Below are 144,179 nucleotides of genomic sequence, written 5' to 3'. Positions count from 1 at the left end.
TTACAGATGAGGAACCTGAGACTGAGTGGATTACATAATGTTTACAGGGCCACATGGACAGGGGTTGGGGCCTCCGTTCAATCCCGTGAACGTCAGATGCCACAGCCATTGTTTCGTGGTGTTACACACGGCACGTAGCACAACCCACTGTTTCTCGCCTTCCTGCTGGCACCTGGCAGAGGTCAGCACCCTGGAGAAAAAGGAGTTTGGAGGGTCTAACACTAGACCCTCTGCCCCAGGGTGATCCTCAGCACCTGGGTATCTGGCAAAGAAGGCATTGGTAGGCAGTCTAACCTGTAGACCTGGACTTTGCCTCCTGGAGAGCATTCTTTGGGCAGTCTCCCTGGGCACCATCTGCCACCTCAACTTGAGCACCATGAACACTGGTTGAGTGTATGGCTGGCTGCAAGACTCATGGTTTTAGCTAAGGCTTTTCTATAAATCTTTTTATAGGTACTTGAAAGAAATAAGCCTAAATTTGAGAATCATAGTGTTCCACTTCTCCAGCGCTCAGAATCTACTTCACCCCCTGAGGCTCAGAACTCAGCAGTTAGCAGATGGAGGAAAAAACCACCTGAACCTGAAGGAAAGAGAAAAATTACCTCAGAAAGCCAACACCCCTTCTCTAGACACCCTCAGCACTGCCTTCTTTGGAGTCTATGTACTTAGAATGTTGTGTAAAGTGACAATTTTGACATTCCTCAGAGGGAGCGTCCAGCCTGGGCCTGAGCGTGCCCAGGACATAGTGACTGTTGGTCAGGAAGAGAGAAAAGCAAGTAAGAACGGCCAGTGTCCAGGGGCCGATACCCCCACTGGACACCACTGCTTAACACAACTTGGATGATTTATATGACTTTACCTAATATACAAAGTCTTTAAAACCTGGATACCCTAAAGGTTGAAAATAATAAAGATGTTAGTAAAGACTTTATGAAGCCAAGAGAGCGTGTGGAATGTTCTAGAAAACAGCTCCATCCAGGCATCATATTAGTTTATTGTTGTTTCCACAGGGTGCAACACAAAGTAAATTCTCAAGAAGCATTCATTTTCTTACTCTTTTTTGCCCTACATCTCCTAAAGTAAGAAGTCAAATCTTCACCTCTCACATCACCTCAGGAATGACAGGAAGAAAGCAAAAATCAAAGTGGGCAATCCTGACTCCTCCACAGTCCCCAGCTGAGGTTCACGCTGACATGTGCCGCAAGCCTCACCCATCTGTGTTTAGAATTAGCGTTCTGGAAAGCAATTCGGCGATCTGAGCTAAGAGCCTTAAAAAAGGAGTTTCCACCCTTCTGCCCCTCACCGACCTTCTGGCAATCCATTAGTAGGAACAAGTCAGAAACTTGGATGTATTTGCAAAGATGTTCACTGAAGCATCATATATAATTGTAAAAAGTCGGCACCAGTAGATTTGTCTTACAATGTAAGAATGGTTAAATAAATTATGGTACATCCATACGATGGAAGAAACCGCAGTGATTTCACAAGGGCGACTTCAAGACTGTTTAATGAGACAGAAGCACAGTTATGCTACAATGTTAAGTGGAAAGCTATAGCTATACAGAATCACACACACAACAAATTCCAAGGCTTCAATAAAATTGCACGTATGTGTGTGTACACACAACCGGAAAGAAAATTACAAAATGGCAGAAGTCGCTACTATTTCTGGAAGGTAAGATTATGGTCCGTTTTTTATTCTCTCCTCTGCCCCTTTATTATTTTCTGTCTGTTGTCCTTATAACTTAAAAAGGCTATTGAAAAGAAATTTCCGCCAAAAATAACAAGAAAAAGTTTTTTCACAGTTCACAGTGCAAGTGTGGAATCATAGGAAAATTTTGTATGTGAAATTCATTTAAAGACAGTCCTGCTTTGGCTTTGCCCTTGCAGAGCCAGCTGGGCAGGGAGTCCCATACTCCTATCCCTGTTCCCAAGAGGAAACAGGGCAGGGGCCCAGGCCAGGCAGCAAAGGATTACGGTAATTCCGGAAACTCACAACAGAATGTCTCCTAACGGCTGACTTACAGCATCCATTTGCTTTTTGTGTTTTTTAGGATTTTTTTAATGCTGTAATGGGTTATAGGACAAGGTTATATAATTATTCTGTTATTCTGTTTATATTGAGAGATTTTTAAATTTTATTTTAATGTTTATTTATTCATCTTGAGAGAGACAGACAGAGAGTATAAGCAGGGGAGGGGCAGACAGAGAGGGAGAGAGGATCCCAAGCAGGCCCCATGCTATCAGTGCAGAGCCCAGTGCAGGGCTCAATCTCATGAACCTCTCACAAACCATGACATCATAACCTGAGCTGAAATCAAGAGTCAGACACTTAACCAACTGAGCCACCCAGGCGCCTGTCGAGAGATTTTTTTTTTTTTTTTTTTTTTTTAAAGAGGGGTGCCTGGGTGGCTCAGTCGGTTAAGCGGCCGACTTTGGCTCAGGTCATGATCTCGCGGTCCGTGAGTTCGAGCCCCGCGTCGGGCTCTGTGCTGACAGCTCAGAGCCTGGATCCTGTTTCAGATTCTGGGTCTCCCTCTCTCTCTGGCCCTCCCCCGTTCGTGCTCTGTCTCTCTCTGTCTCAAAAATAAATAAAATGTTAAAAAAAAATTTTTTTTGAAGAAAGGTGTCAGGTATAAGTCATGAGATACATGAAGGTGCTGGAGATGCTCATTCACTCCAGTGTGGAAAATGACAATGGCCACAGCGTCCCTGTCCCAGAACAGCTCTGATCAGGGGACACGTGCACCGGGGGTGCTACTGCAGAGGTCTGGAGCTGCACTGGCTGCAACAGAGAGGAGGCTGGACAGATGAGCCCGTGTCCCATAGACACAGCCAGAAGGAGGGGCAGGTGAGTCTTTCCCGGGTAGGGCCCACGCAGCACTGAAGACCTAGCCCTGACGTCCTGACTGTAACGACTTTGCACCATCATTCACATGCCCCGAGGGCTCTCTATTCTGGCTTCCTCCACTCCCCCCTCAAATGTTTATATAATAAAATGTGCTTCTCCAATATAGGCCAAAAATGTGGCTTCAGACTCCCACAAACCCCAAACATCCTGACAAACACCACCACAAGGAAGCCCCGCTCCTGATGCAGAAGCAAAGCCTCCCAGGGAAGGACATTCTGCACCCCGCACTCCCAAGCCTCTGGAAGCCAAAGACACGGCTTTGTGTGGCCAGCCTGGGAGTCGGCCCAAATACACAGTAGTGTGTCCCTGAGAAGGGGCGGCGTTCCAGCTGGCCTGGATGCTGGGGTCTATGGAGTTGGCCAGGCCCCTGAGGTACAGGGGGCCTGAAAGAAGGCCGCTTGGGAATTCTACTGCTGCCAGGACACCGTGACAGCCGCCTCAGCCTCTTAGGCTCTGTGGGTGGCAGGGTCTGCAATACATCTGTGATCACTGCCCTTCCACACCTGGGGAACTGAGACCATGCCATGAGATCCTGAATGAGGGCTTTGAAGTGTAAAAAAGCTAAATACATGCAAGCTATCTTTACTTAAAAAACAAACAACTTTTCAAGTCACAGAAAAGTAATAAGCTACAAATATGGTCATCAGTGACATCAGGTAAGAGGTGGATGGTTTCGGCTTCAAGCTGAAAAGGCAGGATATTAAGGAAGGAACGACAGGAATTCGGCGGAGCCCTCTCCTAAGAGCAGAAGCAGGGTTGTGGGGGCAGGGGAGCAGGGCAGAGGGAGGAGAGAGGCTGGTGTCAGCTGCTGACAGTGGTCCGGGGGTAGGGCAGAGGAGAGTCAGGGCCTGCTCTGGAGAGCCTGGCAGGGAGGACTCGGGGTATGAAGGGCAGGGAGTGGAATGGAGGGGCCCCACGGTCACTGCAGTGTGCAAAAGTCAGCAACAGGAGACAACTGTAGATGCTTTGCTGTATGCCCCACACCCACCTGTAAGGAGCGCATAAGAATTTCAGGCGCTGGCTCTGGGACTGGGGCTTCTGTGGACTCCATGCTCCGGGAAGCTGGTACAGGGGCTGAGCTGTGAACAGAGGCGCACTCAGGCCTGAGACACCAACATGCACTGTGCAGGCAATGATTTTCACATCACAGGTTTGCGAACAGGAAGGACACCTTGACCAATATTTCCCAAAATATACCCCCCGCCACCACCATCACCACAAAAAGGGGGTTTTGTGGTCAAAAGGTGAGGGAAATGCTCACTGAACATCCTAACCAGTTTTCTTCCTGTAGGTATTTGCAGATCCTGTCATGTGCTGATGAGTCTTGTAACTGAAAGAATGTGGAGAGGCAGTGTTTTCCAGACACGCTGGACCAAGGAACCTTCCCAGTGAGACATCTACAAGCATCCGGAATACATTTCACTGTGCCTCATTTTAAACAAGAAGAAAGAGAAGGTAGAAGGTTGAAGGACTTGCCCTAGATCACATGACCAACTCGCCATGAAATCAGAGGCAGCTCCAGACCTTCTGTCTGCTCCCTTCATATGCACCTGGTCTGGGACACCTGCCCATCCAGGTAACCTCCCAACACTCCACCACGTTCTCCTCGTGCAACCTTCTTTCCATATCACCCCAAAATGCAATGCTATGAAGGTAAATTAGGTAATTGAACCTTAAACCACGTGTCCCAATGCCAAATATACATATTGATCACATATTGTTTGGAATTACACTGAAGCTCACTTCAGCATTGACTTACGTGTAGTTCAATCCAAGAGGAACTGACAGAACAAGAGAATCTAACCAAAACAGCAGACTTTTAAAACCATCGTGGAATCACCCCCTCAGGAAACCCTGCCTCGCTCACCTTCAATGGTTCACAGTAAGGTTAGAGCAGATGAACACCCTCCTCTGTGGTCCAGGACCAAGGGCGAGCCCTGGAAGAAAGTGTTTCATTATCATCCTCACAGAAGGCTGGTTGCTGTGAACTTTTTTTCCAAACTTGTCTGGGAGTCGTCTGGTGGTTTAGTCAGTTAAGCACTTGACTCTTGTTTCAGCCCAGGTCATGATCTCACGTTTTGTGAGATAACGCCCTGCATCAGGTTCAGGTTCTGTACTGACAGTGTAGAACCTGCTTGGGTTTCTGTCTCCCTCTCTCCCTGCGCCTCCCCCCATGTGTGCACACACTCTCTGTCTCAAAATAAATAAATAAACTTTAATAAAATAACATAAAAAATAAAACTCATCTGGTTATAATTAAAGTACCATGTAACCTGTCCCCTCCCCAGGACCAGAAAACAAAAGGATCATGGTCTTTTCTTGTTGGGAAGAAATAAACTCCTGAGCTTGTTGTTGCTTCCATGGTGACCCTTGGAGTTAGAATCACCAGCCACTGAGAGGAAGGGCACAAAGGAGGAAAAAGGAAAGGATTTGTAAGATTGCAGGACTGAAGTCAAGAAGAGATAAGGGAAGAGGCGCCAGGCTGACTCAGGTGGTAGAGTATGGTGACTCTTGATATTGGGACTGTGAGTTTGAGCCCCATGTTGGGTGTAGACATTACTTAAATAAAATCTTTAGAAGGAGAAAGAGGAGGAGGAGGAGGAGGAGGAGGAGGAGGAGGAGGAGGAGGAAGGGAAGGGGAAGGGGAAAAAGGAGAAGGAGAAGAAGAAGGAAGAAAAAAGAAGAAAGAAGAAAGAAGAAAGAAGAAGAAGAAGGGGAAGAAGAGGAGGAGGAAGGGAAGGGGAAAGGGAAGAAGGAGAAGAAGAAGAAGAAGAAGGGAGGAGGAGGAGGGGGAGGAGGAGGAGGAAGAACAGGGCCAAGAAGAGCTCACTACCCAAGATGCTCAGGTACAACATACACCATCAGCACCCCTTGCCTAGCACACATGCCCCAACCCACCCCAGTGAAAGCAATGAAGGGCAAGATTAGGATGCCTAGAGAAGGCCATCCAGCTGTCACCTGCAGCCAAGAATAGCCTCTCCCACAAATGCCCCATTGTATGTGGTACAAATGCTCTTTTATTTATGGACCAGGAATAATGGAGGTTGGTGCAGCCTTACAAGGAGAATGCTCTCCACCCCCTGCCATATTGGGCTAAATGCCCTTCTTCAGTATCACCATGGATAGAAATCTTGAGCTGACTCCTACCCAACAGCCTTTACTGTGCTGCTGTGTATGTTTGCATGAGTAAGAGCTGCTGGAGCCTTTATTCCCCATATTCCCAGGGCTTACACATTAATACGCAGTCAATATAACTCTCACTAAGTGTTTGCCACATGCCAGGCACTGCTGAAAACACAATCGAGGAGGCAGTTCAAGATGGCAGCATAAAAATGTCTTGAACCTGCCTCCTCCCATAGACACACCAAATCTATAGCTATTGATGAAACAATTCCCTCTAAAAAAAGACCTGAAAAACAGGGGAACAGATCTCCCACAACAGAGGATAATAGGGCCACACAGAGACAGAAGAGGAAGAGACGCGGTCTCCCCCAAAGCCCTGCCACCGGCTCTGTGACCCACAGTTGGTTCTCACAGTTGGAAGGAATCTCGTGAGGAATCTTGGTGCACCACGTCAGGCACCCCAACCCTCGGGGCCTGCACTAGGAAGATGAGCCCCCAAAACAGCTGGCTTTGAAAACCAGAGGCACTTACTTCCAGGAGACCCAATTCTGTAGGGAACTGAGATTCTGCTCTTAAAGGGCTCATGTGCAGACTCACCCACCACAAAGGCTGCAGTTTGGAAAGAGCCAGACCACATGTGAAGGAGATTCATTTGCTAATCTTTCAGTGCCCACTGGAGGAGCAGGGGCCTTTAGGACTCTCTCCAGGGGTGGAGGCACTAGCAGGCACCATTTTTTACCCCTTCCTCTACCTTGCCAGTGCCAATAGGCACAACATCCCTCCATGTTCTCCCACGCCCTGCTAAAGCCGGTGGGTGCATCTGCCCCCATGAGCTTCCAGAGTTCCATGACAGCCAGCGGGTGCAGAGTCCACACAGGGGCCACCCCTGGATCGCCTGGCTCTGGTGGCCAGGGGCACTCGCTTTTCTGAGTCCCTCAGGACTTATCCCATCAGAGAGACAGAGGTTGGCAAGCTATTACTGCCAGGGCACAGCACAGACCGCAGACTGAAACACACCCAACTCTTCCTGTGAAAAAAGGCCTATTTCCTTGTCTGGAGCTTTAGCCTAAGGGGCACACTTCAGGTTCACCACACATGGAGAGGCTACGGAGGCTCTCTGGGAATATGGGCTGCTATCTTTGTTCGCTCACTTGCCTCACTCCAGCTCACTGGTACCTTCTAGAAAGAAGCTATCGGTTCAGCTGGAGCTCTGGTTTTTGCAACTTTAATTTGGGGGATACCTCTAGATCGCCTGGTTGGGAGGCCAGCAGGGTTTACAAGCATGGTCCCACAGGACTAGGTCTGCATACCTGCCTGGAGGTTCGGCTTCCAATCAGGCTGAAACTAGGGGCAGACTGAGACCCTCCCTTTGGAGCACCCACAGGCCTCGGCATCAGTACCTTTCAAGGATAAATCAGTCCGTTTAGAGCATCACAAAGGTTCGAGAGACAATCAAGCCCCAGGGCGATGTTATATAACAAGGTTCATCTCCTACACAAAGCCACTCCTTCAAGACTGGCAGAGGTAGTTATTTAACCTAATACATAGACACAAACACAGAGAGCCAAGCAACATGAGGAAGCAGAGAAATATCTTCCAAATGAAAGAACAAGATAAGACCCCAGGAAAGAAACCTTAATGAAACAGAGTCAAGTAAAACTCCTAGAAGAAAACATAGGGAGTCAGCTCTTTGACATTAGTCCTGGCAATGACTTTTTGGATCCAATTCTAAAGGCAAAGGTGACAAAAGCAAAAATAAACAAGTGGGATCACATCAAACTAAAAAGCTTCTGCACAGCAAAAGAAACTATCAACAAAACAAAAAGGCAGCCTACTGAATGAGAGAAGATATTTGCAAATCATATATCTGATAAGGGGTTAACATCCAAAATACATAAAGGACTCAAAAAACTCAATAACAACAACAGTAAAAAAAAAAAAAAAAAATCTGATTAAAATATGGGCAGAGGATCTAAGTAAACATTTACCCAGAGAAGACATACGGATGGCCAACAAGCACACAAAAAGATGTCCAACATGACTCATTATCAGGGAAATGTAAATCAAAACCATGAGGAGATATCACCTCACACCTGCCAGAATGGCTAAAATCAAAACAAGAAACAACAAGTGTGGGTGAGGATGTGGAGAAAAGGAAACCCTTGTGTACTGTTGGTGGGAATGCAAACTGGTGTAGCCACTATGGAAAACAGTATGGAGTTTCCTAAAAAAAAAAATTAAAAATAGAAAATAGAAAAAATTAAAAATTAAAAATAGAAATACCATATGATCCAGTAATGCCACCGCTAGGTATTTTCTAAAGAAAACATAAACACTAATTCATAAAGATATATGCACCCTACATTGTTGCAGATAATGCAGTATTATCTTGGCCAAGAGCCAAGATGTGGAAACAACCTCCTTATGGGTAAGTAGATAAAGAAAATGTGCCATATATATATATATATACACACACACACACACATATATATATACACATATATATGTATATATATGGCACACACATGTATATACACGTGTATATATATATATATATATATATATATATATATACACATACACACATACACACACACACACACACACACACACACACACATACACACCACTCAACCATAAAAAAGAATAAAAGAATGAGGTCTTGCTATTTGGGACAGCATGAATAGACCTTGAGAGTATTATGCTAAGTGAAATAAGTCAGAGAAAGACAAATATCATATGATTTCACTCATATGTAGAATTTAAGAAACAAAACAAAGAAACAAAAGAGAGAAGCAAAAAAACCAGACCCTTAAATACAGAGAACAACCTGGCGGTTGTCAGAGGGGAGGTGGGTGGGGGATGGGTGAAACAGGTGAAGGGGTGAAGAGCACATTTATCCTGATGAGCACTGAGAAATGTATAGAATTATCGGATCACTGTATTGTCCACCTGAAACTAATGTAGCACTGTATGTGAATTATTCTTGAATGTAAAGAAACAAACCAACAAAATAAAACTAACAGACACAGAGAACAGATTGGTGGTTGCCAGAGGGGAGTGAAGGTTGGGGAGGGACAGGGTAGGCAAAATGGGAAGGGGGTCAAGAGGTACAAGCTTCCAGTTATAAAAGAAGCACATCATGAGAATGTGCTATACAGCATGGTGACTACAGTAATAATATTGTAGTGTATATCTGAAGGTTGCTAAGAGAGCAAAATCCTGAATAAGAAAAAAATGTGTAACTTTAGTGAAAAATGGTAACCAGACTTACTGTGATGATCATTTCACAGTGTATACAAATATCGAATCATGCTGTACATCTGAAACTAGTATAATGCCATGTATCGATTATACCTCAATTAAAAATAATAATAATAAAAAACATAATCAAGCACCAACACAAATGTATGAGGTAGGCACTATTATTCATCCCCATTATAGAGATGAGGGAACTGAGGCACAGAGAGTTTATATGACTTGTCTAGGGGCAGGCAGGTATACTCAGGGTCCAAACCCTGGCGGTTTAGCTATGGAGTGTGTTCCTAACCACTCACCCATTCTGCCTCTCATGAAAAGCGTGTTGAATAATCAGCCCTGGCCATCAATTAAGACCCTTTAGAAACCAACTTCTTACAAAACATTAGAGTAGATGTCGGGTCAGGAGGAGGAAGAAGTAGGAAAGCAATGGTAAAGAAGTGTGGTGCTGGCTGGTTTCCACACCAGCGATGGCTAGTGTGAGCCCATTTGTGTAACACCATGCAAACACCAGCTGGAACCGGTATAGAGAGAACTAACCAGAAGGACGTTACAGCAAATACAGTCAGTGGTTGTGTCTAGGTAGCTGGATCTCAACCCAAATTGACTTTCTCCCTTGCACTTTCCTGTGTTTGAATTATTTTCATTTACAGTGACTACAATTTGCTTTTACAGCAATTTTTTAAAAATTTTTTAAATGTTTATTTATCTGAGAGAAAGAGAGAGAGAGCGGAGGAGGGGCAGAGAGAGAGGGGGATACACAGAATCCGAAGCAGGCTCCAGGCTCTGAGCTGTCAGCACAGAGCCCGACGTGGGGCTCAAACTCACAAACCGTGAGATCGTGACCTGAGCCGAAGTCGGACACTCAACTGACTGAGCCACCCAGGTGCCCCGACAGGAATTTTTTTGGAAAGGTCAGGGTATAACCCCTGTCATCAGGGGTTCACCATCAAGTTGGGGCAATCTGCTGTAAACTAATAAAGAGGACAGGGTAAAATGCCCACGCTGAGCAGTGGGAAAGAAAGCCCTGTGGCAGGGCAGCCTGGGGAGGAGTCAGAGAGCAGGCAAGAATGTCCGAGAAGGGTGTGAGCAGGGTTTGCGCTGGCAGGGGCCAGAAGTGGGACGGTGACCGCTGAGTTCAAGAGGGCAGGAGGCATTTCTAAAAGGTGAGTTAAGTGGAAGGTTGGTTTTGGCGTGTTGTTTTTACTGAACTAAAAACGTTCAAAATGATGCAGAACAGCATATCACTCTCCATTTCTTTTCTCGGCCACTCGAAAACTGCTCACCGCACACCCAGAAGCTTTCCTTGGAAGGTCGTGGTGTGGGAAGGGGTGAGGCAGGGCTTGGCTCAGCTGTGGGAGAAGCAAGGCACACACACAGCTCCCCCCAAACCGAAACACAGCAGAACGAGTTCTGGGAACGAAAACCACAGGTGACTCAGCAAGGGGGGAAATGTGTAAACAGTCTTCATTCCACTTCTAAGACTTGAACTTTCCAGGGAAAGGAAGAGCTCCCCCCCCCCAGCAAGGGTGACGGCTCGGATCACACGAGTCCTAAACAAGTCGGAACACCGCCCTACCTCAGGTGGCCACCTCCCAGCCCCTGCCCAGGGCCCATGAGGTCAAGCGCCCCTCCCCGCTGGAAGGAGCTACAGCCTCAGGCCTGCTGCACCGAGGGCTCTTCGTAGGGCCTGGTCCCCCACGTGCCAAGCGTGGAGACAGAGGGCCAGCCAGCAGTGTGCAGTTGCTGGGGAAGGGATCGGCGAATGAACGAATAGCCACCACACCGTTGCTGTCATCGCTCTGCTTAGTAAAGAATTGTTGATTCATCAGACTGATTTCCTAACGGCACAAAACAGACTTGAAAGTTTTAGAGGAAAACTATGTGTAGAGCCACGTGAGAAGCGAGCAGAGGTAGAGATGTGGGTGAGAAATGCAGCCGTCCCCATCCCACACCACAGCTGATGACGCCTAGTCCTTCCGTGTGCCCAGTGCTGAGCTCGACTCTATAAACATGATCTCATTTCATGCTGCGACTCCACAAGGTAATTACATAATTATTACCCCTAATGTATTATATCATTACCCCCACTTAACCAACAAGGAACCCGAGTGCCAGGGAGGATGGGAAATCGCCCGCACTCGTCCTGCAGGTAAATGGCAGGACTGGAACTTGAGCGCAGGCCAGGCTGACTCCAAAACCAGGCTCTTGGCGGCCCCACTGCCCTGAGATATCGCAGCGACGGCCTCACCCTCGGTGGAGTGAATACGGGAATGGGCCAGACGCACAGGCTCAGCACAGAGTGAAGCCAAGCCGAGTGGCAGCTCACCGAAGGGTTTTGTCACTCCAAAATGCTGGGGGCGGGGCCAGGAATGGAGGTCCACCTGACCGTGCAAGGTGTATTCCAGGCCCTTTTCGCCAAAACCCTTGCAGACTTTGTTAAGTGCAAGTCCAGTGGTTCCTACAACACCTGTAAGGCAAAAGCAACCTAGAGGGGAGGGAGAGAGAGGAGGAGAAGAGGCAGGGTGGCCATGCTGGGGCAGACAGTCTCCCGGAGTCCGGTCCCACCTGTAAAGTGTCCTCCACAAGCTCGCTAGTTGCCATCGACAGGCTGTGACTAGTGTATGGTAGGAAGGGTCTTGGGTCCTTCAGCAGTCTTGGCTGGGACTCTGCAGTCCCCTGGAGCAACCCCACTGCAGCCCAAGCCACTTTTGGGGACCAAGACCATCCCCACCTCCACCCTGAGCATCGCCACCACCCGCCCCCTTTCTCTGGCTGGCTCGCAGCTCCAAGTCCCCGGGTGAAGGAGGGCAGAGGGCAGACCTCATGGCTCAAGGGGCAGACACTTCACTATGACACAAGCTCTTAACCCAGGCCACGGGCCCTAAGATGTCACGCAAGCTGTGCTGTACCAGCACATTTAAGCTCACTTATTTTTCCCTTAAGTTTACTTATTTACTTTGAGAGAGAGAGAGAGAAAGAGGGACAAAGAGAGAGAGAGAATTTCAAGCAGGCTCCGTGCTGTCCATGCAGAGCCCCACGCAGGGCTCAATCCCACCAACTGTGAGATTGAGCTGAAATCAAGGGTCGGATGCCCAACTGACTGAGCCACCCAGGCGCCCCATGTACCAGTGCATTTTCATGGATGGCAGGTCCAGCCTTCCCTTGGGTCCTCAGAGGGGCCACCTTGGTTGGGTGGATGAGTCTGAGAAGTGAGGAAAAATGCCTTAGGGAGCAGCCCCTCTCTGCTCCTCAGCCAGGCTCCGGGGACCCTGGACGGCAGCTGGCACAGCAGACAGCGAGCACCAGATTCTCAGCAGCTGCGGGCCCCTTGTCTCCAGCAGTGAGCTGAGGTAGAGCGGCCTCCCCAGATGGGAGAAGGCCAGGCTCTGGAAGGGGACTCGCCCCGGGGGAACACAACCTTCTGATGGCCCTGCCACGTGCTCTCTCTCTCTCTTCATTCTTGTGCTATTGTTTTCGTCCTATGTAGTCGATAAATATTCAAGTAATACCAAAGTCCTTACTTGGGCAAACCCGACCAAGTCTGTGCTAAGGCACATGCACACCCACAATTCACACCGCCCTCTTATTCCAGTTATTCTGGGAGAGGCCAGGCACACCCTGAGGTCCAAACTGCCTGCAGACTGCGATGTCCAGCAGGCACAAGGAGGCAGAGGGAGGTGGGAGTCTGCACAAAGCAGCCTGAGGGGGGCCGATGGCAGAGGCAGGGAAGGCCTGATGGCCAGAGGAAGAGGGTACCGAGAACACACCCAGGCCCGGGCCCCTGAACTGCCCAGACCTGGCTGCATGCTGGGTCTTAGCCTCCATCACCCACTTAGCATCTTAGGAATTAATTACCTGATTGCTCCGGGCAGAAGCCAGAAGCTGGAAGGAGGCCGCAGGCGATCTGCAGAGGCCTGGAGAGCGGGGGGAAGCAGCGTTTGATGCCAAATATCAGCAGAATCCTCAGAAGACGGATTGTGATATTGTAACATTTCCTACAGCTCTGACTGCATCTGAACTCACCAACCCTCTGATAGAAGCAAACTTGGTTGTGATAAGTTTATCAACAGAGCATAGTGAAGAGATGTCAAGAGAGCACTCGGGACACCCTTCCGTCAGCCTGGTAGCTTGATTTCTTAACGAAATCAAAGGGTAGGAGAATAAGGCAAAGCACAGTTGAAAACAAAGGAGGCTTATCATGAAAAAGCATCAAGGAAGAAATGGAAGAAAAAATCGAAAGCATTGCGAGGCTCTTCTAACAGTAACTAAGTATGTATTGATCCAGATTCTTTTCCCCTGAGCGGTGGAAAATGTTTCCCAAAAATTGCTTCCCTAACATGTAAAGGATGGTTTTGTGAACTTGAATCTTGATGAAGAAAAACTGCCAATGATAAAAGCCCATGATTACCAAGGAAATCAGCAGGTGACGGTAGCAACAAGGACTCATAGCTGAGTTATTGGGACCTGGGTCACTAGGACTGGAAGCGCTCGGAGAGAACTAGAAGTCGCAGAATGTGTGCAGAGGAGACGGAAGGTTTTCCACGGAAGCTTTTAAAGTAGAACTGGTTTTCTGTTTCCTGCAGTATTTCAGGTGTCAAGGAAAGTATACAGTGTATGTATCATATGATAAGTCATGCTTTCAAGAATATCTGAAATTTCTGGAGGAAAAAAAAAAAAGGCCTCTAATGTAAAAAAAACCTAAAGTTCTTTTCTCTCAATCTTAGCCAGTGGTTTAGGGCACAGCCTCCTAGAACTTTTATAGTCACATACATTTGTAATAAAAACTTGCTGCATGTATCCTTCGACCACTTGCATTCTTTATTTAACAATTTGTCATAAAGGTCTTTGCATCTGCTTTTTTAATAGTGTATCACAAATTAAGCCATGTCAGTGGCTTCATTTAACTGCCGGCCACCTCCACGGTACTGCTTACCCAGAACCCTAGGAGGAAATCACCATTTGCAGGTGTATGGGACTGGGGGGTGGGGGGTCACACCTGAGGGCTGGGGCCAGGTTTTAGTTCACAAATGACCAGAGGAAGATGAGAGGAAGCCAGATCACCCAGCTACCCCTTTTCTTGCCAGATTCTCTGTAATCCCCTTCAGGGCTGAGTTACAGGCAGAGGTTTCCAGTAAGAATGCAGGCATCTCAGCTTTGTGTATCCCACAGGGACACCAGAGTGGGCAAGTCTGAGAGCGTGGCTATGGGCCAGAGCCCATCCAGAACTAAAATCCCTCACCCCTTACCTCTTGCCCTGCTCCGAATACTGAATGAGGCTTCGTAATGAGTCTGAGGTAGACTTCAGATGTGTTTTGTTAGAAGACTGTGACACTCACAAAATCTAAGAGTCGGTTGAGGCGAGAGAGGCAGGGCTGGCTTTCTAAGACCACCATGTAGGCCTATAGAGTCAAATGACACATCTCAAAATAAGTAGTTCACCCACCGATTTCAAAACCCAGTCCTTCGCATGAGGATCTGTGTTTGCCTCTTGCTCCTTTTGTCATTCCTGGCAATGGGGGCCCATCGTGTCTGCCTGGGGCCACTCCCCGAGTCCTCATCTGCCGCTGAGTCCTCGCTCAATCGGGGGTAGATAACCAATCCGGAATAAGGAGGCAGAGCTCCCAGGATGCCCCAGTCCCACAATCTTCCTGGTTTAGCCAGTGAGGGGCTCACTCCTGCTCTCACGTAGAGGTTGAGATTGGGGACATTCTTTTCTCCATTAAGGCTCCATCCAGGTCCTCCTCCAATGGTGCGCTGTTCCATCTCAGTCCGCCTACGACAGTACATTCCCCAACAACAGTGATAATAATGACCCTCAGTTACTAGGACTCCCTTCCCAGGAGCCGGACACAGGCTCAGTGCTTTCCACATAATCCCTATGACAGCCTTGTGGAGCAGACACAGTCATTTCCAATTTCCAAAGGAGGCAACTGAGGGCCACAGGCACAGCCACCGTCCCAGCCCATGCCTGTCCAATGTCCATGCCTGGCACTCAGCCATGTGGCTGTGAAGGCCTCCCTAAAATCTACGGCTTTGACCACAGAAGTTACAAGTCCCACTAGCTCCCATCGGACGATTATTTCATCCCTTCTAAAAAGTGAGAAAGATCACCAAAACACAGGCCTCTGCCTTATTCACTGAATCCACAGTTTCCAAAACAGAGCCTCATGGGACTCACGTATGTCTAATTTAATCAATTTAATCAATTTATGTCTAATTTAATCAATTGCTAGATGGCGAGTAGGTGGTAGCAGACAGGAAACTAGGTAGGGGAGGAGAAATGTGCTAGAGTAAGGTCAGAGAAATGCTCCCTGTCCACGATGCTATTTGGTAGAAATGTATCCAGCTGGCAAGCAATGTCACCAAGCACCCTGCCTTCAACGGTAGGTGGGGGTGCGTAACAGTCCATTTCCAAATGGTTTGCTGATAGCTGGCCAGACACACTCGGAGTCCAGATGGATGAGCAGAACCGTCCTCTACTTCCCCCACAGAATCCACAGGGACAGGGGCTGGGAACAGTCACCCCCCTCCTAAGACTTTCAAGCGAGGCTCCCGTGGTCACCGTCTCATGGGGGATGGGGAAAAGTTCTTGTGTTCCCCATGGCCCCTTCCCCCACTCTGGTGTGGTTGGGTGGGGACAGGGGAGGCCCTCACTGTGGTCTGGCCTCAGGGTAGAGTAACCACAAGACAATCAGACTGACAAATTGAACTCACCATAGCAGAGTTCCTGTGTGCTCTTATGCTAAAAGGTCCTCTTTGTAGTGTTGAGTCGTATTTCAAACAATCCTCAGTGTGCATGCACGTGTGTGTGGATGTGTGTTACGGATACATACATACAAGCCTGAGGAAAGAGTGGAGAACGCGAGAGAAATCAGCCCCACTGTATATATCACACTATGTGTAAAATTTCAAGATCAATTTGTGCTTAATATGAAAAGCTGCCTCCTACCTGAATAGGTGAACCTATGTAGGTATTTCAAAATGGCAGCCTCAGTCTCCATCCCCGCCAGGGTGATACTCTCTACCCAGTTGAGTCGGTAATGTAAAGCAAGCCATTTTCCCTTGAGGTAAACAACAACACATCGGATTAGAAATACAACATCCATGGACATCACTCCTAGTAAAGCCATCTTGTAAAAAGAAGCATTTTATTTTTTTTTTAACCTTAATTTATTTTTGAGACAGAGAGAGACAGAGCATGAATGGGGGAGGGTCAGAGAGAGGGAGACACAGAATCCGAAACAGGCTCCAGGCTCTGAGCTGTCAGCACAGAGCCCGACGCGGGGCTCGAACTCACGGACCGTGAGATCATGACCTGAGCCGAAGTCGGCTGCTTAACCGACTGAGCCACCCAGGTGCCCCAAAAAGAAGCATTTTAAATGAGACCCGGGAGGCAAGTACCTTTAAGTATCACGATACTGAGAAAAAGAAGGTATCTAACACATAGCATGTTCCCCAATTCTCCCTAGTTTCAGGACAGACCGGCTCTCAGATCAGAACCTGTCTGTGAACTCAGAGTAACTTGAACCCACCCCCTGGTCCAGCTCTGTCAGCACTCAGTGGCAGGCCTTCCCCACCAGGAAAATCGACCTCCGGCTACACGTGGAACACCAACCCCACCCACCCCGAACCACTTTCAGGCATAGCAGCTCACTCTGGAGCCACTGAAACAGGCTCACTGACCTGGAATATAACCCGACACCCTCAGTTTAGTTTTTCTTACCAGTGATTTTTTTTTTCATTTGTGGTTATTGTTTTTAGAAAAATAAGAGCCACTTTCTGGGGTGCATGGGTGGCTCAGTCGGTTGAGCGTCAGACTTTCAGCTCAGGTCATAACCTCGTGGTTTGTGGGTTCAAGCCCCACATCAGGCTCTGTGCTGACAGCTTGGAGCCTGGAACCAGCTTCTGAATCTGTGTCTCCCTCTCTCTCTGCTCCTCCCCCACTCCTACTCTGTCTCCCTCTCAAAAATAAATAAGCACTTTTTTTTAATTTTAAAGAAAAATAAGAACCACTTTCAAAGATTCTTAGAGCAGAAAGCTGTTTCAACTTTGGACCTGAGGAAATGCAAAATGAGGCAATTTCTGGAATGCTATAACCCCCTGTCCTCCCCACTCCCACCCACCTCAAAGATAAAAGGATGGCATTAAGTGATGTGGACCCCACGCCCAAAGCACTCACAATTTCTGCTGTCCGGAAAAATGATAGTGCACAAAGCAGTGTTTTCTGGGGTGACATTGAAAGGCCAGGGAGTCCTCTTTTACCCACATTCCCAACTTTGGGGTAACGCTTTTCCATTTTTTTCCACACAGGTTTTCTTTCTCTCATTTGTCTCCACACCTCCAGGAGGTGGATTGGGAGGTGAGCTTCCCATACAGGCCCCCAAGCCCCAAAGGGCAACCTCAGTGTGAATTATACACACAGCTAGAGCTGGGGCAGAACTGGGATGCCTCCAGGGGTGCCAATGCCAGAAGAGGCAAGGCCGCGGGGAATCTAGGGTCAACCCAGCCTGGCGCAGCAGCTCTGCTGAGGCCTTCCATCTCCTAATGCATAGAAGATGCAAGACCATACGTCTAACCCCCAGTCCAACCCCCTGCCCCACAAGCAAACTGCAAGACCTAGTTTAGAGCCCCTCAGATGATGGTGGAGAAGGTGCTTTGCAGAGCATACCCCTTGATCTTAATTATAGACTTGGCAGTAACAGGCCAGGACTTGTTGCTGGATCATGTTCTTTACGAGGATTTTTTTAGTTTTTGGGTTTTGCGGTTTTTTGAGGCAGGGGAGGGGCAGAGAGAGAGAGAGAGAAAAAAAAAAAAATCTTAAGCCCACACAGGGCTCGATCCCATGATCCTGGGATCATGACCTGAGCCAAAATCAAGAGTTGGACACTCAACCAACTGAGCCACCCGGGTGCCCCTCTTTATGTTTTTAAAGACAATTTATTAAAAGAAAACAGGAAGTGAATGAGCAGAGAAAAATGGCTGGTCTAGCTTGAACTAACAGAGTTACGTTCTCTCCCTACCTTTTGACCAGTGCTCCGTGAGAAACTCATGCTCAGAAGTAGAAATAAGATGGGAGGGGGTGGGGGGCAGTGGAAAGTAGGTTAAGTCCTTCGTATTCTGAAACACTGACATCATTTTCTAGGTTTGGGTTTTTACAGCTAGCACATGAGACATTTTACCTCCTCTGTCAAAGCGTCATTTTCAAAATATTAGAAAGGTGTCCTCATACTGTCAAATATATATTAAGCAATTTCTGGAATGCTGTAGCCCCCTGTTCATCTATGCAGCTCATCAGTGAGGGAGCCAAGGGGATGGTAAAGCTGGTTCACAGCATTAGAGAAAAGACATGGGCAGTCAGGGGGGATAACACTGCAATAAATAGTGTCTTTGTCCAGTTGCGTTGCTGTAACAGAATCCCATAGACTGAGTAGCTTATAAGCAAGAAAAATTCATTTCTTACAGTTCTGGAGTCTGGGAAATCCAAGATCAAGGTGCCAGCAGATGAGGTGCCTGGTGAGGACCCGCTTCCCAGATGTTAGCTCCCCAGCTCCTCACTGTGTCCTCACGTGGCAAAAGGGGACAGGGGATCTCCCTGGGGTCCCTTTCATAAAAACACCAGTCCCATTCATCCCCTAGTCATCTCCCAAGGGCCCCACCCCCTAAAACCATCACTTTGGGAACTAGGATTTCAACACGAATTTGAGGGGGACACAAACATTCAGTTCATTGCGCTGTTACATATAAAACTAGTTCATATTCGATGGTACAATAAACCTGTAACATCTGTGGTTATCTTTTCAACCAGACAGAAATCGTTTGCATTTTTACCAGGTTGAAAACTATATGTGACTTACCCTCTGTAAGTTAACGTGTAACTTCACAGAGTCTGAGTCCTAATAACTAGTAAATAGTATATAATTCCGTGTCTCCTTCTCTCTCTCTCTGCCCATCCCCTGCTCCTGCTCTGTCTCTCTCTCTCAAAAATAAATAAACACTTTGGGGCTCCTGAGTGGCTCAGTCGGTTGGGCATCTGACTTTGGCTCAGGTCACGGTCTCATGGTTCGTGAGTTTGAGCCCTGCGTTGGGCTCTGTGCTGTAGCTCAGAGCCTGGAGCCTGATTCGGATTCTGTGTCTCTCTCTCTCTCTCTGCCCCTCCCCCACTCACACGCTGTCTTTCTCAAAAATAAACATTAAAAAAAATTAGAAAATAAATACATAAATGTTTTTTAAAAAGTGTTATGGGTGGGGGATGGGCTAAATGTGCAAAGGGCATTAAGGAAGACACTTGTTGGGATGAACACTGGGTGTTATACATAGGGGATGAATCACTGGAATCTACTCCTGAAATCATTATTGCACTATGTGCTAACTTGAATGTAAATTAAATAATTAATTAATTAATTAATTAAAAAGAAAGAAAAGTGTTATTAGTAAATAGTACATGAAACAAAGATACATCCCCCTAGAGATTGAATAACCCTTCAGTGGACCTAGTAGACATGCTCAGGTACAACACCGAAAACACACGACGAAGGGATCCTTTTTCCTCATCTCCAAGTTTGGGGTAATTTTTCTTAACACCTCCTAGGCCCCTTGCCAGCCATTTGGGCAGCTTCCAGAAAGTCAGTGATGATGGCTGAGTGACAAGCCTCATGACCAAAGCAGAGTCTTAGGCAGCTCCACTCCTCTCTGAAAATGAACTGCATGCTAAAAATGAAGCATAATATTAAATAACAAATTTCAAATGGCCATGTACAAAATTTTTTTAAAGGTTTTATTTTTAAGTAATCTCTACACCCAGTATGGAGCTGGAACTCAGAACCCCAAGATCAAGAGCCGGGCGCCCCAAATGGCCATATACAAAATTCAAGTAAATTCAAGCACACCCAGATAACCTGGTACCTTTACACATCTTTACATTTTGTCATCACAGATCAACTTCTTTTAACCTTTCCCACTTAGCTTGGAAGAGACACTTGAACTTGTCCTCTAAATGTCAGTCTGCAACCTCAGGCTTAGCCACTTGGGTTACGGTTATGGAATAAGTGCTGAGGAATTGGGGAGAGGCAGGGCCCAGGATCACAGAACAAGGGGCTGGCAGGCGGGTAGACCAGACACCAGGAAGCATCTAAAAACCAATGGTGAACTCATATCTTGAGTCAGATACACAGCCCTTATAGTCATCCAGGTGATTCAGTCAGTTGAGAATCCGACTTGAGCTCAGGTCATGATCTCACAGTTCATGAGTTCGAGACTCACATCATGCTCTGTGCTGACAGCTCCGGGCCTGGGGCCTGCTTCAGATTCTGTGTCTCCCTCTCTCTCTGCCCCTCCTTTGATAGCACTCTGTCTCTCTCTCTCTCATTCTCTCAAAAATAAATAAACATTAAAAAAAAATTTTTTTAAGTAAATTAATACCAAGTGGCGATAAGCAACACAGAAACAAGCAGGGTTAGTTAAAGGATAAAAAGAATGAAGGAGGGTTATTTTATTGCAGGTGCTCGTGAAATTTCTTGGGTCACACCTGGCCTCTTAACATCCTCACCACAACCAGTGTATCCACAAAAGCAGATGAAATCCTTCTGTAAACTCAAGTGAACTAGAAAAACTATTTTTAATGCTTGGGCAAGTCCCTGGAATAGAAACGTTTTGTTAAAAGTTTTCCGATGTTTTGGTATTTTAATAAAGATCACATGATATGAGGCTTATTTCCTGGTTATTAAAAAAAAAGAAGAAGAAGAAAAAGAATGATGACGAGGGGAAGCCTCTAAGATAGGGGACCGGAAGGGAATGGAAGAGCTGGCCATGTGCATATCAGAAGGAAACTATTCCAGGCAGAGAAAACAGCTAGCGCAAATGTCCTGGGGCAGGTGCACACTTGCATATTAAGGGACTTCAAGGAGTCTGGTAAAGAGAATTTGAAGTGAAGGGAACTGAGTCAGAGGTAAAGATACAGAGGTACCACACCCCAAACCATGGAGAGCTTTGTGGGCCGAGAAAAGGCCTTAGAATGTTTTTCTGAGGGAAATGGAACTGAGCCGGAGAGTGGAATGATATGACTTGTTTTCACAGGCTGCAGAGAATAGCCTGCAGTGAGGCAAGGGGAGAAAGGAGTCTAGCCGGGCAGCACCATCAGTGTCAGATGGGGCATGATGGCAGCTGTGAGTGCCGGCGTCGGGAGAAGTCAATGGATTCTGGACATATTTCCGAGGAAGAACGGACAGGATCCCTCATGACTCAGGCATCAGGTGTGAGAGAAAAAAAAAGAAGTCAAAGACGACTCCAGGGTTTTTGCCCTGTGTAGCTGGGAGAAAGGAGTGGACCTTTGCAGAGACTGGGAGGGTGGGGACCTGGAGAAAGGACAGGCTAGAAAGGGAGCGCAGATAAGGGGTTCAGTTCAGGATGTGCCAAGTTCAAGACCCCTACGAGACATCCAGGTGGAGACATGAAGTGGGCGGTTGGCTGTACACGTCTGGGGTTCAAGGAAAGTTGAGACCCGAGACTTACACTGAACGGCAGGGACCATGTGGTTGGTATGTGACATGTTTGTACGTGCACACGCACCCACGCACCCACTGCAGGTAGTAGTGCGTGTGGCTGACATCAGTTTGGTCATAGATGTTTGGTGGCAGATACACAAAAATCCAAAGCCAGACACAGCTACTCACTTGGAGAGTGTGGAGAGAAGGCGAGAAAACCCCGCAAATGAGCCTGGGGCCCTCTAACATGTTTGTCTGAAACAGGCTTCATGTGGTCACCCTCCAGAAGCATCCAAGACACCCACCGTCCAAACACTTTGGGCTGATCTCCTCGGGGACAGGGTCTGGTCCTGCATCCCAAACCCACTTCCGTTCTTCCTCCACCTGAGCCTTCCCTACGGCCTCTCGCCTCACTGGCCGCGCACACACCACACCCACTCCCTGGAAACCCAAGTTCACACCACTGGCCTTTGTAGGGCAGTCTCCCCAGCCACTCCCTTCTCTGATTCGTTCCTACTATGCCATCTAAGACCATTCGACCCCCGTCTTTCCCACAAGCCCTGCTCCGTGCCCCATGGAGGGAGCTCCCCATGAAATCCCCTCCCTGGCCAGGCCTAGGCTCCTGATCTTTACCATTAACCTGGCACCAATCATTGTCGTCCTGTACCAGGGCGCTTTCTCTCTCCTGGCGAGGGAGACGCCTCCATATCTAGTGTCCTAACTTCCCGAGTGCTTGGCATTGTACCCATCACAGAGACGCATTCAGCAGACATCCGTTCATAACGCTGATGCAAATGTGTGGGCAGAGAAGCGCAACTATCCTGGCACCCTATGTGACCGGTGCCCCTGCATGGCCCCCAGCCAGGCCCACGGGCAGGCTTTCACCTGTGCCAGCAGGGTGAGCTTTGTCCTTCTGATCATCCGTGCTCAGCCCAGCACCCTCCTGCTTCTTATGAGAGAAAAAACACAGGGCTTTTTCCTCCCACACTATGACTTTCCACTCTGGCCGCACTGAAGCTGGAAGAGAACAGGACGGGGGTCCCCTGGGACCCCTTGCCACAGCCCCCGTGACCACCCTCTCCAACCAAGTGCCCCCCCTCAGATGAAAGAGCCCTCCTCCATGTGTAAATTATTTCTAAATTGAATATACTGTTTAATGTGTTTCAAAACTGAAAGAAAATACTTCTCCCAAAATTATAGCCGTTTTGTAACTAAACCCCACAGTTTCCCAGCTCCTTCCAAACCTACCTATTTTAAAACAGAAAAATGCTGCTGTTTCCCAACGTGTTCTTTATTGAGTAAGCCAGGGTGTGCTCAGCAGAGCACTTTCCCCTCCAGGATCCTCCTAGGACTATCAGATTAAAGACAAATTAGGTAACAGGGCATGCTGCTCTCTTCCAGAGAGATTTTGAAAGCCTGGTTTTAAGGGAGGTGAGGGAACACCAGAACACGCACCGAGGGGAGGCAGGCGGGTCCCTGTCACCGAGACCGGCCACAAGGAGAAGCGGACCCCCAGGGAAGACACGGTGTCTGGACGTCAGAGGGCTGTGGGCCAGAGACGGCCTCCCACCGCCCACCGGGCTGGTGGGGTGGGCCTCCCAGAGTCTCCCAACACTGAAACAGGACCCCTACACCTGTTGAAAAAAACAAGCTACAGTCCAGAAGTTCATGGCGTGACATTTTCTAATGTGTAGTCACTGCTCTCAGTGAAAAGATCAAGACACACGCCCTCCTTAACCAAGGCTTTAGATGGAGTGAACTTCAGCCAGGTTTGACCCTGGGCCTTAACCTCCATGTGTGTCATCAACTGATGCCTGGACTCCCACCACTGAGCCATACATAAACCAGGGTTTATGCAGTAACCACAGCCTCAGAAACTGGTAATTAATCAACCAAACAATACATACATACATACATACATACATACATAAATGAGAGAGAGAGAGAGAGTCTTCTTTTCCAGAAGCCAAATTTTACTTTGTAATAAATAAATGACCCTGTCTAAATGCCACAGATCACATGATCTGGAGCTACAATGGGGCCCACAGACAGCAGCAGGTGTCTGCCGTGAAATATGCAGGCTCACACTGACAAAACCCACTCCCTGGGAGAGGGTCGAAGGACTCTGAGTGAAGCAGCCGTTTTGCACTCAGAAGGTTCAGAGGCACCCTGAGCAAGGAACCTTCTAAAGGAAAACACTGTCACTCAGGTGCTGTCAGAAACCAGGATGCCTCCAACAGATGCAAAGGGCACGTCAGTCGTGAAAATCATGCACAAAGTTCCAGCCCAAAGCTGAGTCGACATGTGCTTCAGCCCCCATAACTCTTTTTTCAATTGGGAGTCAGTTTTCACCAGGTGTGAGACACAGCGCCACTGACCCCAAGCCAAGCATGCGGCAGCAACCTTCCTTAATCCAGACACTTGTCATCTTGGATTTAAACTTGACCCTGCCTGCCCCTGCTGCACGTGGGATAAAGGTCAATCCAGCGTGCCATGAAAGTCTCCATGATTAATCACTTCCCACCAGATTTGACAGCCGCAGATATTTTTTCCTCTCGCCTTCAGGCACTCTCCCAACTCAGGATGAATTTGGAACTGCCACTTGAGGCACGCACGCAAAATGGACACATGAGGCTCAAAGGACACTCAGGAAATGCGACTCATACCTGTATGGGGTCAGGGTATACCTAGTTTCGTCAGGAGGACAATGCAAGGCTTTCTACGGCACCAGTTCAAAACTGGGGTCATCTCATCCATAGATATGGAATCATCTTTTGCCTAAAAGCTACGTACCTTAATTACATGTCCAACAAACTTCTTGAAAATCGTTGCACAGATAGATACCACACGGATGTCAGGAAGGCAGTTATATGTCCTGGACTAAAGGTGCCCCTTTTGGAAACAAACTGGTGTGGTCACCTTGGAAAACAGGCAGTATCTTACAAAGCGTCCATCCATCCCACGATCCAGCAAACCAGCTCCTGGGTATTTACCCGAGAGAAATGAAAACAGACATCCACACGAAGACCTGCACAAAACAGCTTTCTTCATAATCACCAAAAGCAAGAAACAGCTCAAATGCCCATCAGCTGGTGAAGTCCAATATGGTGCATCCATGCAGTGCAAAACCACTCAGCAATAAAAAGGAACCAACCACGGACACATACAAGGGCATGGACAGGTCTCAAATCGATTATGCTGAGTGAAAGAAGCCAGATACAAATACCAAATGCTGTTTGGTTGCGTTTACATGAAATTCTAGAAAAGGCAAAATTATTGTGATAGAAAACAGGTCACCCGTTGCTGGAGCCAAAGGGAGGGGGTTATTCCAAAGAAGTTAAAGGGAACTTCTTAGGGTGCTAGAATGTTCTATATATCACTTGTGGTGGTGGTTACATGACTATATATAATTATCAAAATTCATTAAAGGTGCAACAGATTAATCAAAATAGACTATTTTTATAATGTAAATTATATCTCAATTTTTTAAGTTTATTTATTTATTTTGAGAGAGTGTGAGTGGGAGAGGGGCACAGAGAGAATCCCAAGCAGGCTACATACCGCCAACACAGAGCCTAATGTGGGGCTTGATCTCACAAAACCGTAAGATCATGACCTGAGCCGAAAGCAAGAGTTGGATGATTAACCAACTGAGCCACCCAGGTGCCCCATATCTCAATATTTTTAAAAGATCCCACCTATTGACTCCAAAAAAAAAAAAAAATCAGTCTACAGGTTCTGTTGCTGTCCTTCTTTACCTTACTTGTTGTCTCAGCCTCTGTTCCTACACAGAAAGAAAAGCTGTGGTTACAGTAAAAAAAAAAGAGGCTGGGAGGGATCCTTTGCATCCTGTCCCTTTTAAAACAGCGTGGTCTATGTCAGGACAGTGACACACCTTCAGAAAGCCAGAATGGGGTCCACAGCCTGGCCACCAAACGTCCCAGGAAAGCAGACATGAAGCGTCCCACCCCAGAGATGATGCATTCTGTCACCCCACAAAAGAGGGGTCTCCACCAAGGAGGGCGGTGTCCAAGGTGATTACCCATGCAGGACCAACTGGAGAACAGGCAAGATCGAAGAAGGGTGTTCCAGGTGCCCAGAGAGGAACCCTGGCCTCAAGGATCAACCCTGTGAGCTCCTGGACCACGAGAGAAAGGCCAGCATGATCTTTAGAAATTCGCCAGGAGACAATGTGAAGAATCCCACGGAGTACGTGCCATGAGCATCTGTATAAGACAAGTCTGTAACAGTCAGAGGGAAGGAACACAGCAATGTAAGTACTGAAACATGTCACCCCTGTAAGATCTGGCCAGACTCTAGGGAACCAAAATTCTTCCTTCCTCACTAGGAAAAAACAAAAACAAAAACATGAAGCATCTTCATATTTAGGGGGCAAATGATAAAGGGCAACTAAATTATTTTTGCAAATTTACACATACACCAAGCCTGGGCAAATTCTTGAGCAAGAGTATGAGGCACCCACGGTCAATGTTGGCAGATCAGCAAACTGACCGCGTTCCCTTCCCACTGTCTTGCTCTTCTGGAAAGGTGTTGGGCAAAAGCACAGAGAACCAAGGCTACCACATTACATGCCAACCACTGGTACCAATTTCTGTGAAATAACAAAGAAATCATCACAGATTCTATTGAAACCAAAACCCCGAATAACACCAACAATACCACAATAGTCCTCAAATGAAAGGTTGCAGCTGCCAGGCCTGGAAGGACCGTGGGGGCTCCCCCAGCTGTGGACCTCAGTCTCTGTTGAATGCTGCCCCCACATTCCAGATTTCAAAAGCCACAGGAAGGTGCCGGGACCTTTGCAACCAAACTCCAGGGAATCTGCAAAAACAGAGGAGGCTAGCTAATGCTCTGACTCAGCAAGGAACACACAACCCTCACATTTCCCAGGGCGCCTTGTCGAATGAGCTGGCCCCACTCTCTGCCTCCCCTTCCTCCCAGTGGCTGTGCTCCTCACCATTCTCTGTGTTCTTTAGCCTCTCCAGGAGAAGGAAGGGCTGGGCCTATCCAGTCCTTGTTTAGTTAACAGAAGAAGAGCCAGTGATAAGGGGAAAGACTGAAACCACGAGTGAAACGTCCAGGGTCTGGGAGCACGTGAGTGGCCAAGCAGGATCTGCATTCGATCAGCCTTCTCCCCATGTCCACACCCCAGACATAACTAGGTGGTGTTTTAAATCACCTGCCTAAAGCTGAGATACAAACTAAGCTTCTCTCTTGAAAAGGGAGCTTCTCAAATGCCAGCAGATGCATCCCAGAACCATGGCCAAAGAAAAAGGTCAACTGACCGGGGATGCGGGTGCCGTGGGAAGCCATGACCAAGATGAGCACGTCCTGAGATGCCCCAGGTCTGCTCCAGCCACCCCCTCACAGTCTACCTGGGCCCTCAGCCTCGGCCTCTGTTTCCCCTTCTGTAAATGGGGCACTGTGTTGTCACATGAATGTGTCATAAGGAAAGAATGAGATGAAATCTGTGAAAAGCAAACTATAAACTGTTAAGCGAGATGATTACAGGAGCCAGCTCCCAGAAGTTATTAACGTCCATTTAATAAAAAGCCCTTACCCACGAAGAGCCCTTTAATTACCAGCCAACAAATATCTCAAAGCGTAAGCTCACTGCTCAGTGGATGATGTGATTTTTTTTTTAAACAATAAAACTAGAGGGGCGCCTGGGTGGCTCAGTCGGTTAAGTGTTCGACTTCACTCAGGTCATGATCTTGCGGTTTGTGAGTTGGAGCCCCACGTGGGGTCTGTGCTGACCACGCGGAGCCTGGAGCCTGCTTCAGATTCTGTGTCTCTCTCTCTCTCTCCCTCTCTCCCTCTCTTTCTCAAAACTAAACAACAACAGTAAGACTGGAATTCTGCACTTCAGTGAGTTGTACCTGCCTCTGGGCAGCTGGGCCCATTGGCTGCAAGGATAAAGCAGAAATCTAGGCCAAGCCTTCACTTGGAAAGCTGATCCCTTCCAAACATGGAACCCCAGTTTAACCGGAAAGTGCTAGCTACTGTGCAAGACCTGATCCCTGGCCGCAGTGGGTCAAGGAGTCTCTGAGCTAGAGCTCTTCTCCCTCCAGCTTCCTCTCCCCACTACAGGGACCACGTCTGTCTGTCCATCTGCTGGGCAGCTGTCTACCAAAAAGATTCCTGCTTTCACTCCCTGAACTTCCTCCCCTCTCTGCCTAGACTTGGGCTCAACAACACTCTCCTCTTGTGCTGAGTAGACAGTGACAAGGAAAAGAGTGAGAACACTCACAGTACCACCTCATTCCAGATGCTTCTAAATGCACCATTAGTTCATTTTAAACCTCCGGGCAACTCCAACAGTAGCTATCATTAAGCTCGTATTTTACCAAAGACACAGAACAAAGAAATGCCAATATAGGATTCAGGTACAGGCCCGCCTGCGGGCATCCCACCGGCCCCCCCAAAGACCCGAGCCTTCGGACATTCACCCTGAGGCACGGCCGGCCCTCCTCCCGAGTCTGAGCTCTGTGGGGGCAAACTGCCTTTTACTGACTTATATCTACCACAGAACACATCTCTCACCAGATGTACTAGAAAGTTTCATTTTATCAAGTTTCACTTTATTTTTGGAAGGTTTTTAAAATAAAGTGAATCTGTAATTAAGAGGCTGACCCACAACAATATATAGCAGTTGACCCCAAGAGGATGGTTCAGGCAACTGAAGGGTAGGTGGGCAGACACTTCCTGTGACTCCTGCCCACTTGGGGTCAATGTGCCTGTGGCCTATCTGTGGCAATGCTGTGGGACATTTCACAGGCCATAAAGTCCAGTGGCCAGGATGAGGACTTCAAGCTTCCCAGCCTCCCCAGGCTCATTCCAGGGAGAGTCTTGCTGAGGGAGAGACTCCTGGGACCTTCCACCTGTGGGGCAGGAGAGTGACACAGTATGGTTAACAAGTCAGCCTGCCTTGCTCCTGTCCTCAGAGGATCTGAAGCTGTGACCTGGTAACATCTCAGGAAATTCTGGTGACCTAAGATTGGTCCAAATGAAGCTGTCCTCAAGTGAGTCCCTGAGGTGGAGGGGCAAGTCCTAGATGTAGCCACACATGAAGGGGTCTGTGGGCAGGGGTTCTGAGGAGAGGATGGGGGTGAGGAAAACATCTTCTTTCTCATAAGACCACTGTCATAAGAAGATATCACGTTGCCTAGCCCACTCAAGAGAAAGTCCTAGAAAAAACAAACTTAGTGTCCACACACCATCTCATACCCATTAGGATGGCTGCTATCCCAAAACAAACCCAAACAGAAATTACAAGTGCTGACAAGGATGTGGAGAAATTAGAACCCTTATGCACTGTTGGTAGGATTATAAAAGCTTCTGTGGAAAACAATATAGCAGTTCCTCAAAAAATTGAAAATAGAATGACCACACAACCCAGCCATCCACTTCTGGGTACATGCTCAAAAGAGCTGAAAGCAGGTCTCAAAGCAATATTTGCACACCCATGTTTATAGCTGCACTATTCACAATAACTAAATTGTGAAGGCAACCCGAGTGTCTATGGATGGATGAATGATAAACAAAATCGGTACGTGCTCATAATGGAATACCATTCGGCCTTAAAAAGGAAGGAAAATCTGACACGTGCTGCAACATGGATGAATCTTAAGGACATGATGCTCAGTGAAAGAGAGTTGTCAGATTCATAGAGACAGAGAGTCAAATGGCAGTTGCCATTTATGGGGAGAAGGCAATGGGGAGTTAGTGCTTAATGGGGGCAGTTTCAGTTTCACAAGGGAGGAACTTAGGAGATGGGTGGTGATGATGGTTACACAACATGAATGTGTTAAATACCACGGAACTATATACTTAACAATGGTTAAGGTGGCAGGGTGCCTGGGTGGTTCAGTCAGTTAAGCATCGACTTCGGCTCAGGTCATGATCTCGCGGTTTGTGAGTTCAAGCCCCACGTCAGGCTCTGTGCTGACAGCTCAGAGCCTGGAGCCTGCTTTGGATTCTGTGTCTCCTCTCTCTCTGCCCCTCCTTTGCTCACATTATCTCTCTCTCTCTCTTAAAAATAGATGAACATTTAAAAAAAATTTTTTTTAAATGGTTAAGATGGCAATTTTTTTTAATTCTCAAGTTAGTTAACATACAGTGCAGTCTTGGCTTCAGGGGTAGAAGCCAGTGATTCATCTCTTAGATATGACACCCAGGGCTCATCCCAACAAGTACCCTCCGTAATGCCAAGATGCCAATTTTTATGTTATATGTATTTTAGTGCAATTTTTTTTAAGTGTCCACATATATTAAAATTAGAAGTGCCCACCCAGTCCTTACTGACCAGTTTGCACTTCTTGTTTTGCTGGGATGTGTCTCCTCTTCAGCTTCATATCAAGCTGATGCCAGTTTTATTAACGGTAGGGTGCAATTCAGATCGACTTTCCTCCAGAGAATCTAGGATGGACGCAAGAAGCTGGCAACTTGTCAGTACCAAAGAACAGGAAACTAAGTCACCGACGGTTCAGAAGGTGTTGGCTCTGCCCCTCAGCTAGGCCCCGCAGGACTCTGGGAGCGGGCACCCCTGCCCTCTGGGAGGGGCCTGGGGTCTCTCCTTCTGAAACTGGCCATTTTGGGAAAAGAGGAAAGGGCAGACTAGACCAAGGACCAGGTGACAGTCCACAAAATGTGTTATCATTGTCCTTCCAGGTTCTAAATGTTTCTTTCTATGACTCACAAAGGTTAACCGGGAGGCTCGTGAATTAAAAACCCGCAGGGTTTTCCTTTTATAGACTGTCCTCAGGAGACCTCTCACTGAGTGTTCCCTCTGTCCTCATCCCCAACTGGCAGCTGCACTTAGCATGTGTGTTTACAGAAATACCAGTAGTTATTGCATGTTCCTCTCCATGTGATTAAGCATTGCCATAAAGCCCAGGCTGGATTAGAAATAGATCTTTTCCTTCTGAGGAAGGCCGAAAAGAGCATAGCTGGCGGCGGTGGCGGCAGTGTGCATCTTGCGCCACCTACTGGCCACTGTTGGGATCGCACAGCAAAAGCCGAAGGCCTGGTCAGGGCTTTGGCACCTGCCAATGAACCGACCAGAAACACTGCCCCACCCACCCTGCAGGGTGGAGGGTGACTGGGAAATCCCACCAATCAACTGCCCCACACTGGAACCTATCTCCAGACTTGTGCTCCCTACTTTGGTAGCTCCAATCACCTGATCTATTATAGAAGGAAACAGTCGGTTGAGTCTCTTGCTCCCAGGAGAGGGCACTTCAGGACAAGACAAGGGGAACTTCTATCGTGGAATTATTATACACGTGTTCAGACTTGAAGATGACGGACTACACCTCACTGTGGCTTGCAACTTTGTAGTATTTGCCAGGTAGCGTTTGACAGAATGTTTTGATCCTTTGATCCTCGTAACAGCTGTATGATACATTCTATTATTCTTATTTTAGAGGTGAGGAAACCAAGAGGTTCAATCGCTGGATTAAACAGCTTCCTCACACACAGAGGGAAAGGTCAGGGTACCTGTTGGGAAGAGGAACTATAACATAACGGTTCTTTTTTTTTTCTTTGTCTGTCTTCCAAAGCCAACACACCAATATACAGACATCCAAGTACTGCGTTAACAGTGTGGAAGATCCTGTTTGAAAGTTCCACAGGCAAATGAACATCCCCAGTTTGGCAGCCACTGCTTCATTTCTTGGTTCATTTCAACAAATATGAACTGACCACCTTCTGGGGCCCAGACTGAGCAGCTGGTGGAAACTACTTCATCACCTACCTTACGGTAGGGGCACTCTGGATGCCAGAAAACTAATTTTAACTAATGGAGACCTGCCATCACTGGAGATATTCACGTTCTGAAGCCCATTCACAAAGCGTCTGGAGCCATTATGAGGCCACGTACGTAAAATCTCCGAGAGTGACCACTTCAAACAGGATGACATCCATGGAAGTGTGTGGCCTAATGTGTTCATTAAAAAAAAAATAATAGTGTCCTGTTTAGAGTCACACATGACATTTTAGGAAAAGAACTCATTGTCAGGACAACCTTCCTAGAAACAGCAGGAGATCAAGCCCTTTAGAAACAGGATTCTAGAAACTGTCTCCCCATCAACCCTAAACCCCACTCCGCTCCCTCCTTCCTATATGGTCCCAGATAACCATCCTGCAACATGCCTAGTCTGTCCTGAAAAGAAAGAAGGAAAATGCAGTATGATCCCACTGCTAACCACTGGCATTTTTAAGAGTATGTCTTACTCTAAAGAAGGAAGGAAGCCTCCAGTTTAATATGAGGTAGAGTGACAATGCCTCCATGTCTTGTAATCCACCTGACTGAGGAAGGGAAGCCTGCTGTACAGTCGCCCTGCAAAAAGAGCCCAGGTGACATCAGCAAACAGGACCCAACTTTTAAGAGAAAAATCCAGATTACTTGTTTGGGAGCTCCTTACACTCAGTTTTTTAATATCAATTACAAAAAACAAAAACAAATATTTTTAAACCCTTGTCTATACTTCTCTGTGGTTTTAATTATTTTTTTTTAATTTATCTATTTATTTGGAGAGAGACAGAGACAGCATGACCAGGGGAGGGGGAGAGAGAGAGAATCCCAAGCAGGCTCCGTGATACCAGCACAGAGCCCAATGTGGGGCTTGAACCCACAAAAGCATGAGATCATGACCTGAGCCAAAACCAAGAGTCAGACACTTAACTGACTGAGCTACACAGGCACCCCCCTCTCTGTGGTTTTAGAAAGGACTATTCCTAACCGAGATGACCACACTCTGAAGAAACTGAGCAGTGAATTTTTTCGGCTGCCTTCATATAGTGAAGTCGCCTGAGAATTCAGTCACTCATTTACTAGGCACCTACTATGTGCCAGTAATTGTTCTAGGCAATTAGGATACTTCAATGAACAAAAGAGATAAAGACGCTTGCCATTGAGGAGGTTATATTCTAAGAGAGGGAGACAGATCATAAGCTCTAATCAGAAGTTATATCGCATATAGTAAAAGCTGGTACGTGCCACGGGGAAGGAAAGAACAGAGTAAGGACAATCAGGAGGGCCAGTCAAGACAGAGGGAGTTATAATTAAATTTCACATAGAGCGGTCAGGGTCGGCCGTTGAGGAAGTGACGTTTGAGCAGAGACTAGGCTTATTTAATGTTGGGCCAGGCACTATGCAGACGAAGCATGAGAACAGACGAGTCTGGGAGCAGCCAGAAGATTCCAACAATGCGATTTGCTGAGGAGCCACCAACAGGGTTAGGCACAAAATTTAGGAAGAGCGACCGGAAAGCTCTAAGATTGGAGACTTTGCAACAGACCTGATGGTGATGAAATAGGGAACCTGCCCAGAAAGTCCCTAAGGGTCGGGCTTTTGAGTGGCCTTAACCAAAGCTGCAACACGCCGCACATGACCCAGTGACACACTGCGGGTGGCATCAACACTCACCCCTGTATCCTTTGCGACAATGGAGGAAAACACATTTGGTGTTAGAAAAATCAGAAAAAAACGTTGCTGCTCACCAGCAAAATCTTTTCCGCGAAGAGACTCCACATGTGCAGCACCATGTCTGGAAGCTCTCCAGGCAATAATCTGGGGCCATCACAGGCCTCACTTTATCTGTTTCCCTTCTCTCAGAGACCACTCATCTGCACTGCCTCATATCCGATGTCTTGAAGTCTGACTTGGTTTTTTCTATTTAGTTATCTCAGGGGGGAGGGTAAATTCTGTCCCTATTTACTTCACTTATGTGAAAGCCCAAGTGCGGAGAGCAGTGACTCTTGAAGTTTGAGAACTGGATTAGAGCTGTAAACCCTCTGGTTGTCAACCACCGAGGAGACACTCCCCAGTCAGGAGAGCTCTCGAGCTCCCCAGCACATGATTATTCTTCATGTGTGTCATAGATCGATGGTGGGCCCGTTCCTTCCTGCCCCTGTTGTTACACATCCACGTCCTTGTCATGGCCTCATGGTGGGCGGAGTATATTTCCCCACGCTGGAAATATGGAGCTGGGCTCTGACTTGCAGCCCGACAAAAGCTGAGGTTTGCCATGTGCTCCCCGGCTGGTCTTGAACAATCACAGCAGCCGGAACACCCATCTCCCTGGACACTGCAGAGTGAGTTTCTCCACTCAGCCCTGAGGGGTGTTTCCTGAAGAAGGTTGTGAGGACTGTCAGCTGGACGAACGGGGGAAATGTCGTTCAGAGCAAGTCTGGGTTAAGATACTGAGTGTGGCTTGGTCTCAAATGCACTGCACTAAGTAGAAGAATTAAAAATAATTTGGTACTTGTCTGAAAGCTCTGGTTACTAGTAGGATTCAACTTGTCTCCCCTAACAAGATAAACTCCCTAAAGCAAAAATAAGGTGCCCCTCGCCAGGAGGATGGGCAGCCTTGATGTAAAGACTCTGTTAAGAGGATCAAAAGACAAACTACAGACTGGTAGAAAACATAGTAAAACCTTGGATTGCGAGTAACTCGTTCTGCGAGTGTTCCTTAAGACAAGCAAACATTTCTAGTAAATTTTAATTTGATAAACGAGAGTGATGTCTTGCAATATGAATAGTACGTGACAGCGAATGTCACATGATCACAACTGAGCCAAAGGTTCTTTTCTTTCTTTCTTTCTTTCTCTCTCTCTCTCTCTGGATTGCGGGTGATCATCTCCCATGCTCAGATGCTCCGTCTCAGGCCACAGTGTTCGGCAGAAATCAGTGATTTTTCAGAACGTTGGAAGGTGCCCACAGCTGGCACTAGTGTATTTTTTGTCACTCCAAAGCACCTATGGACAGGCCTTTGCTTTTCCATACAAGAGTGAGCTTAGCAATGCTCTGCTTCATTCTAGGCCATTAGATAGGTTCCTTGTTAAAGTTGCACAAAAAGAAAAAGATTCTATTGAGTCAATAGATAGTAATGATTCTGTTAGTGATAGTGAAAGTCGTCCAACACAATAACCCTCCTCTCTCTTGTCTCCCAGCCACGAAAGTTTTCAAAGGTTTTCAAAGGTGAGTGAAGGTTAATTTGTTTATTTTTCTTTATATTTTGTACTTTCTTTCTTATTTTGTATTATATTACAGTATGTAATCATTTTTATATGAATATTTTTGGGTGCTAGAACGAATCATCTGAGTTTCCATTATTTCTTATGGGGAAATTCACCTTGATATGCAAGTGCTTTGGATTACAAGTATGTTTCCAGAATGAATCATGCTCACAAACCAAGGTTTTACTATATTTGCAAACCATGGATCTTACAAAGGACTTGTATCCAGAATACATAAAAAGCTCTCAAAATGCAATAGTAAAGAAGGAAACAATTCAATTTCACCAGAGGATATACAGACGGCAAATACATGTGAAAAAGGTGTTCAAAATGATGCGTGACTATGTGAATTACTTTTATTATGGATGAGGAACTAATCAGCTTTCAAGTTTGTGCTTTCTCAGTTTTTAATATGTGGAGGCATTGCTTTCATTGGGAATCATTAATCGATTTGATTAAACACAAGATGAGTTTCAAAGCAGAGAGAATGTTGGGATAAGAGGAGGTTGAGTCCAGTCCTCTGGCTTGGATACTAACTCCCCTCCCCTTGAGGCCCATCGCCTTTTCCTCGAGCACCTTTTATAGACCAAAGAGCAGCTCCTAGTGGAATGGTGTGATGTCATCAGTGACTTGGGGCAAGGGCTCTGGAATCTTAGAAGCCATTTGATCTCAAACACCTGGCTACAGTCAGTGTTCTCACACTGTTCTGAGGCTGTGCTCTGAGTAAGTGTGAGGGGCCTAGATCCTGAGAGAGCCAGGACGCGTGTTCTGGGTGAGTGTTGCTCGTTCCTGTACTAGACTGGTGTGTAAGACCATCCAGCTTGGCCCTCATGGAAAGGTAACTGAGACTCAACTATCACTGCCCCTGGCCATTCTTCCCTTGAGCACTGGTCAGACCACAAGTTCTAATCCCAAATCCAAAGTGCTCTAGCCACGGTCAAGGAACACATCCTAGACAAGTTAAGTCACCATTTTCTCATCTGTAAATCAGGTAAGCTATACATCTCACCTTACAGATCATTATAAGGATTGAATGAGGTCATTCTCTATGTATTATTGATCAATATTGGAAGTTCAACAAGCAATCAATAACTGTTAGCTATTTTTACCATTCTAATTATTATCAGGTTTCACAAGGAGCAGGTTAAGCAAACAGAAATGGCCAGTCAGAATCAGGTTGATCCCTTCCCTCTTTTTGTATGCAGAGAAGACAGGACCCCTCTGGGCTCCACATCGGCTGCCTCAGAGACTGCTCCAAGCCAACAGGACGCAGCAAAGAAGAGTCAGAAGAAAAGGGTGTGCATGGAAGGGAAGGCAGGTGTGCGTGGTCGTCTGGCCTCTAACCCTGGTTTCTGAATGAATGAAACTGATAGAAGACCATAGCTCCTTTCTCCTTCCTCCTCTCTACTCTCATGTGTTTGGATCTGCATGGGCAGGAGAAAGGGTGTTCAGGGTGAGACAGGGAGGTCACTATCATGTTCACTTTTATACCTATTAAAGACAGCTAGGACTAGAGAACTTCACATCTGTCTCTATAGAGGTATTCCCCAGGCAGAATGATCCATGGAAAGAGGCACAGGAGAGTAGATTTTGCCTGGCAAAGAAAGGGAAATAACAGCTCAATTCCTACCCTCCTTTATAGACAAGGGCAAAGGGGTGATGGTCATTCTCTTATCCCTTCAGATGTCACATGCAAAATTCTCAAGGTGAGTGGGCAAGGAAGGGCCTAGCATTTCCCGGGTGGGCCCCCTATGATGACACAGGGTCCTTCCTTTCTCTCTGCAGCTCCACAGAATAGGAGCCCTCTGGCCTCCAGTTCTGCGTCTTCAGAGGTTGTCCCTGAGCAGAGAGCCAGGACAATGAGAGGCCAGAAGAAGAGGAGATGGACGGATGTGAAGGCAGGTATGTGTCCCTAGGCATCCCTCAGCTTCCCTGAACCAAGTATCAACTAATGCCGAGTAAATCACTTGTTATCCTATCTTCACAAGGCTGGGTCCAGTCTTCAGAGTGAGCTGCAAGGAAAGGACCCCACTTCTCAGGTGGGTCACATCCACACACTCCGAGTGACCGAGTCTGTTGTTCCCGCAGGGACCCAGGAGAGAAGTGCCCCGGCCTCCAATTCCACCACCTCTGAAGCTCTCTCTGAGCTGAAGTCCTGGAAGAAGAGGGGGCAGAAGAACATATGGACTGTCAATCATGTTGAGGGGACAAAACTCAGGATGAACAAGAGGAGAAGACCCAGTTATCGTCCTGAAGACCAAGAAGCATTCTACCGACTTCTGGGTGTGTGCTCTGGGCTGACGGAGCGTTCAGGGCCCTGCTGAGCTGAAAATCATGTGGGAGGCAGTGGCTCTGGGATCGTGCTCAAACCTCCCCCAGGTGCTAAGCTCTAAGGTGTCCAGGTGGTGTGGACACAGAGCGACCCTGCTTCTTCTGTGGAGTTGGCAGGTTCTTCCTCTCTGAGACAAGTTCTTGGAGGGAGAGGATGAAGGGTCACACTAGGGAGTCCTCAACTGTCAAGACATTTCACAACCAACCAAGGGGTCCCTCCTCTACCCACTGAGATAGAGTCATGTATTCCCTGCAAGTAAGATTTTAGAGATTAGTGATGAAAAGGCAACCTAGATCTTGCTGCCTTTGTGTTCAAGGTCAGGGAGACAAAAAACAACCTCATACAGAAATAGGCTGCTCTCAGCCAATGACAAACGCGAAGACATAAATTTTTTCAAAGGCAATGATGCCTGGAGATGGGGCCTGAGCAAGGATAGGGGAGCTTTATGAAATGGAGTACTCAGGGAAGGTCTGTCTGAGAAGGTGGCATCAGGACCAGAGGCAGGACTGAGTGTCACATATTTAGGGACAACACTGAGATCACATTGTCCAATACAGCATTCATTAGCCACATGGAGCTATTTAAATGTCATCTTAAGTGAATTCAATAAGCTTTTAAAATTCAGTTTCTCGATCTCATGAGCCACATTTCAAGAGTGTGGTAGCCACCCATGCCTAATGGCTGCCATATTGAACAATACAGATATAGAACATTGTCATCATCACAGAACATTCTACTGAAGAGATCCAGGCTGACTGGAGAGGGGTCAAGGAGCACGAAATGATACATGACTCCTCCATCCCCACTGTGCAAATATCATTGTCCCAGGCAAGGAATGAGGGATACACAGCACTGGACATTCTCAGGTCTTCACTGGAAAATGGGGCCTCCAGGGGACACCTCTAATCCCCAACAAGCCTTCTGGAAGCAGGGAAAGCCATATCATTATCTTTGGGAAGCAGGCAGATCCAGGAGAGAAGGGGCAGGTGCCTAGTGCCTCGGGTTGGAGGGTGGGGAGGCTGCAAACTCACCACCACAGGCTCAGGGTGCTCAGTTAATCAGGTGGGGCAGGGAAACTCTGGACAGTCACAGCATGATAAAGTGACAAGGATGTGGTGTCACAGAGACCCATGGCCACATGCAAGCTTCTGGCTTGAGGCAAATTTGTTAAGCTTTGAGAGCCGGGTCACATCTCTGTGATAAAAAAAAAAAAAAAAAAAAAAAAAAAAAAAAAAAAAAAAAAGTGCCCCCTGCCATCACACGGAAGATTAAATTATAATAGCAAACTCCATGCCCCACATTTGAAACTCACAGTACAGGTGCCAGTGGAAGGAATAGCAGCTATTACTAATGTTAAGGCTCGTAAGCCTCCTGGAAGAAAGGAGGCTGCCTCCACTTTCATGAGACAAAGGAACTTGGAGAGGCTCCGGTTTTCCTCCTTCCCTCTGGGATGTCCCACAGCCCTTCACTCACATGTCCCAGAAGGGTTGCCCCAAGGCCCTCATCACTTTCCCTTCCTTTGCAGAGGATCCTGTTATCCAGAGCTTCTTGGAAGCTGACATTTTCCTCAAAGTGTCTGATAAGGTATCTGCTGCATAATGATGAGGGACCGAGGGGTCTACAGAGTCCCCACCCCATGAGGGCAAGAACAGAGAGCCAGATTTCTGCCCAGGCAGAAGGCCTGGAGAGACCTGCTCTCAGGGCCAGAGAAGGAAAGGACACACTGCCCGTGGCCTGCCCTGCCCACTGGAATCTTCTGCTGGCCTTCCCATCGGCTCCCCTCCACATGCCAAAGGGCCTCAGCACAGCTGAGGGTTTCCCATTATGGCCATTGGATGGGGCAGGACCCATGGCCTGTGCAGGACACTCTCACCCTTCTATTCACCCCTCACCTGCCTTCTACTCCACACAGTACCTGCTTTCCATGGTGGTGGAATATTTTGGCCGTGTCGGGCTGCCTGGACACCTCTATAACAGGATCCACTTCTTCCTGGCCCTGTGAGTGCCTCCCTGGGGGCCTGTTCTCAGTTCTGCCCAAACCCCCCATTCCCACAGCCTCACCAGCCCACCTGGGTGCGTGGCCATGCTATGAGCCAGAGAGTCCCCACTGGTAGTCCCTCTTGGCCGCAGAGCAGACAAAAGGTCTTCAGGGGTCAGACGTTCTTGGGGGAGAGGAAGGCAATGAGCAAGGTCCTGTGATAAAGAAGAGTCAGGAAACACCACTGGCTGCTCAGAGACTGCGTGACCCAAGAGAGGAGGCCACAGGGAAATGGCAGACAGCCAGAACCTTGACTCGGGCCAGGCACAGCATGGGTCCTGTAGGCTTAGAGTTGAGGATAGTCCTGCTGTCCCTCTGGACCCAGGCGCCCTGCAGAGAGGGCTTCCCGGACCCTCCCTCCTGGATAGACCGACCCAGGCACCGGGTCCTCCGGTGTGGCCTCCGCAGACTCTCCCCACTGTGCTGCCTGAGGCTGGCTGTGGGCACTGGGGCCTGCCAAGCTTCCCTGCTTTTCCCATGGCAGCTACATTGCCTCTGACATGGAGGAGGACAACCCCACATCTAAACGGAGCATCTTCCAGTTCCTGCTGGGCAGGGAGCACTGGCCAGAACTCTACAAGGAGTTCCTGAAGCTGAAGGTGGAGTTCTTCCATGCAATGGGGCACCGAGCCTGGGTCACCCCGGAGTTGTGTGAGGAGGTCTGTGGGGGACGAGGGCCAGGAGGCACAGCCCAGAGGCGGTGGGGCTGGGCCCTTTCTCCAAGTGCTTACGTTGCTGTTTCCCTTTCAGATCCAGGCCCAGAACCCACATCACTGGGTCTGGAGTCGGGCACGCCAGTGCGCCCCCTAGGTCCCCAGGGAACAGAACGGGGGCTGCAGGTGGTCCTGGTGAGTGCCCCGGGGCTCTGCAGGGTTGGACAACCCCACCCTCCATGCCCCTGTGGTCACCTCCTAGGCTGGCGTGAAGAGGAAGCAGTATAGCATCCCTTAATGCATATTAGCATAGTAAGGGCTCTGAGAACTCCTGTGGTAAAGTAAGTAATTACCTGTGCTTATATCAAAATTCTCCAAATGATTTTCATTATGGAATCATGTAAGCAACACAAGATCCAAATTTGCATATCAAAAAAATTTTTTGGAAAGCTCCTGGAAATGCTGATCTAAGTAATGAAAACTTCTGCAGGGTTTTCGATCTGAGTTGAACATTTTTAAACATAAATAAATGGAAGACACTGAAGTCATCCTTTCTGGAAAAGGGGCTGTTACCCTGGTGGCTCTTGGGAGGAAAGACAGATTATTTCCAGCATGTGATCAAAAGTGGTATTTGTTTTGCTCCCACATGAAGCAAGCCTAGTAGCTGGGTCCCTGAAGGATATGTCAGGGTCTCACCATGTCATGGACAGAAGGAGTTCCCAGGGCTCCTGGTCTCTGCAGAAATAAAATCGCTGGGGGGGGGGGGGGGGGGGAGGGGGAGGGTGGGGAACAAGCCCACAGAACTGTGAGGAAGTACACCATAGATGACACATTTATAGAAAACAATCACTTGACTAGCATCCACTCTTTAGAATATGTTTTCTTTAGTTTAAATTTAGTTTTTATATTTGGGTTTACTTGAAGTCAGGGGAGATCTTCGGTTGAAATGCATCAGGAATCCTTTGCCTGGGGACACGGCTATACTAGAATAATCTTGTGAACTGAGCTCCCCCCTCCCCTCTTTGCAGGATGTGATGGAGCCTATTCTCATCCTACGAGAAAGAAGGTCAAGTGTGCTTTGTGATAAACCAAGTTTAGGATAAAGTTTAATTCATCCACAGGCTTTTTCCTTGAGGACAAACAACTATTATATATGTCAGAACCTCAATATGCCAAAGAATGACTGCCACAATAAAAAGGAGACAAATAATGTGTACTGGGGCTGCTCTTCGGTCTGGTCACTTGTAAGAGCAATGAGGGTGGCAGTTGATTTTGCCCGAGCCCCTTTCCAACATGCACCTTGTGGTGAGCTGATGAGAACTTCCTCACTCGAGAGTTTGCCTCTTCCACTCCGATCTCGCTTTCTTTCCTTGTAGCTCCTGCCCAACCCCTGCCTCCCCCTGCCCCGACACCAAGCTCCTGCCTCCTTCACAGCCTCTGGGAGCTACACAGGGATAGCATCGGGCCTCCAGCTTTCCTCAGACCTGCAGGAAAGAGGGTGCAGGGAGAACCAGGACCACCGCACCCTGAATAGCACAGTGACCCCCCAACCTTCCAGTGGGTGTCAGCCAGCAAAGGCCCTGACCCCTGGATAACCTGGAAGGGTACAGTAGTAACATGGAGGGGAGACCAAAAGAGTCAAGATGCCAGAGAAGGAGCCTCTGCAGAGACTGAGGCCAGGCAGAGGGAGAAGGGACAGAAAGTCCGGGAAGAGACCTGGACCACTGAGGAGGAAGTGAAGGAAGAGGCCAAAGAAACCGCTAGAAGATGGTGAGGAAAAGAGGAGGAGACAGGAAGGGGAGAAACACATTGGGAGAGAGGATGCAGCGAGGCCGTTGTAGACAATCAGCATCTTGGGGACAGTTGTCCTTGGAGCCCTTCCTGACAATCTGCTAGAAAACAGCCTTACCCAATGAAGAGATGGTAGGGAACTCCAGAGAGCAGACCAGCAGAGGCACGGAGGGCATTGATGTGTGGATCTAAGGCTGAAACAAGAGTGGGAGTAAGAGGGGGGAGTCCTATGCCATCATACACTCTGACATTATAGAAATAACCCAACTTTCAAAATGAGATAAGGGAGAGAAGGGAGTGGGCTCATGAACAGCGGCCTGGGGGAGAGGTGGGGAGGTCCCAGGGTGCCATTGAGGCCAGAAACAAGGCAGTGGAAGCCGAGGTAAAAAAAAAAAGAGGGAGTCCTATGAAGATATTAGAGTTAAATGTATTCACAAAACAGAAGCCATCCTGAATGCCACATTAATGAATATGACAAATTTTAAGACAGCAAACAAAACAGATCAAATAATGATACACGATAAATAGAAGTACAGTAGAAATATAAAAAATGAGGCTCAACTGAGATCAAATTATTTGTATTAATAAATCTGAATTAATAAATCTGAAGAAAAAGATTTTCAGATTGATTCGCAAAGCAAAACCCAGCTCTCTGAGATTATCCTTAAATCATGCAGAGGTGCTAACAATAAGGTGAGGGGCAGGGGTCCACCATGCAAACGCCCTCAAATGAGAGTAGGGATTGTGATCTTGATACCACGGGAAGGAACACTCAGGTGCAAAACCCTTCAGACACTAAGAAGGATACTTGGGATGGGGATGAGGGGCAGGAACTGGGGGTCGGTGCCCAGCATTACAGGCACTCCACAGGCCTTGGCTGGTCCACTGCAGATCGATTTGCTCAGTGATGTTCACAGATTTTACAGTCCTCTCGATGGGTGGGTAGGTAGGTAGGTAGGCAGGTAGGTAGATAAACAGACACATATATTGATACATAGATATGTATAGCTACTTTAGATAGGAAATCTAATTATTAGATAGTAATTACAATTACCAGAAACCATCTACCTCTTTACTGTCTTTTTCCCATGGAAATGACTGATTTTGCCATGAAATTTCTGATAACTACAAGGTTCCCAGGAACTTCACAGTCAAGCCATAAGAAGCTAACTCCTTTCAGGAAGTAATATGGTGGCTGTTCAACCCTCTCTACCCCACAAGCACTTAGCATTTTCTTCTTGCTAAGAAAAGAAGCATTTGCGGGGCGCCTGGGTGGCTCAGTCAGTTAAGCATCCGATTTCGGCTCAGGTCATGATCTCACGGTTCGTGAGTTCGAGCCCCGCGTCAGGATCTGTGCTGACAGCTCAGAGCCTGGAGCCTGTTTCAGATTCTGTGTCTCCCTCTCTCTCTGACCCTCCCCTGTTCATGCTCTGTCTCTCTCTGTCTCAAAAGTAAATAAACGTTAAAAAAAATTTTTTTTAAATAAAAAAATAAATAAAAAGAAAAAAGAAAAGAAGCATTTGCTAAGAAAAGCATTTTCTTCTTTCTTCTTGAGTCCTCTGGAACTATCCAGTCACAAATAATCACAGTACTTACTGTCTGTGACACCCAGTCCTTGCAGCTCCAGAAGGCCAAGGTAGAAATAGTTGGGCTAAGAGGTGGTTTCTCTCCTGACTCATGCATCTAAGTGACTCAGTCCCAGGAAGTTTGGCGCAAAACTTGGTCAACACAAATCATCTCAGTTACTCAGCTGAAAGACCATACATTCTTCCGTTAGTCCCCTCAGTGTGTTAGGGAGAAACTCAAGGCCCCTCCGGGGGGGGGGGGGTGTCACTGACACTGTGACCCAAAATGGGTACCATCCAGATGAGTTGGTGCATGGATCATAGGATTGCCACAAAATCTTGGGGTTTCCGAGCACACCTGAGGGTTTGGTAATGGAAAAGGAAAGTGAACACCACTGGGAGATAGCCAAGGGGCTGGAAATTCCATGAGCAAAACCAGGGGAGACCAAGTGGTAGTGAGTGGTTTTTATGGGACTCAGGGATGGGGCTGAGTTCACACCTAGGTCACTGTGTCCCACATAGCAGCACAGGGTTTGCTCAGGAACTAAGAAGAAAAGGTGTTGACAAAGGGAAGCAGACAGAGGGTTTGGGGAGCAGAGGACTGAGAAGCCCCTGCAAAACTCCAGAAACTCAGGGGTGGGGGCCCCTGTCACAGCAGATGTCACCATCTGCCCACATGTCTGCCTGTGACAAGTGCAGAAGACTAAGGGCTTTGCCGCCTCTTCCTCCTCCAGGCCTCACGTGGGCATCCTGGCTCCTCACGGTGGCACCCGCTTACCTGGCCCCACGTGGAAACAGCTGGAGGCTGAGCAAAGAGGAGGTGGTGAGATGCTGAACTGACATCAGTCCACACAGAGGGCACAGTGAGATGACCCACAAATTAGAGCAGAGAGGGAGTTTGGAGCAAGATGACACAAGACAGCACCCATGCCCCCCTGCCCTCTGGGGATCTGCAGAAATTTCAAGTGGGGGTTGGTGCTCATCTCCTCTAGATCTTACCGCACAGGGAGTCTGCAGCTAGAGAGGCTAATTACAATGGGTTTGCTAATGATTCTTCCATTGTTGAAGAGTTGTGGACACTTACCCACATTTCCAGTTGATGAGACTATCTTCTTGGTCTCTGGAATGGCACACAGTGAACAAAATATTCTTGCTTAAATGAAAAATAGGGACAAATGTGAACACAAGACAAATGAAAAACCACGAGTAACCCTAACTAGATTCCAAACGCCTATGATGTCTCCCCAGTGATGGGATTCCCCAGATCATGATCTAGCACATCTAGGTTCTGGAAGCCCATGGACTACAGCCCCACAACGCAGCATACCTGAATGTAAGACTAGAGATGGATCCATTAACTACAGAGACAAGGCAACAGATTTCACACCTCAGTATTGGAGTAAACGCAGGAGGAAATTATGAACGTGCAGTTATTTATAGGCATTCACTGATTTTATTGAACTGAATATAAATTGTTTCTAAATTTCCCATTTCATATTATAATGTGCCACAGAATAGGAAGAAATATTTTCAGCTGAAAGAGAAATTTCAAATTTAAATGGTTGTTATATGAGCAAGAAAGCAACACGTAGACTAACTCAACCTAATTCCAAGAAATTACAAAGGCCTCTGTTCTTTGAAAGATGCAGAGAAAAAAGAAGGGTCCACAAACTGCCTGGTGCAATGTCCTTCTAACTCATGTTTAGTCTGCCTCTTTCTCAGCATGTACTAGGCTATGAAAAAAGGCAGTAATGAACCAGGTTCAGGGGTTAGAAGCAGTGTGATCTGAAAGCCCAGGCTTGTTAGGGTTGTGATGGGGAGCAGTGCAGCCTTGGGCCAGCCACCTCCCTCCCTGAGCCTCAGGGGTCTCAGCTCTAGAAAGAGGGGCAGGACCAGAGGCCACCCGAGAGATCTTCCAATGTTGACATTTTATGTAACTGCCTATAGATTGAAGGTCCTGCCCTCTGAACAACCCCTACTCCCCATCCCAGCAGCCCTTTCATTCAAGGACATAAGATGGAGCAAAGCAAGAGGATGGCGAACAGGCAAGTCCGTCCTTACCCACAGACAAGAATTAACAATACGGTTTTAGGGGCTTTTCTTTCACTTTAGCAAAAAAGACTTTCCCACAGCTTGTGACTAATGAGAAGCGAGCAATGTATTTCTGAGTGGGGGAAACCTGCCTGGCCCTTGGAAGCAGGAAAAGACAGTCACCTGGGAAGTTCTGTAAACCACATGGGTATCTACAGGGTGCTGCTAAGTGCTAACAGAGGCCTCTAGCCTGGGTAAACCCTTTTAGTAGCCGCCCCTCCAACTTCCCCTCTGCTTCCTTTCACTGCTGGTTGAAAACTGCAGATAGCTCGGGATACAGAGGTGACCTAATCCTGTCCTGTCCTCCATAGCTCATTTGGAGAGAGCTTCAATACAGCTAATTTTCTATAAAATGTGCTATGAAGACAGAGGAACCCAGAAGACAAGCTTCCAGCCCTGTATGCAGGAGGCAACAAAGTCTTCTGCATTGGATCTCAAGTTGACCCATGGCCTTCCAACTTCACCCGGCTCCCAGCATCCTCTCCTGACGTTGGCCTTCTCCTGTCCCTCAGATTGAGCTTTGACATGGCTTTCATCAGAATCAACACGTCCATTCCTCTGACAATTCCTGCCTTGGCGCCACACACTCTGGCTTCTATTCAGAATCCCAGCTTCCAAGCTCTGGCCTATCTGCCCAGCAGGCACACTGGCCTCCCACCAAGTGGGTCTGTACGCTGATCATCAAGCTGAGAGATGAGGCCAGCTTCTTCTGGCTTCCTCTGGGATGTCAGAAGATCCTGTGAGCCAGGATCCCTGTAAGCTATGAAGTCAGCTGGTTTCTGGACAAAGGGTGAGAAAGTGGCCTTACTCCAGTAAGATTAGGCTCTGGAGGGCTGAACCCAATGGACGCTCCTGCTAGGGCCTGGCATCCATGCCTCAGAGCTGCCCACAAGTTCGTGCCTTCACTTCTTCACAAGACACTCAAGGGAGAAGCACAGATGTCAGCACCCATCAGGGAGATGATAATCGGTGTGTGTGCCTGTGTGCGTGCACGCATGTCCGTAACTACTGTTTCTTTATGTCTAATTATGGAAGCATTTATATTTGTGTGAATAGAAAAAAATGAATGTGGGGAATTATGAGTAAGTTAGGAACCATACTGTGACAGATATTAAGTAACTAGTACTCACCAGCATCTGGTTCTCATCCCCTTCATGGACATCCAGAAGAGCAGTCACACGAGGCAGATGGATTTGACTACTTCCTACCAACAAGCCGTAATTGGAATTGACATGTGCCATTCCTGGGCCAAAACCCTTAGGAGCCCAATGCATTTCTCCAGCTCTTCCCTTGACTTAACTCGGAGGAGGCTGAAATATTCTGGATGGTGAGAGCTACTCTCCACATTTTTCGAGAACCCATATATACATAGAATCCATTTCTTAGATGATCCTAGCATGCCTGCTCAAGAGAAGACTGCCGAGAATACGTTCTCTGCTCCCTCCCACCTGTTAGTCCCGAACTATCAAGACAATGCTGTTCCCAGGCGATCTACAATCTTTGATTCTCTTTCTCTGAGAAAGCCTGGTTTTTGTTTTTGTTGACAACATTCTAATGTCTGTTCCCCTCATATAGGAGAATCCATAGTGTGCAAATAAATGCCTCTCAAGTAATTCTTCAATCAGAGAAAAGCATACAAATTATAAACAATTGAGAATAAAGGTGGCAACAGTCGCTCAGATACTGAGTTCTTTAAATGTTGATTCAAATGGAATTTCTATAATCTACCATTTTAATTTTTTTTGTCTTTTAATTATAAGAAAAACCAGCTAAGGCTGGCTCACTTGGTGGAGCATGTGACTCTTCATCTAGGGGTCTGTGAGTTCGTACCCCACATGGAGCATAGAGGTTGCTTAAAAAAATAAAATATTTAAGAAAAGAAAAAAGAAAAACTAGCTAAATGTGAAGGGGAAGCACATTCCACCCTCCTAGTCAGTCACATCTCATCTATATTGTACACGCAGGAGCAAGTCCTTGGGCAAGCGTTGCAGATGAAATATTGAGAGTCTATAGAGGGAATTAGTCTGCTTCTAGATACGTGCCTTGTAAATGCAGAAGCAAATGCCACATGGGTTTTTGCCAAAATCTCAATGAAAACATTTCTATTTACTTTAATCTTTACATTTAAAGCTGAAGAGCAAAATTCAGGATGTGGAAATGTGAAATCACTGAATGGATCTTGCCAGTGTGGTCCCAATGGCCATTCAGGAAGCAGAGGGCACATGTCAGAATCCGGACAGCAGGGAGTTTTCTTCTTCCTGTATTGGAAACCTGAAGCTGGAGGCAGCTTTATGTGAATATCTTTCATCATTGCTTAGTCCAGCAACTCTTGATACAGATGTACATTCTCCAAATGCTGGGTGGAAACGGACTTTTATTTCTAAATATAATTTCTGAAGGCCTCTCAATAGTGGGAATTTCATATTTTCTCTATTCAGAGCAGGCTTCGTGTTGGGCAGTTCTTCATTAGGGCAGAAATGTCCTCCTGTACAAGGTGACTGCTCATACTGTGAGGATGCCTGGCACTGTCACACCAAGTACAAACTAATTTTAGACAGGAAAACTGTGACATCTTAGGAGATGCTAAAAACCATGTCCTTGCTGCACAGAGTAAAACTTGATGACAGAGCTTCTTTTAAAACCTTGCATTTTTGAGCACAGTCACGGCACCTGAATTGCCACAGGTGAAAGACTTGAAAAACTAATAGCCACTCTAGGGGCGCCTGGGTGGCTCAGTCGGTTAAGCGTCCGACTTCAGCTCAGGTCATGATCTCACAGTCTGTGAGTTTGAGCCCCATGTCAGACTCTGTGCTGACAGCTCAGAGCCTGGAGCCTGCTTCAGATTCCTTGTCTCCCTCTCTCTCTGCCCCTCCCCTGCTCATGCTCGGTCTCTGTCTCAAAAATAAATACAAACATCAAAAAATTTTTTGAAAAAAAAAAAAACTAAAATAATAGCCACTCCAGCCCCCACTGCTCTTTTATTCTCTGAAACCCCAAACTAAAGTAAGCATCAAGAGTTAGGAAAACAAACCAAAAAACTTTATTTACAAAAGTAAACTTTAACTCACTTTTATATATCATATAATGTTAATGCCAACAGCAACAGAGCCTCTGGAACACTGAAAACACTTGGATATTAAAATACACTGAGGTTTGTGCAGCTCAATTCCCCCTAGTTATATTATAAAACTTATAAACATTTCATCAACTACGTTGTTTGGTCGTGTTTCTGTGCAGAAGTCACGTTTCAGGGTAGGTTTACCACCAGACGCAATCACATAACCATTGGCTGTGGATTTCCAAGAAGCAAAGGAGCCAATCTTAGCAAAGCTCGCACTGGCATTTTCAGATGTTGAAACTTGAAGAGGAGTTCAGCAAAGCTTGTGCTCCCTAAAGAAATGGAAACGGGGGGAAAGTCACATCTCTAAATAAATTCAGCTGTACACCCTTTTGAGGAAGCTTCAGACACAATCACATTTAAAGCTGACATTCTTCCCTTTGAAAATAATTCCCCAAAGACACTATTTAAGTTCTGAATTTCCCATATCAAAATATAATTTGATGTAAGTTTGAATTTATCCATCCTGTACTTCAGAAAGTGACCTGTAGCTACATCTGAAACTATTACTATTATTTAATTATATATCACTTAAATATAATTAATAAATGTGCTTATCTACTTTCAACTACCATAATCAATGTCTTCAATACGTACCTGAAAAAAGAACACAGGCTTAAAAGGAGTCACAGAGAAGTTTAATTTAATGCCTCAACCTCTAAGAAGCAATGGTTCTCAACCTTGGCCCCACAGAGATCCCAACGTCATTCAGAAGTGGAATACAGCCTAGACACCTGGAGGTTTGAAAGCTGCCCAGGTGATTCTGATGCACAGCCAAGGTTAAGAACCACTGTTCTAAAGGAATTAGGAAGTGTATTACCTAAAAATCCTATTAAGCATCCTGTTCCTTTCTGCCTCTACCCCACCAAATGCAACTGTCCAGTACTCTTCTCCTAGCCCCACAACATACATATATATGATCCCTATGCCTCTAGGCCACAGCAAGCATCCTAGCAGACATGCAGACAGCAGAGGGAACAGGATCACAAGATCTCATGAAGATGGACAGAGAAAAGTCTCACGATATGATCAAGAGGCATTCTGATTAAAGGCATGACTAACACAAGAAAGAGTTCCGCTACACAGGATATGAGAAAGTACTTCTCCTAAGTATTTCCTTTTATTGATTGGCCTCTGCAATCAGCTGAATTAAATGTGTTTAATAAACCTCAACAGTAATTAAGACAAATTTCCTATTTAATTGTTACTCTATGGTGTTCCCCAGACCTTGCTAAAACCCATGCACAGAGAATAAAAACATACAGGAAGATATGAAACAACCCCAAAATACTGATACACTATGGAATCGAACAGACCATTTACATTTAATGTGATACTGAAATGGTTAAGTTTAAACATATCATCTTGCTATTTGTTTTCTATCTGCTCCATCTGCTCTCTGTTCCCCATCGTCCTCTTCTGGATGGAGTATTTTCTATGTTTTTTTTTTATGATTCCATTATAGCTCCTTTGTTGCAGTAAGTTCTGACTCTGTTTTCTTACTTCAGTAATTGCTTTGTGACTTACAGCATACACCTTTAAATTATCAAAGATTACCTTCAAGTGAGATTATACCACTTCACCCATCAGTATATGGGTCTTCCAACAGTACGTCCATTTCTCCCTTCCCAGCCTTTGAGCTACTGTTGTCATATTTTTCATGCTTTATAAACCCCATAGTACATTGTTATTATTTTTATTCTGTTGTCTTTAAAAAAGTATTGTTAAAAGAAATAAATCTTGCCTATTTACCCAGGTAGTTACCATTTCCAAAGTTCTGCATTCCTTTGTGTAGACCCCTATTTCCATCTGATATTATTTTCCCTCAGACCAAAGGACTTACTAGACAACATGTCCAGTAGCGTGGGTCTGCTGGACTCTTTCAGCCTTTGTATGTCTGAAAAAGGCTTTATTTCATGGTCATTTTTTTTGAAAGATATTTTTGCTGGGTATAAAATTCTAATAAGACTTTTTTTTTTCCTGAGTCCTTTACTCCACTAAGTTATCACTTACACTGCTTCCTACAAGAAATACACAGTCACTCTTATTTTTATCTGTGTGTAACATGTCTTTTTCCTCTAGCTGTTGTTAAGGCTTTTTATCACCAGTCTTGGGCAATCTGGTTACAATGTGCTTTAGTGTAATTTTATTCATATTTCTCATGCTTGGGATTCACTGAATTTGGAAAATTTCCAGCCATTATTTCTTCAAATATTTTTTCTGTCACCCCACCCCCTCAATTTCCCCTTCTTCAGGGACTCCAATCACATGTAAATTAGATGTTTTAAGTTCCACAGCTTACTTCATATTTAATGCTCTGTTCCTTTGTTTTCCTTTTTTTTCTTCTTTTACTTTTGCATTTAATTTTGGACAGTTTCTAGTGCTATGTCTTCAGGCTTGTTAATTTATTATTATGGAATGTCTGATCTGCCCATTAAACCCATTCAATGTACTCTTCATCTCAAAAAGTTCAGTTACAGTCTTTTGTATCTTCTATGTCTCTCAAGGTTCTGAAATACAGAATAGACTTATAAGAACGGTTCTAATGTCCTTGTTTGCTAATTAGAACATCTGTGTCAATTCCAGGTCAGTTGTAATTGACTTTTCATCTGATTATAGGTTCTATTTTCCTGTTTCTTTGTGTATCAGATATCATGAATTTACCTTGTTGGGTACTGGATATTTTTGTATTTCTATATTCTTGAGCTTTGCTTTAGAATTACATTTCTTGAAAAACAGTTTGATCCTTTTGTGTCACGCTTTTAAGATTTGTTAGGTGGGACCAGAATACGATCAGGTCTATTTAGTCTAGGGCTTCCCATTACTAGAGCAAAACCCTTCTGAGAATCAATTGCCTCTTAAATTATGAAGTTGTGACAACAGGCACCGTTCCTGAACCTGTGTAAACAACTGGTAATCCATGTAGACAATTCTTCTTCCAGTCTCAATTTCTTCACATGCATGTGCTGACCAGTAAGTACTCTTCTAATAGTTGAGGGTGACCCTCTGCAGGTATCTGGCACTCTCTCTTTGGCATTCCATCTGGTAAACTCTAGCTCTTTGGGTCTTCCTGTACTCTTGGATCTGTCACCTCAAATCAAGAAGTCTTCTAGGCTCGGGGCACCTGGGTGGCTCAGTTGGTTAAGGGTGCAACTCTTGGTGTCAGCCCAGGTCATGATCTCATGATTTGTGAAATCAAACCGTGTTGGGACACTGCACTGACAGCATGAAGACTGCTTGCGATTCTCTCTCTCTCTCTCTCTCTCTCTCTGCCCCTCCCCTGCTTGCTTGCTCTCTCTCCCTCTCTCAAAATAAACATTAAAAAATTTTTTTTAAAAAGAAGGCTTCTAGGCTCCACCTGGGTTCTTGCTCTCTCCCCACAGTCTGAGACCTCTCAAGGCTATAAGCTGGGACAATCATAGGGCTTATTTCATTGTTTCTCATCTCATAGGGATCACTGTTCTTCATTGCCTCATGTACAATGTACCAAAAGCCATTGCTTCATATGCATTGTCCAGGTTTTTGGTTCTAGACAGGAGAGTAAATCAGATTCCTGTTATCTCATCCTGGCTGGGAATGAAAGTCTATGCTTTAAATTTTTTTCCTATTTTTAGTATTTTGACTATTCTGTGACCAGGTGTGGTCTTCTTCATATTTATCCTGCCACTGTAAGTTGATGTCCATTACCCATTTTTCAAAAACCTTTGCCTTAGTCTCTGCAAACACTGCATCTCTCTCATCTTCTCTTTCCATTTATTCTGGGGTCCCAACTACATGCATATTTGACTTTTTCACCATGTTCCACATGTCTCATACACTTTTCTGTATTTTCAATCCATTTTCTCTGTGTACTTTAATCTGCTTACTTTTTTAAAAATTTATTGACTTAATAAGAGAGACAGAGAAGGAACAGGGAGGGGCACAGAGAAAAGAAGAGAGAGAATCCCAAGCAGGCTCTGCACTGGCAACACAGAGCCTGATGCAGGACTTGAACCCACAAACCATGAGATCATGACCTGAGCCGAAACCTAGAGTCAGAGGCTTAACCGACTGAGCCACCCAGGTGCCCCTAATCTGTTTACTTTCTACACACCAGCCTTCCGGTTCACTTATCTGCTGTGTCTGATACACTACTTAATCAATCCACTGAATTCTTAATTTGTTATACTTTTCAGTTCCAGAATTTCCATTTAACTCTTTCTTATTGATTCCAGATTTCTGGTGAAGTTCTCTATCTTTTCATTTATTTTCTTGGAAATAATATCATAGTTAAATTTTAAGTCCAAGTCTAGTAACTACAATAATCTAGATCATATATAAGTCAGTTTCTCTTACCTTTTTTGTTATATCTTGTAATTTTTAATTCAACACTAGATACTGTGTATTAAAAATTTAAAGGTTCAAGACATATTTTGTTCTTCCTAAGATTAAGGTGATGCTTTCTTCCATAAGGCAGGTAGAATGCAAAGAGATCTCCATTCTGTTTGAGGCTAACATCAGGTCTTGTCTGTTTTAGTTTTCATCTTTATTCCTAGGGCTTGGCTCTGCTGCTGTTTCATCAGAATGGCTGGGATGCTTACAGAGCCACTTCACCTTGGCAGCCCAGGAGCTCTACCCTTTGTCTCCTTGGCACTACGCTGTTGCTGAAATCTCTGTTCACATTTTTAGCCTCCTGCCTTCTTCTAGATTTCTTAAAAGTCTTACCCTGTGCATGTGCAGGTTAAGATTTGGTTAAGTGTCTCAAGAGAAGAGTGTGTCCAGTTTTTGAATTATTGTTCCCATTGTTCCCTCCTACCTGGAATTTAGCTCCTCAAGTTCTAGGTTCTCATGCAATTGTTAACCCAACCTCTGTCCTCTGCCCAGCAGCACCACTGCCTTTTCCTGGGACTCTACTTCTTGTACCATGAAGTGGCAAATGCCTTTCAGAGAAAGCCAGAGTAAATATGGGGTTTCCTCATTATGCTTCCCTTCTCTCGTGTACTGCGGACCCTCAATCAATTCTGGCCAGAATGGCTGCTACTAGTTCTTTTAAGTAGCTATTTTAGGGGTGCCTGGGTGGCTCAGTCGGTTAAGGATCAGGCCACAATCTCACAGTTCATGAGTTTGAGCCCTGCATCAGGCTCCATGCTGACAGCTCAGAGTCTGGAGCCTGCTTCAGATTCTGTGTCTCCTCTCTCTCTGCCCCTCTGCTGCTCACACTTTGTCTCTCTCTCTCAAAAATGAATAAACTTCAAAAAAAAAATGTTTTTAATAAACAGCTATTTTATATAGTCTGTCAAAGTTTTATATTTGTTTTTGTGGGAAAATAAATCCAATATAAGCAATTCTCTCATGGCTTTAACTAGAAGTCTCCAGATAGTACATTTTTATCTGAGGTTTTCAAAACAGCAATAAGCTAGTTCTGTTATTAAATTTTAAATGATTAAATGGAGCACTCTTTGCTCTTCTTAAAAACAATTTTTGGGGTGCCTGGGTGGCTCAGTAGGTTAAGTGGCTAACTTCAGCTCAGGTCATGATCTCACAGTTGGTGAGTTCAGACCCCCCATCGGGCCCTGTGCTGACAGCTCAGAGCCCGAAGCCTACTTTGGATTCTGTGTCTCCCTCTCCCTCTCTGCCCCTCCCTTCCTTACACTCTGTCTCTCCCTTTCTCTCTCTCTTTCAAAAATAATAAACAAAACATTAAAAAAATGTTAACAATTTTGAATCCTCAATTAATAAGCATAAATTTAAAAGTGATATAAAGGTGCTTAGAATTAATTATATTTTATGATTCAGATTACTGGGCAAACTGTATCTGAATACATATTCTGAAAAATACAGTGAGATGCCAATATTTTAAAACTGTATTATAAAAACGTTCAAATTCATACAAAACCAGGTACCCGGTCATTTTAAAGCTTTATAATATTAGAAATTAAGATTATGTGATTAAAAAGAAACATCCAAACTAAAAACCCAAAATATAAAGAAAAAGAAAAATAACTTTAATAAAAATTAAGAGAGAAAAATAATATATCCTTTTGATTTATTAGTATATAATGGTGTTTGGGGCTCTTTGAAGAAGAATCCATCCTTCTCTAAATAGAAATAAAAGTTTATGCATGTGTAAAGTTCAGATGGTCTTTTTAGAAAAAGTTCTCAACACCTAAACATGAATGAAGACCAAAGCCTAACTAGAGAAAATAACTCACTAGAAATGCCTCCTACCAAGAAACTTAAAAACTAAGTGAGTCAGTAATACAGGTACTGAGGGGATTTAGGTCTGCAATTACCTTCTAGTCCTACAGACGGCAGGTGCCATGGCGCTGGTACCGAGTGGTAGACGAGGAAACAGGCCAGCATGCTCAGCTGAGATTCCTCAAAGGGCTGCCCACTGAGGTAGGCGTGCACACACACATCACCCCCAGCTGTGAGAGAAACACAAATGGAACTGAAGCAACTGATGACAGAACTGAGAGGCATGAGGAGTGCCTTCCTTCTATTATTTTGTCATCCAGAACTCATTAAGCACTTACCATACACTATGCTGGGCATTAAGGCTACGGTGGTAAAGCAGATAGAGTGCATGCCAGCACAGAGTCTGGAGGGTTGTAAGGGACAGTGACGTTTACACAATGATACAAACAAATGTGTAATGAGAAATTGGGATGAGCGCTATAAAGATGTAGTGGTCACTGAAGTTGTCTCTTCAAACATCCATTTTACAACCTTTCCCTCCAGGATACAACATTTGAGGGGACTGACTTCAGCTCCAGAACCGGATCCTGATTAGTACTGGTCAGACTTTGTCAAACTCTAAGATGCATCAGAATCACGTGGAGGGCTGTTTAAAACACAGATAAGTGGGCCTCATCCCCAAAGTTTCTTGGATGGGGTCAGAAAAACCACATTTCTACGAAGTTGTCAGGACATGCTGCTGCTGCTGCTCCAGAGACCACGCTTTGAGAACCAGTGGCCTAGGCCAATCAAGGCAATCCTACTCTCAACACGGTGATTGGCTCAGGGACCAACAGACCTAGGCTTTCCAGCAAGACACATTCTTTTCCACAGTGACTGATTGAGGAATGTGCACGAGTTCCAATTCAAGCTGGAGACATGAGGAGATGCTTGACAACATTCTGCTAGAGGCTTTTGGGAAAGTAATTTCCTCATTGTTACGGCAAAGCTCCTAGAAGAAGGCTATTCTTCTTCTGTGCAAAATGCTGATGACCTTGAGGCAAGGAGCAGCCATTTTATTACTCTAAGAAAAAGCACTCTGAGGATAAAGCCAAGGCACAGAGTGTAAATAATGGAACCTCAGAGAAATGGGGCTTAAGCACTAGCATTAGATGACCCTTAGCCCACCTTACCTGTGGACTTCCAATAATGTAAGCTTATGTGTGTCCTTATTGTTTAAGCCAGGTTGAGTTAGGCCCTCTGTTACTTGTAGACAAAGACATTTTGATATATAAAGAAAAGTCGAGGAGGAAGGGAGAGGGGAAGGGAGGAAGGAATAGGGTATAGGAGGGAGGGAGGGAGGGAGGGAGGAAGGGAGAGAGAAAAAGAGAGAGAGAGAGAGAGAGAGAGAAAGATGGCAGGAAAGCTGCCTGAAGTAGTGTGATCTTAAAAGGCCTATGAGAAAGGGGCACTTATATTGAGGCTATAAGAATAAATATAAATTGAGTAGGCACAGAATAAAAGAAAAAGCAGCATATTTAACAGACCTATGCAAGATGGGAGAAAAGAAATTACAACTGCCACCAAAAAAAAAAAATCATAAGAGACTACTATGAACAATGACATGCCAACAAATTAGACAACCTAGAAGAAATGGATAAAGGGTAAAGTCATAGAAACATAGGTCTTCTAAGACTGAAACAGGAAGAAACAGAAAATCGGAATAGACTTATTACTAGGAAGAAGTATGAACAGGTAATCTAAAACCCCCCAACAAGCAAAAGTCCAGGACCAGATGGCTTCCCTGGTGAATTCTACCAAACATTCAAACAAAATTCAACACATATCGTTCTCAAACTCTTCCAAAAAACTGGAGAAGGGAATGCTTCCAAACTCATTTTACAAGGCCAGAATTAAGCTAACACCAAAACCAGACAAGGACACCACAAAAAAAAAGAAATTTACAGACCAATTATTCCTAATGAATATAGATGCAAAAATCCTCAACAAAATATTAGCCAACTGAAGTCAACAATATATTAAAAGGGTTCCCACCACACCTATGGCCAAGGTTTCAACAGACCTCACCAAAATGCCATCTCAAATGGAACATGCCATGGAAACCATGATGTTCAGGTTTCACAGGTTTGCTGGGGACAAAGGCAAAGGAGGACCTGAAAGTACTCATGGAAAAGGAGTTCTCTGGATTTTTAGAAAATCGGAAAGACCCTATGGCCATAGACAAAATAATGAAGGATGTGGACCAGTGTTGAGATGGCAAAGTAGGCTTCCAGGGCTTCTTTTCACTGACTGCTGGGCTCACCATTGCATGCAATGAATATTTTGTGGTATACATGAAGCAGAAGTGAAAGAAGCAGGCCACACTGAGCAGCCTGATGAGAGTTCTCCTAAAGGATCTCTTAAGGAATCTGTCCCACAGCTTCCCCCTGTATACAGGATTCCATGACCAGATCAGGACCCTCGGAAACTATACAAATAAAATCTAACCCCCATTTGACAAGCAGAGAAAGAAGTCAGTGAAAGCCAGATAAGCTTTTGATTTTTATATTTTTTGCATCCTTTTACCCTCAATAAACAAATTCCTTTTTTAGTTCCTCAAAAACACCACCACCACCAAAAACAAAATACAATACTTTTAGAAGGATCATATATACCACAATCAAGTGGGATTTATTCCAGGAATGCAAGGATGGTCCAACATCTACAAATTAGAGTGATATACCACATTGACAAAATAAAGGATAAAAATCACGTGATCTCAATACAAAAAAAAGCATTTAACAAAATTCAGCATCCATTTATGATAAAAACACTAAACAAAGTGGATATAAAAGAAATGTACCCTCAACATAATAAAGGCCACATATGACAAAACCATAGTTAACATCATACTCAACACAGAGAAAGTAACAGTTTTTCATTTAAAACAAGGAACAAGGCAAGGATGCCCACTCTTGCCTCTTGTATTCAACACAGTAGTGGAAGTCCTAGCCATAGCAATTAGGCAAGAAGAAGAAATAAAAGGCATCCAAACTGGAGAGGAAGATTTCAAACTATACTACAAAACTATACTAATCAAATAGTTGGTATTAAATACATAAAAGCACATAGATCAACAGAACAGAGAGCCCAAAAATAAACACACACATGTAAGGTTAATTAATTTACAACAAGGAGTCAAGCATATACAATGAGGAAAGGACAGTCTCTTCAATAAATGGTGAGGGGGAAAATGGATAGCCACATGCAAAAGAATAAAAATGTACCATCTTACACTATAAACAAAAACTAACTCAAAATGGATTAAAGACCTGAATGTGAGGCCTGAAACTATAAAACTCCTAGAAGAAAACATGGTTAGTAAGATCCTTGACATCAGTCTTTGGTGTTGAATTTTTGGAAATGACTCCAAAAACAAAGGCAACAAAAGCAAAAATAAACAAGTGGGACTACCTCAAACTAAAAAACTTCTGCACAGCCAAGGCAACCATCAACAAAATGAAAAGGCAACTTACTAAATGGGAAAAAAGTATCTGCAAATCATATATCCAATAAGGGGCTAATACCCAAAAGACACGAAAAAACTCAAAAAACTTAACAGCAAAAAAGAAAGAAAAAAAAGAAAAAAAATCCAATTAATATGCAGGGGACATAAATAGACATTTTTTCCCAAGAACAATACAGATGGCTAACACACTCATGAAAGATGTTCAACCTCACTGTCAGAGATATGCAAATCAAAACCACAATGAGGTATTACCCCCCCACCTGTTGGAATATCACCTGTTGGAATAGCTATTATCAAAAAGGCAGGAAATAATAAGTGTTGGAGAGAACGTGGAAAAAAAGGAAACTCTCTTGTACTGTTGGTGGGAATGCAAATTGGCACAGCCACTATGGAAAACAGTATGGAGGTTCCTCAAAACATTAAAAATAGACCTATCACGTGATCCAGCAATCCCACTGCTGGGTATTTATCCAGAGAAAACAAGAACACTAAATCAAAAAGATATTCAGTTTGTTGCAGCATTATTTACCATAGCCAAGATATGGAAACAACCTAAGAGTCCATCAACAGATGAATGGGTACAGATGTGGTACATATACACAATAGAATACTACTCCACCATTCAAAAAAATGAAATCTTGCCATTTGCAACAACATGGATGGACTATGATGGTATTACACTAAGTGAAATAAGTCGGTCAAAGAAGGACAAATGCATATGATTTCATGTATATGTGGAACCTAAAAAACAAAACAAAACTCATATATAAAGAGAACAGAGTGGTGGTTATCACAGGGGAAGGGGGTTGGGAGGTGGGTAAAAAGGATGAAGGGGGTCAACTAGTATGGTGATGGATGATAACTAGACTTACTATGGTGGTCACTTTGCTGTATATACATATATCAGATTATTATGCTGTACACCTGAAATTAATATAATGCATTCTATTGAAACCAATACAAAATTGGAATCAATTTTACCTCAATTTATAAAGTGATGGTTCTCCACTAAAAAATAAATGCACATTTTTGGCAATCATAGTGGCAAGTCAAATTTGGTAGAGAACAGTGTTGTAAACCACCAAATGCCCTAAAAGAGCAATAAGAAAAAAGCGATTCAGGGCACTATTATAGAAAGTGCTCTAGTCACTGCCAAAGTTTCATTACTGATACAAAATGTGCAAATCAGACAATCTGAAAAGGATTAAAGACATACTTCTTATCAAGAGCAAAGGTCTGCTATATATGATCAAATGCTGAACTGAATACAAAATATCAAAACCTATATAATAATCTGTATTTTCCCCAAAAATGAGAACAAAAATGAGATTTTTAAAAAGTTTAAAACTACATGACCTTTTGAATTCAGAGAGAAAATGATAGAACAATGTAGGTATTAAACAAACACTTGGAGTTTGAAACAGTTGTTTTCCATGTATATCCTTCACAATCTGGTTGACAATTTTTTTTTCAGAAATGTATTTCCTAGTATTACAGTAGATAATTTTTACTTTAATAATATTCAAGCACGGTTAATATAATAACTGTCAAGATAGTAATCTACTGCTTACCAACAGCTTTAACGCATCAAGAATTGTTACTACTTATGTTACCAGGGTTAGTATTTACCCAAAACTGGTTGCTGTCAGATATATATCAGAAGGTATTTGAATGAACTGAAAAGAGTAAAAAGACGAAGGAGTTGACTTAAAATCAATTTCAGACATATTATCACACATCAGACAGATTTGCATAAATCAGAAGGCTCATCACTTGTCTCACATGAGGCATAATTACTTCCACACTATTAGGAGTAACTTTACAATTCCCCTGCAGTCACAAGTCTGTACTTCCAAACCACAGTCACCTGATGTCCCAGGTTCCCACTGACTGACTCACAGAGCTGGTAAAACAAACATTCACTCTAAGCATACATCAAGTTTTCAGTTTAAACAGAGTGGAGACACATGAAAGGGAAGAAAATAGCTACTGGCTTCACAAGTAGGTGACAGGCTACACCCCTAAGAAATAGCCGATAAAGGTGCTAGAAAGGAAACAAGATCTGATGCTAGAAAAGCTAAAACAAGTTCCTAAGTGTCAAGTGGTATTTAAATACCATATATATATACATGTATATATATACATTTAAAATGCCACATATATATATATATACACACACACACACATACACGTGTGTGTGTACAATATATATGTGTGTATAACAGATATGCACATGCACGCGCACATGTGTGTGTGTATATATAGTTGTATTAAGCAGAGTTAAATATATTTTTAAAGAAATTGAAGTAAATAATCAGAGTCCAATTCGTTACTGAAAACATTAAATCTATAGCCATTCTAGCTTATACTCAGATTTATCTTATTTACCAACAAAAGAAAATGTCACAACAGAAAAGCCTGAGTCCCAATGTATCTTAAAAGCACAGGGCACGATGCTATTATTACCTTGTAGCCACTGGTCCAGAGTATTATCAATAGTGCATTTGACAACAGGGAGGAACTCAGAGTTCATAAAGAGTCCCCGCTTAGGATGGTTCTGCAGCCGTTCCTGATGGCTCCTGGAGCTGAAAAACTCTAACACCAACTTTATCTGCCAAAGTTCAGATGTCTCAGACATTTCTCTTCTTCCTAGTCTTCTCATAGCCTTGAAGAAACAAAAGGAAAAGCAGTCCACTTCATGAAAGAGTGAAGGGGCCCTAACTGTCTCTTCCTCAGAGTTGTATTATCGATAGAGTATTTTTTAAATACGGCTCATAGATCAATAAAGGGCAGAGGAGAATCCATTCCATGTTTTGATGCCATCTGCCCCACAGAGGAGCCCTCCACTGAGTACAGATACACATCTACTCTTCAATACTCTCTTCAATACGATCCCCACATAAATAGCTTCCGGTAAAAGCAACAGTGGCAAATGAGCTCATTCTTGCCTCAATGGCTCTGAAAAATGAAAACCCACCAGGTCTCCTGCCAGTCAGTCACTTCTGGGAAACCCAAGTGGGGCACAACAATTTGGCTGGGATCAGGCCAGCGATCCCAGGGCTCAGAAGGCAAACACAATACTACTGATAATACTGCTCTAGGGACCCATCTGCAAAGTCACCATGGCTACAACCAGCGGGAATGTTCTTCTGCAGACACCTGTCCACAACTGTGAAGGGATAACGGTTCAGAGCATAAAAAGGGAATACTTCCAGCCAACAAATGAAAAACACAACTCATTACTTGGCTGCTATATAGAGAGGTGTTGTGAGAAAGCAGTCTCAGAGTGGGTATCATATAATCATACTTTCCAATTAAAAAACGTGGATGGATACCAGACAATAATGCCATTCTGGGCCATCTGGTTATATTAGAAGGTGCCTTTTAAGTAAGAATGCTACTTAACAGAATGTGATTTGCAGGTTTTTGGGAATTATACCCTGCCTAAACATCATTTTCCCACTTTTCAAGAGAGATTATTTTGCCATTACAGATTATTTCCTTTGGCTTTAAACAATGAGTCCCAAATACTTATCTGTGAACTCATCATATCATATTCACTTAAAGAGTTGTTTAAAACCACAGACCTGGACCTCATCCCAGAAATTCTGATTCAGTAGATGATATAGAATAGGATTTGAAGATCTGTAATTTTAAGATTCCTTATATAAATTAAAGCCAAGTTAAAAACCTACTGGCTTAATTTTGGGTCTGAAAGTCACATGACATAAGTCATATGTACTACTAATAACCAAAACTGAATAAATTGGTCTCATCCTTTAGAGAAGCTATTAAGCATTATTTTCTACATTACAACTTTCAGGCTCTTTTAAAACAGCAACAACACAAAAATTTTAAAGTGATTTAGTTTCCTAAATCACTACATACTGATACCATAACCTCTTGCAAGCTTAATCACGCAGACATAATTTCACATTACTGCCATCACTAGGGCACTGTTTGTTCATTTACTGCTCATTGGCATATCCTATCCCTGAAGAGGCTTTGTCAGGAAGGAGATAAGAGACCACCCAATGATGCTGGGGGAGAAAAGGGAGGGAATGTTCTTTTCCTCTGCTAATCAGGGGAAGAGAAAAAAAGGGAAGAATGGGGACCATAGAGTAAGACAATCCACTAAGAGGCATTCCTGTTATCATAAATTCTAAGCTTTTTTTGTCATATACAGTTTTCAAGTTTTATAGGGTTTCCTTTTTGTGAATTTCTAAAAGCAAATGAGAGACCAAAGAGATGGGACACAGAGGGAACCTTACCTCATGGTTCAGTATGTTACTTAAAATACAGTATAAATCTCATCAGAATTAGAATATGTTTTTTGACCATACCTGATCCATTGCTATGTATGCAGGCAACATCTCTGGGGTCTCCTGAGTAACACATTCATAGAGTACTGAAGAAAACAGATCCAGAATTTCCTGTTTCTGTGAAAAATCAGAAACATTTTGTAGCACATCAATGTATATTCCAAAATCAATTCAAGATTGTATAGCAACTACTATGGCCAATTCTTAAGCTCTGCAGTCAATGACATAATAGGGTAAAACAGCTATCTCTTTATAAATCATAGTGAATGCAACACTAAACATCAATAAAATATAACAAAGTCCCAAAGGACAGTTATGGATGTAAGTGCTGTGAAGAGAGGAAGGATCAGCAGGGGTAAATGAGCAAACAGGACACATAGAGAGATGCCCTGGGTTAGGCTGGCAAGAGCAAGATCCAGAAAGAAAACCCAGCATCCACAAAGATGCAGCAGAAAACACTGAGCAGAAGAGGCATGGAGGAGGCAGCACAGCCAAATCCAGCTAGGCTTAAGGAAGGGCACGGACTTTCATCAGAGACCTGTGGCCCTGAGTGCATGCCCAGCCCTTACTAGCTGTGTGATCTTGGGCACGTGAGATCTCTGAGTGGGATTTCCTCATCTGTAAACCTGGAATGATAAAGTACCTACCCCCAGAGTCAGAAAAATGAGAAAATTACATAAAGTACTGAGCAAAGTATCTAGTAAATAGTAAAGATTCAATACGTTAAAGGGGTTAAAATTATTTCATTTAACCCTCAAATCAACAATGTAAGGTAGGTTCTACCATAATCCCACTTTTAGAAATGAGGAAACTGCATCTTGGAGCGTTAAAAATTTTCCCAAAGCTACACGCACTTATAGGCAACAGGTGACCAATCCCAGATAGCAAATTCCTACATCCAAGCTTTGCGATCTGCAATGATGGATTAAATAACATATCCACTGGGCACCCTTTGAATCCTGAAGAGAACAACAGTTTTATGACCAACAGAAAAAAGTGTTATAAAACACAGAGGAATAAGATTACATAAAAGTAAGAGAAAGGTAAGAAACACTGAAAATAGCAATCAGTACAACAATGCACGTTAATATCACCTTATCGAAATTAACGTCTTAGAAGTTTTTTTGTTTTATACACACACACACACACACACACACACACACACACTGGAATATTAGTCATCAAAAAGAATGAAATCTTCCCATTTGCAATGACATGGATGGAGCTACACTGCATTATGCTAAGCGATAGAAGTCCATCCGAGAAAGACAAATACCATATGATTTCACTCATATGTGGACTTTAAGAAAGAAAACAGATGAACATATGGGAAGAGGGAGAAAAAAGAAGAAAGCGGAAACAAATCACAAGACACTCTTAACAAAAGAGAATAAACTGATGGTTGATGGAGAGAGGTAGGTGGAAGATGGGCTGGGTGGGAGATGGATACTAAGGAGGGCACTTGTGATGAGCACTGGGTATTGTCATGTAAGTGACGAATCACCGAATTCTACTCCTGAAACCAGTACTGCAGTGCATGTTAACTAAAAGTTAAATAAAAAAATTTTTTTTTTCAACGTTTATTTTTATTTTTGCGACAGAGAGAGACAGAGCATGAACGGGGGAGGGGCAGAGAGAGAGGGAGACACAGAATCGGAAACAGGCTCCAGGCTCTGAGCCATCAGCCCAGAGCCCGACGCGGGGCTCGAACTCCCGGACCGCGAGATCGTGACCTGGCTGAAGTCGGACGCTTAACCGACTGCGCCACCCAGGCGCCCCAAAAAATTTTTTTAAATAAAAGAAAATTAAAAAAAAAAAAACTTTAAGTCGTTTCTTGTATCAAGGTAGGCAGTTATCGAATTTAACAGTTTTAGTCTATGAAAAATGTGCATTTGCCAAGCAAAAATCATCCAACATACCTGAGGTGTATCAGCAATCTCAAAGACAGGTCCAGATGTTACAGAGGTTTATGGTGGTGTCCGCAGGTAGAAATAATAGCAAATTGTAGTCTAATAAGCAAAACATATGACACATACCTGACCCATGTTCACGGTCGGTTTGCAGAAATATTCAGCAAATGACAGAAGTGCTGGATCAGAAGTGAATGCTGAAATTGTTTCTGGCTGAAAAAAATAAACAGCAGCAACAAATATAAGTGAGATATTAGAGGTTATTTTCCTTACTACTCAAATTGTAATATATGCAGTTGTAGGAAATCAACCTCACTGTTTTCACACAATGTTCCCATAAAGCCCAAGGTTGTACAAACTTGCTAGCGCTTCACCAACCTGTTCTGCTAAGAAGTTACAAGAAGCTTTTCTGCACAAGCCAAATATGAGCGACTGATTTATTAGAGGCCAATAATAAATAAGTCTTTCTTATACAGCTTGCCCCCAAAAGGCTCTCCCCTCTTCTTCATGAACTAACTGAAAACAAGTAAGAAAGCAGAACTGGGGCGCCTGGGTGGCTCAGTCGGTTGAGCGTCCGACTTCGGCTCAGTTCATGATCTCACGGTTTGTGGGTTCGAGCCCCACATCGGACTCTGTGCTGACAGCTCAGAGCCTGGAGCCTGCTTCGGATTCTGTGTCTCCCTCTCTCTGTGCTCCATCCCCGCTCATGCTCTGTCTCTCTCTCCCACAAGAATAAATAAAATATTAAAAAAGAAAAAAAAAAAAAAGAAAGAAAGAAAGTAGAACTGTTACTGAAAAGATAAGGACAAAAGCCTATGTACCACTCAAGCCACTCACAAATAGGTAAAGACCGGATGATTCCACTTATATGAGGATCCTAGAGTAATCAAATTCAGAGACAGAAAGCAGAATGGCAGGTGCCTGGGGCTGGGAGGAAGAAGGAACGGGGAGCTGCTGTTCAATGGGTACGGAGGTTCAGTTTTACACGATCAAAGAGTCCTGCAGATGGATGGTGGTGGAGACTGCACAACAGAGTGAATGGACCGAATACTACTGAACTGTACACTCAAAAAACGGGCTAGGACAGCAAATTTTATGTGTATTTAGCCACAAAAAAAAAAAAAAAAATCACTCACAGTTCAAGACCGAAAATGGAATATAAAAGTATTAAAAAGTATTACCATTTTCCACTGAGGTTTATATTTTACTTCTGAATTCCCAACAAGCAGGAAATTGAGATGTCTTTCAATCTTTATGTAATTTTCCAATTCAAAATCAAGTGTAAACTTACCTATTTTCTTTACAAATTAGATTAGGGTGTTTAAGATGGGCTCTAATTTATATAAACAACAGTGTTTAAGTTAAGCAGTATCCAAAAGTCCTCCAAGACTATTTCATAGACAACCTATCAAATACTGCCGAACCAATACGCTGATGCCAACTACATCTATTTAAACCCTGGGAACTATCATAAAGGCTCAGTCATAAGTAACTGACTCAAAATGAAATGTGTGTTCAATTAAAATAAACACTATCTCCTTATGAGGGAACACAAAGAATGCTAATCCAGTCCTCGGGCCACCACTCAGCCATTCCTCCAGCCACATTTTTGCCTCCACAACTACCCTCCAGGGGTCCTGACTGCTTTAAACAGCCACTCAATATATCTTCTGCAGAACACATTTGCTCGGGGAATTCCTGAAAACTGCAGTTAAGCTGAGACATTTCACTGTTAGACTGAGGAACACATTTCTAGCATGGGGAACTTATTTGAGTTCTGGAATGTAGAGTAAAATATGTACTGACCACAGTGGGCACCACTGTGTCTCACACACTCTTACTTCAACTACTTTTTCATTCTAAATACTCTTGCATTAGCAGTCAAGTACTATGAGAATCATAAAGCAAATTGATAAAGCTGTCCTCACTTTATCCTCACCAAGATTAGAGCAACAAACAGGGAATGGGGGTTAAGAATGAAACTAATTAGTGCTACCTTACAAAAAATTTTCTCTATTTCTGCCATGAATTAGGCAAATCTTAACATGAAGATTAGTAAGTAAAACTATTAAACTATACATTTTTATAGTGTTAAGATACATTGTCCCTGCTGCTAAATATAAAGCATCCTTAGACGCTGGGTAGGTGGCCCACACTGTATTGTGGTTGCTACATGAAACAACAAACAGACCCACGGCCATTCAGCCTTTACAGTTTGCAGCAACGGGACAGAGCAGATTCGCCTAAACGGTACCGTAACCGGTACCGTAACTGTCAACACACAAGTACATGCTTTGGGTGGGACAGTGGGATTTGTAATCATTCCCTCTCATCCTTGAGTTTTTAGCCAATCAATACTACCTTGAAAGCCCGAGCTTCAGAGTTCCTGTTAGCAACAGTCTGGGCCAACAAACTTTGCCACCCCATCGGATCTTCCTTGTAGGAGAGCTGACCCGCTCTGAGCTTAACATATAGAACCCCATCCTTAGAAAGGATTGATCTGAAAGAAAACAAGAATGATTTTATAGGAGGTATTATTTGCAGTTCTCAGCTGGAAACAGAGTGTCTCTCCACACCATGTTCACGTGAAATGAATCTTTATTATTTTCCAGTAAGGCATATGATTATTTACTGAGTCTAATTCAATCAGTCCCTATGAGAAAGCCAAAATGAAGTTCTACTTTTCTTTGGTGTATGGGTTCATGGAACTTGTTCATGGAACTTGTAAGAAGGGGCTCTGCTCAAGTGTGAGCTTCAAAGGCAGTATTTCATCTGACACTTCTTCATATTCCCTTTATCCTCTAGCACTATGAGTGGGACACTGGAAGTACTAAGTAGCTGCTGATTGGTTTGCAGCAGAAAAAAAAATGCTGCGAATCTAAAAAGAACAATACAGGAAACAGCTAACATATACTTTAAGGGAAAAATAAATTGGAACCAAACCATAACAATTTTTATGGGCTTGTTAAACCTTTTGGAAATTTAAACACTTACACACTATTTAATGCATAAAATTAACACTCTGTTCATTAAAGCGACTACTTGCATATGACTATTTCCACCCAAAAGCAATCTATCATGATTTTAATTTTATGAGAACAATCCAACAAAAGAATGACAAAAAGATGCAAAAGATATGGTCTGACAAACATCAATGGTTATAAAGTTCCTTTAGTAGACGGACACATATGCTAGCCTTACTTTTTTTTTTTTTCCAGCCTTACTTTCTTACACTGATTACCTCTCATTACTGCTACAACGGACAATTCCATTATTGTACCAACTTATGTCACTTCAAGTTTCTCATTGAATAAATGTAACTGTTTTCTAAACTGAATCTCATAATTCAAACTGTGTTTCAAAGTTATAAACCACTTTATTCAAAATATACTCTACATATTGTCCTGAATAAGATCAAAGGGTGACAAGGACCGTTCCAGTGAAGAATCTGCAATTTCTACCTTCCCATATACTTTATTCACTTCACAGATACATCTAAGAAATTCAATATACTTACTTCAAGTGTTGTGTTCCCTTGCTTAAATCTATGAGCAGTTCCCAGTATCGTGGTCCTTTTACTTTAATCTGCCAAGATAAATGTGAACACAGTCAATCCAATGCTAAAAAGCGCCGGTTTGAAAAATGAAACCCATGTTTCTCAGAGGAAATAAAAACAACGGGGCTAGAAAGAGACACTGAAAAGTTAACAAGCTCCATTTCCAGACACATATGTCTGTGAATCAAGTTCTGAGGCCATCTAACCTATCAGTAAAGACCTCCAAGTAAAGACTTTCTCTGTTCCTCCTGACAACTCCTCCTGGGGCTGCTTTCTGATTTCCTACAGAACACCGAGAAAGCAGAGGCTTTTACTTAGCTATCTCTGACACTATACTGTTCTAGTTGAACTGATCCCTTGTGTACATCTCCCTAAATCACAACCCACTTACCTGCTTTAAAAGGTGGAGTTCTGGAAGAAGGGTAGGGGCCATCAATTCTTCTTTGGTTTGTTCATACCATTGAGTACCCTTCACAAATGTAAAAACAGCCACAATTCACTATGTAGTTAGGGGAAGCTACAAAGAAGAAACATCATTCTGTACTTCTTCCCCACACTTTCTACACAGATTGTCAAATGGCATAAAATGCTCTCTGACATCAAGTCTTAAAGGGCTAAGTCTACAATCCTTTGCTGGACCTGTATCACCTTACACCAACCACTTCGAGCCTTGCACTTCACATGCTAGCAGTGCACTTCTGAGGCCTCTGGGTTTTTGTACACGTTGTCTTCACTACTGGAAACGTGCCCCTGCTCAGCTGGCAAATCTCAGCCCAAACACTGTGTCCACCGCGACGACCCCCCCGATCCTCAACAGCTAGATGGAGCATTTCCCCTCTACGCCCCCTGCATTCTACACATACTCCCAATTACCACTCTATTCTTACTGCACCCATGCCTGACCACCCAGTGGACAGAAGTCCCTTAAGGAACACAACAGTTTAATTTTTGAACCCCAGAGCCTAGCATAGTTTTGATACACAGAAAGTACTTAATAATATTCTGAATGAAGGAAGGATAGACACATGACTTATATAATCTGTACATCTAAATCAAAGATCTCTCATCAAATACATGATCTTGGGCTTTAAAGCATCCTGCAAACAAATCTAAGAATAGTTCTAATTTAACTCTTCTTTAGAACACGGGCATTTTCAAACATGGACGTTTTCAAACTATAGGCTCCACGGACAAAAGAGCAGCTGATGACCTCTAAAATATTGCTCTCATAGACTATAAATGAGCCCAAATGGCCTGGCAGGATGTACACAAATTTTAGAAGCTTCAATTTTTATAAGAGGTTAATTCACCACTGCCATCTTTTAAAGGACAACATTTTTGAAATATTTAAGCTGCAAACAGGTATGAGTGCTAACAAAATTACAAATAAATGGAAGGAGGAAAGAATTACCTTATAGGTAACTTCTAAAAGGGCATAGCAGGGCATGTTTGTATCCACGTCCACAGGCACCAGGAGCCTCGGTTCTGCAGCCAGCACATATAGGTGCCGCAGAGCCTGGAGATGATACCTATCCACAGAAAACACAGGGAGGAGGTAACAAACAGGGGACAACAGTGTGAGCTCTACAACCTGCTGCTGCTGACACCCTGAACCACAACAGAAGCGGGGGTTGCCATCTTCCCATGACAGCAATCCTAACGGAGGACGACAAGATTCAGTTAAAAAGCAATGGACAGATTCTCTTTAAAAAATTACAGGGACGCCTCAGTGGCTCAGTTGGTTAGGCCACTGACTTCGGCTCAGGTCATGATCTCACAGTTCGTGAGTTCGAGCCCTGCGTCAGGCTCTGTGCTGACAGCTTGGAGCCTGGAGCCTGCTTCAGATTCTGTGTCTCCCTCTCTCTCTCTACCCCTCCCCTGCTCACACTCTGTGTCTCTCTCTCAATAATAAATAAACATTAAAAAATTAAAATACAATACAATACAATACAATACAATACAATACAATAAATTACAGACACACGATCCTCGACCCAAGAATTCCTTACATGCATTTTCACAGTTAAGAGGTTTTAAAGGAGGTAAAAATTATCTTAACGTGAAAATAATTCATCCCTTATAAAACTTCTCAAATAATCCTTTTCTGCCCCACACACGCATTTTTTACCTTCCTAGGGACTTATTTCTAGTTATTTGGTTTTTGGCTTCAGGGTTGACAGTAGAGGGAGAAGGAAAGCTCTTCTACATACACACACTTCTCTACACAAATGCATACACACACCTGGAATCTAGGACACCAAAAACTAATGGGTAAGATTACAGTAATATTTTTCTTTCTGTGTGCTTTTCTGAGTTTTCCAAAAAAATTTTTAAACTTTAAAATTTGTATTTCAGCATTTCGACACAAAAAATTTTTCAAGATGGCATTTTAAGATGTCATAAAAGGATAAAATGAGACTTAAAATTTTTCTTTTTAAACTTTAGTTACAGCAATAGCCTCCCTCTTCTTACCCAAACCTACCCTTTCCTATAAATTGATTAGAATTGAAAGCAACTTGGGGCGCCTGGGTGGCTCAGTCGGTTAAGCGGCCGACTTCGGCTCAGGTCATGATCTCGCGGTCCGTGAGTTCGAGCCCCACGTCGGGCTCTGTGCTGATAGCTCAGAGCCTGGAGCCTGTTTCGGATTCTGTGTCTCACTCTCTCTCTCTCTGACCCTCCCCCGTTCATGCTCTGTCTCCCTCTGTCTCAAAAATAAATAAACGTTAAAAAAAAAAAATTAAAAAAAAAAAAAAAAAAAGAATTGAAAGCAACTCAAAGCCAGAAAAAAAATATTTATCAGTTACATAAAAGTTCCTGGTGCTGATCACTAACTTGCTTTGTTCAAAATAGCTACACCAAATGATTCTCTGACCAGCAATATAGGAGTGTGGCTCTCTGTTGTACCCTAACCAATAATTGGCTTTAACAGTTCAAAAAGTCTTTCCTAAGTTGACCAGAGACCACTTGTCAGAGTTGTATTATTTTAACAAGAATATTCTTGTGCTTCACCTATCATCAGAGTTTGGACATCAGATTAGGCAGCTTTTACAAAACAGCTTACTTTCATTTATCACTTTAAACTACATTATGCTATAGTTTGACAGCTTAGTTACTAAAATTAATGCTCCATCTCTTGAGGCTTTTCTTAGCAGATGAGCTGAATGCACTGGTCACTGCAGATGTCTCTGGAATATAAGGAGCTATTTTCTTCCCTTCCTCTGGATCCAGTGGAAACCAGCGATGCCTGAAACTTCTGGGGAAAACTGAAGAGCTGCTGATGGTTCTTTGTGCTCTAAAAAGCAGAACTTCTGTATTATCAGACCTTTTCTACATGTGTGAGGTCTTATGGCTCAATGCCACTTCTAATTTGTCTCTGATTCTTTGCTGCATTTTGCTTTTCATGTCCCTTCCATTTCATTTATACAAAACTTCTCAGCATGCAGGATGCCTAGACAGACCAGTCAGTTAAGTGTCTGACCCCCGATTTCAGCTCAGGCCATGATCTCACATTTCATGAGAATGAGCTGAGTCAGGCTCTGCACTGACAGCACAGAGCCTGCTTGGGATTTTCTCTCTCTCTCTCTCTCTCTCTCTCTCTCTCTCTCTCTCTCTGCCCTTCCCCTGTTCCCACTCTTTCTCTCTCAAAACAAATAAAATTAAAAAAAAAAGTTCTTGGCATTCATGTAAAAGACAGGAAAAAAAAAGGAATTCATATAGACAGTGGATAGTGCCACTAAATCAGACCAATTTCTCTCTTGGAATTAAACAATTATAGTACAAAACATATCATCTGCAGCTTCTGTTGGCTACTATCTTTTGCTTAATGAATTTTTCCCTAAAGTTAACTTTGTTTGGCCCACATCTGGGGTTTACAGCAGTTCTAACGACTGAAGAATGGTGGAAGACTGATGGATCAGTCCAACAGCTATCCAAAGTTATCTTTAGGTCTAATATTTAGAGAAACTTTTTAAAAGATTTAGCCACGAAGGTAACTAAGTTCAAGAAGAGAATAAACTAGTTTGGAAATGAGTCCATGGAACCAAAGCACAAATCACCCCTTGGAGAACTTAGGAAAGATCACATTGAGGACAGAATCACTAGACTCACCGGTTGTCAGTGCTGTGAGCTGGGAAGTGTGGGTAAAGGGCACAGAGGAGAGCAGCAATGGAAGAGTTTGATGTACTCAAAGAGTACCTGCAAAACAAAGGCCGGAGTGAAAGAGGTTATTAATTATACTGTGCAAACTCCCAAGGCCTTCTTGAGAATCAGTTCAGTGGAGTGCCATGGCAAGGCATACTGACAACATGCCTTGATGAATGCAAGTGTGTCAATGCTGTGAATGTCTCACTTTTCAGTTAGTCTTTAAGCCATTTCAAGACCATCTATTATTGAAAGCAAAAGCAACAACTCACAAATATTAAATCCAAAACCTGAATTAATAAGCATGGTTTTTGAACCTAAAATATCACCATACTGAGGACCATTAATGCAATCCTAGAGATTATAGGCACTGAAAAAGACACGAATGAAGGACACCACTTCTTCTCTGGTTCTACATATACCTACTTACAGAATAATAAACTTGACTTCTAAGAATACAGGGTTTTTAACTGGGTATTCTCAAACTATTTTTTCTGTTTCTGTAAAGTCTGAGCATCTCCTTAGAATGAAAAACAAAATGAAAAAGGCAAAAGTTATCAGAAGAAGTTACAATGAATGTATAAACAACAATTCCTCTACAAACAGCTTTTTTTCTTATCAATACTATAAACTTACTTTTATCAGGGCCACATAGTCTTCATAAAATCTTCTGAAATTTTCCTTATATTATTTTACTCTTGCTCAAACTCCGCATGGCAATCAGGCAGATCAATCTAAAGTTCTAGAGTTTTTCTTACAAATATTTTGAAATAAAGATGGTTCACTGGGCATCATATAAAACCACTGTTGGGGCACCTGCATGGCTCAGTTGGCTGAGCATCAGACTTCGGCTCAGGTCATGATCTCGCAGTCCAAGAGTTCAAGCCCCACGTGAGGCTCCGTGCTAACAGCTCAGAGCCTGAAGCCCACTTCAGATTTGTGTCTCCCTCTCTCTCTGCTCCTCCCCCAATCATGCTATGTCTCTCTCTCTCTCAAAAATAAACTTTGAAAAAAAAAAAAAAAAACACTGTTGCAGATAATATACATATATATTTTATTATGTGGCTCAGTCGGTTAAGCATCCAACTTCAGCTCAGATCATGATCTCACAGTTTGCGAGTTTGAGTCCCGCACTGGGCTCTACACTGTCAGCACAGAGTCTGCTTAGAGCTTACTTAAGATGCTCTGTCTCCCTCTCTCTCTCTCTGCCCCTCCCCTGGTAGTACACGCATGTGTGTGTGCGCGTGCGCGCTATCTCTCGCGCTATCTCTCCCTCTCTCAAAAATAAACGTTAAAAAAAAAAAGAACAAGAGAGATGCAGGGGTTTACTTTGGAAGAAAAAGAAGTTTACAAAAATCATAAAATAAAAAGAATTTTCATAGTAATATGGGGGAAGGAGGAAACAAGGAGCTGTTGTTTAAAGGGGACAGAGCTTCAGTTCTGCAAGGTGAAAAAGTTCTGGAGATTGGCTATACAACAATGTGAATACGCTGACTACTACTAAACTGCCCATTCAGAAATGGTTAAGAAGATAAATTTTATGTTATGTGTATTTTACCACAAATAAAATTTTTTAAATAAATATATAACCCAATATGAAAATGAGTAGAGGAGACTTGGACATCACAAAAGATTTCCAGTTAGCCATTAAAGATATAAAGGGGGCTAAATATCATTATTCAGAGAAACGGAAATTAAAACCACAACTACTACCAGATGGCTAAAATTAAAAAGACTAACATTACCCAAGTGTTGGAAAGGATGGGGAGCTGGAACATCACACAACACTGATGGGTATATAAAATGGTACAACCACTTTGGAGCACTGACGGCATTACCTACCAAAGTTAAGCACACACATACACTCGTAGATCTACTCATAGATCTATATACAACAAAATCAAAGACATGTAAAACAATATTCATAACAGCCCCAAGCCAGAAACAACACATCCATCTAGAGCAGAGTAGATCAATAACCGTGGAATAATCATACAATGGAATTCAACAGCACAGAAACATGAATAAACCATCGCTACATACAACATGGATTAATCTCACAATGTTGAGCTAAAGAAATATAGTTGATCCTTGAACGAAGTGAGGATTAGGGGTACCAACACCCCACATAGTCAAAAATCCGTGAATAACTTATAAATTCCCCAAAGCTTAACTAACTGCCTACTGTTGACTAGAAACCTTACGGATAACATAAACAGGTGATTGACACATTTTATATGTTATGTGTACTGTATGCTGTAATCTTATAATAAAATAAGCTACAGAAAAGAAAACATTAGGAAAACCATAAGGAAAATATATCTATAGTACTGTACTATATCCAATAAATTTTGAATTTAAAAATTTTGCATTTCAAAAACAGGCAAAGCCAGTCTAAGGTGTTATAAGACTAAATAGTGATTATCTTTGGATAGAAGTAAAGTAATAATTAACATAAAAGGGGGACGCCTGGGTGGCTCAGTCGGTTAAGCGTTCGACTTCGGCTCAGGTCATGATCTCGTGGTCTAGCCCCGCGTCGGGCTCTGTGCTGACAGCTCAGAGCCTGGAGCCTGTTTTAGATTCTGTGTCTCCCTCTCTCTCTGACCCTCCCCCGTTCATGCTCTGTCTCTCTCTGTCTCAAAAATAAAAAATAAGTGTTAAAAAAAAATAAACAGAAAAGGAATAGCAGGGTAGAAACAGGTATTCTGAGTTCTATCTTGATCTACATGGTAGGTCTACAGGGAGAAGTCTTATAAAAAGATGAGGAGGTCAGGAATGACAGATGCTGGAAAGAGAGCAAGGAAGGTAGAAACTAAGAAAAAGAAACTCTCATAGGACTTGGTGACTGAAGTGTTCCTGAACTTTCAGTTCAGTAGAAGGGTAAAGTCATTAAACAGTGGGGAACGGGAGGTGGCGCACTGAAGAACTGAGTACCGACTCTTCTGAGAATGTAGAGTGACCATGGTCACTACTAAGTAGGGCATAAATTGATGGCTAACCCTAACCCTAACCCTAACTACCGAAGGGCCCTTTTAAAGTGTAATTATACCCCAGGATAAGCTAACAGCTAGTCAGGATCAAAAACTTTCATGGATCTTCAAATCCAAGATAAGTCACTCCAATAGATCTTGCTCAAGAGATCTTTTCATTACAGGGCGCCTGGGTGGCTCAGTCAGTTAAGCGTCCAACTCTTGGTTTCAGCTCAGGTCATGATCTCACGATTTCATGAGTTCAAGCCCCACATCGGGCTCCAAGCTGACAGTGCAGAGCCTGCTTAGGATTCTCTGTCTCCCTCTCTCTGCCCCTCCCCCGCTTGTGCTATATCTCTCTCAAAATAAACAAACTTTTTAAAAAGTTAAAAAAAAGAGAGATCTTCTCACTGAGGAAAAAATACATATTCATTTACCTTCCTCCTCCCAGAAAGAGAAGTCCAAGGGCCATGTGATGGGCTAAGTGGAAGCCATAGTTCATTTCACCACCTGTTTTCATGTGCAAGAAGCGACAGAGCTGCAAAACCTTTAGGTTCCCCGAGCCAGCCATCACCATGGCGAGAGACAGAAGCACCACACTCAGGCAGGTCTCCAGGTTGTACGGCCCTGTCTGGAAATGCAAAAAGACAGCATACTACAATTGTTGTGTTACAGTTCTTTATTATCAAACTAAATTGGCCATCGTTAGACTACAGATATTTATTAGTTTAAAAAATCTGCAAAAAAACAAATATTTTCTCTATAAAATTCAAGTTCGGTGTAGAAAATTCAAAAAATAAAGTATCAAAAAGGAAATAATAATCCCTTGGAATACTAATACCCAATGACAACAGCCATAAATATTTTGGCCTTTTCCCCAAATCTTTTTCTATACCCATGGTTTTTTTCTTTTTTTCAAATGAAACTGAGGTATTACTATACATGATATTTTTATCTCTTTAAATCTATGACATATGAGCAATCTTCACTCATAAAAAATTCTTAGAGAACATGAGTTTGATAGCTCCATGGTACAACAATGTACAGATACACGACAGTGAAATTTACCTAATTACTTTTAGACTTTTTGACTTTCAAGTTTTTTCATATTATACATAAGGTTGTATAAATCTGTGTGGTGTTGATCAGAATAAAATCTTACTCTCTCCTGTCACTAGAGGGGCAATGTCTCAAAACTGAATTTTTACTAAGTGCTAATTTTTTTTAAAAACCAGTTAACAATATTCAGTCCCGAGACAGGATGGCGTAAGGTACAATAATCCATAAAGGATATGGTTTTTGCTCTCACAAGAATTCAATACCATGTACATCCTTCAAGGATCATACTTGCCCTTAATTAATATCCCAAAACACAAATATAAAGATGGGCCAAAACTTCAAATCCTCCATTCTAAACTCAAACAAATTGCAGAGACACTTGACAACACACAGGTAACTGAATTATCAGTGAATTTTCTTCAAATTCAATTTAATTCCCAGGAAGAATGATCATTTATGATAAAAAAAGACTTACTACAGAAGCATTAGGTGCAGACAAATATGTCATAAAATCTTTTGCAAATTTATGCTGGAAAACAAAAGAAAAAATCTAAAGTTAAAAGAAGTGTATCGATGCGTTGTTAAAAAAGAAAACAGAACAAAGTAAACTAAGTTATTTCTTACCAAACAGTTAAATGCTGATAAGTTTTCTGAGCCCGCAAATCGAAAACCCAGAGACAAGCAGGCTCCTGCAATTATGTAGACATGTGCCTGCCTGAAAACAGATTACAAGAAATTTAATACTACCTTTATTTTGCTTTAAAATTCATTATAAGTATTATCTTGGGGTAAAAACAATAAATATTCCTGCTCTCTAAACTAGTTTTTATTCTCCTGGAATGCTCAATTGTGCCTCTACTCAATCAGCATGATTGATAAAGTGTGCCTCTTGCCTACGTGCTTCACACACAGCAAAGAAGATCATTTTTGAGAACTGCCAATTTTTTTTTAATGGAAAGGATAAAAGGAATACGTACAAGTTAAATCTCTGATATTGTTTTTTGAGGGCAAGAGCTCTATACTTGAGAGAGCTAAACAAATAACTAAGAAAAAATCAACTCTGAACATCTGATAAGTTGATAAGTGACGGTTAGAAACACGGGGGATTTGGAATTACTCAAATCAAGGAGAGCACTTCTCCTACACAGTGTATTTCTATTTATTTATGAGAGATGCTAGGGTAGCTCGTTTGATTTACACATTTCATGACTTACGATAAAGTTTCCAAATTCAAATCCTCTGAGCAAGGCAATTCAATTTCACTGAGAGAGATGCTATTTTCTCTTATAATCTGTCAAAATAAAAAGCAAGAATACCTGGACATTAATATTCAAGTTACAAATATTAAATGATTTGAAAAATAACATACTGGCACCTAGGCGGCTTAGTCGGTTAAGCGTCCAACTTCGGCTTAGGTCATGATCTCACAATTTGTGAGTTCAAGCCCCACATCAGGCCCTGTGGTGACAGCTCAGAGCCTGGAGCCTGCTTCAGATTGTATGTCTCCCTCTATCTCTGCCCCTCCCCTCTGACACTGTGTGTCTCTCTCTCAAAAATAAACATTAAAAAAAATTTTTTAATCTTCTGCTTATCAAAAGTAACTAAGAAAATGAATAGACCGCCACAGACTGGGAGGAATATCTGGAAAACATAAATCTGGGGAAAAAAGAAAGAAAGAAAGGTTTGCAGAAAAAAATTCTAGCTGCTCAAAAAGACCAGCATCACAAATTTTAAACGGGCAAAAGATATGAAAAGACACTTCACAAAAAAAAAGATACATGAAGGAGCAATAAACAAATGAAAAGGTCCTATTCTTATTAGCCAGGAGGGAAATGCAAAATGAGACAACAATAAGATATCATCACATACTTATCAACACACCTAAAATTAAGAAAACGAACACCACCAAATACTGACAAGATACACAGCACCTAGATTTTTATAAATTGTTGGACAAAGTGTAAAATGGTATACTCTCTAGAAAAAAGATTTATCAGTTATCAAACTAAATATATAATCTACTCCATATCTCAATAATTCCAAAAGAAATTAAACCATAAACCCACAAAAATATCTGTGTACGAATATTTACAGTAGTTTGATTCATAATAGCTAAAACCAGAACCCAACCCAGGTATCCAACAAAAGAGAACAGAAAAAGAAACAAAGGACTACTCACAGAATGCAACACTTACTAACTATAGAAAGGATGAGCTACTGATATACTTAACATCTCAAAATCAGGCTGAAAGAAGTCTTATATGAAAGGATATATACTGTATGTGATTCCATTAACACAAAGTTCTACATCAGGCAACCTAATTTATTTTGGGAAAATGTCAGAAAATTAGCTGCCTTGGGGGTAGGAGGTGAGTATAGATTGAAGGGGCAGGGAATGAGGGCACTTCTGGTCATTTTGACAGAGGTTTGTTTCCATGAGCTTATGCATAGTCAAACCTAGAATATTTGAGATCTGTGGATTTCATCATATAAAATTTTATCTTAAAAGGAAGAAAATGTAAACAAATACTGAATTCTAGTTAATGATACATATGCTGAAATATGTAAGGAAAAGTATACTACTGTCTGCAACTAACTTTGAAATTCACCAAAAAATGATGGATTGGATAAACGATAAATGGGATAGGTGATTAAACAAGTTTATAAAGTAAAATACTAACTGTAATATCCAACTAGTGATATGGACGTTGTACAAAGTTTTCAACCCATATTTTGAAATTTTTCTTATTAAAATACTGCAAGAAATACTATAATGTTCTCAAAGATAAACAGATTTATTTTATAAGTAAAAAAAAACCGGGGCACCTGCATGGCTCAGTCAGTTAAGCATCCAACTTTGACCCACGGTTCATGAGTTAGAGCCCCCCGTCGGGCTCTGTGCTGACAGCTCAGAGCCTCAAGCCTACTTCGGATTCTGGGTCTCCCTCTCTCTCTCTACCCCTCCCTCACTCGTGCTCTGTCTCTCACAAAAAACAAACAGTAAAAAATTTTGAATTAAAAAAAAAAAAAGGAACGGAGACTATCAGACATGGACAGTTGATTAAAGGGCAATATTTAGTTTACAATATTTGGCTTACAATTTTTTTTTTAACTTAATGTTTATTTTTGAGAGAGAGAGAGAGAGAGAGAGAACGTGAGTGGGGGAGCGACAGAGAGAGAGACACACACAGAATCGGAAGCAGGCTCCAGGCTCTGAGCTGTCAGCACAGAGTCTGACGTGGGGCTCAAACTCAGAAACTGTGAGATCATGACCTGAGCCGAAATCGGACCTTCAACTGACTGAGCCACGCAGGCACCCCTGATTTGGAATTCAAAAAAGAGTCTGCTTATTTCTAACTATTTGGCTTATTAAATAAATATGCTATAAAGTAATTAAAACAAGTTATTATATAGGAGATCTAAACTTGCCACAAAGTAAAATAGCATCTTAAATCAATGTGTGCTTAATTAGGCTAAAAATGTCAAAAATACTTTTTGAGGGTTCTTTGGTGTATTTCATTTTTAATACCATAATTTCTTGGAATCTGGGGCCACAGCTGCAGTCTAGGGTCAGCACACAATCTTAAACTGAAAAGTTCCTATGTTTTCAAAAGATATTATAAATAATCATCAATATTGCTTTTATTCTAAAAACTATTTTATAGGGTTTTGGAAAATCCCACAAGAAATCGTAATTTATGCTATTAACAATCTAACAATATTTATTATACATACTTACTTGAGGAACATTGCTATCAACCCACTTGGAATTTGGTAAAATATCATCCCACAGAATCAGGCATCGAGCAAGTGTCTTAAAAATGTAACAGATAAAACTAATCAGAGTAGGCAAAGTTCATACATTAAATAACAATGACAATATTAAATAATGTAAAAATCAGTTCCCAACTGATGGCAATTTTGAAAAAGACAGTACATAATATCAACCTGAGGCTAATCTCGTTAAAATAAATTGAAGATTTAGATTTTAACACAGAAAAAACTAAAATTGAGTTGATTATTATCAAAGTTTAGAGGACTTTTTTTAAAAGCAAGTTTTAACTTGCTTCATTAAAGAAAAATCAGAATCTTAGCACTGTCTATAGAACTTAAAGGCTTTCATATGCTAAAAACATACATGTTTAAACACTAAAGAATCAAGGGAAAAATGTAGGCAATTATGTCAAACAGTTACAGTCATTAGTTATACTCTTAATAGTAATGCTGCATCTTAATAATTAAAGAATAATTAAAGAATATAAAATAAAGCAGTAATGAAGCCCCAGACACTTACTGCTTGTTGAATAATGTAATAAGTTGAAATGTCAACTCCTAGTATTACATATCAACATGGCTGTGTTTCCTGGCACTCCTACAAGTTACATTTGGGAAATTTCAAAAGAATAGTACCAATTACATACAGGATGGATTAACAGTAAAAGGTCTCCCTTGTAGAAACATCTATAGTCACAAGCTAAACTTGAGAACCCCAAAGACTCCTCATGTTAGCAGAAATAACAAACTACAAAGTACCATACCCTAAGCAAGAGAAATTCCGGTTTCACAAAGTCCAGCAAATACATGGTGTCAGGAGCTCGAAGCCAATCTGCAATAGATCTGGTGGTGGTGGAGATCAGTAAACATTACTGCTCAAGTAGAGGGCAAAATAATGGGAATCCCAAGATGGATTTCAGACCCTTCTCCCCACTCCATCCACAACCCTGTTTTCCACAGTACTCAATACCTTCTAACACAGTATTTGTTATGTATGACTGTCTGTCCCACTATGACATAAGCTTTATGAGCACATATTTTTAGTTTTGTTTTGTTCGTATCTTCAGTACCAAGAAAGCACTGACATACATTATTCATTCAAACAGATGAGTAAGTATCTGTTTTTAGCCACTTTGTTAATTCTGCACACATTCACTTTTTCTAACAGGAGAAATTTATAGCATTGAAAATTCTCTTGAATCTTAGAATATTTTTTAACTTTATTAAAAGACTTAAATTTTAAACTATGGTTTAATGTCTCCTACCCACCTTTTCTAAGTAAAATGTAAAAGAATAAATGCCAACCGTACACTTTCAAGTGTCAGCACTAATTACTGGGCTTGGAAAGGTAGATGGTGTGATTATTACCAAAGTTCTTGAACTAAACAGAAATCAGTTTTACAAATGGTAACCAAGAATAGAATAATGCTAAATTTTTCTGATTTGACCAATCCTCAAACAACATGCAAAATTAATGAAAAGGAATTTGGGCATCTTTTACTGTCACTGATATCAACTATAAAACAAAAATAAAAATTGGGAATTAAATAAAAATAAAAACTGCCCCAAGATTATATTGTTTCTAGATAAAAATCTATGTAACTTGTAGTACTGGAGAGAATTAAAATCAGGCTAATCTATACAAGGAAAATAAACTCATTAATCTGGTTTTACTACTGAGGTCAGAAAGGAAGCCATACTATCATGGCAAGGGGTGGAGTCAGGGAATGCGATACCTGTTGTTGGTTTTTAAGTAGATCATGGCCAAAGCTAGAGTGGCACCTGGACAAGTTACATCAACATTTATGGTATCTCCTTCCTATCAAAAACAAAAAAAATATTCATGTTAAAGAGTTCTGAAATATTACAAATTCTTCTGAATATAAATTCTCCTTCCGGCTTATGCTTAAAATTAACAGATATACAAATGTTGTTAAGAAACATACTATTTGCAAATTCACTTCTTAGCTTCCAAAATTTTGATCTGTTGCTTTACTATGGACTTACTTTGATTTGATAACTTGGGGATTTATGCTTCTCCCTGTGCATTCCTGCTTGAAAGCGCCTATGACCTCCAACCATGTACTGATACAGCTGCTCAGGCACATTGAGATCAGACATACCTATCAAATTACTGCCATGCTGGAAAAGGAAATAACAAACACGTGAAAGGAAATCTTATGGAATAAGATCCATAACACATACAAATTGACAAATAAAAGAATGAACTAACTTGAAAGCAGTGTATTTTGTGGGGTTTTTTTAATTAAAATAACGACTACTCATAACTACTACTTAATATTCAAACAAGCTCTTAATTATTCACATTAAGAATTATAACACTTAATATATTTAATACTTTCATTTCACAAAATAAAGGCTTTATAATACAGTTAATGATTCTAACAAAAGAAATTATTAGATATATAAATGAGACTTGAACTATGAGCACCTGAGTCCTTTCATTACTATGCCTATGACCTCTTTCAGCAACAATAACTATAAATTTTTTTTTATGTTTATTTTTGACAGAGACAGAGACAGAGCATGAGCGGGGAAGGGGCAGAGAGAGAGGGAGACACAGAATCTGAAACAGGCTCCAGGCTCTGAGCTGTCAGCACAGAGCCCGACGCAGGGCTCGAACTCACAGACCACGAGATCACGACCTGAGCCGAAGTCGGATGCTCAACTGACTGAGCCACCCAGGCGCCCCATCAGCAACAATAACTATAATAATAAACTTACTGAACACTTTCTCTGTTCCAGGTACTATTCTGTATGTTTAACATGGATTAGCTTACTTAATATAACAATTCTACCAAATAGCTACCATTTTATAGATGAGGAAAGTGAGGCACCAAGATATTAAGCCCAAGGCTACATAGCTAGTAACTGGCAGGGGTGGATATAAACAAGGATATAAAACAATCCATGGAGTTGCTTAATCAACCGACAATACTGTAGTTAAATGACATAACTCACTGGTCAGGACCAAATCAAGATCCCAATTTCCAGTATGCTGCTTTTCCAGTGCACCATCTGCCTCTTTAATTCACATGTCAAATGTGAAGAATCAAAAACCTAATAGACAGTGAACTTTCCTTATATAACCTAGTTTCAGTATAACACTGTACTAGTGGTTAAGGAACCCACATTCTAGGTGACAGTCATTTAATGAAACGTTTCTGATAATTCTACACTATGTATCATGGATGTGGTTAAAGATGGATCAAAGTGATACTACATTGCCACAAAGCAAATACTATGGTGGCAACATTCTGAGATCCCAGTGAATACCAGGGTGCCAAACGAAGGTCATGGTTATCTCTAGCAACTACTATAGACTCTTAAAGCTCCCCATCATATACACATTTCCACAATTTTTTTTTGTTTGTTTGTTTTTGTCTGAGGGGGCTACCACTTCATCTTATGTCCTAGATTCTTGGAGATATTTTATTCCCTTAGTTCATTCATGAGCATTTACATCTAAGCCAGGGGGATAGAAACCTTAAAGCCCACTTTTCAATACAATTTCTCTCCATTTCCAAATCTAGCACTTTGAAAAATATGCAGAAAGAAAAAAGAGCTGAGAATCAGGTTAAGTCAGAGTAAGACAGAGTGGTATTCAGAGTTAAGTACCAAGATCATTTGTCTCAACATGCAGATAATTATTACTGAAGCATCTGAAGGCACAGAGAGGGCTTACCCCCAAGCAAACCATGCCCAGGGCCAAGCCAGCAGCTAAGGAGTAGGACTCTCTGTCAGTGCAGTATTCCATTTCGGGACCTGGGGGCCGTCCTGTAAAAGAAAATAACACAGTTCAAGTTGGCCTCTTAAAATTCTATAATAAGTCTTAGAATTAACTTTCTAGTAAGTTGCGTAAGAACCATGAATTCAATATAACCTCACTCAGAAAGATACATTACTACAAATGGTATCCACAATTGTCAGTTTACTACAAAATAAAGCCCAAAACGGTTCTTTTCATGTTCCAATTTGAAAGCAATGACTTTCAGACACTGTGAAACATTGGGTTTTATTAAGAAAAAAAAAAAAAGTTATCAAGAAGTAGAAAAAAATTCTTGAACGGTGCTCATAAACATTTTAATTTTTAATCTCTCGCATTTTGTTTTTGTTTTGCTATTTCCAATCCACTCATTAGAGGGGGTAAAAAACATGTTCAAATGATAATGATGGACAAGAAGGATGCTATGTTTTTAAGCTAAATACGGGTGGCTAAATAAACGAGGGTGGCTCAGCTGGTTGACTTAGGCTCAGGTCATGATCAAGCAGTTTGTGAGTTCGAGCCCCACATCGGGCTCTGTGCTGACAGCTCAAAGCCTGGAGTCTGCTTCAGATTCTGTGTCTCCCTCTCTCTGCCCCTCCCCTGCACACGCACGCATGCTCGCACTCTCTCAAAAAAAAACATTAAAAAAAATTTCTTGATGTTTTTAAGCTAAATGTTATATTTCTAGGCACTTATTTTGAATCTACATAATAGTGAGCCCTACTGTGCCAGAAGTTCTGTGTATGGATCCTAAAAGTTTGGCTGGATACTAAATTTATACTTTTAGGGGCACCTGGGTGGCTCAGTTGGTTAAGCATCCAGCTCTTGATTTCCGCTCAGGTCACGATCTTGTGATTCGTCAGTTTGATCCCCACATCAGGCTCTGCGCTGACAGTGTACAGCCTGCTTGGGATTCTCTCTCCCACTCTCTCTGCCCCTCACTGACTCGTGCGAGCACATGCATGCACGCTCTCTCTCTCTCAAAATAACTAAAACTTAAAAAAAAAAAAAAAAGGTACTGAGAGAAAAAAAAAAGACCAAAGGTTACCTCATTAAATATGATCTGGACCTCAACAATGGGCTCACCAAATAAACATGCAAATTAATAATCTGCACATTAATATCAGTCTCAGAAAATATTACTTTTTTTTTAATTAGTACGAGAATATTCTAACAAAAGCTACTATTTTTCCCTTAATTTTTATGATTTTTACTATCATTTTTACTTTGGCTCCTGCAGAGTGGAAAATGTATGCTTGCTTATGAAGACACAGCACTATTAATACCATACCTATCTCAGCCAACAGGACTTCCGCAGTGTGCCTGTGAGCTGTCCCCTGATATACAAGGCCAATGCCAACCACTGCAGCCACCTGGACATTATGAGGAACATCAAGCTCTGTGGACGTTGGGGGTAAGAGGGCAGGAATGTGAATGCTAAGAAGCCGAGTAATTGACATATCCATGGTGCCCAGTTTAGCAGCAGAAACACCAAGGAGCAGTCCAATGCTTGTCATTTCATGACCCTAAGGTAGAAAGTAGAATGAAATGTAAATCACTACCAAAACAAATATGTAGTCTTAAATACAGTACTGCCTGCCAGTACTTTCAGTAAGCAATTTTACTGACAGGCAGAGTGAGAAGTGACAATACAACAGCAAACTAAACAGACGTAGTTCTTTTCTCTCACAATGCTAGTGCCCCAATGGAGGAAAAAAGCGTTGGATTAAAATATACAAATATATTATTTAAAAGGCAGTATACTGAGAAGGCACAAAATAATATGAAGTAGTATTTTTAAAAAGCCTAATTTAGATTAGGAGGAGCTGGAGAATTATTAAGAATCTCTGAAGAAGTAAAATTTACAATAGGACCAGAAGGATTAGTACAAATTAGCCAGGAAAAGTAGTGGAAAGGGAGGAAATTAGCTTTAGAAAGTAAGAGAAAATGAGGTCAGGTGAGAGAACATGTAAATGGCTCTGATGTGATTCAGAAAATAAACCTTCACATTAACGGTTAGGTGACCACAAGATGCCATGACAACTCAATGAGAAATGAATAGTCTTTTCAGAAAATGGTGCTGTGATCATTGTAGACCACATGCAAAAGAATAAAGTTGGACTCCTTCCTTACATCATTCACAAAAATTAACTCTAAAATGGATCACAGAACTAAATGTAAGAGCTAAAACTATAAAACTCCTGGAAGAAAGCACAGGTATAAATGCAACAGGACCATGGGTTAGGCAATGAAATATGATACCAAAGCACAGCAATTAAAAAAATAAATGAGGTGCGCCTGGATGGCTCAGTCGGTTGGGTGTCTGACTTCAGCTCAGGTCATGATCTCACAGTGTGTGAGTTCGAGCCCTGGGTTGGGCTCTGTGCCGACAGCTCAGAGCCTGGAGCCTGCTTTGGATTCTGTGTCTCCCTCTCTCTCTGACCCTCCCCTGCTCACATGCTGTCTCTCTCTCTCTCTCTCTCTCTCTCAAAAATAAATTTAAAAAAAAATTTTAATAAAAAAATTAAAAAGTAGATGAACTGGACTTCATTAAAATTAAAAACTTTTGTGCTTCAAGGATACCATCAGAAAGCGAAAAGTCTGCCCACAGAATAGGAGAAAATTTTTGCAAATCACTTATCTGTTAATGAACTTAGTATCTAGAATATATAAAGAATACAACTTGGTTAAGACAACCCAATTTTAAAATAAAGGATCTGAACAGACATTTCTCCAAAGAAGACTTACAAATGGTGTATGAACACATGAAAAGATGCTCAACATCATTAGCCATCAGGGAAATGCAAACCAAAACAAGAAGATATTACTTCACACCTACTAGGATGACTACAATTAAAAAGACAGACAAGTGTTGGCAAGAATGCGGAGAAACTAGAATCCTGATGTATTGCCGGTGGGATCGTAAAAAGGTACAGCCACTCTGGGAACAGTTTGGTAGTTCCTCAAATTTAAACAAACATTTACCACATGACCCAGCAATTCTACTCCTAGGAATATATCCAAGAGAAATGAAAACATACATCCACACAAAAACATGCATGTGTTTACAGCATCACTAATCATAACAGTTAGAAAGTAGAAATAACCCAAATATCCACTAACTGATGAATGGATAAATACAGTATATCCATACAATGGAGTATCTACTGAGCAATAAAAAAGAATGAAGTGCTAATACATGATACAACATGAACAAACCTTGAAAACATTATGGTAAGACAAAGAAGCCAGTCATAAAAGACCACCTATTTTATGATTCCATTTATATGAAAGGTCCAGAATCAGTAAATCCATAGAGACAGAAAGTAGACCTGTGGTTGCCAGAGGCTAGAGGGAAAAGGGAATGGAGTTACTGCTATTGGCTATGAGATTCCTTTATGGACTGATGAACATGTTCCAAAATTAACAACAGTAATGGATATACAATTCTTTGAATACACTAAAAACCACTGAATTGTAGACTTTAAATGCGTGAATTTTTATGACATAAAAATGGAAGAGTTCACACCAAGAGAAAGAGTTTGGTTTGCCAAGCTCTGATGTGAAAAAATGTGGTTTACCAAGAAGCTCAAATGGCCAGTCCCTATGGTTGGAATGTGGAGAGCAAGGGGATGAGAAATACAAAGCAAAGTTGGACGAGTGGGATCACATAGGCTCCTGGAATGTGTATCAAGAGCAATGCAAAATCTTTAAAAAGTTTTGACACGGGAAGTCTTTAGAAAGATCACTCTGCCTGCTGTGAGAACAATGGATTTAGAGGAACAAAAATAAAGAAGAGCAAACAGAACGATTAGGAGCTACTGCAGTGGCCCAGGTGAGGCACAATGCCAGGAGCTGAGAGTCTCACCTTGGTCAAGTAGTCATGGATATTGAGAGTAGCCAGCTTGGTAAGGTGCCCATTCAGACCCAGGGCCATGAGAAAGCCAGCATATTCATTGGCTAACTCAGCATGCTTAGGCTTATTATAAACAATCCAAGCTGAGTCGATCTGGGAGGCAGGGGCTATCTTCAGGCCAGCAGCCACACCATTGTGGAAGCTGGCCCAGCTTGTCATGTTGGGAGGCACATCGATGTTTCCACTGTTAAGGTCTACTGTTGTGTTCCGAGGAGGGGCCCGTCCTATTCAGGCAAACGAATTTAAAATTGAGAGAGTAATAATTCATAAATCCGTAATTATTCAATTTAGATTTTGAAAACGAGATTACCTTTTCTACATTTGAAACCCTTAACCCCATAGTAGTTGGAATGATATTAGGTTACTGTGAGTACTTAAACTTTTACACATGTACGTCAAACCTGATTCAAGGTGGAAGAATACTACTTGTTTAAAATAATTCATTATCTGAAACTGGACCACTTTTTTACATCATATATAAAAACAGACTCCAAAGGATTAAAGATCTAAATGTAAGAAGTGAAACCAAAAAACTCCTAGAAGAGAACATAGGCAGTAATTTCTTTGATATCAGCCAAAGCAACATTATTCTAACCATGTCACCTAAAGCAAGGGAAACAAAAGCAAAAATAAACTAGTGGGATGACATCAAAATAAAATGCTTTGGTACAGCAAAGGAAACCATCAACAAAACAGAAAGGCAACCTACTGAATGGGAGAAGATATTTGAAAATCATATATCTGATAAGGGGTTAATATTCAACTTCTACAAGTCAACATCAAAAAAAAATCTAATTAAAAATGGGCAGAGATTCTGAATAGACATCTTTCCAAAGAAGACATACAGATGGCTAACATATATGAGAAGACATTCAACATCACCAATCATCTGGGAAATGCAAATCAAACCCACAGTGAAATATCACTTTACACCTATCAGAATGGTTAGAATCAAAAAGACAAGAATTAACAAATGTTAACAAGGATGTGGAGAAAAAGGAACCCTTGTGCATTGTTAGTGAGAATGTAAATGTGGAAAACACTATGGAAGTTCCTCAAAAATTTAAAAACAGAATACCATTTAATCCAGTAATTCCACTACTGGGTATTCACTACCCCTCAAAAACAAAAGCATTAATTTGAAAAGATACATTCACCCCTATGCTTACTATAGTATTATGTACAATAGCCAAAATATGAAAGCAGCCCAAGCATCCATCAACAAATGAATAAAGATGTAGCGTGGGCACGCACATACACACATACACACACAAAGACACACGCACACACACACAGAGGAATTTTGCTCAGCCATTAAAAGGTATGAGATCGTGCCATTTACAACAACATGAATGAACCTAGAAGGTATTACGCTAAGTGAAGTAAGTCAAACAGATAAAGACAAATACTATACAATCTCACTTATATGTGGAATCTAAAAAACAAAAGAAATGAATAAACAAAGAGCAGAATCAGACCTATAAATACAGAGAATAAAGTGATGATTACTAGAAAGGAGGGGAATAGGGCAATGGCCAAAATGGGTGAAGGAGAGTGGGAAGGAGATACAGGCTTCCAGTTATATAATGAGTAAGTCACAGAAATAAAAGGTGCAGCATTGGGAATATAGTCAATGGTATTATAACAACATTCTATGGTGACAGATGGTACCTATACTTGTGGTGAGGATAACATACAGTTATTGAATCACTACGCTGTACACCTGAAACTAATGTAACATTATGTGTCAACTCTACCCCCCAAAAATAATAATAATTATTTTAAAAACAAAATAATTCATCATCCTTTTGCTAAAATACATGGGGCTAGAATCAGATAACTGATGCCAATTTAACTTTAATCAGATCTGATTAGGATACCTACTGCTTTGAAATTTTTCTTTCAAACAGAAAAAAGCTTATTAAAAAAAAAAAAAATGAGGAGGCACCTGGGTGGCTTAAGGGTCCGACTCTTGATTTCAGCTCAGGTCACAATCTCATAGTTCGTGAGTTTGAGGCCCACATTGGGCTCCACGCTGACAACGCAGATCCAGCTCAGGATTGTCTCCCTCTCCCTCTGCCCCTTCACAACATGCTCACACATACACGTTCTCTTTCTCTCTCTCAAAATAAATAAATGAAAAAAAAAAGTTCTAGGGAGTCCCTGGATGGCTCAGTTGGTTAAGCATCTGACTTCGGATCAGGTCGTGATCTTGCAGTTTGTGAGTCAGCCCCGCATCGGGCTCTGTGCTGACAGCTGAGAGCCTCGAGTCTGTTTCGGATTCTGTGTCTCCCTTTCTTTCTCTGCCCCTCCTCCGCTCACTCTCCGTCTCTCTCAAAAATAAACAAACATTAAAAAAAAAAAACAGGTCTAAAAAATAATAAAATGGGGCGCCTGGGTGGCTCAGTTAAGAATCCATATGACTTTGGCTCAGGTCATGATCTCACAGTTCGTGAGTTTGGGCCCTGCGTCTGGCTCTGTGCTGACAGCTCAGAGCCTGGAGCCTGCTTCCGATTCTGTGTCTCCCTCTCTCTACACCTCCCCTGCTCACCCTCTGCCTCTCTCTCAAAAATAAATAAACATTAAAACAAATAAATTTAAAAAAGTGTTCATGATGCTATGCTCTCTTAGAATTCCTTGAGTCTTTTGGTTTTGATCTACACTGTGTACTGGCAAATACAAATTCTTTTTATATCTTTAATGTTCTGTATTAATTAAGTCACGCCATGGATGAATGTTTAAGTATTCCAAATATTGCACAAAATTGCACAGTTCACTACACGTTTGAAAATATGGTTTTAAAGGAGTTCTGAAGTTATGTAAAATAAATTTCAAATAGATGCATAATGTCTTAATTGGAGTTGGTATACATATACATACACACAAAGTAAAATATGTTTGTCTTACTTTGTGTACCTAAGAGCTATCTCAAATGCTGGTGCATGACAGCACCACACAGGGTGACAAGTTCATGAAGTATACTTTTACTTTCTCAAAAGGCAGAAAGATTAATAATGAAAAAACTCACTTTCTAAGACAATTCATCATATGCATAAGACAGAGTATTTACACACAAGAGAAAATGACAGGCAAAGGCTAAAACAAATTTTCTTCAATAAGAATAACAACACACAAAAGTACAAATAGGGTGTAACAGTGTGAGTTAAAGAGCTGTTTATTCTAAGAAAGTATCTTTTCCTAAATTAACTTACTATTAAAACAAGATAATAGGTTTTTGGGGGGGGAAGAGCTTGCCAAAATGGCTAAATAAAAGTTTGGATGAATGTCAGAACATGCAAATTTGAATATACAAATTTAATTAAATGTATTCAGAAAACAAAAAAGAGGATTCATGTATTTATATTGTAACACCCACCCAAGCATCACTGCCCAGATTTAATACATTTTAACATTTGGCAACCTTGCATGAGATTATTTTCTTTTTAACCCAAATTCTTTATATGAAAACCTTCAAACAGTTGAAAGACTAATAGAATGAACACCTATATACCCTGTTGTCTAAGATTCAGTAATTAGTCAAATTTTGCCATTCTGCTTCATCTCTAAGAGGGAGAACAATTCAAATACTGAAGGTAATTCTGCTTGCTGTATCTCTAAATAAGATTAGGGCTCCAGAACAGATATAATAAGATGAAAATGTGTTCTTCTCTCATTTTCCGTATGCTACTAAATGTGTAAGATCTCCACATATCTAAGTGGGACCCTGGATTTTATTAAATTGTGCAACTTAAAACACCGTGGAATTATATTTCCATATATTATATATATTACTGCATGTATAATATATATATTTTGTAGAGGTCTCATGAAACCACACATATTATAGTTCAGGAATTTTCAATGATAATTTCAATGTACACAACCGGCACCTTGAGAACATATTCAAACTAGCATTAGGTGAGCATGCACTATAAAACCCACTGTAACCCATAATATTGAGAAATGAACACACTTCCATCTCACAGAAATAAAGATCCACACAACCAATCAGAAAGGTAATTTAACAATATGTTATATCAAAGCCTTAAAATCTTGCTGTCCTAGGAATTCCACTTTTAAAGCAATTAAACTAAATGATTACACCCTCCTGACAACATGTTTATAATAGCAAAAAAATGGTAACTTCCAACAAAACCAGGTTGTTTACATAAACTATATTCCATTAAATAAAATACTCTGGAGCAAACAAAAAATCAAGTTGTTGATTAAAAACGTGTATACAAATACCTACCTACCTACACATATACACAATATAATTGTACACCTATGTTTGGTAGGTATGAAAGGATTCTCCCTCTACAGTAAATTTTAGAACAATTTCTAAAACAGATTCAAATTTGCTGATAATTAAGCACATATAAAATTATAAAATAGAAAAAACTGAGAACCATATATACCAAAATGTTAACACCAATGAACCCTACCAAGTGAGACTACTGTACTTGAGCATTTACATATTCTACTTTAAGATTATTTAAAGTTCAATAACCTCACCATTATCAGTATCTTTCTAAACTTTCCCAAGTGCCTTTTTATATCATGAAATGGTTTCATTAAAAGCAAAACTTAGTAACAGGCTCCATGCTACGTCCCTCAATGTTACTGTGCTTTGCTATTTGAGCTTTGACAACCACTAGAGTAGCTATTAATAATATATGAAATCACTGGGGATAGAAAGAACACTTCTTTGGTTTTAACTAAAACAATTCAACAACGCCACTAAAAATAATACTTAATCATTTTCCTTTCTTGCTGAGCACAGAATTTAACATACCAGTCAAATTCAATTTAGGAATAGGCAGTGGTTCCGTTGGAACAGGATGGTATGAAAACAAGGTAAACATTCCTCGTCCTACGGGAAGGGCCATAGTTCGCTGACACAACTGGAGCAATCTATAATTAAAATCAAAACCAACATGTGAAAAACCTTTAAGCAAAAAGAAACTGGAATGTAATCTGTAGGAAAGTATTCCAAAAGAAGAAGTGCTGGTAAGATGAAATCACATCAAAGTAAATCCAAACAAAGATGTGATCCAAACGTGGTTATTCTCATTTTAATACTCTGTTCCCCTTAGAAATTCTAAGAGAGAGATGCATTTCCTTTCTTTTCATATTTGCTTTGAGTGAAAACCAGATGGGCTATAAATCAAGCCAACCCTCCCTGGACATCCACAAAGAGAAATGTAAAATTCCACTCTGATGCTAACCTGCTCAAAGGAAAATGTTGTATGTTTTGGGTTTCCTCGTTTTGTTATTTTCAGACTAACTGCATCCACTACATCTCTGGGATCCTCCTCCCATCCTTTCTGCCACCAAAGCCTGAGTAGTGCTACCTCTGTGGCCTGTACACAGGAAAGGAAAGAAACTCCCTATATTGGAAGCCAATGGATTTCATAGTGTCTCCAGGGAAAAAATAATTAGTTTCACTTACATGATGGCCAAGATTTATAGGATTAATAGCATTATAAATCAGTTATATTCAAGGTTAAAATGGCTTCAGTGGGCTCTAGTTTGAAACTAATACACCACTCTTGTTTCTATATTAAATCCTGTTCCATGTAGCCCCTTAAAAAGAAAAATCAAACAGAAATTGTGGAAGTAGGGGCATTTATAATCAGGAAACAAACACTTAACACAAGTTATATCTGAAGACACAAAAAAATCCCTTCAGAGGCTTTTTCTCTGCAGACAAAGCTATTCATAAGCACGTTCTCTAACTGTATACACATACAGCTTTTCTAATTTTTTGGTGAAGAAAATTTGCTATCCTAAGATTCTTTAGGAACAATGCCCCACGTTAATTTAGAATCGGAAAAATTCAAGGCAATCCCATAGAATGTTTTTAGCAGAAACCTTAAATATAATCCACAAAACTGTGATAACGGAAACAATACTGTAATCCTTTCTATTTAAGATGTCACTGATTATAAGACGCATCACTGTTTCATGAGGCACTAAAAAAATATTGCCAATTAAACTATAATACCTATTGACTAAAAAACATATTCTGATTTCAGAGATATTAAAAGGTAAAAAAAAAAAAAACTAGCATTGTATCAATGAACTCAGTTAATAATCATGGCTAACTGCGTTCAGCTTTACTACATACTGTGTTCTAACCACTACGTAGAAATAACTCACTGTACACACAGAGCAACCTTGTGATGTACGAATGCTACAATTATGCCTATTCTTATAGTTGAGGCAACAAGAAGTTAAGTAATTCATCCAAAGATACCCAGCGGATAGTGGCCAACCTAGGCTTTCACACAACTTCTCTGTCACTCAATCTCCTCTATTACCTAGGTATATATGGAGAGGAAAGTGTGAGAGGAAGATTATGACTAATTCAGATCTTCAGCACCCTGAGGCTAAGTGTGGATGGTCCTTCCCCTTAAAGCAGTACCACAGTAAGCAAAGTTAAGGAGAACCAGAAAATCATAGTGGAAAAATTACAGAGGATAGATACAAAGCAAGTTAACAGGACAGGAAAGAATTTTAAAATATAAGTGGAATTGTCCCAAGGCAACAACCCTGAAATGTCACAGAATGGGTACTACTGAGTCTTACAATTACCAACAGAAATAATGTATGTTAGAGAATGGCAGCAGAGAAGTTTCAGAGAGTATTACTGATCAGATCAGAAAAAAAACTTACTGGTATAAGTTTAAACTACACTAAAAACTTTATATTAAGCAAAATGGTCTTAGAGTCACCTTTTCTAAATAGCACATAGCTATATTTCGAGAGGAGGGTCACTTATGTCATCAGATACTCTTACGTTTCAAATACTTTGAAAAAATGTTATGGTTTACCAAGTTTCAACAAAAACTTAAAATACATGGTACTTTTAACTCCGAAGTATCTTTTTAGGGTTTTAAAGCACAAAAAAACATTGACAAGAGGGGCGCCTGGGTGGTTTAGTCCATTAAGTGTCTGACTCCTGACCTCAGCTCAGGTCATGATTTCATGATTCGTGGGATTGAGCCCCGCGTCATGCTCTGCTCTGACAGTGCAACCCCTGCTTGGGATTCTCTCTCTGCCTCTCCCCCATGTGTGCACTTTCTCTCTCTCAAAATAAATACATAAACGTTAAAAAAAAAAAACAAAAAAAAAAACACCGACAAGAGATAATGACATGTTTCCTTTACCTGTTTTCTTTTTCCTCAATAAACTCATGGTCACTGAGTTCTGGATACTGTACTACATTGACACGGACAGGATGCGCACTTTGAAGAAGTCTTCGCACGTCCTGCACCCTTAAATCTTCACTCCATATTAATGACATAACTTCCTGATTCATGTCATTCATGCCATCATCTTCCTCCTCAGTTTCTGTTCCTGAAGGAACATCTGATGAGAGCACCTGAGTAACAGACTTGGTTGTAATAATTTAAAAACCAACCACCATGCACTCACTGAACACAAAGATATATAGGATGATGTACTACGACTCTATCAGTACAGAGAACAAAGCTGGTTTGGGTACCCAGTGTATACTGGGACTTAGATCTAGAAGTCTTTTTTAAAAGTACAATCATATTGCTCACTTGAGAAAATTCTTTATTGAGCTAAGGGAAAAAACATTAGATTTAGGACAATAGTCAGCTGACTCCATTAGAGAAACATTCTAAATAAATAATAAAAATATAACTATATCCTAAATGTTCTAAAAAGGAAACAAATTACTAGAAACCCACTCACTATTACTGAAGAACCCAGGCTAACTTAAATAATATCTTTGATTAATATAAGCAGAAGAAAACAACCTGGAAGGGTATATACCAAAGACTGGAAGAAGTTAACAGTACTTTCTTACTTTAGTACTTTAAAATGGATCATAATTGATTTTCACTTTTTTATAAGGATGTTTCTTAATTGGATTTCTTAATCAGACTGCAGCAAAACAAGCGAGAAGGGTTAATCCCTTGATTATCATTCTTTCTCAGAAGCTCAGCATGTGCTTTCATATGAAGCCTTCCCCATCCAGATAATTCAATCACACTTCAACCTAGATATGAATAGCATGAAATCTTCTCATTTTCTCTCAAGGATTTTATACTCCTTTAACAAAAAATTAATTCCATTTAAAATGCTAATGTTTTGACATTTAATGTGGAAGCAACATTAGCTGGAAAAAAAATAATAGATATGATTAACCAATCCTTCTTACTTAGTTCATAAATATTCATTATGGTTCCTATGGAATATCTAATTTTGAAAAAAACTATATTCTAATGGGTCAGTTTGCTATAAAGTATAGACCCAAATAGCCAATGCACTGAAAATAGAAGAGTTATAAAAGGTAGTCTCAAATAACTGAACAAATTGAATTTAGACAGAATTACTTAAAATCACACCTAAATACAAATCAAAGATTATCAATATCATTTGGTTTTAGTGCTAATGATGTTAAACTGCTCTCAGTAACAAAACAAGTCTAAATACTAAAATTTATCTTGGTAAAGAAAAGGATCATCATATTATTAGCAAAAAAAAAAAAATGGTTTTCTGTTTAGAACAAGACAAATAGTAATTCAACTAAGAGCTGTTATACAAGTATAGATAAAAAGCAAGATATGCTGGGCCAACGCTGCTGGAGATGGGATCCATGGCAACAGCTTCTGTCACAGACCCAGCAGGCAAATTGTGATACAGACTCGGAAGGTCTGAAGAAGCATTAATAGCCTAAGACCTAATGTGGATTATAAATAGTTACATTTTGATTAATATGTTCAAAAGCTAGTAAGTGATGAGGCAAATGTGTGCTATTCTCTTAGGGATATAAACAGAGTTGAAGAGTCACCTAGAGTGGAAAAACCATCCCAGAATCCTCTCTGATCCTCAGGGTAATGCAATACTACCATTTTTTTTTAAGCTAAATAGAGTTCTAAAAGAAGTACCAGAAATTCCATTTTTAAGTTTTAAAAGAGACTGATTTTAAAAGAGAGATTAGAAAGTAATGATGTATTTGATTTTCTATTGGTAGTCTTCTCAGAACCCATTCTTTATAAAAGCAGACTGGGGGGGGGTGGGTGCCTGGGTGGCTCAGCTGGTTAAGCATCCAACTTGGTTTTGGCTCAGGTCATGATCTCACAGTTAAGTTGGTGAGTTTGAGCCCCACGTTGGGATCCACAGTAACAGCACGGAGCCTGCTTAGGATTCTTTGTCTCTCCCGCTCTCTCTGCCCCTCCCCCATGTGCGGGCACACTTTCTCTCTAAAAATAAATAAATAAACTTTTAAAAAATGAAGTAAAAGCGCAGGAATGCAAACTGGTGCTGCCACTCTGGAAAATACTATGGCGGTTCCTCAAAAAATTAAAAATAGAACTACCCTATGACCCAGCAACTGAACTAACCAGGTTTTATCCAAGGGATACAGGTATGCTGTTTCAAAGGGGTACATGCACCCCAATGTTTACAGCAGCGCTATCAACAATAGCCAAAGTATGGAAAGAGCCCAATGTCCACTGACGGATGAATGGATAAAGAAGATGTGATACACACACACACACACACACACACACACACACACACACACACACACAATGGAGTATTACATGGAAATCAAAAAGAATGAAATCTTGCCATTTGCAACTACGTGGATGGAACTAGAGGGTATTATGCTAAGCGAAATTAGTCAGAGAAAGACAAATGTCATATGACTTCACTCATATGAGGACTTTAAGACACAGAATAGATGAACGTAAGGGAAGGGAAGCAAAAATAATATTGAAACAGGGAGGGGGACAAAATATAAGAGACTCTTAAATATGGAGAACAAAGAGGGTTGCTGAAGGGGTTGTGGGAGGGGGGATGGGCTAAATGGATAAGGGCCATTAAGGAATCTACTCCTGAAATCACTGTTGCACCATATGCTGACTTGGATGTGAGTTAAAAAATATTAAAAATAATAATAGTAATAATAATAATAATAATAATAATAATAATAATAAAAAGAGTAAAAGCAGATTGGAAGACTGACAAAGGACAGAATTTCAGGAGGGATAATCTAAGACATCTTCTAAACAACTTTAGTGTCTCTTATCCCAGCTCCCAAAGAACTTTTTCCTGCGGCTTCAGTTTTATGTGATTAAACATGTATTTACATCTATTTCAAAGGTTAAAATCGAGAAATTCACATCAAAAAAAGTAGGAAAGAGAAAATAGTTACATATTCAAAATGAGGCTATTAACTACGAAAGTAGTTACTTACCAATTTCACTACCAACAAGTAGAGAAAGAGTCATGGTACTGGATGTATACACTCAGCACTTGTCCTAACTCAAAAGCAAAGTCTAGGCAAAACAGAGCCTTCACAAAATCTCTGTTCCCATGTCAATTCATACATAAGAGTATCTGCCCAATTATAAACCCCATGGCATAAAACATAAAAGACAAACTGATATATACACTTGGAAAAAGACTTAAGAGAAAAATGAAGATTTCTACTTCGATTTTGAGACTAAACCTGAACTTTGAACTTTCAGTGTTAATACTCACAGATTTCCCTTTGGGCAAGTTTCCTTCGCAGGCCTGTTTGGACAGATCCTGCCGTCCGATCAGGAGACAGACAGCTTCTGGCCAGTCTGAAGCAGGCTGTTCACGACAGTGGTAAATTGCATCTCTGATGGGAAGAGCAATTCCAAAGGGAAGAGTTTCCAAGTCTCTTAAAGTGAAACCTTGTGATGAAAGGAAAGGAGAACATTTTTCATTCAGACCTGCTATTGTCCCAATTATCCTCTGTCTGAAATTAATCAATATCTATCCTGACAAATAAAAAGAGAAATCTATTTCATTCACCTTACTACCAGACTAATGTCTTAACATCAGGGATTAGTATAAAAGGTCTCTTTAAAAGAACTAAAAACCTTCAGAAAAAGAGAAACAACCCAACAGGAAAGACAGGAAGGACAAAAAGACATTTCCCAAAAAAGAAACACAAATGGTCAATAAACATATGAAACGATGGTTTATTTCCTGAGTGATCAGGAAAGTTCAAATTAAAAACTACTAAATATATAATTTCATTCACTTGACAGACAAATATTAAAGTAAATCAACACCAAGTGTTGGCAACTATGTAGAAAAATAGTAATTCCCATCCACAGTTGGTAGTGGTATAATCACTTTGGAAAACACGCAGCATGTACACATAGGTCCACCCCTTATGGTCCATTAACAGCCATACAGAAATTTGTGTACATGTGCACCAGGACACAAGTATTAACATACTGATTAGCAACGCTATTCACTATGACAAAAAAAGGGTAGGGAGGAAACAGCCCAACTGCTATCATCAATAGAGTAAACTGGAATATATTAAAACCATAGAGTATAGAGTAGTGAAAATGAATGATCTACTGCTACATGAGTTAATACGGATGAATTGAGTGAAAAAAATAATTTATATCTACATTCATTTATATGAAGTTCAAAGACCTACAACACTAAGCAACAGATAAAGATGATAAAACTATGGGGGCGCCTGGGTGGCTCAGTTGGTTAATGATCCAACTTCGGCTCAGGTCATGATCTCACAGTTTGTGAGTTCGAGCCCCATATCCGGCTCTGTGCTGACGGCTCAGAGCCTAGAGCCTGCTTCAGATTCTGTGTCTGCCTCTCTCTCTGCCCTTCCCCTGCTCATGCTCTATCTCTCCCTCTCTCTTAAAAATAAATACACATTTAAAAAAAAAAAAAAAGATGATAAAACTATGAAAGTAATGAGGGAACGGGGCGCCTGGTGGCTCAGTTAAGCGAACAACTGGCTTGGGTCATGATCTCGTGGTTCGTGGGTTCGAGCCCCACATCAGGCTTGTGCTGACAGCTCAGGGCCTGGGGCCTGCTTCAGTTGCTGTGTCTCCCTCTCTCTCTGCCCCTCCCTTGCTCTCTCTCTCTCTCTCTCTCTCTCTGAAAAATAAGCATTTAAAAAAAGAAAAAAGAATGAGGGAAGGTAATAAAAAACCTTGGTAGGGCCGTGGTTACCTGCAGCAGTAGGCTGTGTGAGAGGAAGATATCACACGGAATGGACATGCAAGGGCCTTCTAGTACACTAGCAATGTTCTACTTATAATGGTAGGTGACCTCTAAACATACACATTTTATGCATTCTTTTATATTATACCATACTTCATATTTAAAATTTTCAAGACCTTAGGTAAATTAAAATTTATTTTTCCTATAACGAATTTCTCAATTTTATACTATTATATATTATTTATTAATATTGGAAGTTGATTAATTATTGAGGTAAAAATGTTCCCTTCTACGAGAATAACACTTTTATTAAATATCATATGATATACAAATGGACCGAACTAACTCATCTAATATTTTTCAGCACAGGTATCTTATCTGTAATACTATACAATAATATTGTAATTTTCATGAGAGCATATTTAAAACAACAGTGAAAAACTAAGTCGTTTAGAATAGTCTTTAAATAAGAACTCAGACATCCTGTAATATTCATTACACCATTATTTTATAACAGACTATACTATAACATTGTCATTTTTTATATCTTCATATCCATAATTTAAAATTTTTAGTTCTTTATTTTCAAAAAAAAAAAAAAAAAAGGTCTTTAGTATTTTACTCCATTTAAATCCTAAGAGCACTGGCTTTGAGAAAAGAGAACAGGGAACTCCTTTCCTCCCTTTCCCTCTTTCCAGCTATATCCTCATCTTGGAGCCTAAACCACTAGCCTATATTCTTCAAAAGCACACCCTGAAGTGTTTGTACAATTACTTTACAATTAGCCAGAAATACTTTCTTTTTTTAAAATTTTTTTTTTTTTCAACGTTTATTTATTTTTGGGACAGAGAGAAACAGAGCATGAACGGGGGAGGGGCAGAGAGAGAGGGAGACACAGAATGGGAAACAGGCTCCAGGCTCTGAGCCATCAGCCCAGAGCCTGACGTGGGGCTCGAACTCACGGACCGCGAGATCGTGACCTGGCTGAAGTCGGACGCTTAACCGACTGCGCCACCCAGGCGCCCCCAGAAATACTTTCTGATATCTGAGTATTACAACGGCTTCAAGTCTGTACGTGTAGTGATTACAGTTCTCCATTCTAAGGCCAGTCCACATAGCTACAGCTTTAACTGGCCTAAGGTGAAGCAAATAAACATTTCTGACCCATCAAGAGATAAAAGCTGGTATACTAGGTATTATAATACAGAAGGTATGACATGGTCAGGGAAAGGAAGTGAGGCTTGAAGTGCCATAACACTGGTCCTGCAGGATCCTTTCATAGAACGAGAGTCCCTCTCTTCTGCTTCCCAGTTCTAGCTCGCTGTGAAGAAGCATGGCCTACTGAACAAGGAGGTGTCCAGGGAAAGCAGGGGGTTCTCACCAGTATCTCAAAGACACATAAAAAGTAACAAAGACTACCTTACCTACATCAGTCATCCAGACGACTAATCGTTCCGCTAGACTAGAAACTGATGTAGAATGCCTGAAACTAAACCTGTAAGAGAATAAAACACAAAAATATTAAAAAGAATAGTAAGATGCAATAATGTTTTATATTTTTAATATAAAAGCATCATCTGAATAAAAATCACCTGTTTTCTTCTTGTTCTGCTTGTGACTTCTGGGGGGCTAAAAGGCAATGAAAAGGAAATTTTATTTTGATAGTTATCCTGATAAAGAGAACATATAACAGAAGACACTTGGAAATGAAAATTCAAACAACTCCTAAAAAAAAGGTAAGCAGTCCTCTGGTAGGCTGGAAAGTATAATAATTTCCCTGAGGCCAAAATAGTCCTTTTTTGATAGCCATCTGCGCACCAGGAATCTGTGTTCTCACCAGAAAATGACCGCGCTGGCACTCTGATCTTGGGTTTCATTACCTCCAGAACTGTGAGAAATAGTTTGTTGTTTAAGCCACTTAATTTATGGTACATTTAGTACAGAGGCTCACACCGACTAAAACAGAACCTGAATAGAGAAACTTATAAAAATAACTGACTTAAACTCAATTATGTCAATAATTTCATTAAATGTAAATTAATACTCTGTGGTAGGCCAAATAATAGTCCTCAGAGATGTCTATGCCTGGTTCCTGGAATCTTTGAATATGTTACTGTACTTTGCAAAGGGGATACTGAAGACAGTAAGATTAAGATTATGGACAAAAAATAAAATTAAAATAAAATAAAATAAGTCCTTTTTACATACATTGAAAAAATGTAAAATTTGTTAGATCTGAAGTACTCCTGGTCTCTGAAAATTAGCTATAAACCACAGACAAGAACAGTGCAAAAGGCCACCACTAAAATGAGGCAAGACATGGCCTCTAGAACACTTAGGAAATCTTTAATTTTTTAATCTCAATTCTGATATTAACATTTGTAAAACTGTGTTTTGGGGGAAAAAAATTCATTTTGGGAAGTCTAACATTACACTGACTTACCTATAGTTATCCTGGATAAATACTGTGAAGATTCATCAGAAACAGAGCTCTCATTACCAAGTATGTAGAGTGCAATACTCTGCATAAGGAGAAAATTTACATTATTTTTCAAACGAATGACGTATAATTACAAAGAGGAAAATTCATCTATTTTAGGTGTACAGCTTTGAGTGTTGACAACATACAATAATACAATCACTACTACAATCATGATGTGGAACACTTCTATCACACCAAAAAGCTCCCTGCACCCTTTGTAATCAATCTACTCCTCCTACACCCAGCACAGGAAACAACTCCTGTTTTCTTTCCCTATGGTTTTGCCTATTCAACAATATCACATAAATGGAATCTTAGATTATATAAGCTTCTGTGTCCTACTTCTTCAACTTAGCATCCCTCTGAGATTCATTCACATTACTGCGTGCGTCTGTAGTTGGTTTCTTTTTATTGCTAAGTAGTATTCCATTACACAGATGTACCAAACTTTCTCCATTCATAAACTGACAAACACTTGGGTTGTTTCTGGTTAGGTGAACCCTAACCCACACCCTTCACTTTGGCCTTCAAAGTTCTCATTTGAATATTTGCTACCACCAATATCTGCACCTGCACTAAGCTTTTTTTTCTTTTCAAAGAAAGCAGCACGATTCCATTAAAATTTTACTATAACGCAGGAGAATCTTAAAAACCCTATATTCTAAACCAATACAAGCACTGCAAATGACATAGTCCTGAACCTAACTGACATCATATCTCACAAAGAAAAGTTGTAATACAAGTATCTACAAGTTGACTAACATAATTTAAGTTGGAGGCTGACCAACTTGGTATATTCTTATTTCTCTGGCTCCCCTTTGTGGCTAGCTACACATCAAGTCTCCCCCCATCCAGCAGAGTTGGACAGTACCAACATATTTGGTTTCACTTAAATGTTTCCACATAAGCATCAAGGATGTAAAAGTTCTGGAATTAACCTGCTCTTAATATTTTAGAAGTTTTTTTTTCACGGATGTATTTTGAGAGGAGGGGGAGGCGAGAGAGAGAGAGAGGGAGAGAATCCCAAATAGGCCATGCTGTCAGCATGGACTCCAATGTGGAGCTCGATCTTATGAACCGTGAGATCATGACCTGAGCTGAAATCAAGAGTCAGACGCTTTATGTATTGAACCACCCTGGCGCCCCTAAACCTGCTCTTAATATTTATAAATATATTTAATGCCACTGAATTAACTGTACACTTAAGAATAGTTAAAATATTATAAATACATATAAATACATATATAAATATGTTATGTATATTTGACTACCATTTTTTTTTTTTAAAAAAAGCAGAATTACTCTCCTGCATGTCTGTTTCAGAATCATGGGGGCTCTGAAGCCTTTCTCAACATGAAGAAAAGCAGGATGTGGAATAAAAGAAAAGACGAGCAGGGTACATAGACATTTATAGTGCAGTGATATCTGTGGAGGAAACAAAAGCATGAAATTCTCCAATAAGCCTGGGAAGGCCCCGTCTCTGGAAAGGTCCACAAAGGACCCAGGCTGCTCCAGCAAGAAGGGGATGGGAACGTGAAGGAACTCACCTTTACCAAAGTCCTTTATTTGTATCTGAAGGTTTGAGCTCAGACATGAACTAACTGAATAAGGGATGCTGGATGGGAGGTGGGCAGGAGAATGAGTTAAATGGGTGATGGGTATTAAGGAGGGCACTTGTTATGATGAGCACTGGGTGTTGTATGTAAGTGTTAAATCATTGAATTCTACTCCTGAAACCAGTATTATACTGTATGTTAACTAGAATTTAAATAAAAACTTGAGGGGCGCCTGGGTGGCGCAGTCGGTTAAGCCTCCGACTTCAGCCAGGTCACGATCTCGCGGTCCGTGAGTTCGAGCCCCGCGTCGGGCTCTGGGCTGATGGCTCGGAGCCTGGAGCCTGTTTCCGATTCTGTGTCTCCCTCTCTCTCTGCCCCTCCCCCGTTCATGCTCTGTCTGTCTCTGTCCCAAAAAAATAAATAAAAACCGTTGAAAAAAAAATTAAAAAAAAAATAAATAAATAAAAACTTGAAACATACATACATGCATATAATAAAACAATTCTGAAAAAGAAGAATAATGAAAGGAGGAATCACACAAAGCAATTTTAAGACTTACTATACAGCTACGGTAACCAAGACAGTGTGGACAGAAACACAGATCAACAAACTACAACAGACAGCCCAGAAACAGACCCACAAAAATGCGGCAAACTAATTTTTGATAAAAGTGCTAAAGCAATACAGAAAGGACAGTCTTCTCAACAAATGGTGTTAAAAATAACTGGACATCCAAATGGAATAAAAACCTCAACCTAAATCTCACATCTTATTAAAAAAAAAAATTATCAGAATGGATTCTAGATCTAAGTGTAAAGCATAAAACTATAAAACTTCTGGGAGAAATTAACTGTGAACTGAAGTTAAACAATGACATCTTAGACACCAAAAGTACTATCCATAAAAGAAAAACTGGGTAAACTGGATGCAACAAAATTAAACATTTTGCTCTGCAAAAGAAACATTAAGAAAATGATGAGACAGGACAGCTGCAAACCAGACATTTACAATCCATATAGCTGACAAAACCTCCCATCTAGAACTCTCAAAACATCATTAGCCATCAGGGAAATACAAATTAAAACTACAATGAGATACTCCTACACATCTGTCAGAATGGCAAAAATTAAAAATCATGACCGGGGCGCCTGGGCAGCTCAGTCAGTTAAGCATCCAACTCTGGATTTCAACTCAGGTCATGATCTCATCGTTTGTGAGTTCGAGCCCCACATCAGCATCTGCACCGACAGTGTGGAGCCTGTTTGGGATTCCCTTTCTCTTGCTCTCTTTCTCTGCCCCTTCCCTGTTCGCATGCATGCTCACGCTCACGATTTCTCAAAAAAAAAATGCACAAACTCAAAAAAAACTAAAATAAAATAAATAAAAATCATGACCATACCAATCACTGACATGTAGAGAAAATGAAACCCTCACAATTGATGGTGAGAATGGAAAATGGTACGGCTGCTCTGAAAACTACTATATGATCATTGATCTCACCCCTGGGTATCTATCCTTAAGAAATGAAAATTTATGTTCACACTAAAACCTAGACATGAATGTTTACTGAAGCTGTATTCATAACTGCCAAAGACTGGAACCAACTCAAATATCTTCAACGGATGAATGGGTAACCCATGTGAAACATTCACACAACGGACTAGTACTTAGCAATTAAATGCAATGAACTGCTGACACTGGCAACACCTTGGATGAATCTCAAAAGCATGTGGGAATTTTGCAGGGTAATGAAACTATTCTGTGTCCTAATTATGGTGGTGATTACATGAATCTATACATTTGCTGAAGTTCACAGAAATGTACACAAAATGAAAAAGTTAAATTTTTTGTGTAATTTTAAAAATTAAGTTTAAAAAAAAAAATAAACAAGTTAGGCAATACATACCAAGACTACAAGTCTACTTCTTTCACAGATTCCGGGGAGGTAAGGATAGGGCGGCATTCCTTCACCCTTCAGACAAGAACTCACCCACTGATAAATGCTTGGTGGCTCAGAAGTAAAAAATGATGGATGATGCATAAATCCTGTTTGACCTTTAAAATTAAACAAATGTTTATAAAGACACAAGACTACATGAAGACAATACCATTTTATTCTACAGGGAAACTGATCAATAGAATCTATCACTTGGAAACAATCAGAATAACGTTTTCCCATATTCTCCAAAATGCTTCATGTTTTCTGCCACAGTAAATAACGGACTATATTATAATATGTAGAATCTAAATGACTACTATTTTATCCCATCCCGCATTGAAATTTAGCAAATCCTTGTACTCAAGGCATATAAAGAATCTAACTAAAAAAAAAAAAAAAAAAAAAAAAAAAAAAAGGGGGCGCCTGGGTGGCGCAGTCGGTTAAGCGTCCGACTTCAGCCAGGTCACGATCTCGCGGTCCGGGAGTTCGAGCCCCGCGTCGGGCTCTGGGCTGATGGCTCAGAGCCTGGAGCCTGTTTCCGATTCTGTGTCTCCCTCTCTCTCTGCCCCTCCCCCGTTCATGCTCTGTCTCTCTCTGTCCCAAAAATAAATAAACATTGAAAAAAAAAATTTAAAAAAAAAAAAAAAAAAAAAAAGAATCTAACTAAAATTTTCTGCCCTAATCCTTATGGTGAGAAAACAAGAGATACCGAGGAGTCCACTCTAACAAGTGGGCCCCAATCTTGAGTCTCTATAACTCAGGGTTTTGGGTAAAAGAGCGGTAATGGAAATGTTCTATACTTACACTATCCAATATGGCAGCCACTAGTCTGACGTAGCTACTGAAACGTGGCTAGTGCAACTGAGGAACTGAGTTTTCAGTATGAATTAATTTAAATAACATGGTTGGTGGCTACTAATTGGACAGATCTAGGGCAAAGCCTCCTTAGCACTTAGGGATGGGTAAAATTTTTCCCACACACGAAAATTAATGTTATCTCTTACTACCAGTCAGAGATCAAACAGTACAAACTGAAACCTACTTAGTGGAAAGATACCACCTCTGACTTAAGAGACTAATGGTAAAAAATATATCTTCGGCTATTCCCCCAGAAAGATACAAGCAAAGTCACTCACTGTTTAGAAAAACTTTAATGGCACAAACACTTACCTTGATCAATTGTGCACACTTGTCCAGTAGTTCTGACAAGTGTTGGGTAATCTCTATAGTAATGATCTACATAAGGCTCCAATTTTAAATCCCTAAAATAATAACACCATATAAAAAAAGAAATCACAAGAAAGGTATTAAAGTATTTTCCCCCATAGAGTTAGGATTCACCAGTTCAACCTTTCAGTTTAAAAACTTATGGCAAAGAAGATCATCAAATCTAGAGTCTTTTTATTCTATTTCTGGACCTGAAAGTGCCCAGTATGACATATGCAACCCAAACTCCTTTTGCTAGATACATTTTATGGGGGTAAAACTAGTTTCTCCTCTATTATTCATTAGTTTTGTAATCTTCGGCAAGTTATCTCTATGAACCTCAGTATTTTCTTCTAAAAAGTAGGGAAATTCCCACTCAGAAGTTTTAAAGATCAAATAATATATATATGTAAAAAACACCTTTTATAAAATGTAAGACACTATAAAACATTATTTCAGAAAGTCATGATTATGGTTTGGAAATCATTTCATTACAAAAAGAATTTCCCATGACAGTAATGATTTGTCATAAGAGAAAGTGACCATCAATTAAAACTGCCACATCTCAGAAAACAATCTCGGAATCTTGAGGAAGATCAGAGAAATTAGAAAATGTACTATAATCTTAACTCAGAGGTTGACATTTCAATTAAAATTCAACTTTCTATATCACCAAGGGCTACAAAGGCTGAAACAAAACCTAAATGTGACCTTTAGAATCCAGTGCCAAAAACAATCTTATCATGGATACACTACAAGAGTCTCAAAGACAGGGATGATGACAGACTGGGACAACAAAAACACAGCAAAAAGAGCCCACACCAGCAAACAACATTCATGTTCTTAGAGACAATTCTGGACAAGTTTCCTTATCAAATCATAACACCTACAATTTACATATGTTAACTGCGATCGTATTAACTATATCTCCAATTTGATTGTCGGTATTATTACAAAACAGCCAGGTGTTATTATAGAACTTCCACCACAGTGTAGCCAGTCATCTTGTCAAAACGAAGAGCTGAGCACATCACATCTGCTGTTTAACATAACTTTTGTGACCTCCCACTAATCTTAGGACAAAGACGAGGAACCCCATTAACGGCCCACAAGGTTTTTTCACAGCCAGTACCTTCAAACGTTTCTGTGGTCTATAGAAAAAGCTCTGGTTTCCCAAAAATGTAGACTTCAGAAATTTATTTTCAAGGTTCCTCTATGATATTCATGGCTGAGATCAAATCCTCTAAGGACCTCTTGGCATTTTCTAAGCTACAAACAATATTTACCTTGCCAACTGAACAAGAAGGCCAACAAGTGAACGGATTCCTTCTCCCATTAGAGTATTCAACTTCAGCTCCTCGTAAACAAGGTGAAGAACAAAAAAAATCGCAGGTATATGAGTAAACAGAAGTGTAGAGGAATCCAGAATGAGATTCTGTGAAAAATCTTCATCCTTCATCTGTGAAACTTCCAAAGGATTCAAACATAAAGATCTATTCAAAAGATGAGACTCAACATTCTGGTGGTAGTCTGAATTCAGTAAATACTCCCAGTCCTGAGAAAAATGAAGAAGATGTTAATTTTTTAAATAACACCTCCTCGTAAGGCCATCATTAAAACAATTCAAGTTCCATTTTTACATTAAGTTGAAAAAAACTCAGAATACTTAAAAATTAGGATCCACATCAAAATAAGCTAAGCAACTTCCAGATGCCAGTAACAGACATTAAGACAAGCCACTTCAAAACCCATTTGAAAAAATTTAGTCGTGTGCTTTGAGGAAAGGGACTATGGAGGAAGAATCCCACTACTTATATAGAGACTGACAAAGATCAGGTGATTAGGTGATTTCCCATGAAGCAAAAAGTAAAGAATGAAAGGCAGGAAGTGCAGACAGGCAAGTTTAGTGACCACTACACTTATCTGTGTTTTGAGGGGAGAAGTCTACTTACATCCAGTTAGTGTATTTTTCTATGTTTATAAAATGCTGGGGCTAGCATTACAACCTAATAAACTTAATCTTATATTCAGACTGATTGTGCTACATTTTCCAAGTACTGAGTCTGTTTTGGTTTCTACTTTGATTTATTGTACAGCATTGACAGAACATAGTTTATGCTATTTTCAGGTCTTAGAATTTCCTGATGCTTTTCCAAGGCTTAATACAGTGTTATTCTAATTTAAAAAGTCTTGAACCAGGGTACCTGGGTGGTTTAGTCATCAAGCATCTGACTTCAGCTCAAGTCATGATCTCAACAGTTCACGAGTTTAAGCCCCACATCAGGTGAGCTCAAGTCCCACTTTGGGTGAGTACAAGCCCTGCTTTGGGTAAAAGCACAAGCCCCAGATGAGCCCCACTTCCCTCTCTCTCTCTGCCCCTCACACACTTGTACCCTCTCTCAAAAAACAAAACTAAACGCTTGGACCAGATAGAGAAAGAACAAACCATAAAAGTAAAACATGGAGGGGCGCCTAGGTGGCTCAGTTAAGCGTCTGACTTCGGCTCAGTTCATGATCTTGCGGCTTGCGGTTCGAGCCCCACATCAGGCTCTGTGCTGACAGCTTGGAGCCTGGAGCCTGCTTTGGATTCTACATCTCCCTCTCTTTCTCTCTGCCCCCACCCCCCAACTCAAGCTCTTTCAAAAATAAACAAACATTAAAGAAAAAACATTTTTTTTTAAAGTAAAAAAATTGATAAAATGAGTAACTAAAATTTTTTAAAATCTGCTCATCCAAAGACATTATTAAGCCACAAATTCAGAGAAAATATTCCCCAAACGTACACAACAAATAACTCATATCCAGAATATATAAAGAACTTCTATAACTCAATAAATATTTTTAAAAATCCAATTAAAAATATATAATAGATTTGAGCAGAAACTTGGCAAAGAGAGGTGGTGGTCACTAATAAGCACATAAAGAAGTGTTTAAGGGGCGCCTGGGTGGCTCAGTCAGTTGAGTGTCCGACTTCAGCTCAGGTCATGATTTCGCAGTCTGTTGAGTTTGAGCCCCACGTCAGGCTGTGTGCTGACAGCTAAGAGCCTGGAGCCTGCTTCAGATTCTGCGTCCCCCTCTCTCTCTGCCCCTCCCCCACTCATGCTCTGTCTCTGTCTCAGAAATAAATATTTTTTTAAAAAAATTAAAAAGAAGTGTTTAACATCATTAGTCATCAAGAAAAGGCAAAAATTAAAACCTAAGAGAAACAACTTTATATACAATCAAATGGTTAAAATTAAAAAGACAACTACAAATGTTGGCCAAGATAAAGAACAAGAGGAACTCTCATATGTAGGAATGTAGGAATGTAGGACAACGAATTTGGGAACCAGCAATGACCCAACAATTTCACTATGGTATTCATCCATAAGAAATGAAAATATGTGTCCACAAACACTTGTCACTGAATGCTGGTGGCAGTTTTATTCGTAATAGTCAAATCACGGAAATAGCCTAGGTACCCATCAGCAGGAGAACAGATAAACAAGCTACAGTATGTGCATGCTATTCAGCAATAAAAAGGCACAAACTGCTGAGCTCTGCAACAACAGGAACGAATCTCAAAAACACCATGCTGAATGAAAGAAATCTTTTACCAAAGATTATGTACCACATTATTTCACTTATATCAAGTTCTAGAACAGGCAAAAATAGCATATACTGGAATTCAAATCAGTGGTTGTTTCTAGAGTAAGGGAATGATTAAAAATGTCCCATGGAAACTTTATGGAATAATGGAAATGTTTTGAGTTTTGAAAGGGGAGTGGGTTACATGAGTACGCATTTGTCAAAGTTGATCAAACTGTAATAAGATCTGAGCATTTCGTTTATGTACATTATACCTCAATTAAAAAAATTTTTTTGAACCACTAAGAATACATGGAATCTAATATGACTGAGAACCTAAATTAGAGGATTAATGAGCAGTAAAACATCTACAAATGCAAACTCAAATTATGGACCATTATGCATGCTCAGTAATTTTTAGATGATCATTAATGACAAAAGTAAATGAATAACCACAGAAAACAGAACATATCCTGCCCTTCAAAATAAATGTTATTCAGTATTAAAATAAAGCAAAAGGTGTGAGAAATGTAAATCAATAAGAATACCACTTCTACAGACTATAGTACAAATACCCACAAATTAATTTTTATTAGCAAGTAATAATAATAATGCTTACATCATCAGATCCTGTCTCAGAAGGCCTTGCTTTTTTGGGTGCAATGACTGGGGAAAGTGATCCTTCAAAGTCAAACTGAAAGATAACCCCAAAAGAGAAGCAAATTCATATAAATGTATCATTGTCAACTGGTCAACTTAAAGAATTTAGAAATCAGTTTCACCAACTATGGAAACTAATTTTGCATAATGAAAGAGAATAGATACTTGGGCTACAGCCCTCTAACTCGCCCTCAAATCAAACCTGCCCCACAGACCAAGCAATTTGTGTGTGAAAACAATCTGGGCTACAGAGAACAAAAATAAGCCACAAATCAGAAGACACAGTCTAGACCCAGTTTTGAGCAAATCACAAGTCTGTGATTTCTTTGTGATTCAGTTTCTACATTAATAAAGCCAAGATGATTACTACTAATCCTAGCATAACTTGTAGTCGTTTTATAAAGATGAAATGAAAAATTATAGTCAAACATGTTTTACCATGTTATAAAAACTCAATAATTATAATTACTAGTAAAATGTTATCATTAAATATTAAATGACATTTGATTTACCATATAGTAGACACGATAAGCGTTAGTAGTATTCCGTTTTGTTAAAGTATACCTATTAGTAAATTGATCTATGTACTCTAAATATTGTATTACCAATTATGCAAAAATTACATTAGTAATAACAGAATAACTCAGGGAAAAAAAACAATTATGTATACTTACGTTTCGGGTCCATGCTAAGCGGTCTGTGTTATAACCCATCATGTTCATGAGACAAGTCACAAATAAATTCCACTCAGAGTGATAACTGGGTCCTCCCGGAGCACTGTGGACACTGTACCACTTGACAAGCATCTGAACAGCTATTTCTTTTGGCAGGATGAACTTAATTGCTTGCAAACATGTTTGCACTATTAAAAGTAAAGAATAATTTTAGTATGCTTCCCATGCGGGCATTTCTTTTTCCCTTTGAGTAAGAAAGTTTTCTAACTACTTCTGTGTAAGGGCCAATTACTCTGAAAAGGGAACTGTCACTAAAGACCAAGAGGGAGCAAACATTACCTTGCCGATCATCTGAAATTTAAAACAACTACTAAATTCAACAGGACTTCCAAGAGGTCTCAGGGCACCTTTCCGCTTGCTAATTGTGGACCAGAAATAGAAAACCAACAGTCCAGCTTACCTGAGACAAACTGATTTATATTCACTGCCCGGGCAATTATTAATGGCTCCCCATTTTGATCTCAAAAGATTCCAGTTTGGGGCACCTTGGTGGCTCAATCAGTTAAGCGTCCCAAATTTTGCCCAGGTCATGATCTTAGGGTTCATGAGTTCGAGCCCTGCATCAAGCTCTCGGCTGTCAGCACAGTGCTCTCTTTGGATCCTCAATCTCCCCCTCTCTCTGCCCCTCCCCCACTCATGCTCACTCGTGCTGTCTCTCTCTCTCTCAAAAATAATACATAAATTTTTTAAAAAATATATTCTAGTTTGGACAATAAAGATCATTCTATCAAAAACACAATTTCTACATGAATAAGTTCATATAAAATACTGCTTAAATACTTCAATAAATATGTAATATTCAATATATGCCACCTCAAATAGCAATGCTTACCTACCGTTAAAGTGTTCTGCATGAGTTAACATTCCTGTTAACCAAAACTTCGTAACTTTTAATTATTTCTGACACCATTCAATTTATAAACATTCTACATGTTTTTGTCTTAAATAGATCAGTTAATACTACATAATTTCTACCTTTCTTATGGACTCCACACCATTGGATAAATATCAGTTACAGTGCTCTGGTGTCCTACTACTGCTGTGAAGAGACCTGGGTCTGCTTTTCGTACCAAGTGCCCCCAAACTACAATGTTTTTGCATTCTCACATCAAAAGAGGACCGTTTTCTTCCTTTCCCATTGTCACCAGGCCCATCCTCAGCAGCATATCCTTTTTCTCATCAATTTACTATGTGTGTATACATACAGCAAAAATTAGAGTCAAACAGAATAAATGTTAGAAAACCAAATAACCACGTTTGTCATGGTTGAATCCAAAGTAAGTGTAAACCAGATACTGCCTGAGGAGCTGAGGACACTTAAAAGTACAGAAACTTATTGACTTCTGCTTGGCTAGAAGAGTAAGATTTTACTCTGTTTTCATTTATTTTATTTAATCTGTTATTTGTTTTTATATACTTTGTTTACGCTTATACTTCCAAGGCACATAACCTTGAAATTACTGGCTAAATACCTGTTAGAAAAGCAAGGTATCTCTATACCTATTCATAGTATCATTTTACCACACCAATGACAGATATTTCCTAAAATGAAAAAGTCATTCTAACCTACTTACCAAATTCCAGAAATCACACACAATCTGCCAATGCTTTGCTTTGGCACTTAGGTTTTGAAACCAATAGATGTTGTGAATTTTCTTATACATTCTTTTCTTAACTTACAATTATTGACAAATCCTTTCAATCCTGAGGTTTTCTTTACTATTCTATCTTCAGAAATATTCTCCACCTAGTATTTTCCAGATTGTATTTCAGTAATAATTTAGGCAGACTCCAATTTTATTAAAATATGTCTGACTGTATTTTGACAATATTAAGTCTTATTCAATTAAGGCAATTACGTTAATTTCTCAATTTATGTAACAACTGAGAGATTTATTTTATGATTAAAAGCCATCACATAGGACAAAAACTATTTTAGTTGCTTAGGTTTCCCTGTTTCTCAGATTTTCTTGCAACAGGCACGTCCATATATTATAATCTCACTGCATGGCATTCTTCCACCTAAAAATCTCAAGAGAAAAAGAACCAGTGTACCCCACACAGAGTGGACACTGAAAAATGCTCCCCAGCTCTTCACAGCTTCTCTGCAAAGTGAAAAATTCAATCCCATAATTTCAAAAACAGCAAAATTTTTTAAATCCCAATTACTATTATAAATCAGCAAATACTACAAATCTCACCAAACTGAGAATACATGGAAGTGAGGTCTGACCTCAAACATACCTAATTCAGAGGTGGCAATTTCAGGAATAGTAATCCTAACCATGGAGCCGTTACTCAATTCCTAAGGGGAAAAATGGAAATAAACAGGAGCAAGTAAATAGAATTTGTGCATTCTAAGTCTTTGAATGTCTTAAAAATGCTATGCTTTGTAAGACTGTTTGCCTATCAAAACAAAATTCAAAGAATAAATGAAAAACAGTATTTTTCGAAAAAAAAGAAAAACAAATATTTTTCAAACAGAACTGAATACTTCCAAATTTCAGAAACTATAAATGTGCTTATTTAAAAAATATTTCCAGGGCTCCTGGGTGGCTCAGTTGGTTGAGCTTCTGACTTCAGCTCAGGTCACAATCTCTCAGTTCATGAGTTTCAGCCCTATTACATAGGGCTCGCTGCTGTCAGCACAGAGCCCGCTTCAGATCCTCTGTCCCCCTCTCTCTCCCTCCCCCCACCTCTCTCTCAAAAAAAAAAAAAAAACAAAAAAAAAAACCTTAAAAACATTTCCAAAAGTTCTTGTTTTAATGAAATGTCTAATTTTTATACGCTAAGAGTCACTATCACTGCAAATTAATTTTTAATGAAAAGACAAAAGTCAATAGAAAATTCAACTGTTTGAACAAGATCCATTTTCAATAATTTTTTAATAATGAAACTTTAGAAAAACTGAGAATTTAAAGTAAAAAGGTACAAAAAATAACACACTGCAAGAGATTTTAAAAATCATAAAAAATGCTTTCATTTTTCAGATAAAATTCTGCATTCTGACAAATTTGAAAGGAAAGTCGTATTTCTTTTTAATTTTTTAAATATAATTTATTGTCAAATTGGCTGACATACAACACCCAGTCCTCATCCCAACAAGTGCCCTCTTCAATGCCCATCACCCATTTTCCCCTCTCCCCCACGCCCCATCCACCCTCTTTAAGAGTCTCTTGTGGTTTGCCTCCCTCCGTTTGTAACTATTTTTTTCCCCTTCCCTTCCCCCATGGACTGTTAAGTTTCTCAAGATCCACATATGAGTGAAAACATATGATATCTGTCTTTCTTTGACAGACTTATTTCACTTAGCATAATACTCTCCAGTTTGATCCACGCTGTTGCAAATGGCAGGATTTCATTCTTTCTCATTGTCAAGTAGTATTCCATTGTATATATAAACCACATCTTCTTTATCCATTCCTCAGTTGATGGACATTTAGGCTCTTTCCATGATTTGGCTATTGTTGAAAGCACTGCTATAAACATTGGGTACGTATGCCCCTTCGAAACAGCATACCTGCATCCCTTGGATAAATACCTAGTAGTGCAACTGCTGGGTCATAGGGTAGTTCTATTTTTAATTTTTTGAGGAACCTCCACACTGTGATGCACCAGTTTGCATTCCCGCCAAAAGTGCAAGAGGGTTCCCTTTTCTCCACAAGGGATAGTCATATTTCTTAAAGAGCTACCTAATCTTTTTAATACAAATATACTTACCAGAGTTACTCTGTTACGGACAGGGTCTCTTATAGAATGAATGTAAGTTCCAAGCTGCTGGAAAGTACAATCCTCATTATAGAGAGAGTCATGAAGTTTGGAAGAATCCCTCAGTTCTGCAACTGGGGAGAATAGAACAACCTGTAAAAAGTCATAAATACAACACATATGAAGTATTTTTGTAGGAATTAAGGATAAAGAAACCTTTTTTTACACATGGTCTACCCAACAATTTTACGTAATGATTTAAAATCATTCTGCTCTAGATACGATGAAGTGCCTCTCAGCTGGCAAAGATCCTCACCCAAAGCAACTAGAAAAAGTCAGCAAAATAGCAAAACATCTGATCAACAGGACTGGGGAGCTATGGAAACAACCCAGACCTGAGGGGCCAAGATGCAGGAGAGAAAGAAGCGAGTCACAGGGAGGTAGCCCGAAATTCTTACACTGCTCTTATATATACACTGCTCTTCCCAGTATTGGCATTTGCAGTATCTAGCGAGGATTTGGTAGGGAGTATGGATATGTTGAGTGTGCACTGAAGGGCACCGCTAAGAGGAAGAGAAGGCAGCAGCACTTGTGACAATCTTACAGGGCTAGACACGTAGACTGTAACTTGGGAAGCCAAGACAGAGAGGACTTGAGGATCTAAGATCCCAGAGAGAAAGGAGAACAATGAGAAAGCAAAGAAACAAGACAGGTACAAAGTGTTATTTCCTCTACAGACAAATATTTGTTCTGAAAATATGAGAACATTACTTGCTCGATTGTAGATATTCAAACAAAAAACTTAATTGATCTTAGTTACTCATTACATGCAGTCCTAACTACTGACCCTTTCTATGTCCCTATAATTCAAATTACAGGATATCTCTAAGTGAATATCTTGTCAACACTGACAGCCAATCAAGTATATTTAAAATACAAGCTTCTACTCCCACAGCTGCCACAAAAACTGAGTTCCGTTGGTCCTGAATCTAAGTCTGGTGCACAGTCAACCAGAGATGTGGAAAGCCATTGGCCAATGTGTAATACTGTGATCTTGTCACCTCATGGCTACCACAAAGACACTAACCATCACAGCTTAATGGAATTCTAAGAAAATTGGGAACAATTTTACATTATAAAAGACAAAAATTCTTCCAAATCACACAAAACTGTGACACTTCTCCTGCTCCCTTTTGAATGTTCCACAAATGTCCTGGCTTAAAGGGAAAAAGCTCCACACTACACATATTTAGAAAATAAAACCAGGACCTGGACATTAACTGACACAATTAACTGCTGGTACCACACTTCATTTTGAACTTCCCCTACACATCTGCACCCAAATGTCTCTCAAATACAGACTTCCTTTCTCCAGGCTTCTAGGTAAGCATGGGTATCCACCTAGCTTGCTCAGAGAACTCTGACCCTTGTTCCCCAGCACGTCTCCCTAGCACAGCACAAAAGCAATCTCTGACAGACTCTGCCATTTCCACTTCTCCAGATCTCTTATGTCACTCTCCTCCTTTCCAATATGCTGCCATAACTCCAACCCTCTTCCCACCTCCTGAATGAACACAGAAAACACTCAGAATTTCACCGGTCTATCTTCAATTCAAAGACAAACATCTAAAACACAGATCCTGGGGTGCCTGGGTGACTCAGTCGGTTAAGCGTCCAACTTCAGCACAGGTCATGATCTCATGGTTTGTGAGTTCGGGCCCCACACTGGCACTCTGCAGTCAGCACAGAGCCCGCTTTGGATCCTCTGTCCCCCCGGAACTCTCTTGTGCACGCCCTCTCTCAAAAATAAACAAACATCCAATTAATTAATTAACTAAATTAAATTAAACACAGATCCTAACATTTGTAATTCCATCCTCAAAACCTCAAATAATCTTCTGGTGACAGCATTCAGAATAAAAACCTTTTCATCCTCTCTGCCTTTAAGAGCGTGTTAGTAAGAGTATAAATCAAGCTCTAACATTTACTAGCTATATGAGTTTGGACATGTAACCTTCTTATCCCTCTATGTACCCATTTGTAAAATGGGGACCAGTATCTTCCCAACAAACCCATTCTGAGGGATTAAATGAGTTTACACATAAAAAACACTTAGAAGAGTGCCTAGCACATAGACTCAAAAACAAGTTATTATTACCCACTCCCTACCCTACCCCACCCAACAGGCTACTTGTATGTTTTTGTTTTTTTGTTTTTGTTTTACAAATGAACTGTTTATGGGGTGCCTGGGTGGCTCAGTCGGTTAAGTGTCCGACTTCGGCTAAGGTCATGATCTCACAATTCGTGGGTTCAAGCCCCACATCAAGCTATCTGCTGTCAGCACAGAGCCTGCTTCGGCTCTTCTCTCTCTCTCTCAAAAATAAACATTAAAAAAATAATAATAATAAAATAAACTATTTTTGAGAGAGGGAGAGTGAGAGTGGGGGAGGGGCAGAGACAGAGGGAGACAAGGGAGCCAAAGCAAGCTCTGCACTGACAACACAGAGCCCAATGCGGCGCTCAAACTCACAAAATCAAGAGTCAGATGTTTAACCGACTGAGCCACCCAGGCTACTTGTACTTTTATAAGCATTCATTCATTCCACAGACTTGAGTCTTGCATGCTACAAGACAGAAATATGAATATGAAAAAAAAAAGAAATATGAATATGCATAAAAAATGTTCAGCACTTACCTGCCTCCACACCCATGCCTATATGATTCCTCTTTACCCCAAATACCCCTTTCCATCTACAGATATCCTACTTATCCTCAAGGTCCAAACCAAGTCAGACACACCTCTCAGATAGAAGCCTCTGGTTCTGCCACATCAACCCATCAGGATATAACTCCCTATCGGCAAACCTGCTGTGCTACTCTCTCTTCCTCATTTGTACGTCTCAATACTCTACCTTAAATTATCATTTTTCATGCAGACAGTACGTCTGTTCCACCCAAATCAATTTATGAGGTTCCTAGATGAAAAAGAATGTATTATTTTCATCTCTGTAGTACCTTCCACATCACAAAGGAGGTCAATATGTGTATTGAACAATCTGTGTTTGAAAACATATATATTCTACAAGTATTAGCTAAACTTCCAATTCTGTCATTTTTAAAACAGAAAAAAACCATGGGAAGAACTAATATTTTTGACCAAACTTCTTTATTTTCTTTAAACATTTATTTAGTAAATAGATCTACCCTATAACCCAGCAGTAGCACTGCTAGGAATTTACCCAAGGGATACAGGAGTACTGATGCATAGGGGCACTTGTACCCCAATGTTTATAGCAGCACTTTCAACAATAGCCAAATGATGGAAAGAGCCTAAATGTCTATCACCTGATGAATGGATAAAGAAAAATTGTGGTTTACATACACAATGGAGTACTACGTGGCAATGAGAAAGAATGAAATATGGCCCTTTGTAGCAAAATGGATGGAACTGGAGAGTGTTATGCTAAGTGAAATAAGCCATACAGAGAAAGACAGATACCATATGGTTTCACTCTTATGTGGATCCTGAGAAACTTAACAGAAACCCATGGGGGAGGGGAAGGGGAAAAAAAAAAAAAAGAGGTTAGAGTGGGAGAGAGCCAAAGCATAAGAGACTCTTAAAAACTGAGAACAAACTGAGGGCTGATGGGGGGTGGGAGGGAGGGGAGGGTAGGTGATGGGCACTGAAGAGGGCATCTTTTGGGATGAGCACTGGGTGTTGTATGGAAACTAATTTGACAATAAATTTCATGTAATAAAAAAATTAAAAAAATATAAAGTTTATGAATTAAAAACCAAAAAAAAAAAAATTAAAAAAAAATAAACATTTATTTCGTTTTGGGAGACAGCGAGACAGAGCATGAGTGGGGGAGGGGCAGAGACAGGGGGAGACATAAAATCTAAAGCAGGCTCCAGGCTCTGAGCTGTCAGTACAGAGCCCGACGCGGGGCTCAAACTCACAGACTGTGAGATCATGACCCGAGCCGAAGTCGGACACTTAACCGACTGAGCCACCCAGGCGCCCCTGACCAAACTTCCTTAAAACACAATTTGGGGGGGTGCACCTTGACAGCTCAGTCAGTTAAGCATCTGACATCAGCTCCGTTTATGATCTGGCAATTCACGAGTTTGATCCGTGCTGACAGCTCAGAGCCTGGAGCCTGCTTCGGACTCTGTGTCTCCCTCTCTCTCTGCTCCTCCCCTGCTCACTCCCTGTCTCTTGAAAATTAATAAAAACGTTAAAAATAAAATAAAATAAAATAAATAAAATAAAATAAAATAAAATAAAATAAAATAAAATAAAATAAAATAAAATAAAATAAAATAAAATAAAACAAAACACTATTAATTTTTGACGATACCTAGTTCGTTACTTACCTCATCCAAGGATCCAAGTAGTTTACTGAGAGGCTTAGGAGTACTGACACTGTCAAGTGGAGTGCTGGGCCGAGGCATTGTGTTAGACATTGTCAGGGAAGGAGCTGGGAGCCCCGGAATGAAAACCTTTCCCACCTGTAAGCAATGAAAAGATGTGGACAAAAATACTGGCTTTAAGGTATCATACCCTTAAACAAAGTGTTATGGCACACAAGTATATATTTCTTTTGACATACCAAATTTTACAAACCAAACACGACTAGAAAACAAAAAGAATTAAAATTTTAGTAATGTATTAGATTCCACCATCCAACTACAAATATCTTGGTATCATTTCTCTTGGTCTGATTCCTTCTCTTCATTACTGATGACTTCCTTCTGGCAGGAAGGAAGGTGAATGCTAATACAGTCACAACGTTGTACAAAATTCCACATACTATGCATTTTCCTACCATATTGGTGGTAGAGACAGCAGGGACAGAAGCTTTCAGAGACTATAAGCAGTAATCTTGTTAACTAAATCTCCAGGCAGAGAATGGACATCAATTACTTTCAAGGGGCTAAAAAAGTGGGCTGAGTGTTGCTCCAGAAATTAAATCTAACATAATCCAAACTGTGCTCTCGAGCTCATAATGTGCCTTCCTTCATAAACTCTCAAATATTTCTTCTTCAAAAAACTTTATCTTAAGTATCCATGGGGTTCTCAGGAAAAACACAACAGAAATTCACATCCACACAGGCTGAAAATTCCCAACAAGCCTCAAAGGAAATATTCAGAATTTAAGTGAAATTCTAACAATATCCATATATGTCAATATACTACTCAAAAGCTAATAAAATTATAAACATCACCCAAGCAAAATCTCCAGGATTAAAAACCAAAATGAGAGTGAGAACCAGTATATATAAAGTTTTTAAAAAGCTATGGGGGCGGGGGGCACGCCTAGGTGGCTCAGTCGGTTGAGCCTACAGCTCTTGATTTTGGCTCAGGTCATGATCTCGTGGTTTGTGGGTTTGAGCCCCACTTTGGGCTCCAAGCTGACAGTGCAGAGCCTGCTTGGGATTCTCACTCTCTCTCCCTCTCTGCCCCTCCCCTGCTCACGCTCTCTCTCTCTTAAAATAAATAAACATTTTTAAGAAAACTTTTAAAATGTTATGAGACCTCACGTTAATGAAAATACGGAGTAAGCACCTTCCATGCTATTCCTCCCACTAGTTACAACAGAATCTGCACAAAATTGTTAACACAATGGAATACATTGGCTAGGAGCCAAAGAAACAGGAAAAACCTAGGATGATTCCCTAGGCATTTTTGTTTCTTTCACTCTTTGCATAAGCAGGTCTTAAGCTCTCAAGGGGCCTGCAACCCAGAAATGGCCACAGGTGCAAACCAAGAGGCCCCAGGTAAACCTTGCTCTTTTTAGACAAAGTGTCAAGAAAACAGTGACCAAGCCAAGACAGAAACATCTTCACCATGCCTGCCCCACTCCAGGAAAACACTAGGAAAAAAAACCATGGCCCTCAGGCTCCTCCTTATCAGCAGCTGTGGTCTGGAGACTAAGAGCAGAGTTCTACTGTTCTCTCTGCAGGTGGCGTTCCTCCCCCAGCATAGGGACAGTGAGCCAAGCCTATCTTGCATGGCTGCCTGCATAACTAGGTGGTATCTCCTCCCCTCCTCATCAGAACTGTAGGGGCAGAGACTGTGGACACAGTGCTGCTTTCACTGCCAAGAGGCAGCCCGTCTGCACCTCCCCAAGGTGTGCAAAAGCTATGAAGGGGGAGGAGCACTGGCTTTCATCCTTATTCTACAATAATAAGGCAGCATACCTCTCCCCTTCCATCGTCCACAGAAATTGTGGGTGAGGCACTATGTTCCATCCCCACCCTGCAATAACACGGCAGTAACTCCTCTCTGTCCCAACTAGGAAGTGACAGGAAAAATGGAAAGGAAAGAATCAGAGAAAAGGATTTCTTAAATATGTGTATGAAATCCTGTGCAGGCCTCTGAGTGAGCCATGTGTGAAACTGACCAACAATGAGACCGTAAAAGATGTGAGAACTAAACACTGATCTGTAACACCATTCAGTTCTCAGGCTGTCCTCTGGGTAGCACAGAAGTTGGTGCTGACCACAATCTCATTAAGACAACTGACAAAAGAAAAAAATACAGGCCCCAGAAATACTGCTCTCCCTGGCCCAAGAATCAGGAAAGAAGTAGCCTAACAAGATCGAAAACTTTTAGACAATAACCAACCTAATCCAGACAAACACCATGGGAAAAACTGTGCCCCACCTCTCATCCCTGTCAGCAATGGCCAAGAAGGGTACCTAGACTTCCATTCTAACCAGCTGTAACAAGGCACAAATTTGGAGACAAATTTAAAAAAAGAAGAAGAAAAAATACAAACAGAACTACAGATTCACAAGAATATAAAGCAGCATTCAGAACACTCACACACCACTGGAGGCAAGGAGTAAAGGGAGACGTTGTAGACCAGTACAACCGGTACAACTTAAACCTCGGATGACAATTTGGCACCACATGGCCAAGATGAATACGCATAGACTCAGAAGGTTAAGAGATGTGTGTAAGAATTTTTTTTAAAGCATTATTAGAGGAAACAACCAAAGTAACACAAATACTAGTGCCGGTAAAATGGTAAAAGTTTTGGTAAAACCAAAGGACTACTATGTAACAGTGAATGAGTAAACAGCTACACATTGACATAGATAAACCTAAAAATTATAATAATGTTGAACAAAAGAATGAAGTCATATATGGTATGATTTCCTTTATATAAAAATTCCAATTTAAGGAAAACTAAACAATTTACTCCTTAGTGGCATGTAGATAATTGCAAAAAAGCTAGTAATAAAAATAAGGAACTGATTTATTACAAAAGCCTGGATGGTGTCTGTCCAGAGGGAGGCAGGGAACACCCTGCAGACTATAAAGATACTGGCAGCATTCTAGTTCTTAACCCGGTAGTGGTTACATGAAGGGTCACTTCATTATTCTTCAAATTATATACACGTGTTTAAATTTCATAATTTAAATTTGTGAAATTTACATTATTCTGTATGTAAATGTCACAACTGTTAAAAAATATATATATGGCCAACATATTATACATTTAATGAAACTTTACAAAAACTTTGAGACTTAACAAAGCTACCCATACATCAGTTTCAAAACTACATTCTTTTTTTTTTAACATTTATTCATTTTTTTTCTTTCAATATATGAAATTTATTGTCAAATTGGTTTCCATACAACACCCAGTGCTCATCCCAAAAGGTGCCCTCCTCAATACCCATCACCCACCCTCCCCTCCCTCCCACCCCCCATCAACCCTTAGTTTGTTCTCAGTTTTTAAGAGTCTCTTATAACATTTATTCATTTTTGAGAGGGAGAGAGACAGAGCATGAGCAGGGGACGAGCAGAGAGAGAGGGAAACACAGAATCCGAAGCAGGCTCCAGGCTCCGAGCTGTCAGCACAGGGCCCGATGCAGGGCTCGAACTCACTGACTGCAAGATCATGACCTGAGCTGAAGTCGGACGCTTAACCAAATGAGCTACCCAGGCACCCCTCAGAACTACATCCTTTATAAACTTCAGGTTAACTTTTTTTTTTTTAATAATCCATCTATACTCATTAAAGGTTCCCCATCTATGCCAGGTTCATAGCACCAATCCATCTAATGGCAGTGAGTCCTAGGCCTCCAAACTAGAACCAACCTAAACTGGAGACCATGTTTTCAACTCTTAGAAAAATCTTTTGCCAAATCCTACAGCCAGGGGGTAACTCATATTAAATATTAAACAAATGAACATTAAAAAATAATAATCAAGGAGGTTGTCCTACAAAAGGATGAAATGCTATATTACTTACCCGAACCACTCCTGTGTACAGCACCAGGTTTCCGCTGCCTTCAAGGACCAGCATGGTATCTATCTTCTGCAAAAAAAAAAAAAAAAAAAAGACAAAAATTTTATTTTCCAATCTGTGCAATTATAAAACATAAAGATTTTCAACTTCTCAAGAAATGTGCCTGCATTTACCTCCACTGGAGCTGCATCCTTCGCGTGTATGTTGGTGATGGAGCCAAAGATGAGCTGAGTTTTATCATTACTCTCTTGAAACTTTACACAGCTAAATATTAAAATAAAAAGAGAAACAAACTACTGATATGTGCAACAAGCTGTACCAAGCTCAAAGGTATTCTAATGACTGGAAAAAGCCAATTTCTAATGGTTACATATTGTATCATTCCATTTATGTAACATTTTCAAATGACAAAATTATAGAGGTGGAGAACAGATTAGTGGTCACCAGGGGTCAGGGACGGGGGTGGGTGGGTATGCTGTATGGGACTATAAAAGAGCAGCATGAGGGACATCTTTGAAGTAATAAAAAAGCTCTGTATTTTCACTATGGTGTTTGCACAAACCAACATGTGGGAAAACTTCATGGAATCATACAAACACACACAAATGAGTACATGTAAAACTGACAAGGTTTACAATAAGGTCTGCGGATTGTACTAATGTCAATTTCCTTGTTTTGATATTGTACTATAGTTATAGAAGAGGTTACCTGTGGCGAATAGAGTGCAGGGTATGCAGGACGCCCCCTACTATTTTACAACTGCCTATGTTTTAGAATTATTTCAAAATAAAAAGGTAAATAAGTGGACAAAAGATCTGAATACACATTTTACCTAAGAAGATAAATGAATGGCTAATAAGCACATGAGAAGATGCTCAACATCATAAGTCATTAGGGAAATACAAATTAAAAACACTCACACCCACTAGAATGGCTACAAAGAGACTGACAATATCTGATGTTGTCCACAATAAAGAGACTGGAACTCTCATAGATTGCCGGTGGGAATACAAAAGGGTACAGCCTATTTGGAAAGCAGTTTGGCAGTATCTTAAAAAGTTAACATGAATTTACTATTCAACCCAACAATTTCACTCCTTTTTCAAGAAAAAAGAAATCACAGATGTCCACACAAAGATTTCTGCTCCAATGTTCATCGGGGCATAATTCACAATGGTCAAAAAGTGGAAACAAACCAAATGTCCATCAACCAATGAATGGATAAACATAATGTGGTATATCTACACAAAGGACTACTGCACAGCAAGAGGAATAAAGAACTCATACATGTTACAACATGGTAGATCCTAAAAATCATTATGCTAAGTGAAAGAAGTCAGCCACAAAAAAAATACATTTTGTATGATTCTATAAAATCTCCAGAAAAGGCAGATCTACTAGACAGAAAGCCTATAAAGTGGTTATTTGAGGTTGGGAGTGAGCAGACTGCAAATCAAACACAAGGGATATTTTTAAGGGGACAGAAATGTTATAAAACTGGATTACAGTGATGGCTACGTTAGCCCTGTACGTTTACTAAAAATCTCTGAACTGTACACTTAAAACATGTTAATTCTTTTGGTATGTAAAATATTTCAGTAAAGCTACTTAAGTCAAAAACAAGAAAAGAAGAAAAAGCAGCCCTAAGTTTACTTACACAGAATCAATGGGAAATCTACGCACTTACCGTAACTGGAGCTCGGACTCCACTAAAAAGCACAAGAACTTCTGCCCACATAGGTCAGACGTAATAAACACTTTTGAGGCCTGTGAATTTTTCTCTCTGTAGTAGATATGGTAATAAAGTGACTGTCAACGCTGGTTCCAAAATCTATCATGGTAACTATTAATGAAAATATTCTGCAAGAAATCTTAAAACCACTCGGGCCAAGCAGTTACAGTGAAGACCCAAAAAACACTTCTAAGATTAGAACTTCATGATCTCTAGGATTCTTTTCAGCTCTCTGATTCTGAGTCCATTCCACAGCTTTTTTGGGGAATAAATTATAATAAATTTAATCATTATCAATGACCTTTTAAATTCCATATTATTAAAGTTATCTACTGCTAAGCATTGCAACCTTGAATTCCTATCCCTTGTAAGGTATAAGGGGTCAGACTTCTTATAACATGACCTCTCCTATCTATCCTTTCTTCCTCTCAGATTAGGCTCTACTTCATCCCTCTTTTTAAAACCATACCTCTAATTCCCAATGATTTCTTTCTGGAGTGGTACAGAAAACCATAATTCTGTAAAATAAGGATCTGCAATATTTTCAATTTGCCAATAGATATGTAAAGACAATGATTTTTAAATGTAGGAAATTTTTATTTGTAAGAAACAAAAACAGAGAAGCTACTTCAACATTGTATTCACAGCCTTACCTTTCTCCAGCTATACCCATTCCCTAACCCCTAAGAAAATGCATTTGCCTTCTGTTTCACAGAGAAGATGCGGCTGTAAGGCTTGAGCCCAATCTCCTGCCCTATGTATCTGATAACCATCCCCATCTTTCATCTCTACCCGCCCACCTCCCCCCAACACCCCCCCTAAAGCCTAATCTCTCCACTTGTGCTCCTTTCTGGTTCCTCGTTCCATTCATCATTTCCTCTCTCCTGTATTTTTTTAATGCTTTCCCTACTTTGGGTATATTCCTTACAGCCTACTCTTTCACATTAAGATAAAAATCTTGAAACATGAGGATGGACTGAATATTAAATCATATAAAGGACTGTTAATTGGTTGGGTATAAAAATGGCACTGTGGTTAGGTAAGATGTCCTTACATTTTAGGGATATGCAGAGAGATATTTAGTCACGAAGACTAATTTTCTCTAATGTGATTCAGCAACAACAAAATTCTCCCTTGACCCTGACACTCCCTCTTTTGCTTCCTCATCCCCATTCAAAGGCAATCCTTAAAATAATCTGTATGTCAACGTTCACTCCCCCAGTCCATATTTACTTCTTCCACTGCATTCCACTCCACAATCCCTCTCCAAGGGCTCTGGCCAAGGTCACCAGTGAACTCTCTGCCATCCAGGTACCTCCTCTCTGAGCTCATCTCTTAGTGCCACACCTCACCAGCACCTGACAATACTGGCAGCTTTCTTTCTGAAAGGCTCTCTCTTCTTATTTCCCGTGACAACTCTGCTGCTTCTCCCACCTGCGCTCTCCCACTTTGTCTCTCTGTAGCAGTTTTGTCTCTTTTCTCTTTTCACTTCCAAAAACTTAAGTTTCCAACATTTCAGTCCCTAGCCCTCTGACTCTATACCACCTGATCAACTATTTGGAAGTCTGAGACTCCTCATGAGCATATACTGAGTATTTAAACCTTCTCCTTAGGAAGAGGCCTATACACATGTGCACAGGATTACTGCATGATGCCAGCTTCCAGAACCTCTGCAACTGCAAGCTCATCCACAGGCCCTCCAGGAACCCAACTTCCACACACTCCTTAACTTCCAATCCACCTCCTTGCCTCAATCATCACTTATAAGCCAACAACTTCCTTCCACATTTATTGCTCTGCTCTTTCCCCTGAGTTTATGACCCACACATAAAGCACCTCCTTAACAGCCCTCATTAAACAGACTATCTGTAAAGGGTAATCTCTCTCTCTCTCAAGCCGCCCCTTTCTCAGCACTTGCCCTTCCTTCCTGCACAAGCAAAGCGAGAGTATTTATACATACCACACACTCATACTTCTGAACTTCTGATCCCCCTGCCTATGTGCCCTTCTTCCCTTTCCCACCTGGCAAATACCTATTCATCTTCCCAAAGCCCTACCAAAGAGTAGGCACTTGCCTCTGTGTCACCATCCTTTAGCTGTCTCTTTTTGAACAGGGACAGTGACCAATTTGCCTGTGAACCCACAGCCAGTAGCATACACATTGGAGTCGGCTGAATTAATAAATGATTAAAGAGAACATAAAAGGAGACCACACAGAACAGAGGTCTGAGTTGTGTTTCCCAAAAACAACAGCTGACACTCAACCAACATAAAGAGAAAACTTTAAAAAAAGTGCTATAAAATCCCAGGTTTCTTAATCTACAGAAACATCATTAATCTCTCTAAAACATCAAACACCTCAAATCTGAGAGATTATTACTACTAAGGAAGAAACAGGAAATTATAAAAGAATATTTTTATAATCACTTTAATATCACTAATATCCTCTATTGAAACTGATGTAGCCTTAACATTTATCTCTGTATTTTTATAAATATTAACAACTGATTATATTAAAAAATTAAAAGGAAACTTCAGGCAAAATACCAAGTAATTTCTAAGACTTATATCAACAATTTTCTTTGGATATAAAAATATACACTCCAAACCTTATATTAGTAATCGTTTCTGTCCATAAATGGTCAATACAAAGTTCAGGAACAATTGGCTCTGTTTCTGGTGCAAGGAAAGAGCCATTAGAATTACTATTCGGAGAATGAGAAATACTATGTCTCTTTGGAGACTGATTATGGCTTGAAAGGTTGAACCTCTGCACCCCTGAAAAAGAGTGCACTCCTAAGGCAGGAGAATGAGCACGACTGCAAAATAAACAGAGAGAGGGCATCACAGTTAATAAGGCAGGCTGACAGAACACGGTTTCCAATCATACTTTCCAAAACTATGTACCAAGTGCATTCATGGCTTAATCCCAGTCAGAAAAACATTTTTTTAAGGGAATAATTAAATGGTTCACATTAACATATTCTAAAGATTTAAAATCCTTGTTAGAATTCATCCTTTTAAAAACTGAAGCTTGAGTTCATTTTCTGTCTTAGAAAATGAACTGTTTATATTATTCAAAAAAGGTCCAAACTACATTCCTATATATTCAGACATGTACATACCAACAAAACTATGCCCCTCTATTACCAGATAGATATTAACAAAAACAAAAATGCTAATGCAAATTAAGACCAAAAAAATACATACATATATTTGCAACTAATATTCATCAAATTGCTGTCACTCAGTGGAAGAAATGAGGCAACCAATCTGATGACAATAGGCAGCTTCTAAATAGGACTTATTTTATAAAACTGCCAGGAGACCTAGATGTCTTAGCAAAAGTAAAACAACTGGGATAATAGCTATTTTCCCCAAAAAATACCCCAAGAGTTGTCAACAGAAATTTTAAATCCTTCAAAACATTAAGAGAAAGTTTGAGAAGAAAGTATCTCTTTCTTGGGATATCTTGTTTAAAACAAGGAAACACTTCCACACTTAATTCCCACCTTAGAGCTGCCATGTTGGAAATAGAAGGTGAACGAGAGTGGAGACTGGGTGAGGAGGTCGAGCGACTCTGACTGTGAATGGAGGAGTAATTCTGGAAAGGTGAAGCCACGGGGGAATCTCCTTTGGAGAGGCTTCTGAGGTGTGCTGTGAGGGAGCTACTAGTGGCCACATTCTGTGGGGTTCCCCCCTGTTCAGAGAACTTTAAGACAACATTCTCTTCCTTAAGTCAAAATGATGAGAAGGGGGGGAAAAAAAAGGCAATAATTAGATCAAAAGGGTTATTTCCTGGTGAGAATTCAGGGTAGAAGCCAGTTATTAAAGACACAATATTTTTTTTTCCTAAGAAGCTCAATCCATTTCACAAATGATTCTTCCAAATACATGTGGAAGTTCTCAGTGTTAAAATCCTTTCATATTAACAAGTGACTTGCCTCTATCCTTACCTCTGGTTTGACTCTCCGGAGAGCCCACACAGAATGCAAACTTTGAACAGTGTCATAGGTCATTATAATGGAAGGGTCAGTGTTGAGAAAAACAATTTTCATTGCATGATCTACAACATATTGCACTCTTGATGAACCAAAAAGACCTTAAAGATAAAACAGAAATGACCAAGGAATTTCATAAGACAGTTCTTTATGAAGAAACTTCATGCAACTCCTAAAGAGAAACCAAGCCAGTTAAGACACAAAATCCGTGATTATAATTATATGTATTTTACATATAATATATATTTGTATGTATTTATTACATATAATTATATATTTTGTATATAATTATATACAATTATATAACCACCCTGAATTTTTAATAAATTTACTTTGGGTACCAACTCCCTCAAAATACATTAAAGATAAGAGTGTTACCAGTTTCAATTCCACATACATGCAATCCAATGATGAAAATCTGTGCCTACTCACCATTAAATCAGCCACAGGTAGAAGGTCTGTGACTACTCAACAGCTGACTGATTTGAAAATTGCAATCAAATATTCTGCCAAGTTTCACTGCTTTACTGTTCTTCTGTATGAAATCTGTCCTTTATAATAACTATTCTAACAGAGTTGAACAGTACACTACTATTTACTGAGTATATATGCAAAAAAAAAAAATATATATATATATATATATACACACACTGAGTATATATGCAAAATAAGTTTTTCCTAGTGAGTTTAGCTTTTACTTCTATAGTAGCCTGAATTGATTTCTATAACCTTATTAGCCAGCTTCCTCAATGATTCCCTCTCAGTTAAAATATTTTTTAAGTTTTAAATAATTATTTTATAAAAATAAGAAGTATTTCATAAAGAAATGAATAAAACCACTCATAATTTCACCATCTCAAAATATCTACTATTAACATATTAGGGAGTATTCCTCCTAGTGTTTTCTCCTATATATGTAACAACTTTTTATGCTTTTACAAAATTAGAATCATACTGTATTCAGTTTTATATTCTATTTAACATTATGAGTAAGCAATTCCTGTAATCATTAAATATTATTCAAAAATATGATCAACAATGGCTTCACACCATTCAGTCACAGACTCTAACATATTTATTTAGGTTGTAACTGTTACCAATATAATATAGAATTACTAACACGCTTTTCTCTAAAAAAAAAAAAAAAAAAAAAAACAGAATAAATAGCTTAGGCTTTGTGGACCCGTACTGATTTCTGCATGTTTTCTTCTACAACCCTTTAAAAACATAAAAACTTTAAAAACATAAAAACATAAGCCTTACAAAAACAAGCTACTGGCTGGATTTAGCCCATGCGCTGTAGTCTGCCAAGCCCTGATATAAAGATTAAAACTTCAATGAAATTTCATATTGTGTGCTTTGGATAAAGTCCCAAATTGGTCAAAAAATATAAACATTTTGGGGTGCCTGAGTGGCTCAGTCAATTAAGCACCGACTTCAGCTCAGGTCATGATCTCACGGCTCGTGAGTTCGAGGCCCATGTCAGGCTCCGTGCTGACAGCTCAGAGCCTGGAGCCTCCTTCAGATTCTGTGCCTTCCTCTCTCTCTGCCCCTCCTCTGCTTGTGCTCTGTCTCTCTGTCTCTCGAAAATAAATGAAAAACGTTTAAAAAAAATTTTTTTTTAATATACATATATAAACATTGTTTCAGTTTTCAAGTCCTCGTTATTTACAATTATTTATCACACTTGGTCACATTTAAATTATTAAAATAAGCATCTAGAAATACCTGTAAGAAGTATTAAAAGTTCTGCATCTCAGCAAATTATTTCATTATGCACAGAGAAAGTGAATCACTAAAATTATACAGTACATACAGGCTGAATAAACTACAATTTTTTCCTCAACAACAAAAAACTTAAGTTTATCAAAGTATTATTTATTTACTTATTAATTACTGAGGAACAGAGTCCAGAGCCATCTACAGGTAGGTTAGCAAGTATATTAATATTCCTGATTGATTACAGGTCCTATTTTTTTTCTTAATGTTTATTTATTTTTGAGACAGAGAGAGACAGAGCACGAATGGGGGAGGGTCAGAAAGAAAGGGAGACACAGAATCTGAAACAGGCTCCAGGCTCTGAACTGTCAGCACAGAGCCCAACACAAGGCTCAAACCCACAAACATGAGATCATGACCTGTGCCAAAGTCAGACGCTTAACCAACTGAGCCACCCAGGCGCCCCATACAGGTCCTATTTTTAATAAAAGAATAACTGTTAAAACATGGTATTCAAGAAGATCTTGCTTTAGTATAAATTTCATAATAAAAATGTTTAAACTATATTATTTCTATAAAACAAGCCCAATTTTCATATAAAGTTCCTTCAATTTCCTATCCCCCAAACTCAAAAAAAAAAGCTCTATGAAAGAACTTATAAAAATACACTTACTTCCAGATTTACAAACAAGTGGGGTTATTTCATCTAGTGGATGCAGCATGCTGAACATAGTGGGTAAAGGTTCTCTAGTAATAAACAGATATAAATCAATCACCAACACAAAATGATTCCATTTGTATGCAAATTTTACACTTTGCCTGCAAAAAAGTACCTTATCCAGATTCCACAAGCAACTAGAAACCTGTCGCCTCAAAAAGCAACCCTCTAAACTTTTCCCAGTATCTTCTATTTCATTCCTAGAAATCCCTCCTCTTATACATGGTAATTCTGTGCATACACACACTCCCTCCCTCCCTTTCTCTCTCTCTCTCTCTCTCATGGAAATCAGTACAGCCCAGGGAATATCTCCAAACAGCAGTCATCACATTACAGAACAGAGTAATGAATAAGCATAAGGCGGTCTTTTTTTTTTTAACCTCTCTTAGTGGCAGTGTGTCTTTGACAACTAAGAAAGAAATTTAGTGTCTTATACCAACTTACAAAGAAGTACAAACAAAACAAAAAGGGAAGGAAAACTTCAAGTAAATAAAAAGGTGGCATTGTTTTAAGGAGTGACTTTTAAGAAGAGAAAAAAAAACAGACCTCCTATCTAAACACAGCAAGATTAAAATCTTTAAGCAATTTTTTAAAAACCGTCAATAAACTTTTAAAAAAGGGTGGGGGGGGGGCCTGGGTGGCTCAGTCGGGTAAGCATCCGACTTCCGCTCAGTTCATGATCATCTCACAGTTGGTGGATTCAAGCCCCATGTCAGGCTCTGCGCTGTAAGGATTAAAGCTGTTAGCACAGAGCTTACTTCAGATCCTCTGTCCATCTCTCTCTCAAAAATACACATTTAAAAATACATACAAACATACATACAAGTGTCCACTACTTGTACCAGGCTATGACAGGTACTGTATGCTTATGCCCTTCAGTAAGCTCACAATTTATTAGGGAGACAAGGTAAAGATGCTACTAATAAGCACCTACCATTTACTGCACACCTAATATGTACTAAGTCCTATTTCAAGATTACATACATTAGCTCATTTAATCTTTGCATAAATCCTAAGAGTAAATGATCGTACTTCTGTAACAGCTAAGGAAACTAAAGCTAAGAAAGCTCTAATGACCTGCCCAAAGTAACACAATGAAAAAATGGCAGCGCTAAGAACTGAGTCTTTTTATCTATAGTATGTGGTTGTTTAATTTTACTATGAGGTGAAGTGGATGGGAGAAAGCAGAAATAATTCAGTGCCAAGTCAGAAATAGAGCTCATGGAAATTATCATCATCCCAAACTTTTAGGTGAAAAATTTTACCTCAAAACATCAAAAAAGCCTGAACAATAATATACTGAACTGAGTAAGCTGAATACCTGGGTGGACCTGGAGGTAACTCATGTGTAGAACTGCTTCGTTCAAACAACAACCCATATTTGGTGGGCCAAACATTTGCAACCTATCAGGTAAAAGGATAGGAAAAAACAGAAGTAAAAGAAACTACTCTTCATAACATGTGCTTAAGAAACTATAGAGCATTAGATTTTCTTCCAATTTAATAAAAGCTTTTCCAAACATGATCATTAACTATATATATATGTGTGTATATGTATATATGTGTACATATATATGTGTACACACACACACACACACACACACACATATATATATATACATTTTTTTTTTTTTTTAAGTCCAAGACAAAATCAAATCTAAGCAAGAGCTCAATCAGAAATCCCTGCCACTGGCTAATACTAGTACCAAAATGACAATGTGATAAAATTTTAACAATAGCACTAGGTATGAAAAAGATGATGAGAAACAGGAAAAAGACTACTATTGCTTATGTGCTTTAATATTCCAAAATGATTTCTTTTTAAAATTTAAACTGAAAAAATCTCTCAGGAGAAAAAACCCATAATTCAATTTACTTCAGTAAATTATTTTTTTGTGCAAAGGATGGAAAAATAGTAATATTAAAGCTATTAAAATTTGGTTACTTTAAATTAATAAAAATAACATTCTTGATTACTACAAGATATAAGAACAGCAATACTTCTACAACCAATTAATTCAAGAATATTCTCCAACAAAATACAAAAACAGTGAAACACTCAACTTACCTGGAAAGGTAAAGAAGCTATATAATCCTTTCCTTCTATGCTATGCATGTTAATACATGAGCTTTGCAATATACATATGCATTTTTCTACTTCATCACTACCTGAAAAAAAAGGGTACAACAAGATTTATTCATTAAAAAAAAAAAATCCCAACAATCAGAAACTGCCAATTCCCAACAGCACAAATTCTTTAATGTACCATATAAAAATGCATAGGTTGAACCACTATTATTAGTGACTACATATTTCGAACAACAACAGCAACAAAAGAAACAAGCAGAGAAACATTTAGAGTAAGATGAAATGAAATTTCAAAAAGAAACTTACTGTAGGCCTTCTCAGATTTATCCTGTGATATGATGAAGTCACACCACAATGCCTAAAACCAAAACAAAATGCTTACCTGAGAAAACTGTATCTAAATGATAACCTATTCACTAATGGCATCTGACTAATAGCAATGACACCTGCATCATACCTGTCCCTCCTCATCAGCTCAATATAATACACCACGGGAACAAAAAAGATGATAAAATTAGACTTAATTAATGATAAATATTATAAGGAAAGACAAACTATGTTTGCAAATAAGTTTTAGGAAAAGAGAAGGGAAGACGAAAATCCAAAAACCTACTGGACAGAAGCCCTGCAGCAAAAGTCAATTCCAATAATGGCCCACCCTCTATTATAGGTGATTACATTAGTAAAGCTTACTATACAAAGCCAAAAGGTTATCGTAAGAGTTCAAAATTGCCAAGCTATTTTATAATCTCCACACTTACATAATGATCTCATCATTCTTAGACTGTCCTAGACTCACTTTAGAAAAAATCTTTAGGGGCGCCTGGGTGGCTCAGTTGGTTAAGCGTCCAACTGCAGCTCAGGTCATGATCTCATGCTTGTGGGTTCGAGCCCTGTGTGTCAGGCTCTGTGCCAACAGTTCAGAGCCTGGAGCCTGCTTCAGATTCTGTGTCTCCCTCTCTCCACCCCTGCCCACTCTCACTCTCTCTCAAGAATAAATAATAAACATTAAAAAAAAAAAAAAAAAAAGAAAGAAAAAATCTTTAGAAAAATTAACATTTTCCTTAAAGGCCCCGCTTGTAAAATTCAAACTAGGAAAAGCCATTAGACTTCAACTGGCATGCTTAACAATCACTTATTGAAATTGTTTAACGGCATTTTGTATGTTTTTGTAATTGTAGTAAGATATAAATTTACCACTTTAACCATCTGTAAGTGTACAAATTCAGTGGCATTAAACACATTCACAATGTTGTACAACCTCATCACTATCTACTTCTGGAACTTTCTCATCACCCCAATCAGAAACAGTACCCATTAAAAACTGACTCCCCATTTCTCCCTCCTCCCTGCCCCTAGTAACCTTTATACTACTTTCTGTCTCTATGAATTTGCCTCTTCTAAGAGCCTCATGAAACTGGAATCACACAGGATTTGTCCTTTTGTGTCTACCTTACCATACTTTCAATGTTTTGCCATGTTGGAGTATCAGAATTTCCTGCATTTTTTAAGGCTGAATAATAATCCTCTGTATGTATACAGCACACATTGCTTATCCATTCATCTGTTTTTGGACACCTGGACTGGTTCCACCTCCCGGCTACTGTGAAGGGCACTGCCATGAATATTGGTATACAAGTATTGGTCTGAGTCCCTGCTTTCAATTCTTTTTAGTTAATTTATTTATTTTGAGAGAGTGAGAGAGAGAGAGAGAGAGAGAGAGAGAGAGAGAGAATGAATATCCCAAGCAGGGTCTTCACTGTCAGCACAGAATCCGACACAGGGCTCGAACCCATTAACCACGGGATGACCTGAACCAAAATCAAGAGTCAGACAAACAACTGAGCCACCCAGGCACCCCTCCCCTCCCGGCTTTAAACTCTTTTGAGGATATACCTACAAGTGGAATTCCTAGATCGTATGGTAATCCTATATTTACCTTTTGGAGGAACCACCAAACTGTTTTCCACAGTGGTTACTTTCCATTCCCACCAGCAATGCACAGCGTTCCAATTTCTCAACATCCTCACCAACACTTGTCATCTTTGGTTTTTTTAATAATCATCATCCTAGTAGGTGTGAAGTGGTATCTCACCGTGGTTTTGATTTGCATTTGCCTGATAACTAATGATGTTGAGCGTCTTTTCATGCACTTATTGGCCATTTGTAGATCTTTAGAGAAATGTCTACTTAAGTCATGTGCCCATTTTTTAATTGGACTGCTTGCTCTGCTCTTGTTGAGTTGTAGGGGTTTTTAATGACATTTTAGCAAATACAAGTTCAGAGAAAAACAGTCACCAGAGCTGCACTCCAATCTGAAATGTCCAAAGTCTGCACTGTACCTCAGTCTCAACTTCCTCTTATGAAACTCTACCCTCCCAGGCTGTAAAACTAGATACTTCAGTCTCCTTTACCCCTAATATCTAAGAAGTCGCTTGCCCCCTCTCTACCTATTTCCCTCAGCCTTGTCTCTCGCCTCCATCTCCCCATTGCCTTCAGGCGCCGATCTCTTTCGCCTGAACCACCACCAAACAGTATTCCAGGCAACAGTCTCTCCAGTCAGTCCTATATGCTCCCACCAAACTAATCACTTCTCAAAATACAAAACTGATCATGTACTTTCCATTTGCAAAGTAGGGGATAAGCTGCCTTCTGCATACAGTTTAAAATACAAATTCCTGGGGCGCCTGGGTGGCTCAGTCGGTTAAGCGTCCGACTTCAGCTCAGGTCACAATCTCACGGTCCGTGAGTTCGAGCCCCACGTAGGGCTCTGGGCTGATGGCTCAGAACCTGGAGCCTGCTTCTGATTCTGTGTCTTCCTCTCTCTCTGCCCCTCCCCTGTTCATGCTCTGTCTCTCTCTGTCTCAAAAATAAATAAACGTTAAAAAAAATAATAAAATAAAATACAAATTCCTTGGTTCACATACGAGTTTAAGTTCGGATCTATCCAATACCTGCCAGCATCTACCCCTGGCCACACCCTAAGTACAGCCATTCTGAATTTAGACAAAGTCATGTTCTTCCATCACTCTCTTTACACTGAACATCTGTCTCACCTAAATCTAAGTTATTAATAGTTTGCCATATCTGTTTATATACATACATTTGTGTTCACGTGGGATTGAGGGGACACTATTTGAATTACACATCATGACACTTTACCCCTAAACACTTCATCATGCACTTCCTATAAATAAACATGGTTTCCTATATAGCCACAAAGCCATTATCCTGCCTAAGAGAAAAATGATTTTTGAACATCACTTAATATCCATTCCATTTGCAACTTTTTCAAATTTTCAAATTTTCCCAAAACTGTCTTTTTTAGCTGATTTTCTAGAACCAGGATTCAAAGTTCATTTAACAAGTTTCAAAAAATATTGCATTTGGTGATGTCCCTTTAGTCTCCTTTTAATCTAGACAAGTCTCCACCTTCTTTTCTTTCTCCCTGACTTTCTAAAGAGACCAGAATCTAGACTGTGCCCCCAATTGTTTTCTCATGGTGTTTTTTCTTTAAATTTTCTATTATGGGAAATTTTAAACATATATCAAGTAAACAGAGTAACATAAGTCCCATCAGCCAGCTTTAATAATTACCAACCTTTGGCCATTCTTGTTTCATCTACACCTCCAACCCACTTCTCATCTCATGATAGTTTACAAATTGATCCTCTAGTCCCCATTATTTCCTATAATTGAAAATTAGGTCTAGATATTCAAGTTAAGTATTTGAGAAGAAAAGGTAGTAGGTTGACATCACCATACCTCGTGCTGCATTACAGCTGGAGGCATGTATCACTCCTCTGTCCCACTATCATTGATGATAAACTCAATCAATCTGGTTGAGGTGGAGAATAACAGATACCTCCAAAGTAGAGATATATTGTCCCTCCACATTACAAACAATCCAGAGGGCAACACTTTGGTGCCATGGTCATATCCTTTTACCCAAAAGTGTTAGTGTCCATTTACGATCTTTGTCTGAATCAGTTATTACCTTGGATGCTAAAAAATGGTGATTTTCAGATGAATGGATAAAGAAAAGGTGGTGTATATATATATACAATGGAGTATTACTTGGCAATCAAAAAGAATGATTTGCAACTACGTGGATGGAACTGGAGGGTAATATGCTAAACGAAATTAGTCAGAGAAAGACAAATATATGACTTCACTCATGAGGACTTTAAGAGACAAAACAGATGAACATAAGGGAAGGGAAACAAAAATAATATAAAAACAGGGAAGGGGACAAAACAGAAGAGACTCTTAAATATGGAGAACAAACAGAGGGTTACTGGAGGAGGTGTGGGAAGGGGGATGGGCTAAATGGGTAAGGGGCATTAAGGAATCTACTCTTGAAATCATTGTTGCACTATATGCTAACTAATTTGGATGTCAATTAAAAGAAAAAAAAAAAAAAAAAGAGTAGACCCATGTTCCAAGTGTGATCAGGCCAGCCAATATCAATGGATTTGTTTGCTGCTTTTATGTCTGTCCAGCAAAGGCCACAGTTCATAGCGACATGCAGTCAACTAAAACTTTTTCAGAGAATTTCTATGTGAGAAACTATTAAAGGCCATCTTCTCCAATTTGAATTAATTCAATTAATTCTTTGAATTCAAAACAGGATCTCTACAGCTATAACAATCTCTGATTCAGCTTCCGGCCTTTCTATTAATCCTAACCATATCTAAGCCTTATTTCATTTGTTTTACTCTATATCCAAGTCTGTCAAACTCATTTTGAATCTTGATTCTGTCCAGGAATATATTCAGGGTTTTTTTCCATTTATTTCCTTCCCATATTGATAAGTAAGCCTTCTCTATCTTTACCTACCTCTGAAAACCATCTTTGAGGGTAAGGACTAGAAAACGTCTTAAGGTTGGGGCGCCTGTATGGCTCAGTTGGTTGAGTGTCCGACTTCGGCCCAGGTCATGATCTCACGGTTTGTGAGTTCGAGCCCCACGTCGGGCTCTGTGCTGACAGCTCAGAGCCTGGAGCCTGCTTCAGATTCTGTTGTCTCCCTCTCTCTCTGCCCCTCCCCCACTCATGCTCTGTCTCTCTTTCTCTGTCAAAAATAAACATTAAAAAAATTGTTTAAAAAAAAAAAAGAAAGAAACGTCTTAAGGCATTAAGGAATCTACTCCTGAAATCATTGTTCCACTATGTGCTAACTAAATTGGATGTAAATTAAAAAACAAATTAAAAAATTCTTATTTTAAAAAAATGGTGATTTTCTAATTCTACCATTCCCTTATTTATTCACTGGTCTACTATAAATATGGGTTTTCCTTCATTAATTGGAGATGAATTGCATGTCTTCCAAAAAGGCAGGGCAAATGTTTAATTCTTTCCTTTTAATTACCAATTTCAGAACAGAATTAGTTTTAATAGCCAACTACAATGATAGCAAACTAGGGATTTCCTTTCCCTTACTCTTTTAGTATTACTATGAGCCCAATCTTTTTTATTCGATATTCTGCAATCATAGTCATCATGTGTTAAAATATTTTTGTATCCTGAATGTCTTATAAGTTTTTACTTACAATAAGTCAAATTAATCAAGGACAATGTTTAAAGATTATCCTTAAACTGACAAAAGATAGCATAAAAAAGGTGATGATATAGAAAACAAATGAAATTTTTATTTTCCTATCATCTTTACTACATGTTAAAATATACATCCAGTTGCTGGGATCGTTATGCTATGTTTTTATCATTTCTGTTAAATTAAAAAAAAAATTTTTTTTAATGTTTATTTATTTTTGAGAGACAGAGAGAGACAGCATGAGCAGGGGAGGGGCAGAGAGAGAGGGAGACATAGAACATGAAGCAGGCTCCAGGCTCTGGGCTGTCAGCACAGAGCCCAACGCGGGACTCGAACTCACACACCATGAGATCATGACCTAAGCTGAAGTTGGACGCTTAACCGACTGAGCCACCCAGGCACCCCATCATTTCTGTTACATTTTAATACGAAAGTTTGTTGTATTTAAGTGTTAAATAATCAACCAAATGCTAAAATTCAAATCAACTCACCTGCTGAACAGGACTGTCAACTGTAAATGCTTTATAAACAGCTAATGCCTGGCTTTTACTTCCTTTGCTCCAGATCACCATATTTCCAGCCACGTAGAGTTCCTCATCATAATCCACTTCTTCTCCAATTTCGCTGACACCTTTCCTTAACTGCCAGCTTTCCTTAAAAATCAATACATGTAAGACAGGTTAATAAAGCACTTTCTCAATTGTAGACAAGACATTAAATCAAACGGTCATCCAAATATAAGTCTCTTACTCTCTCTCTGGAGTAAGACACAATCCAAACCCAGCTCTTAGAAGGTTTGATGCCACCGATTAACATAGTGGGTGTGTAAATCTTACAGGATTTTATGAACAAGAATGTACTCAAAAATTCTATTAACTGCCTTATACTAATATATTATTCTGCGAAAAATGTTACACCTTATCAACAAACCTTATACCTTATCTATAGATCCAAAAATGAAACCGACATACTCAGGACACAAAAAAGGTATATTAAGCATATACGGGGGTGATGCAAGGGAGCAGTGAAGTACACGTGGGAATCACTGGTGGAATTTATACACAATGCTTATTTCCCAGTTTCACAACAACTTATACACTCACCTTCCTCCCCTTGTCCGACCCATCAAAATGGGAGTGAGAAAGGTTTAGATTTCTAACTACATAAGCCTCCCCTCCCTGAGATTTTGTTATCCCAAAGGGATAAGAAAATGGAAGGCAGGAAAGACTGATTTTTTGACATACACTTGTATCTCACTCCCCTATTTAAGAATTACTACACTATCTATTTGTATGGCATTTGTTTCCTCCTCTAGAAACGTTCAGGTTTTGGGGTGCCTGGGTGGCTCTGTGAGTTGAGCATCCAACCCTGGATGTCGCCTCAGGTTGTGATCCCAGGGTCATGGGATCTAGCCCCATGTCAGGCTCCACACTGAACATGGAGCCTGCTTAAGATTCTCTCCCTCTCTCCCTCTGCCCCTCTCCCCGACTCAAGTGCACACTCTCTCGCTCACTCTCTCTCTAATTAAATTTAACTTAATTTAAAAAAAAGAAGAAACACCCAGGTCTTTTGCGGCAGGGACCATTTCTAACTCTACCATCTACTCATGAAATAACATGAAATCTGGTCTCCACATACTAAGCAAAGAGAAAGAGGTTCAAAATAGACCATAATCAAGCCTGGTGGCTCAGTCGGTTGAGCATCCAACTCTTGATTTCAGCTCAGGTCATGATCTCATGGTTTGTGAGTTCGAGCCCTGCACTGAGCATCAGGCTCCGCACAGCACAGGATTTCCACTTGGGATTCTCTTTCTCTCTCTTTCTCTTTCTCTGTCTCTCTCTCTCTCTTTCTCTCCCTCTCCTCTGCCACCCCCACCCCCACCCCGCTGGCAGGCACACTCTCCCAAAATAAATAAATAAACTTTATAAAAAATAAAAACAAAATAGACCATAACCATACTACTGAATTTGACTTCCATTATGAAATCATGAGTTATACATGTCTAAACAGCTATGACACCATAATACAATAATGTAATTATTCTAGCTTTTACTATAATTACCAAATCTGAATCTCTACCCCCCAAGTAGCATTATATTCATTCCTCAGTTGCATCTGAGTAACCTTAAATTATAAATAGATCACATAACTCTAATTTCAAAAATATAATGGGAAACTTAATGGAACCTTCTGTTTCTCGTGGATTGTAACCTCCTGAAGGGATCCCACCAAGCCAGCAGCACCATCAGAAGACCATAACTCAGAGGCTGGCTGCAGCTGGCGAAGCTGAAGGTTCAAAGCATTAGGGTGGTGCTTGCAGTGGTCTCGACCAAAAGGAACAAATTCCTGCAAATCCCCGGCTGCAATCATTGTTGCCCTTTCTTCATAGAAGTTCGACATGGGTTCCAAATATCAACATTATTTCTGCATGAATTCAAACACATTCTGGTCAGCTTCTAGAGTCAAAACCAGAATATAAAGATCATAAAAGTAAACAAAAGAGTCATTAATCCTATCATATTATATAGATGTACATGTAATCATAATATCAAAGGGCGTTCCAGATTCCATGAAAGGCATACCTAAAGGATCACTGGCATATTGGAATGAAACAAACAAAAACACGTTACCTCTAACTCATCAGAAGTTGAAATACGGCTTTTAGTAGACCAGTCCACAAAAGACCTAACAAACTATCAAATCAAATGTCATCAGCAGTTTTGACATGCCAATTCACTTAAACATATAACTACAACCAATTCCAATTTTTGGTGAAACCATAACCAAGGCATGAATAACCCTGGCCATGGAAAAGTCATGCTTATAGCAAATTTAAGAGTGCTAGCTTTTAATTAACACAATCTATTACAGTACAGCTCATTACTGCAAAGATGTAGATGAGCTCTAGATGGAAAAACGCTCCTTTACCTCCAAAACACTGCTACATACAGTAATTGACAACTAATAAAATTCCAATATTCTATAAGGTGGTATATCAGGTGGATGCCAGTTCTGTCTCTGAGACAACACCTACATTAGAAATAGGTTTTGCAGCATCACATTTAAACTGCAATCCTTGAACACAGAAATCAGAACAAACGTATAGATAACCTTTAGCGTCTGAAAACCACTACAGATAACCTTTAGCGTCTGAAAAACACAATTAAGAATGCAATTAAATTTGACACAGATTTCTCATCTGAGGTTTTTTTGGCATCAGTAGTTTTCATTGCTGCACTATCTCAAAGCCTCTGTAGTTTCTATGCAGCAGAGTTGCAAAGCTATTTTGCTGTGAATCAACATTCCTTAGATAACTGTATGTCACAATCGTGGCACTTATTTCCTCCTGCTAAAATTCAGAATTGAGAACACTTGAACTTAGGACACTACTAATAACGTGCCTTACAAAACTTACAAGAAAACAACAAAACTCAGCTGGTCTTCCTATTTCCTAGTCAACAGGATGGCCAGCATTAACCTTGTGACTTTGTCCAACTTCAGTTGTGCAATTTCAAAATGTTATTCTATCAAATCTTCAAGAAAATTACATTATTACAGAATTAATTTAACAGTACAATATCTTTTTGTACGATTAGAACAACATCTTTAATACTTTTAAAGTACCCCAAATTTTTACGTTTACTCATTAGAGCAACAAAGAAAGCTACAAATAAAAGTACTATGTTACATTAATAAGATAAATCAAGATATGAACATTGGTTACTAGGAACAAAAACTACCCTGCCAAAGGTAACCACAAAACTGCCTTAAGAGGAGACCCAAATGCACAGGAAACGCATCTTGCGTAGAGTCTCCGTAAAAAGGCAACGCTTCCTCGGCCTCCTTAGGGTTAGGTGAAACCAAAAAGCTAAGCCCTTGGGCCTCAGAAAATTCTGTCCGAGAAGCAAGGAGCTGTAGAGAAGCTGAGGCCCACATGGGACACCGCGTCCAGCTCAGGAAGGAAGTCAACGAGGAGTGGAGCGGGGAGGTGCACCCCGGAAAGCCCAGCCCGCAGGCCGAGGACCCCTTGGCGCAAACGGGCGCCTAGGGCCTGCCCCTGGACTCCCAGCCCTCCGGTCACCGGATGCAGGTCAACCTCGGGGCGGGTGCGAGGTCGTAAGACATGTGGTGAATCACCGGACGCTGCGGGCCCGAGCCCGCACCTGTGTAACTCGGGACGCGTCAGGCGCGGCGAGCCCCGGCTGCTCCCCGGAGGCGCGGGGGCCGAGGGGGCCCGAGGGCAGCGGTGGGGTCGGTCACGGTGACTCCTCGGCCGCTGCCACTTCTCATTCCCTCTCCCTCCCCTATTCCGGAGGAAGAATGGGCAGCAGCTACGGACGCGACTGCGAACGACAAGCAGGCGTGCAGGGAAGCCACTCAGGCGAGATGTTCAAATGGACGCTTCCATCTTTGCTTTCCCGTCCTGCCTCGCGCAGGGGCGGGGCGGGGTGGGGCGTCGCGGGAGGCGCGCGGCGGGACTTCGGTCCTAGCGCCTGCGCAGTTGCAGGAAGAAAAGAGTTGTGTTTTTCAACCTCTCTTGGGAGCGCTGCGAAGGTGTCGAAACCCTGGGCGCCTTTGCCAGAACCTGTGCCGTGATGGGCCCCCTCCTGGCGTCCAGATCTTCTCCAGGTTATGTCATAACAAGCTTGAACTGCTCTTAACTCTGAATTAGGAAATATTCTGGCCAGTTTCACTCCAATCTCCAGACCCCCAAATGGGAGGTATTGTACTC

At 40.9% G+C, this 144,179-nt stretch overlaps 2 protein-coding genes and 1 pseudogene across 3 annotated transcripts; 2 read left to right on the top strand and 1 right to left on the bottom strand.

Moving 5' to 3' along the window:
• The first annotated feature begins 32,961 nt into the window (after positions 1-32,961).
• LOC124503954 (putative speedy protein E7) lies at positions 32,962-39,995 on the top strand. The gene is made up of 8 exons (XM_047069206.1): positions 32,962-33,032; positions 36,021-36,133; positions 36,601-36,717; positions 36,904-37,098; positions 38,673-38,731; positions 39,060-39,145; positions 39,670-39,844; positions 39,936-39,995. The coding sequence occupies exons 1-8, from the start codon at positions 32,962-32,964 to the stop codon at positions 39,993-39,995; spliced, it is 876 nt and encodes a 291-aa protein (XP_046925162.1).
• An 8,307-nt stretch (positions 39,996-48,302) lies between these two features.
• On the bottom strand, positions 48,303-143,862 carry ANAPC1 (anaphase promoting complex subunit 1). 2 transcript variants are annotated; one of them, XM_047068605.1, is made up of 48 exons: positions 143,611-143,862; positions 141,635-141,871; positions 139,939-140,100; positions 134,203-134,254; positions 133,876-133,976; positions 133,129-133,211; positions 131,763-131,836; positions 129,326-129,471; positions 128,882-129,102; positions 127,979-128,188; positions 125,325-125,420; positions 123,811-123,901; positions 123,641-123,706; positions 119,748-119,882; positions 115,383-115,523; positions 113,907-113,967; positions 111,603-111,790; positions 110,888-110,962; positions 107,988-108,256; positions 106,666-106,757; positions 105,463-105,611; positions 101,962-102,040; positions 101,111-101,147; positions 100,943-101,013; positions 98,046-98,224; positions 94,694-94,908; positions 92,317-92,435; positions 87,474-87,745; positions 84,897-85,131; positions 83,525-83,616; positions 81,826-81,960; positions 81,555-81,637; positions 80,583-80,661; positions 79,784-79,858; positions 77,259-77,335; positions 76,669-76,759; positions 76,520-76,573; positions 75,423-75,616; positions 71,984-72,070; positions 69,288-69,405; positions 68,268-68,345; positions 67,838-67,905; positions 66,682-66,820; positions 64,447-64,533; positions 62,432-62,527; positions 60,555-60,753; positions 54,676-54,810; positions 48,303-48,675 (listed from the first exon to the last, which is right to left on the bottom strand). In XM_047068605.1, the coding sequence occupies exons 2-48, from the start codon at positions 141,845-141,847 to the stop codon at positions 48,560-48,562; spliced, it is 5,835 nt and encodes a 1,944-aa protein (XP_046924561.1). In that variant the 5' UTR covers positions 141,848-141,871; positions 143,611-143,862; the 3' UTR covers positions 48,303-48,559. The 2 variants fall into 2 exon arrangements, with proteins under 2 accessions (XP_046924561.1, XP_046924562.1); XM_047068606.1 differs by lacking the exon at positions 143,611-143,862 and having other exon boundaries at positions 141,635-142,552.
• LOC124503208 (protein S100-A10-like) lies at positions 56,652-57,066 on the top strand (annotated as a pseudogene).
• Positions 143,863-144,179: the final 317 nt, after the last annotated feature.

The sequence above is a fragment of the Lynx rufus genome, unplaced genomic scaffold (assembly GCF_022079265.1).
Source record: "Lynx rufus isolate CCGP_SWC_20201006 ecotype Redwood Valley unplaced genomic scaffold, mLynRuf1.p SCAF_8, whole genome shotgun sequence".
NCBI classification, from domain to species: domain Eukaryota; kingdom Metazoa; phylum Chordata; class Mammalia; order Carnivora; family Felidae; genus Lynx; species Lynx rufus.
This window is presented reverse-complemented; position numbering and strand designations above follow the sequence as displayed.

Bases quoted from the DNA above. Each gene is read 5' to 3' on its own strand.
- LOC124503954 (XM_047069206.1), top strand. From the start codon at position 32,962: ATGAGAACAGACGAGTCTGGGAGCAGCCAGAAGATTCCAACAATGCGA. The intron at 36,718-36,903 runs GTATGTGTCCCT...TTGTTCCCGCAG, and splicing joins ATGGACGGATGTGAAGGCAG to GGACCCAGGAGAGAAGTGCC. The intron at 38,732-39,059 runs GTATCTGCTGCA...TACTCCACACAG, and splicing joins TCCTCAAAGTGTCTGATAAG to TACCTGCTTTCCATGGTGGT.
- ANAPC1 (XM_047068605.1), bottom strand. From the start codon at position 141,847: ATGTCGAACTTCTATGAAGAAAGGGCAACAATGATTGCAGCCGGGGAT. The intron at 83,617-84,896 runs GTATGGTATTAA...TTTCTTTTACAG, and splicing joins AGTCCTGTTGGCTGAGATAG to GACGGCCCCCAGGTCCCGAA. The intron at 75,617-76,519 runs GTAAGTCTTTTT...TTGCATTTCCAG, and splicing joins CTGCACCTAATGCTTCTGTA to ACAGGGCCGTACAACCTGGA.